Source organism: Polyodon spathula, chromosome 13 (assembly GCF_017654505.1).
Source record: "Polyodon spathula isolate WHYD16114869_AA chromosome 13, ASM1765450v1, whole genome shotgun sequence".
Classification (NCBI taxonomy): Eukaryota; Metazoa; Chordata; class Actinopteri; order Acipenseriformes; family Polyodontidae; genus Polyodon; species Polyodon spathula.
Genome location: NC_054546.1, coordinates 18,020,662 through 18,143,981, shown reverse-complemented (window position 1 = coordinate 18,143,981; position 123,320 = coordinate 18,020,662). Strand labels below are relative to the sequence as shown.

Sequence of the window (123,320 nt, the reverse complement as noted above, 5' to 3'; positions counted from 1 at the left end):
TCCGTACAGATATGCTGGCCTACTTCTTTGATTATGATCTCACATATTATGCACACTGGGCAACAGTTTATGTTGCAGACATGAATCTTCTAGATCAAACCCTGAACAAGGACAGTGAAATGAGAGGTGGAATAATTGGATTCAGCTTGAAGCCAGAAGCTGTAAAGCTATGTACCCCTCACAGCTCATGAACTCTCAGCCATCACAATAACAATGAAAGCAATGTGTGACTTAAAGGAAGATGCTGCTACTCAAAGACACAAAGAACAAGGTCCTATGCGTATCAGACGGGATAAACTACATGTTCATAAAATCCTGACAGTATTGTATAAACCGCCCACTGATCCATTCCAAATGGATGAAGCAGCTTTGTTAAATATTGTAACAAGTTTTGCTGCACCAGAAGAGGTTGCAACTGAGCTGCTTAATGCAGAGGATTTAGGAATATCACAGAGCGACAAACTCGTCAAAGAATGGCTGGATATTTGCACAGTGGGTTTGTGTGAGACGCTAAAGTCATCATCTATGGCATAAACTGTTAAAATACCTTGAGGTGCAGAGAAAACAAGTGTTAAAAGCAGAATGAGTTATCTAGCAGACTTAAGATTGTAGCACAGTCCGGAGTGATTGACCTGAAGGAGATATTTAAGTATGAGTTCACAAGTGTCCCTGTGTCACTAGCTCATTTAGACTGTACCTTTAAAAAAATGTGGAAAGTATAGCAGGATAGTTTCCGGAATGAGACTCAGAGACAAGAAAAGCTGCAGTTTAAGCGTTGTTGCACACTTTTAATACACAAATCCAGGAACAAATAAACAGGCACAAGGGTGAAAATAAAAGGTTTAAATAAAATACAATATAATACAATAAGTGACTGTAGGCTGGACATTCACCTTCACTATAGTCTCCCAAATACATTATGCGCACAGCTTCAAACTGACCTACACACCATCCCCCAAACAAAGGATTTTCCCTCCTTACATATCAAGTGGCTGGAGCCTAATTAACCATTAATCATTCAATTAAAGCTCCAGCCACATTCCCACATGTATTATGGCAGGGAGGCTTTTAACCCCCTCCCTGCCAACTCTATATTCACAACACACACACACACACACACACACTATTTACATTTACGGCTTTCACCCTCCCTCTGATGAAGGAGCTAGAAAAGAAGGTGAACTGTTTGACAGAGCTTCCTCAAACTGACACACACTGGTTGGTAGATGGCATGGGACTGTTGCAGATGATAAAGGAAACCATTGGGATTACATTTAAGAAGCTTGCAAAGAGACTTTTAGACATCTTACTGGTTGCAAGGTCCAAGCTGTGTTCGATTGGATGTAGATTTTGATCGATCACCAGGACTCAATAAAAGCAAGGGAACGAAATAGAAGGCAAGGTTCAGAATACAACAGTTTAGTAAAAATCCACAGTCCGTGTACACAAACACAAATTCTACAGCAATCCATGCAACTTTGGAACTTTTCTATCAGACCTGTGGTGTGCTGTAGCAAGTTAAACCCAGGAACCTGGGAAGGAGTTAGTCATTGCAGGTGGTTTTAAAAACAAACTGATGGCAAAGTATGTGTTAAGAGACAGTGTTACAGAAGTTCCAGCAATTTATTTTACATGAGGAAGCAGATACATGTATTTTGTTACATGCAGGTCATGCAGCACTCAGCTGCTCCCAACTAGTCATGTGGTCACCAGATTCATATGTAACAATTATTTGTGTGCATTTTGCATCACAACTGGCTAGCCAGGAACTTTGGCAAAGGACTGGCATAAATGACAATCACATGCAAAAACAAGTGGTCCATGTTGTGAAAAAAACAAATCAATTAAAAATAAAAACCTGAAAAGTCTTCTTTAGATAAGTATTCACCCCCTTTGCTATTGAACTCCTAAATAAGCTCAGGTGCAACCAATTGCCTTCAGAACTCATATAATAAGTTAAATGGAGTCCATCTGTGTGCAGTAAAAGTGGTTCACATGATTTCAGATTAAATACACCTGTCTCTGTAAGGTCCTGCTGTTGGGTAGTGCATTCAAAGCAAAGAGACTACCACGAAGACCAAGAAGCTTTCAAAACAACTCTGGGATAAAGTTGTGAAAAGGTACAGATCAGGGGAGGAGTATATAAAGATTTTAAAGGCATTGAATATCCCTTGGAGCACAGCCAAGTCGATCATTAAGAAGTTGAAGGTATACGGCACCGCCCAGAATCTGCTTAGAGCAGGCTGTCCTCCCAAACTCAGCAGAGGGGTAAGAAGGGCATTGGTCAGAGAAGCCACCAAAAGGCCAATGACAACTCTGAAAGACCTACAGTGTTCCATGGCTGAGATGGGAGAAACTGTCCATGTGTCAACAATAGCTAAGGTACTCCACAAATCGGGCCTGTATGGAAGAGTGGCAAGAAGGAAGCAATTTCTGGAAAAAAGCTCATCTAAAATCCTGCTTGGAATTTACAAAAAGGCACGTGGGAGACTCTGAAAAGATGTGGCAAAAGATTCTGTGGTCTGATGAAACAAAAATGTAACTATTTGGCCTAAATGTAAAGCGTTATGTTCCGCGCGAACCCAACACAGCACACCACCCAGGTAACACCATCCCTACTGTGACGCATGGTGGTGGCAGCATCATGCTATGGGGATGTCTTCATCAGCAGGGACTGGATAGTCAGGGTAGAGGGCAAAATGGAGGGAGCTAAATACAGGCAAATCCTTAAGGAAAACCTGCTTCAGTCTGCAAAAGACCTTAGACTGGGATGGAGATTCACCTTTCAGCAGGACAGTGACCCCGAGCACACAGCCAAAGCGACACTAGAGTGGCTTAAAAACAAGAAAGTGAATGTCCTAGAGTGGCCCAGTCAAAGCCCGGACTTGAATCTGATTGAGAATCTGTGGCAAGACTTGAAGATTTCTGTCCACCAACAATTTCCATCCAACTTGACAGAGCTTGAACAATTTTGCCAAGAAGAATGGGCGAATATTGCACGATCCAGATGTGCAAACCTGGTAGAGACTTACCCCAAAAGACTCACAGCTGTAATTGCTGCCAAAGGTTATTCTACCAAGTATTGGGGGGGGGGGGGGGGGGGGGGACATTTCATTTTTTTTTTTTTTTTTTTTCATTAAAGAAAATCCCATTTAAATGCATCAAGATTCCAGGTTGTAACGCAACAAACTGTGAAAACGTCAAGGGGGGTGAATACTTACTATAGGCACTGTGTGTGTGTGTGTATATATATATATATATATATATATATATATATATATATATATATATATATATATATATATATATATATATATATATATTTCCCTGGAGAATAATTCAGTTTCACTTTTATATGAAGGTATGGGTAATTCAAACTAGTCTCACTTTACTTTGCCGCGAAGGGATGATCGGATCTTCTTCACATTGACTTTGGGTAAAGTGGATTTTCTGCACCTTGGTGGGACAACCCCAAGCTGAACACAACAAAATTTCAGCTCTCTAAAAATTTTATTTAACCCCAAGGCGATGAGGTCGTATTTCTGCTTGGATCCTAATATATACACTTACCTGTTTACACATACCAAGATTGTTTTAATTGTAAGCTTTGTGAAATTTGCAATTAACAAGGTTCATATAAAAGCACACAATGTGCTTTTTTTTCTCTATTTTATAATAAACCTGTTACTATGCAAACTGGAGATCACGGATTATGTTAACTTTAATTATACTTATCATAGGTTGCTCACTATTGTCTAAAGCTGCATCGTTTATGTATCATACCTTATACATACAGTCTGTCAATTTTTTTTTTCTTTTGCATAACATCTTTTATGTATCCCCTGTTTTCTATTAAAAAATAATAGTCTATTATTTACAGGCAACCCCCCCCCCCCCACCAGCCATTTTCTTGGTGGCTTAGAATTACATCAACGAGGCCAAGGAATTTCTAGATGGGCATGCCACAGACCATACCGAGGATGCAGAATGTACAAACGCTGCATCAACATGCTGGAGCTCATCTATAAAGGAAGCTGCAGTTTGAGTTGATAAACATCTATTATGAGATGATTAGTCTGCCTTGCACTGCGGGATAGCAGTGGTTGACGAGCAGGAACTGTTGTAGACTCATCAGGAAGATGAAACACCGTACATCCTCTGTCAAGTATTACAAACTGTTCCTTAATTCACTCAAGAACCGAGACAAATTCCCTGATAAGTTGGAGGCAGGTGACCTTCGGCCTGCTATCTTCGCCAAATTCCGTATCGCTTGCCTTTACACACTGCTAAAGAACACCAGTCAAGCCCTGGAGTATTGTCACTTTGTGGTGGATTAGTGTGCTCGGAATCCAGATGCCAAAAAGGCTGTTGAAACCGAACTGGAGTGGAGCAAGTTGCTAGCTAGGTTTCTTCTGCTAAACCTGAAGCAAATTAGAGGAAAAAGGAGATCTGTCAACTAATAGGCCACACTTACCTGCAAAAGAACCGTTCAGAATTGCACTGGCAATTCTCGACTGTCAGATTCGTCAGAGTTGATAAATATTTCTTAGAAGCAAACAGTTTATTTGCATTGCAATTTGTTTATTTTATTGCTATTTATTATTGTAACTTCTTCCTGGCCTGTAGTTCTACTGATCATTGGAGCAGAACGCCAGTGAAGATTGCAATCATACAGAATTAGAAGTAAAACCCACAAATTGGGAAAGAAAATGGGAAAGCAAGTCGTAATCTGTTGCACAGCATACATGCAAAGTCCTTCTGCATTGTGTTATATAATAAAACAGGGGGGAGGTGTTGGTGGACAACTTGCTTGTCTGTTTGCACATTTGTGGCTTTTATGCCCCCCCCATTTCTAAAGTGTCACGGTATGCTGAATATTCTACAGTAGGACGGTTGTCATCCTATTTCAATGGGCTATGTGATGTCCTAGCCCTGGCTATCTCAGGACATAGCCATGCCTCCCCTGCATTCAACACACAACTGTTAAAATGTTTGCAATCCACTTTGTTGATTAACCCATTTGTTGGGGTGCTTTTAACATCATAATTTAGATATTCCTTTTTTTTTTTTTTTTTTTTTTTTTTTTTTTGCACTTTGTTTATAATCATTTAGCCATTCACTGCACTGTTAAACGAATCTAGGCGATATTAGTCACCAAAATTCAGTTCCTTATTTGCTTTTGTTTTATTGTAGTCCATTCTGTATGGCTTACACAATGAGTACTGCTAATTCAGCAACATAGTGCTGAATTACAAGTTCTTGATGTTAAGGCCCTATTGTGCTTTGTGAGAGTGGCTCGCCCAAACATTAGTTACTTTTATTGCAGTTAGGAAGCCCTAGTTGTAGCAGACAACTGTGTGAGAATCAAAAAGTCGGAAGGCTATGTTTCAGTGGCAGTCTTTAACCGTTAATGAGCAACTTTATATTTGTAAAGCTTCCCAAGCTGAATGTTATTGAGACAAGTGCAGGGATGCCACTAAATGCATACAGAATAATGATTCTCTCACGAATAAGGGTGAGCATTTTGTATTTTAATACTTGACCAATAGGTGGCACCAAATTACAGACTGAACAAAAACGATTTTAAAGCAGAGGACTACATTATACGAATAGCTTTACACATTGCTGCTAGAAATCAAGCATACAGTATACTCAGACAGTTCCTTCTTGATCGGTCGCAAACTAGATTGAAGTTAAAGTTTTAAAATATTTTGAGTAAGCAAAAACAAACTAGTTGTGCTTGTATTTCAAAAGACAAATCATGTTTGGAGGGGGGTGTGGGGGGGCCGGGGCGACCAAGTTTTTATCGGTGTCGTTAATAGGTTTGTTTGCTGTAAGCTTGTGATGGGATTTTAAAAACACTTTTATATATTGTCACAGAGACGGTCGGAGTAGGTGACGACAGACCAGAAGCAGGAACTGACTCTGAACACAGGCTTTGAAATGGTGAAGGCGCTGCTGCGCAGTTTAATAAAGAAACATGCAGAAAATAAAAGGTTTGTAACAATACAAAAACAGGACACGGCACATGGGGCCAAAATAAATAGACAAACAAAACGAATACACTGACAAAACACAGAGTGGACGAACGCTACACAAACAATTGAGATTGATAATTACGCTTATCTCTCACTCTCTCTCTCTACTGTATTTACAGTATAATCGTAAATCTCGAAAAACTACTCACTTCTAAATCTTTTGTAGTCATTTTTGTATTATTTTAGTATAAATACATGTTAATTTGGATTCATATGTTGTTTTTTCTGACTTTATGTGAGCGAAAAGACACACGTTTGCCCGTTTTCCCATTGGAAATAGTGATATTTTGAAATATCACTGTCCTGGTCACAAAAGCAAAGTTTGTGGGGAATAATAGCCATTTTCTATACTTTTGAGGCATAAGCAATTAGGAAATAACACTTACTACCCAGGAACAAAATTAATAAATAAATAAATAAATAAATAAATTGTTACACGGTGTAATCAATCGTTCAATTGGAGTCTCGGTAAAACTTCACGTGAATTGATTAAGTGGAATTCCCCGTGCTCATATATTACTACTACCAATGACTATACACCAACATTTAAACACACCACACGCAACGCATAACAGATAATATACACTGGGGCGGGCACTTTGTCACATATATACTTTCCAATATCACTCCTGGAGGAGTTTTTAAGGGCCATATTCAGTAATGGAGAGCATCCAAGAATTCAGATGTATTCAGAGAAGAATATGTACACATAACACATGGCCAAAACAGTTCAATGCAAGGTTTATATATCAGGTAACCTCGGTTTAAAGAACTACAAAGAACTCCATGTTAACAAAGGATTTTTGCCTTGCTTGTTATTACTTGAATGACTAACGGTTCTTTTAAGTTCACCTTTATCCTGGCATATTGTTATATAAGTAATTAACTACCTGTTTTTTTTTTTTTTATCTGTGGAAACATCTCATGCATGAATAAGTGGAGAAAAAAATAGATGATAGGTCTGCTGACCCAAGTCTGTAGTATTCTACTGCTCACATTTAAAATAGTAAAGCATTTAATTGTGGCCCTGCTGTCATGAAACTTGGTATAAACATTATTTAGTGTATGCTCTTGAGAGTATCAGATTCTGGGGGAATTCTTCCATATATCTGGATCATTTCTTATCAAATTACCAAGAAACTTGTTAGATCTTCTGTAATATTCAGCACATGCTGTTGATAGGTCATGGTGATCAGCTTTTTCATCATAGCTCTAATTTTTAATGTACAGCCGCAGCGGGGGATGTATGTCACTATGTTACTGACCTACTTGTTTGATTTTGTTCCTGTTCGTTTTAATAAACTGTTGCTTGTGTATCTTTTGTTAAATCATAATTTGTAATGTAAGCATTTTTAAAGTCTGACGTCCAAGATGTATTTTGGCTTTAAGATTAGATCTTGGTGCTTGTATATTACTTGTAATTAAGAGAGTTTTCACACCAGCTAGTTTACGTCTTAACTCATTTATGTAACCGGAAAAATTGAACCGCAGCTTGAGCATAGAAATGTCACACTTGCACATTTTATACTAGGTAGGGTATAACGATTCATAGGGCATGCATCATGATACTTTCTTTAAATGCTATATCTCATCGTAATGGAGGTATGCATCATTTGTATCATAAAGAAGACCAAAATCACAACATAGCTCATTGTAGTTTACCAAATAGTTCTTGAATGTTGGTATGAATACATAATTTAATTTGGGTGTCAACGAAATAGTTAATCCTTAAATGACCAATTCATATTATTATGCATCATACCAGTAGTCCATCAGGACCAACGCATGTATCATGATACATATTGTATCATGACCTGTATATCATGATGCAAAATGAAACATGCAATTAGTGTATTATTACACTGCTAACAGCAGGGCAGCAAATATAAACCCATGGGTTCTTAGTGGCTGATCAAGCAAAGGCACCATTGCGTGGAGAACAGAGTCAAACGATGAGGTGCTTACTGTTTGAAACCTGGTTCTGCTGAGTTACTGATCTTGGCTGGGGGCCTATAGCCTACACCTTTTGAATACCTTGTAGCAGATTAGCAGCCCCTACTGATGAGACATACCTTGTCTTGGCAGAGAGATCCCAGGCTGGACCCTTGCTTCCAGGGTTCAGTACCTTGATCACAGCTGTTACGTAGGTCCGGCAGTAAAGATTGACTTGACAGAGTAAATGGAGTTTGCCAGTAGATCTACAGATTGGTAAGTGGGTTAAAGCAGTGAGGTAATCTGGGTAAAAAAAAAAAGATTATCTTCAACCATAGCAGTCCAATAAGTAGTCTTTCTAAAAGGACACTTGACAACACAGGAGCAAGATAAGCAGAGGCAGAAACTGGAATGCAATAACCAATACATGTTGGTAGAAAATAATGTTTTTGACTTTGATCTCTTGCATTTTTTACTTGATCAGAATTATTTTTCAAAAATGGCTGAACGAACATTCATTAAAAAAAAAAGAAATCTGTAGATTATAGTTTGGAGATGATTTAATTAACTGGTGGTCGTCTCTGGCTTTTTTATTTGACAGGTTCATCATTTTGTACCCTATATATTGTGGATGTGGTAACTGGTCTACTTTTTATTATATTGGTTGCTGTAATTTAGTATTTACAGCTGTGTGGGTAATTTCGTTCGAATCTACATAAACAAAATGGCATTGTTTTTGTGCTGGTCACAGGTCCTACTGGCCACAACTGATAGTTCAGCAGTTAGCTGGTTGGGTAAGCTATTGGACAGCATTTAGTTTTAAGGTGTCATTACCCCAGATATTGTTAACCAACGGTTGATAATTGCTGAACTAGGTCTGCTGGAAAATGTGGGAGAGAGAGATTGCAAAAAGTTGTTTCATCTCTTTCTTGTGGTCAGGCCCTCCCTCTGAGTCATAAAGAAGGTGATTAAAACTCACTATGGGGACTCAGTAATGGGAAATAGCCATTAGTTCCTGAACTTCCCAAATTTATCCAAAATCCCACGACAGAATGAATGACCTGGCGAATTACACTGTTTCAAATTACGCTGTTGCTAAAACAGACTGAATTATTCTCAGCAGAGACAGCATATCCACTTTCTTACTGTTTACCAAGAACTGCAGTGCAGCTTTACAGTCGCATTACCAATAATTAGGAGGTCCTTCACGTAACTGTAGGAAATGGAAATCACATTAACCATCATATTGATTGAAAACTGAATTATTGAAAACAGCACACCCCATGAGCCTCAGGGGAAGCAACTCCGCCTATCGAACTATAGTGCTCAGTGTTAGTGAAATATAATAATACAGTAGAATAAGGATGTCTGTTGATCCTATTGTATAATTAATCTAGCTCCTGGCAGGTTACGTTTTACAGTTGACCATGTCTTCTCATAAGGTACAAGAGCCTTTCTTTTTTCCATCACGGTCCTGGAGGGCCATTTCACTTCAAGTAAAATGAGACCATTAACAATTTTAGGGTCTGTATGGAAGTTTAATTTAGAACAGGGTTGTAATAGATCATAAGTGGAATGGCTCACCAGGACCATGCCCTGTTCTAGGGCTAGTTCACGTTTAGTGACCCCTACTGGTCAGGCACTGACCAGACAGACTGGGCCTTGCCTCCAGGATTCATTAACCTGTTACCTTCCCTAGCCGATTCCTGCAGCAGCAGTGGTGGAAAGGCTGCCGGTTCCTGCCCTTCCCCCCAAAAAAATATTTCAGGGGGGTGAGCCTGCAACTCCTCCCCCTCTGGCTCATGGGACAGTAGCGATTGCTCCTTTCCCTCTGGCTTGTGGGACGTCAGCGATTGCTCCTTCCCTCTCTGGCTCGCGAGACGGCAGCGATTGCTCCTCCCCCTCTGGCTCACAGGACGACACCGATAGCTCCTCCCCCTCTAGCTCACGGGATGACAGCAATAGCTACTCCCCCTCTGGCTAACGGGACAACAGTGATGGCTCCTCCCATTCTGGCACAACAAACAGCAGCATCAACTCCTCCCAATAGGCCACATGGAATGGCAGCTCCTCCCCCCCTTGTTCCAGCTCCGCCATGGCGGTTCTTACGCTCCCTGTCTGCGTGGTGCCTCGCCCAGCCTTGTTCGGGCAACCCGTTCCACCTCACCGCAAAGGTAGGGGCAGCTGGGGGTTGTGTGCCTGAAGTCAGCAAAAGCAAGGCACCACGATGTTGAGGTTGGTCTTGCATAGGGGCACTCTATCCAACAGTGCCCATACCCCTCACAGCGAGCGCACCAGTCTGGGATAACTTCAGGACATCCCCATCAGTGGTGTTCTTCCTTGCTACACCATGTGCATGTGGGCCAGATGTCCCAGGGCTCCTCCCCCTCTTGCTGCGGATGCCGCCATTGCGATTGCTGTGGTGGTTGCCGTGGCTACCACTGCTACTGCCGCCTCTCAATTTTCGCCATTTTATTAATTTTTTTAACCCTACTCACCTCGCTCTCTCCTGCTTCTGACACCAAATGTGACAGACCCAGAGCCAAAATGGTAAGTTTTTAGCTGTTTTGGTTTTATTTATAACACAAACAAACAATAACATGACTCTCAAACACACTCTCCTCGAACATGAACCTTCCTCTCATCAATTAATCAGTAAACACCCCCACATTCCACACGTGAACAATCAGCAAACACACACACACACCGTCACATCACTCACTCAAATGGTTGCTATTCTTAATGTACTGTACAATGCAATGTTAAAGCCAGGTTGTGTAGTTAAAGGTGAACCCAAACACCTATACCTAACTCTATGCCAAATTACTCTTTTATACATCTAAAAACAGAATTGATAATTGATAAAAAAAAAATTAGGATTAAGAAATGGTTCATTTTGAGGTTAAAAGTACATTTTTCACACTGGGGTATTTCCGTGACCAATCGGCTCGATGATGTCATAGAGTGAACATATCTTCCTACTTCAGACTGTTGCCATTGGTTTCGCAGTGTAGAGCCTGTGAGAGACAGCTAATTAAGTTGATCATGATACCCTGTCGATGTGTTGCATGTGGTTGTAGTAACACAAACTAAGGCAGACTTAAACTGCACAAGTGACCAAAGGTTGCCACGGTTTGGACAGCATTTGTCCAGAAAACGAGAGCCTTCTGGAGGAAGCCGATAAAATGGTCACATTTGTGCTCGCCCATTTAGAGTAGCAGTGCTACGAAACAACAGCGATTGCTTGGTCCTGTGGTCTCCAGCCTCGACTGAGAGTCGATCTGTATCCCACAATTAGACCAAAGAAGGAATCAAAGGTAGCAAAATCAATACCGTCTCATCATAAATGTGTGAGCCTCTTGACAAAACACGGCGGACTGAGCAGGTCTGATTTCGATACCAGTGAGGGCTTGTCTGTGGGTATGCCTGCTTATTATGTCACCGTTAGATTTACTGGCGTCAGCTGCGGTTTCTTTGACCCTCGAAGAAGGAAGACAGTATGAATCTGGACCCCAGTTTTTCCACAGTATTTACTTCGACCTCCAAATTAAAGAAACGGGTACCAGATGGAAGATCAACATTTTGAAAGAGAATACAACGGTGAGCTACCGTGTCATACTGCCCCTTGCTATGTGTTTTTATATAATCCACACACACATACACACACACACACACACACACACACACACACACACACACACACACACATATATATATATATATATATATATATATATATATATATATATATATATATATATATATATATATATATATATATATATATATATAATTATTGTAGCCTATATTTTTTTTATTTAGTTTTTTTTAATATGTGTTTATTTACAATTTGTCAGCAGACCCGCCGCGTATATTATATTAATATTATTAGATAAGGTATGCATAATGTTATAAGACAAACAAGCAGAAGTACAGCCCACTGCATCGTGTTTGCAATGTATTTTAATAGAAACGCATCATTCATTACACCGTTTTTTTCTTCTATTTCTGCATTCGTGTTATTTGATTTGTTAGTTTAAAAAGAGGTTTGTCTCCAGACAAAACGTATTTTACGAAATAAGCCTTTGTTTCTCTCAAAATGTGTGATTATTCCGTGCAGAGTGCAGTGCTTGCGTCCTTCACCACAAGAGTAAAGCGATCAATTATCTTTATATAGCTAGAAAAAAAAAAAAAAAAAAGAAAATTGTTTCAACATCACCAAATATCTTTGATTTAAATAAGAAAAGGATATGGATTAACAATGCTAGTTACAGTCTTAAAGAGAGAACAGAAATAAACGTTGAAAAGTAACAAGCCTATAACAAGAGTATTTAAAATAAAGACATTTAACGAACTGTGAGATGATGATAATAATAATAATAATAATAATAATAATAATAATAATAATAATAATAATAATAATAATAACTTGTTTTGTAATCCATCATAATAGGAAGGGTTTTATCCAAAGCAACTTAGATTTGTACCAATTTATACTTACAGCTGGGCATTTTTTTACATACTTAGCAATGTGACTTAGTGATGTAAAACTTCTATTTTTGGGAAAGGTGAAAAATACATTTGAATCTTGCAAAATGAGAAACAGCCAATTTTACAGGGATTAAGAGATACAGGATATTAGTTTGTTTCTAGTTCTGTAAAATGGACAGTTTAATTTCTTAAAAACCAGAGTAAACCTAAGTTAAAATGAAATGCGCAATACAAATCTACTTTATCTTAAAGAAGATACATCTTTCTTTCTTTTGTTAATATTGTAGCGTGCCAGGGGAAGACAGCATCAGGGCTGGTAGGTGACGTAATCACACACCTTGCAAAGGAGCCAACTCTTTTGTACAGCGGTATCGGCGCTATGCTTCATGGCGAGAGGTCCCAGGTTCGCCCCCGCCCTCCAACTGTGTGTGGCTTGCCTCGCCCTGTGTAATGCGCCTGCCTGCATTAACAGAGATCGCAACAGTTTTGTTTGACACTTTATATAAAACAGCTCAACAATGGCTATTGGCTTCCTGTTCAGAACTACATTTCTCTGTATCCTAGTGATAAAACGAAACACTCATTGCAGCCTGAGAGATAGTAAGACAGTAGCACTGGTATATGACATTTGAAAAATGTTGGTAGTATATTGTCGATCATTTGAAGATCTACAGGCTATTTTAAACTATAAATTATTTTAAATAACTACACAATCTTTAAAAACAAAGTTTTATTTTCAAAATGAAGCTCAGAGCATAAGAATATGGTATATAATTGTGAATATTTTTATTCAGACTCTCTGTTTGCAAGCAATTATGTTTGAGATATTGTACCAATAAGTACATTTAGATACAGTGCCTATAGAAAGTCTACACCCCCTTGAACTTTTTTTCACATTTTGTTGTGTCAGTGCCTCAGAGTTTCATGCATTTAAATGAGGATTTTTTCCCACTTATCTACACACCATACTCCATACTGTTAAGGGGAAAAAAGTTTTTATTGAGAAAAAAATTATATATTAAAAATACAAAACTGAAAGATCATAATTGGATAAGTCTCCACCCCCCTGAGTTAATACTTGGTGGAAGCACCTTTGGCAGCAATTACAGCTGTGAGTCTGTGGGATAGGTATGCACACCTAGATTTGGCAATACTTGACAATTCTTTACAAAAATGTTGAAAATCTGTCAAGTTCCTTGGGGAGCGTTGATGAACAGCAATCTTCAAGTCATGCCTAGGCAGAGTCTTGATGGTGCCATACGCCTTCCACTTCTTAATAATTGTCTTGACCGTGCTATATTATATTCAAGACCTTATTCTTTTTATACCCATCCCCTGAGCTGTGCCTTTCAACAACTTTGTCTCAGGGTTCTTTTGAAAGGGCCTTGGTGCTCATGGTTGAGTCTTTGCAGAGGGAACCTACAGGAACTGCAGACTTTATCCTGAACTCATGTGAATCACTACATTTTAACACAACTTAACTTGGTGTGTGATTTTGAAGGCGATTGTTTACACCTGAACTATAGGATTGCTATTACAAGGGGGAGGGCACTTATCCAACCAAGCTATATGAAGATATTTATTTTTAATTAATTTTCTACAATTTTCAAGAATATTTTTTTCACTTGGAAGTTGTGTGGTACCATATGTAGATAAATGGGAAAAAAAAAAAAACAGAAAAACAACTATTTTAATTCCATACTATAAAGCAACTCAATTTTGAAAGGGGGTGCAGACTTTCTATAGGCACTGTATATGATTATATGTACCTATTCACTACCCATCAATGCTGGCCTGATTCCTGGTAGCTGATTGATCCCAAAATGTTGTCAAGTCAGGACTTATGGTTGATTACACAGAACCTAATGAATACTAAAGTTAGATTACTTTACCTAACGTCATGTAGTCCAGTTAGTGCTAATCTAGGTCTGTGAAACCACCCACTAAAGCATCCAAATGCTTCAGCAGTCTCTTAATCTCTTCCAAACTTGAATGGAAGTGTGACATGTGTTTGTCAACAACTTGTGCTAAAGAATGTCTTTGCCAAGTTTCATTACAAATGGATGATCAATACTCTACATACATGTAAAATTAAGTGTGTCAAATACATGGTACTTAAAGATGCCTCTTCTATGCCTGTCTCTTGAGGAGATATCCTACTTTTAAAACAGTTTACAAATGTGTTCACCTCTTTCTCTGTCCATGGAAACATATGTAGTACCAATGCCTGTGAATTGAAGGGTTGCGGTTAGACGGAATTTAGAATCCTATGCAATAATTCAAATAAGTGCCAATGTTTAGCTCAAAATACACATTTGTGAATCCGTCTGGTCTGTTTGATTATATTTTTGCTTCTCTGGCAAGATGGCTTTAATTTAAATCAGATTCTCTTTATTTAAATCGATTTTTTGTTTGATTTTTTTTTCTTATGGATTTTGATTTTTTTTTTTTTTTTTTTTTTTTTGTAGTACCATAGTTGTAGCTCTACAGTACCTCCAAACTGTAAATTTAAGGATATCTATGATTGTGGCATCCTCTAAATGTGAACTACAACATGTGAACTATAAGAATTTAGTGATGGAGTACTCTAGAGAAAAATACCCCTCACTCATCCCAGTCATTCTTTACTTTTTACTTTTTTTTTCTTTGATTTCCTATTTCTGTGTCAGTCCAAACACACACAGCTGTTATTTAGGACTGTTTTACTTTTTATAGTGTGTTCAATTGTTAAAGTTCCTGATTGTATCACAAAATAATCCTGGTTTCAGTGTGTCTTAACACAGTGCTCAATTCTCAATTCAGCAAATATGTTAATGATGGAGCAGGCACTCCTGTAATGGGTAAAGACATGTCTTCAGAATACCATTTCAGTGCAGTATTATTATTATTTTTTTACATCTTCAATCCATTTATGAGCCACAGAATCAGGGTCAAGCACTGTTCACGCTTGCACTCACATCAGAATACAGCCCTAAGAGTTTTAGTTCATAGGCAGTAAGAGTTTAAGATGTGTGTGTTAATAAAAGGTTTTTAAAACATACATGTTCACATGTTTTCCATGAGAAGCTATAGAGAGCATCAAAAGAAACTTATCACTATTACAACACATTTATTTTTTAAAAAAAAGGTACATAAATGATGGACATTGACAAAATGTTTTTGTTTTCTTTTTAATCACGTGATGATTCATCCTTGACCATGAGACGCTTGAGTAACCATGACTGAAGCGTATGCACTTAATCAGCTAGTTAGTGAAACAGTTGATTTGACACTGGATACAGAGTGATTTCAGCTGTTGAATTGCAAGCTTGAATAAAAGCAATAAGAAAATCACAGGAAAAAAAATCAATATGCCACAATAAAAAGTCACTGTAACTGCTGTAAAAAAGTTTGTCATTTTTCAATCATATCTCGTGAATTTTATCCAAATAGAAGTAATAAGTTTCTTTTGATGCTCAAATATAAGTGATACATTTCTTTTGATGCCCAAATATAAGTCATATGTTTTTTTTTTGATGATCAAATATAAGTGATACGTTTCTTTTGATGCTCAGTATATATAAAAATAGGTCCATTTAGTTATATATATATATATATATTATATATTATAATATATATATATATATATATATATATATATATATTAAATTGACTTGATTTAAATCAGCCAACCCTGAAGCACGGTGCTGAAACTACAATTACAGTGCGTAATCAAACTGGATAGCAAACAAAGTCTGTCTTTTGAAAGTAAGATTTTGTAGGGAGCAGTCAGTGATTTATTTCCGTAGCTAATGCAGTTTCTGTCAGAGCATGGTGCACCCAATGACCAAAACAAGAAATATTATCTTATGTTTTAGATCGTTTGTAGGTAAGTTCATCTTGTAACCACATCTATTTTTTAGCCTTTGTAATTAGTTTTTACCAGTATGATATTTGCACATACTGTACAGAGCATCCTAGTAATCATATAATAATCACACATTACCTGGAGGTTAGGAGTGTGTGTGCAAACTCAAGGTTTGGTGAAGACTTGTGCAAACTCAACGCAGTTGTTATGATTACCATGTGGATTGTGATGGAAGACACCATCAACGCATAAAGGTCTCTGTTTTTTTAATGAAGACCCCAAAGAGGTAAGAAAAGGGATTTTAAAGCATAATGTGTAATTACTCAGAAAAAAAGATACGTCCTTAAAATAAAATGGCTGAATACAATGATTTGCACATAAACAATAGTACGCATCACAGTATTGGCCAAATTTGTCTCGCTTTACTTGTGTACTCTGAATTGCAGTTCCATTTCCTGTGGAGAGATGAGAACACTGATAGCTACCACATCCTGTTCCTAATTATGGCACCCTTTCATTGGTAAACTACAGAAAAATCCACAGTGTTCAAAGCAAACCGTTTCTAGGGTGTAGTCATTATTAGCTGCTATGAACTTCTAGTTAAACTTAATATTAGACTTTGTGAGTACAGACTGCAGCCCACTCTTCCTACTCAATGGAAACAAATGTAGTTGTGGGGGATTGATGATGTCATTAACACCAGGGCATAGTTTGTTCCTTTCAATATGCTTTTTTTTATCATTCTGTTTAATAAAACTGGCAGAGAATTAGGTCAATTTAATTTCTATATAAAAAATACAACTTAAAAATCACTACAGTATCCAATAATGACGGGATAATGGCATTGCTGTCACGTGGCTCCTTTAAGACCCAACTTGACAAAGTTCTGAGATCAGTCAGTCAGTAGGAACTGGACGAGCTTAGATGGGCATAATGGCCTCCTCTTGTTCGGAAACTTTCTTATTTTATAAGATAATAATAATAGAGGTCTCGAGCCATTAATTGAATAAGGCAGTTTAATTATTATTTAATTATTACCAAGGAACATGCCACAGCAATGTTATTATCAGTACTACAGCTTTACAAAGTTATTTATTTCTCTGTTTGAAATAATCATTGTAGTCACTGAAAGACCAGGGCTCAAGCATCTCTGAAGTGGTTTTAGAGCAGATGCCATTAATTAGTGTCATCTTTTCCATCCATTGAGTAATAACAGAAAGGCTAATCTGCATAGAAAATGTTAGGTTACTTACTCATAACTCTGGTTCCCTGAAAGAGAAGACGACCATCAACAACATTCTTACATATATTACTAGGTTTACTGACGTCCCCTCTAACCAGACCTTTTTGAGGAAAGGCCAGGAGCAGCGGTATAGGCGGGAAAGTGTACAAAAACCCTTTGGGCCATTTGTACATTAGGGCGTCTACGCCAAGTGGACCGCCTCAGCGGTGGAGGGAGTACCACTTCGCTGAGATGAAAAGATCGATTTGTGCCATCCCGAACAGTTCCCAAATGCACTCCACTACCTGTGTGTGAAGTCACCACTCTGGCGGATGCGGACCCTCCCTGCAGAGGAGGTCCGCTGCCCAGTTCACTACTCTGGGAATGTGCGTCGCCTGCAGGGACAACAAGTTTCTCTGAGACCATGTCCGAAGGCTATGCAATGCAACTCCAGGGACTGTAGGCCACCCTAGTGTTTGACATACATCGCTACTGTGGTGTTGTCCGTCCGGATCAGCACCGGGATGAAGTGGTGGAAAGTAAGAGAGATGTTTATATGCAGGGATATCCAGGGGTCCGGCCAGGATCCGCGTACTCCTCTGGCTTCCCAGACTGCCTTCCAACCCAAGTTGGAGGTGTCTGTCGTCACCACTTGCCGGTTTAACTCTACTCCCATCCGCACACCCTCGCACAGGTGAGAGGACGTCCTCCATCAGCGTAGGGCTGCCGAGCACACGTGAGACACAGTCAGCCGATGATGTCTGTCGCATTTGGTATTGAGGAGGAACGCACTGAACCACGCTTGTAGTGGTGCATGTGGAGCAGACACAGCTGAATGGCCGATATGGCTGCAGCCATCAGACCCAACAGTTTCTGGCACAATAGGAGGGTGACCTGTGATCCCTGTTGAAACAGGGAGAGGCAACCCTGGATAGCTACAACTCTGTCGTCTAACAGGTATGCGTGCATCGTACTGGAGTCCAGCCGGAGCCCCAAGTACGTCTTCCACTGCACCAGTGTAAGTTGACTCTTTGCATCGTTGATGGTGAGGCCCAAGCTCCTGTAAGTCCACGATGGTTAACCAGTCTCCCGGCCAGACTGACAAGAGAATGTGCCGGTGAGAGCATTTGGAACCTCCTTTCTTTTATTCCATTGAGAATCCTCAAGTCTAGGATGGGGCGAAAGCTGGCAACTTTTTTGGGCACCAGAAAATTCCACGTCCTGCGTTCCCTCTGTCTGCCAGTTGGGCTCGGTTGTTTGCTGCCAGTGTGCCATATAGGCGATGCCTTAGGTCACTCAAAGGAACAGTGGGGACTGGAACTGTCCTGATGGCAGTCCGCGTTGGAGGAGCTCGTCAGCGGTTCGACCTGCCCCACGCAGGAGTGCGGGGAGGGAGCAACGCGGCCACCTGCCGGGTTGCCTCGCATTCCCGGTGGGATCTCTGCAAGATCTCCTCCACCGCTGACCCAAAGGTATATCCTGGGGATATAGGCGTGTCTAGCAGTGCGGCCTTATCTGCATCACGAACTCTGGCTTGTGACAGCCACAGCAGTCTACGAGCCACAATCGAGCTAGCCAGGCACCGGCCAAGAGCTTGACCTTGGAGACCAGAGATCTGCAGCAGCGTGCTGGACAGGAGATGTAGCTTCATGGCCATCGGCTCAGGGAGTGGGGCCTCGCACAGTACACCGTCCATATAGGACATCAGCATGTTCGCCGTGTTTGACAGGTGAGATACTTGTCATCTTGCACCAGCTGGGACTCCTCTTCCCATCCACAGTGCGCATCGAATACTGTGGTCACCGTATGCCTATGCACTAATGTAGCGGTCAGCACCTAGCACCATGTGCATCGTGTGTACCTAGCACTGTTCACACCAGGTACCGTAAGCACTATGTGCTCCGTGTATTGTGCAACACTGTGCGCTCATGCACTGACGCTGTCAGAATCGGCCGATCACCGTGTGCACCGTGAACATGAGCACCGTGCGCACCGAGTACCGTGCACTCTTGCACTAGCTCTATAGCAGTGGGCATCAAGTACTGAGTGCCATGCAGCACTGTACGTTCGTTCACTAACGCTGTTGCAGTGAGCACCAAGCACCGAGTGCACTAGGTGCATCGTGTACCATGTGCCGCTGTGTCTGCACAGATGCTGTAGTGCTGGGCACTTTGCACACCGAGTGTAGCAGGGGGAGATCTGTGCTGACTCTGCTGGTGTGTTCACAGTACTGCAGGAAGAGGGCAGCAGTCGTCCAACAACCGCCTGTGAGTCATGGCAGTGACACGGGGAGGTGGGAAAGTGGGTGTGTGGACTTTCCCCCTCTCTGAATGGGAGATTGCTAGCCCTATAAAAAAAATGCTTTGCTGTTTCCTCAGGTCTGCCCTTTTAAATGCGCCGAGAGTGCGGAAGCGCTGGTCCACGACCGAGAACCAGTCGGAGAGAACAGAACTGAGGTTCAGAGCCAGACAATGAGGGCGGGGAACCCTTGGGCAGACCCCTTAAAAGTATAGCTGAGCAGGCTAGTTAACCGGCAGCGTAGGACGGTGATCCAGGTCGCACGGGCAGCGGCGACTGGGATATTGCTGCAGCGTGCAGCACCTTTTCTTTATAGTTTTGTTACTGTTTTATTTTCCGTTTCTTTGTGCCTTCTGTTTTGAATTATTGTTTCGAAGCACCTGCAAGGGTGCCGGTATTGTGTACCCTCACTTGGTATGCCCGTGGTTCTGTTTACCATCATTGGTAAATCAGACCACGGACCCACAGCCCCATCTGCGGGCTAAAAAGAAACAAGGCAACCTTCAAAATAAAACTGGGCATCTGTGTGGTGTTTTCAAGTACACCTGTCTGTCTCCTGGTCAGTGAATTACCCACAGCCCTTCCACACGTGGTGTCAGGCATTGCCCCAAGCAGTGCATCCACAGAAGGAGCAGACGGGCAATGGATTCTACACAGTTTGCTGCGATGATGGACCTCCTGCGCCAGACGCTCACCGCAGCAGTGCAGGGGGCGGCTAGACCAGCAGCTCTAGACCCCCAGTTACAACGCCCCACAAAAATGATGGCCGAGGATCGACCCGACACCTATTTAGAGGTGTTTGAGGCCATGGCGACCTCGGTCGGGTGGGATCCAGCACAGTGGGCTAGCTACCTGCTGCCTCAGTTCACGGGAGAGGCGCAAGCAGCAGCGAGAACGCTGTCCTCAGATTGGATGATGGATTACCCCACGCTGAAAACCGTCATCCTTAATCACGTGGGGGCCACACTGGAGGGGTATCGGAAGAAATTTCGGGAGGAGCAGTTTGCGGCAGGGGAGCACCCACGAGCCATTGCCCACCGTCTGAAGGATTACGCCCTGCGTTGGTTGAACCCGGATCTGAACACCAAAGCCAGGGTGGTGGAGATGATCGTGGTGGAGCGCTTCCTGGAGTGTCTAGCCCCGGGACCTCGGCTGTGGGTCCAGCGACAGGCACCAGATACGCTGGACCGGGCGGTCGAACTCGCCGAGCAGTACCAGGCAGTGGAGCCAACGCCTGCGAAACTGCCCGGGAGGAGTGCGGCTACTGGATCGTCCCCTCAGCTGGCCCGAGAGAGGGTGAAGGGACTAGGGGGAAGGGGTAGTCCAGGATTTGGTCGGGGGGTGTAGGCGGGAGTTCCCGGCCCGGGAACTGGGGCAGGGTGGGGATACCCACGGGCTACTGCAGTGTCGGACCAGGGTCTCGCGCGGAGCCCCTTTTATGGCTCCAGTGTTTCCCCCTTTTGCCAAAACTTTGGGGAGAGAAACCAGCCCACCGAGGTGTTGGACGTGCAGGGAGGTGGGCCACCTCGCCCGGGACTGCCACGTGATGAAGGTGTGGTCAGTCTCTAGTACAGGAGAGCCTAATCTCACCGGGGCAGAAACGCATATTGGGACGGGTGCATATTAAATGTATTCATGGGGATGTCCGCTCTTATCCCAAGATCAATGTGCGTATGACTATTGGCCAGCAGGTGACATAGGTGCAGGTAGGATTATGTCCTCGATTGCCGGTACCAGTAGTTCTGGGATGGGACTGTGAGCAGTTTAAAGATTGATTGGCTGCCCTGACAGCCCTGTCCTCTTTATTGGCTAAGAAAGAGGAAGTAATTGGAGAGATCTTTCCCTTTCGCGATTCAGAATGGTTTTGCCATAAATTTAGACCCCTTAAAACTAAATGGGAGCGCCAGATCGCTAAGAATGAGGGCTGGCAATGGAGGGAGTCGGAGAAGTTTCAGGTGGGCGTGGTCGGTGAAGAGTCTGGGGGGGAGGTCGCGGAGCCAGAACAGGGGTCTGGCTCGGCTGCCTCTGCTCGGGACCGACCAGACCCCGAGTTGGAAGCCATGGGAGCTGATTTCTTAGCTCGCTCCCATGACTTCCGACTCGAGCAAGGGCGTGACGACGTGCTGGGCAGGCTCTTTGACCAAGCAGCGGTGGTTAATGAGCCGTTCTACGAGCCCCACTGGTGCCTTTGCCCCTAGTGGAAGCTCTGTTTGAGCGTATTGGGATGGACATAGTTGGGCCACTAGAAAGGAGCGCGGCAGGATACACCCACCTACTTGTCATTCTGGATTACGCTACGTGTTATCCAGAGGCAATTCCCCTCTGATCTATGTCCACTAGGTCTGTTGCCAACGAGCTTGTGAAGGTTTTCTCCCGGGTGGGGATTCCCAAGGAGATACTAACCGATCAAGGCACCAATTTTATGTCCCGGCTAATCCGCGGAACATGTAAGCTTTTGGGAATTAAGACCATTAGGACCTCGGTGTTTCATCGTCAGACCGACGGTTTGATGGAACGCTTTAATAAGACCCTTAAGAACATGTTGTGCAGGTTTATTCGTAGTGATGTGCGTTACTGGGACCAGCTGATTCCTCCCCTTCTCTTTGTGATCAGAGAGGAACCCCAGGCTTCTACGGGGTTTTCACCATTCGAGCTGTTGTATGGGCGGAGACCCCGGGGCGTGCTCGATCTGATCAGAGAGATGTGGGAGGAGCAGCAGGACAATTCAACCAATACCGTCCGGTATGTGTTGGACCTGCGCAAACGTCTTGAGTCTGTTGGGAAATGGGCGCATGACAATTTGCAGCAGGCACAGCACAGACAGGAGACCCAGTATAACCGAGGAGCCTGGTTGTGCACATTTCAGCCGGGGGATAAGGTACTTTTATTATTACCCAGTTCTGAGTCGAAACTCTTGGCTAAGTGGCAAGGACACTTTGAGGTTACACGCCAGGTTGGGAAGGTGAACTATGAGATCTGCCAGCCGGAGCGACAGAGAGAGAAACACATTTATCATATCAACCTCTTAAAGCCTTGGTTGGAACCAGAGACGTTGTTAGTGGCGCATGCAGATGACGTCACGGACCTGGGACCTGATCTTTCTGAGTTGGCAAGAAAAGGATCAGTACAGATTGCTGAGAATCTGACACCAACGCAGAAATGTCAGGCTCACGGTCTGGTGGCGGAGTTTCCTGATGTGTTCTCTTCCGTCCCGGGGCAGACTTGAGTAGCCCATCATCACATTGATATTGAGCCAGGGGCGCTAGTTCCCCAGAGGCAGTACCGTATATCTGAGCGTAAAAGACAGGTAATAAAAGCGGAAATTGACGAAATGCTGAGACTGAGGGTAATAGAAGAGTTCCAAAGTGACTGGAACAGTCCTATCGTTTTAGTCGATAAGCCAGACGGGTCAACTCGATTTTGCATTGATTTTAGACGAATCAATGAGAAATCGAAATTTGACCCTTATCCGATGCCCTGGGTAGATGAGTTGCTGGAGCGTCTAGGCACAGCTCATTTTATGACGACACTGGATTTAACGAAGGGGTACTTGCAGATACCCCTGACTCCGGAATCTAGAGAGAGGACGGCGTTTTCGACTCCCTTCAGGTTGTACCAATTTAGGACCATGCCCTTTGGGTTGCACGGAGCACCCGCCACTTTCCAGCGGATGATGGATCGTATCTTGCGGCCCCATCAGCAGTACACCGCTGCTTACATAGATGACGTGGTTATCCACAGTGAGGATTGGCCGAGTCATCTGTGTAAGGTAGCGGCGGTGCTGCAATCCTTGCGGGAGGCGGGGCTCACTGCTAACCCAAAGAAGTGTGCCATTGGGAAGAGTGAGTCGGAGTATTTGGGGTATCGAGTAGGGGGCGGCCAGATCAGACCGCTGGTTGCTAAGGTGAAAGCCTTGGCTGACTGGCCGGTTCCTACAACCAAAACCCAGGTGCGCTCTTTTTTGGGACTAGCGGGCTATTATAGAAAGTTCATCCCGAGCTTCGCTATGCTCGCTGCTCCCTTGACAGACCTCACCCGGAAGGCTGCCCTAAATACGATTCAGTGGACGGAGTCGTGCCAGAGGGCTTTTCTCGCCTTGAAGCGGAGGCTGTGTAGTAAGCCAATGCTATGCAGCCCGGATTTTGGTAAGAGGTTCACCCTGCAGACGGATGCGTCAGAGACAGGTCTCGGGGCAGTGTTGTCTCAGGAGGTTCGGGGAAGCGAGCAACCGGTCCTGTACATCAGCAGGAAGCTCCTTCCCCGCGAGAAAAATTATAGCACCATTGAGGAGTGTCTCGCAGTAAAATGGGCAGTCGAGTCACTCCAGTACTACCTCCTGGGGCGACACTTCACCCTGGTTACAGATCATGCCCCCTTAGCATGGCTTCACCGGATGAAAGATAGCAACGCCAGAATCACACGGTGGTACTTGGCCTTGCAGCCCTATGCCTTCAGGGTAGTCCACCGAGCAGGAAAGCTGCATCAAAACGCAGACTTTTTCTCTCGGGAAGGCATGGTGGTGTAGGATTTTCGAATGAACCGGTGTTGTCTTTCTGAGGGGAAGGCTATGTAGCAGGGGGAGATCTGTGCTGACTCTGCTGGCGTGTTCACAGTACTGCAGGAAGAGGGCGGCAGTCGTCCAACAACTGCCTGTGAGTCATGGCAGTGACATGGGGAAGTGGGAAAGTGGGTGTGTGGACTTTCCCCCTCTCTGAATGGCTGAGAGGCGAGTCTTGGGAGATTGCTAGCCCTATAAAAAAATGATCTGCTGTTTCCTCAGGTCTGCCCTTTTAAACGCGGCGAGAGTGCGGAAGCGCTGGTCCACGACCGAGAACCAGTCGGAGAGAACGGAATGGAGGTTCAGAACGAGACAGTGAGGGCGGGGAACCCTTGGGGACCCCTTAAAAGTATAGCTGAGCAGGCTAGTTAGCCGGCAGTGTGGGACGGTTATCCGGGTCGCACGGGCAGCGGCGACCGGCATATTGCTGCAGAGTGCAGCACCTTTTCTTTATAGTTTTGTTACTGTTTTCTTTGTGCCTTCTGTTTTGAATTATTGTTTCGAAGCACCTGGAAGGGCACTAGTATTGCGTACCTTCACTTGGTATGCCCGTGGTTCTGTTTACCATCGTTGGTAAATCAGAACACGGACCCACAGCGCCATCTGTGGGCTAAAAAGAAATAAGGCAACCTTCAAAATAAAACTGGGCACCTGTGTGGTGTTTTCAAGTACACCGGTCTGTCTACTGGTCAGTGAATTACCCACAGCCCTTCCACACCGAGATACCAAAGTACAAAGGGCTATGCATACACCGCAGTACAAAAGCACCGGGGGGGGGGGGCAGCTATTGCAATTGTGCCTACCCTAACCATGCGGTCACACACCTGGTCAGTGCACAGTTATGCACCAGGGGACACAAGGGAGAAAGCTGCAGTGGCCGATTCAGAGCGACAGAAAAAAAAACACGGTAGAATAGATAGGGGAGAGCACACTGTTTGTTTACAAGGCCTGACTCACAGAGGTGGGCGGGCCTACGCAGCCGGCGAGGTCTACTGATAATCTTTTCCTCCGCTTGGGTTTGTTCATTGACCTGGAAGGACTGTGAGAGCCGCAATAGTTACTGCCTGTGAATTGTTTTTGGTGAAAAGAATATTTGTGAGTGTTTGTTTGTTTTTTTCAGTGTTGTTTGTAATTGTCTTGTTTGTTAAATCACCAGACAGCTAAACACATTTCCGGAGCTTTCGCTTTCGGGCCAGCACAAGCCGGAACAGCACATCACAACAGTCACTAAAATTACCTGTTATCACCCACCACGAGCACTAAAACACACACCACGGATGGTGACTGTGTTTAGTATTGTGGGGCGGATAAGGATTATTGTTTGGGACTGTAACCCCTTGGTATTTGATTCCGCGTATTAAACATTGTTGTGTATTGCCAGAGCATTTTCTTTTGGTCACCAGACCCGGATTAAAAATAAAACTTTCCAAACGGATTACAGTTGTCTGTGATTACTCCTGCACTGCATCACCTCTACACCTGTTCACAATCACCAGCCACTTTGCCACAACCTCACACTTTTAAGTCCTTCTATTTGTTTATTTCTACAGCTAGAAATTCAAATACTTTAAACTGTACAGTCTACCTTTTTGTGATATAGGCTACTAATCTATACCAAAAAAAAAAAAAAGATCTACTCAATTGATTTTAAGTGTGACATATTTAAATATCTAACTAACATGACAATCCTTTTATTCAGTTTCTTTATGTGAAGATACATAAGGATAATTTCAAATACACCATTGTTTGTATCACTTAAAAATAGTTTATAGAAGCTACAAATGGCAGTCCTGAAAATGACTATAAAGTAAGTGTCTAAGAATGTTACATTTTAAAAAGTCTTGTACTGGTATTTTACTCCAACTGGCAAATTACAACGTAACGACCGACAAATCTTAACAAGTAAAGTGCTACATTTTACATCACCCAAAGCCATATGTATAGACAGGTAAATAAAAAAGTAACTTGCATTACTGGTGCTTGGTTTTGACTGAGCCTCACATCTGGCTGAGTTTAACAGCGACCACGCATAAGGTTGATCTGAAAAAGGAAAGTTACAATAATACTAACACGAACGAACACGGAAAACACATTTGTTTGTTTCGTTATGGTTAATATGAAGAACGTGTTTTCTGTATCCTGGTAAGGGCATTATAAAAACCAACGGTTTGAAACAGTTTCATAATTTTTTTTTTTAAATACACTATAAATGTACTTCCATCGGTCAATTCCACTTGTTTCCTGCATGTGGACATCTTTGTCGCTTGGATCACCGATACAAAATGCTCGGCAGCACTCTGAGCAGCTTGGTTAGAGCGGAACTGAGCAAGCCGTTAAACCCATTTTTTTTTTTACTGAGACGCTCTTAGCCACTCAGTTACTTAACACGCTCCATGTCGTTTGGTGGTCGACCTTCAAATGGAAAGGGAACAACAGGAGAGCAGTGTCTGGTTCTTATATAATATACTATCACATGTATTGCAGTATAATGTAGGAAACAACAGTGTTTTTGGATGACACTAGTTGTTGTTGTGTTTTTTTTTTTTTTTTTAATAGGCTACATCACCCAAAAATACCTTTTAAATTGAGAATAATTATTTAATTTACATTAGGTAAAATAGACGATAGTCCAATATTAGTGCTAATCTGGGTCTGTAAAGGTAAGGTAAGGTATTTCAGGATTAATGCTTGGATCCTGCAATCACCCATATAAATATTTACCATCATAAATTTACACAGTCATTTTGTAGTTTTCCAATAGTTATGCTATGCATTCAGTATAGTTTACCACAGTTGCTTTTTCAATCACTAATATCTCAAAACTCTCTGAGATACACACTTCATATTCTAGTTCACGGCTGATTTTGCAAAATACAACTGTAGTCTTCAGTTTGACCTATGGCCAGTATGGCTGCCTTAGTGTGGTCATGAGAAATTTAGATTTGTTAATTTTAAAGGCCAAGCACTTGCAAACACTGGCTCTCTATCTGGTTCACAAACAGTATCAGAGATTCACTTGCTCAAGTAGTTATTGCACAAGAGAAATATTCCCTTTTTAGGTAGTAGTTTTACAAAGCTACTTCCTCAGCACTGTTAAAACCTCAGTTCTCATATGAGGTCTTGACTTCACGTTTACAGGGTTATATATAAACATTGCAGCTGCATTGACATTGGCACAATGACTGCATGTGGTGGTACTTTCTGCACACTTTAGAGATATTTCCTTCATATTTCAGACATAGCTTGTAATTATTTTTATATTAATGCTACCGATTTTACCAGTTATATATACCTTCTCCACCAATACACATTTTTTCCACATATAATTTTTACTTCATGTTAACAACCAAATCAGAGATGACTTATCCCTTACACTTTGTCTTACTGTGCTTTCTTTTTGTTTGTTGTAATATATATAATATATATATATATATATATATATATATATATATATATATATATATATATATATATATATATATATATATATATATCTATAAATGACAGAACCAGCATCAGAGGTGATTGTGACCCAACGGCTCCCTGAAAAGAGATACAGTAGCAAAAAGGCCTGAGGAGGAGAAGACAGAGAGAAATGGAAAGACAGGGAAGTACAGCCAAACTTTTAATACAAAGAAGCATAGGTTGTGGGAAGCCATTATAATGTATCCGTCTGTACCTTTCTGCAGTTTATTTAGACTTTAAAACAGGTCTTCTTTTCCAGTCCTTGTAACCAGATCCATCACTCATCTATTTTGGGATTTTCACAGACCAAAGTGGGTGTGAGAATTTGTTTCACACGATTGCCTCAAATCTATAAACTGTCGCTATGTTTTTTTTTAGAGGAGTTGTGCACACAGACTCCTACATTTTATTTTCGCTAAATAATAGTAGCGGTAGTATTAAAACATAGCAGATTTGCGCTGCTTGTCAAAAATGTACCAGCAGTATTAAAAAAAAAAACATCAGAAAGCATCTTGTTAAGACAGCTGTGGAGAAAAAAGTGTTTAGTTTCAGGCAACACCTACAATCTTGCTTTCCTTATATGATAACTTTAGAAGCATTTTTCACTTCTCTCTTTTATAACACTTGTTTCTTGCATATTTACAGTACATTGATGTCCATGATACTTCAGTTATGGTACTTTATCATTTACCTCAAAACATTTTTTTTTTTTTTTCAAAATCAAATGAACAACAATATGTTCAGTATAAAAAAAGTCTTGAAATGTATATGTTGCATTGTTTAGAGTGTAACGTTAAATAGATAGTCAAATCTGATATTTTCTGTCTATTTTGAACACTTAATGGTCATGTTGTTTAAATTATATGAAATACTAAAATAAACGTAATCAAGTTTATTTTAGCACTTCTAAACTTGGCATTTTTTTTAGATATGGATGATTATATATTAAAAAATTTCTTTGGTTAGATGTTGATGCTCAGCATTTTCCCCAAATTATTCCTGTATTTTTGGTACCGCCGAAATCACTGAAAACATCTAGTGCAGTGGTCCTCAAAGTGGTGCCCTTGAAGTCAGGCCATCGTGCCCGTGGCAGCTGTTCTTAAAATATGGGTTGTGAACACATTTCTGGCAGGTCATAGAGTGGGAAAATAAATAAATCTTTAAACACGTTTTCCAACAAAACCGTCACAGCAGTCTGATGGTGCTACTCACTTATGCTATGCTTGTACCTTCTTTTTCCTGAAGGTCCTCTGTGATACGATCAACCAATTGAATATCTGCATTTTCTCTGCGGTAGCCCAATCATAAATTAGCTGGGTGTGTGTGGCAAAGTGGTCTACTGTGTACCGGTGCAGGAGTGCGTAATGAGCCAGACAGAGATTTATATTCCAAAGGAAACAGTTTAATGTTACAAAGTCCAGGTCTGGTGACCAAAAGAAAAGGTCCCTGGCAATACACAGCAATGGTAAAGAACAGGGAATATATCACAGGTTGCAGTCCCAAATAATATTAAAACATATCTCTCCCACAAGGTACAATCACGGTCACCAGTCCTGGATGTGCGTTGTAGTGCTTGGTGAGTGATACAATTTTTCAGGTGCCAATACATTTCAGTTATGTTGTAGGTTTTTGCTGGCCCTCGGCGACAGCTCCCGAACTTGTTTTAGGAGTCTAGTAATAATAATCACAATAATTAAACCAAAAAACAAACACTCTCGAACAGCAATCACAGGGGTTTTCATCCTGTGGGGTTATTTACTGTCTAACCATAACAAGGAACCAATCATGTCGCTTCGTCCCCTTAATATACCATCATACCTCCTCCAATTCATGGCTGCCACATCATTTCTCTTCCAGGTCAATGCATTTGTGTATCAAAGCTACATCCTCTTCCTAAATGACCAACTTCCTTTTAACCGGTGGAATGAAATGTCAGGCCAAAAAGTGCAAAGTACTTGGTCCTTGCTACTTAGTGGCCTCATAGGTCGGGAGGGAGATTTACCACCAACAGTCATTGTGTCTCTGTGACAGTGGGACATAAACTGTATTTGTTTCAGTTGCATGTATTGACAATAAGTTTAACCAATAGGAGAGTCAAATATCTGCCAAGTTTTATGCAGCTGTCCAATCATAAGCAAGCAGAGGCCGTTCACGGTATTCTGCATGAAAATTGAAGGTGCGTGAGTATGGAAAAGTGAAAGATCTGACAGCTGTCCAATCATTCATGAGCAGAGGCAGGGTGTAAATATGCCGGTTAAGCACAGAATTTTGCCGACTGTTATTGAAAAAAATAATACATTTCAGTATTTAGAATTACATTTTCTCTCTCTTTTATATATATATATATATATATATATATATATATATATATATATATATATATATATATATATATATATATATATTTTAGTTTTAGTTTCACCAGACAAGAGAAACACCGTAGAAGATTTAGTTACAAATCCACTTTCTCTGAATAATTGTACTGGAGATGAGCAATTTTTAAAACGGAGTAATGTTGACAAATTTGCCAAATTTAAACAAAATGAGACACTATCTGTCTATCTATATCTATATGTCTATTGACATAATTGATTAGTTACAAATGATAAAACTACCCTATACTGATAATGTTACTTGCCAAAAATCATCATCCCTTGTAACAAACTCTTTGCTGTATCTTATCATTCCTAATTTTTTCACAGATATAGGGCCCTGAAAAAATAAGAAAGCGTTATAAAAGAGGGTTCTCATAAAAAAGAGAATGGTGACGCTTTACGCTGTTCGTGTGTTTTTCTATTTGCCTGTCTGTCTATCACACTGTACTGGGTGAACACGATATTACTGCGTTGATTTTGCAGCATTCATCATTCTTCATTTAACGTTTGTCATACACCCAAGCCTCCTATAGACTTGGATTGCATGTATCTATAATCTGAATATTTCTAACCTGTGCTTGCGCTCATTCACTTACTTCACTTCAGCAGTGCAAAAGCATTACATCGTCACTTGACGACACCTTATTACAGGATTAAGAGGACCCTGTGCATGTGCTTTCGCCGTTTAACTGTCAGTATTGCTAAAAGTATCCATGACACAGAATGGAGGAGAAACTCTGCTAATTCCGAATGCTGTCCTAAGGGTGTTAGTTGATGGTAGCTATCCAGGGAATCTTAACTGAATTATTGTCTATTATCATGCATTTTCAAGATTACCACCTGCAGGGCAACCACAGATACCTGTTATGAAGTGATTCCATCAGACAGAGAAGCACCAGGGGAATGCTTATAGTAGCAATTCCATTCCTGTAAGTATTAACAGATCACCACTGATCACTAATATTATAACACAATATTGACATAAGGTTCAGCTTGACATGGGGGTATAAGATCAAAATCAACTAGTGGCTACAAAAGAGATCTATGTTTCCAAGTCACTTGATCTTGACCACAATCTCGGTCATGTCATGAACAAAGCGTTTTTAATTTTTTGGTACATACTGCACAAATTTTTTGGTTCATAACCACAATTAGCTTGGTAGGATTGCCTCGCCATGTGTGATGCACCTGCCTGCGGGAACAGGGATCGCTACATTTGTGTCAGAAGTGGACGCAGGTACCCTGGCACACACGCACTCGTCGGACTGTAGCCTGGTGAGCAAGTCCGGGGCAGACTTGAGACTGGCAGGGGAGAGTGTAGCATGCATGGGGTAAGGCAGCAGCAGGGCTGGTAGGCGATGTAATCACATAGAGAGACATATGCCTGATATACGCTCCTTGCAAGGGAGGCGGCTCTTTTGTACTGCAGTATCGGTGCTATGCTTTAGTGCGAAAGGTCCTGGGTTCGCGCCCGCCCTCCGCCTGTATGTGGATTGCCTCGTCATGTGTGATGTGCCTGCCTGCTGGAGCCGGGATCACTACAATATTATTACTGTTGTTGTTTTAGGCAGGGATTCTCGCATTGTGTGTTTCACAGATAGAGAAGGTTAGGTGGTGCAATGCTGCAGCTGTCACTGGGAAAAGACAGTTTTCATAAGTTCATGTCTAGTTTATTTAAATTGCAGTCCAAATTGCTGTAATTTGTTTGGAATACATATTTTAGTAACACTGCTGTAGTATGTCAAACTTGCTTTAGGCTTGTTACGAATGTTGTTGTTTTTTCTATTTTATTTTTTAATTTGTTTTTCTTCTCCTGAGCTACCAAGGTAATTTACCACTAGCATTCACAAGCTTTTACTGAACTGCAGTGATATTAAAATAATCACGTTGGGGGGGAGAGGAATGGAGTGGAAATGTGTGTGAGCGGTACAATCATCGATAATAATTCAAACGATTCGATTTTGTGTGCCCAATTAATAGATTGCTATTTGGAGTTTTAACTGGCAGCCCTAGTGCGTTGAGGAGAAACAGCCCTTGTGGATTTTGCCTCCAGCGCTTGGTAAAGTGCACCCATCCCAGTGGAATCACTAGAGGTGGACAGCAGCTTCGCACAGTCACGGACACTGGTAGCAAGTTGATCCTATTTAAAGTACAATTGGACTTGTGGGACGGATTTTTTATTAAAATATTTCTAATTTCTTTATATCTATTCAGGGATACTAAGATATTTAGTGAGCAACTGGCTTGAGTGATGTGATTTAAAAAAAAAAAAAATGTGTAAAAACATTTACAGCAACATCAGTAATTATTATTATTATTATTATTATTATTATTATTATTATTATTATTATTATTATTATTATTATTATTATTATCTTATATCATATTAACTGACGATCAAAACGAATTTATTACTAGCCAATCTTAATATTTTATTCTTTTTTAATAAGAATTTGTACGATAGACTTGCAATGCTAATGTTTTATTACATCTAAATCTGAAGAAGAAACTATGGATTTAACAAGTGCAGGCACATATAGGATTTGTATAGAAATATAAAACTACACTAAGTTTCCATGATATTAAAAGAAATACATAAACTCAAACTTTAAAACATGTATTGCTCCTTTTTTTAAGCAATATATGTGCTAAACTGTTACTTTGTACAATATTCAATCTGCTAGATTAAAGGGAATATATGATTATTCCTGTAGCTTCGGTACCTGAGTGGTTCGCTTGGTAAAGGCATGACCACGTCTTCACATTTTTGCAGATTTTTACATATAGTACATGTATATCGAAAGACTAAGAATAAGAACACATTCATGGCATTCAGAAAAGGAAGTAAAGGGAAGGAAGGGAGTGTGAGCTGATAAAGGAATGGGAGGAAGGACTGCTTGTGTTGCTTTGTTGAATAGAGTTTGATCCACAGACTGAAAATATATCTGAGAAGTTGAGATATTGCAATACACCCCTGATAATGTGCAGGGCAGCCTGCTTCTAGTCAAAACCAATCAGACATCTAGCCAGCAAGGCTGCAAAGGGCAGGGTGCTTAACTGGCCCTAGAACAAGGGAAAACACTAGACACTACTGTAAAGGGCCAGTGCACTGTAAAGAGATACTAATACCTCTTTTCCTCTGGCACTTTCAACTCGCTATTTGTCGAGTGAGAACCAAACCATGAAATTCAGGCAAGGGGGCCAAGGGCGAGGTAAATAATTTCCATAATTACATTGCGTCTGTCAATACACTTGAGGAAGACCAGCAACATGGTGTGCAGTGAGTTGGAGGATTCTCAGTTGTATTCAGTAATATATGAAGAACAAAATCAAAGAAAAACACAGCCATAAAGAGATCCACCATTCTCAACTCAAACACAACCATAACCACTGGATCTGCCATTCTCAACTGAAACACAACGCATCCTACTACCACATCATCTACATACGACTCAACACAGTCATTGCGCGTGATGTCAGTTCCATGGATCGGACTCTACTGTAAAAAAGCAAGTAGTGCGGCCCCAGAAAGGCTCGGTTGTACAGTGGAAACGAAGCTTAAGATCTAAAGAGCTACTAAGCTGTAAAGGGTTACTACTTGTGTAAGCCAGTTTTGTTCTACTCTTCACAGGAGCCAGACAAATTCTTGAAGTGCATAAATCATCCAAGACAAGTCTTAAATATTTTTGTATTTTCTAAGCCATGGGATCTGCAGCTTTTAGAATACAAAACTATGGGATACTGGCTTCTAAACCTGTGGTAACATTGATGATCTTCGCTCCAGCTCCCTCTAAACAAAAAATGTTTAAGACCACAATTGTGGAGAACTCCTCCCCTCAGTTTGAAATTACTGCTAATGTGGGAAACTGGCGAGTCACTTGGGAACATGTTATATAAGCCCCCCTTCTATTCAATGTTTAATGTTGCCTGTTTTTTTTTTGTTTTTTGTTTTTTTTTAATTTTATTTTATTGTTACTCTTTGTTAACCCAATTAAAATAATTTACACTTGAAGGACAGCAGGAAGCACAGTACAGGATGCGCCCTATGGCCGGAGTCACCGGTTTGAGTCTGGGCTATTCCAGAGCCGACCATGGATGGGAGTTCCCAGGAGGCGGTGCTCAATTGGCTGAGCGTCGCCAGGGGGAGGAGTCTAGGTCAGCCAGGGTGTCCTCAGCTCACTGTGGACCAACAACCCCTGTAGTCTGGCCAGGCTACTATGGGCTTACCTGTGCATTGTCCTAGGCCGCTGAATGGTGAATCCGCAGTGTGTAAAGAAGCGGTCGGCATATTTATGCTCGTTGAGCCGAGCATAAATAAATAATAATCGGCCATTTCAAAATGGGGAAAAAATAAAAAAAATACGACTAAATTAAAAAAAAAAAAAGTTGACAAAGAGAACCCTAGCCAATACTTACAGTAACACCAACCCTCTCTATGTTTCAGTAGGACCTCTACACTGCATATGTTCCTACTATAATATGTGTCAACCCACTGGTAAAGTTCACCACAAAGGGGAAATAATATGTAATAAAAGATACAAAAACATACCCTGGGCCAGTTTAAAAACTACCTTTTGGTGTGCGTGTGTGCAGTGTTAGCGATGTCCAATGTCCAGTGTGTATGCTGTTCAAAATGACAGTGGCAGCATTAGGATAAATACAAAATTGTTCAAAATCTGTGCCCAGATTCTGATACTTACAATAATGTATGCTAAAAAATGTCATGACAATTGAACAAGCAGTTCTCTATGTACACATTAAATAAGGCAAATTTGGAGGGAATAATAATAATAATAATAATAATAATAATAATAATAATAATAATAATAATAATAATGACTTCCTGGTATTTAATTGTTTGTGTGTGGTAATAGCTGCATATTTATAGTGGTAGGCAAATCTGGTCTTGGAGTGTCCTTTTTAAATTGCTGTTTTTATAGATATAAATAAATGATAAATTGCTTTAGAACCAGGTCAGAGGTTAATCAGTTAAAGAGCATAGTCAATGCTGACTGCCTACTCCGCTTGATAGCTTTGTCTATTAAATATCTGCATATTTCAAATTGATACATAAATACCACGAACCAACATCAGATCTCCGGACAAGAAAAGCGGAACCTCTGATACGGCTAAATAAGAGTTAAGGAAGTAGACTTTAAACCATTAGAATTAGCTCGACATTTCTTCCTGTTCAAATAAAACGTTTTTAATAGAAGTCACTAAAGAGGGAAAGAGGAAGATTGCTCATAACGAAACCGCGTAGTTAAAGTAAACTCGGTGTATTTTCTCTTGTGCCTTGATTATCATCATTAAGTTTATTATTATTATTATTATTATTATTATTATTATTATTATTATTATTATTTTTTATTATTATTAGTAGTAGTAGTAGTAGTAGTATTTCTGGGGGGAAAGGTGGGGCGCTTGAAAATTAGGACAGAGGAAACACCAAGCTGTATTTTCATTATGGTACTTTTATTATGCGTCTCAAAAAAAAAAAGTTTGCATCGCAACACTTATTTCTAAACTTGATGATGGTTTTTGCAGGAAACTGAGGCTGTGACGCACGTCTTCTGACGGATTGTGGCTGACTGATCTTACAAAAGTGACCAGAGTTTATTCCAATAGTGATTCGAACAGTTTTCACACGGTTTGGCAGAGAGCACAGCAAAAAGCGAGAAATGAGAAACTACACAGAGCTCCTTTTGAAATCCAGCGGGAGGATTTTGTTGGCTTTGGGTTTAATCCTCTTTCTGGGATGTACCGTACAAGGTAAGCTTTGTATATTGTCTAAACTTTGTAACTGCTTGGAATTCTGTTAGCTGTTATTAAAAAAAAAAAAAAAAAAAGAGTTAGAGTTAAATACCTGCGTCATTAGTATTGAAATAATTATAATGTATTTATTAGACCTTCTGAAGCTTGCTATTGTTGGAATTCAAAGAAAAAAGTTTTTATTTTATTTTTTATTTCTTGGTGTATTAGTTTTAGAAACGTCTATTATAAATATTATGAGATATATAATCCACATCAAAATATAATGGGCTACCGTTCTGGGGGTTACCGTTCTGTTCTAAGCGCTAATTTTTTTTTTTTTTTTTTTTCCTTGGTAGCTGATTGATTTAAAGAAGAAACTGGTGTGTTTCCTTTATTATTTCTCAGTTGATACGTAGCCTATATAGACTAGTAAATGGCGGTATTAAATTTATAAATGAACAATAGGCTTATATATTTGAGAAGGTTGTTGTAACCGATATAATAGCAACTATTTAATGTTTTCTGTAAAATAACTGTACGCAACAGTTTATACTGGCACTTGGCTGATTACGCTCCTGCCGTATAGTTGTACAAAATGTTTCCACAACAGTCGTTTATCTTTCTCGGGACGTAAGGTTATTGAATAGCTGCTTTAACCCGAATGTTAAACTACTGACATTAATCTTGTTTGGAGAGGGTTGAGGAAGGGGTCGTGCTGGTAGTAGAACCTAATGGTAATAAGCCATCCGAAGTAGATTTTTCTGAGTCACTCCCATAACAAAAACATAATTTGGATGAAGTTGTGTTTTGACCCAGACCTTCGGTTTCAGTATGTCATTAACAACCCTCTGGGGTAACGGGCTTTGAACCTTGCTTTTGGAGATTTAAGACTGGCCCCTGCCCTTCAGTCTTCTTGTAAAGTACTGTACACTGAAGAAAGACAACATTTAGGAAAAATGTTCAAAACTCACACCATTGTCTATGGTTGGAATAAGATTTATTATAATGATAAAAAAAAAGGCAGCCATATATTCTGACAAAACATTAACATCTGTGTCTTTCTTTCTTCTGTAAGCTGCCCCAAGTAAAGGGAGATATATGTGGATACGATGCAAACCGGACACCAAAAACCCTAACTGTGTGGAAGAAAGTGGTCCTTGGATTGACCTTCCGAAGTCTGGAGCTGATGTCCCTTTACCCAACGCTGATCATGACCTGTAAGAACACACTTGCTTTATATATATATATATATATATATATATATATATATATATATATATATAGTGCATTCTGTTTAGACGACTTGCATCTGTCCTGGATGATTGATTCTTATAAGCGGTTGATTCTTATGTGATATGATGACTGTGGTGAAGTGCTGCAGAATCAGTATGGTAGTTTGAGAACAGCTTTGTTAACTGCAGTGTAATAGGTTGACCACTAGATGTCATGAGTTCCTGCATGTATGCACGCTATAGTTGTTTCCTTAACGAATTAAGGATAACGGTCAGTTGGTTAACTGCTTGGTAAAGTTAATGATGCCTCGATAAAAAGGGCTTAGCCAATAGCTTCGTGATGGGGGGTGTAGAGGAGTGTGGAAGTGGAAGCGTGCGTGCATTGCAGAAGTAAGAGAAAGAAACCAAAGTGTGATAAAGAGATCTGTTAGTTCCAGTTCTATACTGTGCAAATAAGCAAAGCAGTCACAGTATATGTCTAGTTCCAGGGGGAATGTATGAACTGTTTTGATTTGTATTTGTTTAGTTGGGTAAGTGGCTTATCAGTCCTGACGTCAGTCAGGGACCACACAAAGTATTGTTTAGTTAGTGCTCCAGCTGAGAGGTAGGTTTATTTTGTGTTTTATTTTATTAGTGGTTATTTTCCTACTGCACTGTAAGAAATAAAACCAACACCAGTTTTAAACTATAAATCAAGACTCCAATCTGATCATTTACTCTGCTCTCGGTTACAGTTAGCAAAAGCACCTTCACGCATCAGCAGTTTAAATATCCTTGTGGGTAAGCAGCTAGTTATATGATCACATTTACTCAAGGTTGTAGAATCCTGTTTTTCTACAGTATACTTGAGAAGCGATCGCCTTGCGAGGGTGCCTAGTTTCATGCAGAGTTACGTGTAATGGCCTTTGAATTAAAATAACATTACAGTACAGTATTTTAGTGTCAGGACTACCAGTGCATTTAAGTATCTGTGGCTTATTTTCAGTTGTCATGCAAATCTCACAGTTTTTCACTAAGCAGAGATGCAAACCTCTGCAATCCCCCCCCTCACCGTGCCGCACCGCAGTCCCCCTCCCTCAGTGCTGTACTCGGTATGTATTCAATGAATGTGTATTCACTTTATTGAAGTAAACTTTCACTAACAGAGAACACAAAAAAACATACCTGCATACTGTAGTGGCTCAGTCACGTTTGATTACAAACAATGCATTGTTTCCTGCATCACTGCATGATCCACGCTGCCTACGTGCCTAATCACGCGAGATGTGATTAAATTCAAAAACAGCTTGATTGGCTGTACAAGTCATTGCACTTGCTCCAGTATCGTATTACATGCAGTCAGTTTGCCCCAAAATTATTCTTGTAAGCAGATTGCTTGATTCTTACAAGCAGAGTGTTTTAGAATGGTTAGTATAGGAATGATTTTGTCCCAGTGGTTTTGCTCACTGTATGTGGTTGATTCTTATATCGGTGATTCTTATGAACGGAGTGCAGTGTGTGCATATATATATATATATATATATATATATATATATATATATATATATATATATATATATATATATATATATATATATATATATATATAATTGCGCAAAGCTCGATATTCAGATACTACGTTGTTATGGAACGGGAGGATGATTTACACATTGTAACATAGCATGGTGTAAGAAATCCAATATCTCAGCAACAGTAGGCATATGAGTTATCTATTGGCTGAAGAAAAAATCTAAGTTAAATTGGCAAAAAATGTGTCATGTTATTTATTAAGCATTGTTGGTGCATCATTTCTTAATTAATGGAACAGGATTCCCATATAGTTTGCACAGTATCCATAACAAGACACACTCACTCCCCATGGCCTCTTTGAAATAGAAGTGCTTGGAATGTTGCCCTTTTCCCTTCGTTGACACCTCTATGGGATATTTCATTCTGGTCTTTTAAAAGATGGGCGTTATCACTGACACATACTAATGGCACAGCGCCACCTGCTGGGGAATGAGTGCAAAGTCATTTTTAAGAATATAATAATAAATTCTCATTTACAGTGTTTTCTTCATACATAATTGATGTTAAAGGTTTAGAGTTTTTAAACATTTTAAATGTTTTAACTGTTAAACTTTTAGGATTGTTCTTAAACTTTAATTATTGATAAAGAGGTAGTGGTCAACTGTAGAGTATTACAGTAGAATGTGTACAGTGTGAGGTTTTTTCCATTTACACATTAATGTTGTACGTTTCCATAACAATACCGAACACATCTATAGTTTTTGTACCAGTATTGCTTATTCTTTTTGTCTTTCTTTTTCATTCTTCATTGTGTTAGGTCTTCTTAGTGAAGTTTTTCACTCTGTTAAAATACAAGTTAGATAATTAAAAGCATGTATCACAGGGCCAGCCCCAATTCCAAATGTAAAAGTAATCGCCAACCACTGTAAATAAAGAAAATCTCTGGAAAACAATGTTGCATATGAAAGGATCCACTCTATAGAAATATCTTCTGAAAGAATTAACCATGTAGAGCTATAGATTTCCAGAAGGAGCTCTAGATTTGTTCTGGAGGTTGGTGGCATACCACCCATAGAGACACAGACATGCAGTTAACATAGACCTGCTTCTGGCAGCTATTTTGGCAACATTTGAAGGAATGGAATTGAATTGATATAATTACTGCTGATATTTTAAATCTGGACCATGTTAGCAAATTTCATTTGAAGACAACAATACACACTTGCACTTAATATTAGAGATGTCGTTTGTAGGGTAACTCTTCTTGTATAAGATATGCTTCCCCCCCTCCCACCCAGTCATGAAATGGTTCAGTCCAGAAACAACTGCCACAGTCCCAAAATAATCCGTGTAAGCCTACAGGTGCTGCGACGTGGGTGAGACTATTTATTAAAAACAAAGTGCTTTTCTATTTAGAATATCAGTAACATTTTCTTTGGAGAAACTAGTGTCAAGTTCATCAAAATTTAAAGAAAGTTAACAGAATGATCCATTTTTACAAAAGGTACCAGGCATAGGTGTAGCGATCTATGCACTGGATGACGTGTACTGGCGTTTTGGCAAATACTTGTGATTGGTTGATTTGTGATTTTATAATAACTACCCAATCATGTTTCCTTCTTTTTCAGCATGAACAAAAAGTCAGTTGAAGATGAGCCGGGGCTGAGTTTTGAAGAATCCGGCGATGATTCTGGGGAATTCCAGGAGGACACACCAAACGAACTGGGCTCAGGAAGTCAGTGGAGTGAGGATCTCCTAAGAGCCAGCAGCACTGCAGATCCTGAAGAGGGAAGTGCTGACTACACAGAGGACTCCCTTGCCACGCCAGAAGGGGGCGACGTTGATTATTCCCAATTTGTCTTTCCTGACAGAGTTCCAATCAAGCAAAACTACCCTCGGGATCTAAAGCTCCATGAAGAGGGGTTTATCCTGTAAAATAATCTTCACGATGCAGTGAAAGGTGTCTGCTAGTTATGCTGTGTGGTTTTACGACACGCTTTTCTATTACCTATCTCTCAGGATTAAAACACTTTGCTTTGGTTTTTTGTTTTAGTTCAGCTATAATTGCAGAAACTGTGTGTTCATAATTTCACCAAATTGTAGACTGGAATATATTTCTATAAAGTAGTAAAATGTATATTTTGTCTAGTTTTATTTTTAAAGAAAACAACAATTTTAAACATAATAGTAATATATAGAACACAAGTGATACTATTTAATTTAGTGGGGATGTTTTTATACCAAACATGTGATTATTTTTTTCCCTTAAAGTGTAATTTCTTGCAGATCATAGGAATGAGACTTGTTGTCTATCTTATGCATTAATTTTGTGAATCTTACCCTGAAATGCTTGTCTGAGATTATTGGTCAGAGAACAACACTTTCCAGTCGCTGTGTCTCCAATGGGAACAGCAATGATGTCTCATAAAAAGCTGATGACAAAAACTTTGCTATAATAACTAATTAAGGAACCTACTGAATATCGTTGCATTCGAGATTCACAAAAGAAATCCTTTCGCTGCTGTACTGACTTAAATATAAATTCTATTTTCTTGATGCAGTAAGGCTATAAACAATATCACTGAAACACGTTCCACCTTATCTACCGTGTTAGACATGAATGGCTCTGTTTTATTGAATAATATTAAACACAGAATCCCAATTACACCAGACTGTATACTTGTGAAAAATGGGGAAAGAAAACTATTGTTGATTATGTTTTAAAAGTGCCTGAACTACCATGCCAATAAAGTCTGTAAAGTGAATTGTGGTGTCAGTTACAATTAGTGTGGAGGGAGTTTTCTAAATTCACATATGCATGCTTTTCAAGTCTGTATATACTTCAATATTTAAGTGTAATAGTTTAAGCCTCTTTCACACTGGCATGCTCTACTCGGGTCAGGAACTGATGTCATGCAGGTCGGGTATGTGATTTCACACTGCTTTTGACAAAGCAGGTTTGACCTGGGTGACGAACAATATGCGTATCAATGCCCTGGAAGCAGCTTGTTACAGACGCTCTCATCCATGCTTCTCTGGATTGAACCGTCGGCCCAAATGCTGCATCCCTGCTGCAATCTGGCTCAGGGTGTGTCTCAAGTAACAAAAATATGGCTAAACAGAACAAATAAAAATGTGCCTTGCAGAAGTGAAACCTTCATGCAGGTGTGGCTGTTTCTGTTTGTTATTTCATCGGCTTACAAATAGCCGTCATGCATTTTGTCTCCCTCAACCCAGGTCAAAGCGTGTCGACCCACATCCTGAGGTGGGTTGCTGGGACCCGGGTATGACCCAGGTACGTGGTTTCACACTATGCAGGATTGTGACCTGGGTAGCCAGAACCTAGGTCCGGACCCGGGTAGGGGCTTTAGATGCACTGTATTAAGGCATTTTAGATTTGTTGTATAATAAACTGTCCACGTCACAAAACTAATAGACAACTGGGCACAATTAAATGTCTCCCTGAGAGAAGCCCAAGTCATAATGATAGTCTTCTAATGATGTTAGTCATTCAGGGCAGTAGAGAATCAGATTTTCAAAAGGTGTGTTTACACTTACAACTCAGACATGGGCAGGCTTAAGAGTCGATCAGATTAAAAGATTCATTTGAGCCACTCCATTTACACATGAGCACAAACCTAAACTGGCTTTGGCCCCACAATCCAATGTTCTCAATAACGTAAACAAGTAATGTTGCTACCAAGTCTCATGACAACTGGACAACCGGTTCTCCAGATATGTGCAAGAATGTAAGTGACATGCAGATGGATGTACAGGCAGACACCCCCTCTATATCGCCAGAGCCTGATATTCTCAATAATTTATAACTAAATAATGTTAATACCAAGTTTCATGGATAAGTGGAAAAATGTATGAAGTGTGATACACAGATGTATGACCGCCTCCATTATATCCCCATTCCCCTGGAATTTCAGCCTAATAATAAAGAAGACTTGAACATAATCAAATTTGGATAATACTGGTACTTTTATTTGACGTTATCTACACATGTTAAAAAAAATTGCTTTAAAATAAAGAAAAAATGCTTGTTTATTGTATTGAAATAAATGTTCTATTTTCACTTCGCAACGATAAGTTACCGGCATTTATCCACTCTGGAGTCTGTTTATTTTGTCATACACTTAAGAAGTTATTGCTCGAGAGCTTCAAGTAGCTGCTGCTTCCAGTAAACTGACTAATGTCTGGTAATTGTCAAAAATGCTTATTTGTCTTTTACTGTAAAAACTTCAAATATTCTGAAACTTTGCTAGGGCATACAGAAGTATCAGAATGAATGTTCTATGAGTACCACAGGAAAACAATAAAAAAAAGTGTAAAAGGCTGATGTGATTTGCAGGTTTTTACATTTTATATTTTGACAGAAAAGTAAGTTGTCTGAGTAGATGTGCAAGAACTGTGAACTATAAAAACATCTTAAACCACAAAGTGTGGTTCTGACACATCTCTGTGTTTGACTTCAAATACGCTTGCATTCTCCATTATCGCTGAGCAAAAAAACAAATGAATAAAAATCCATAGTGCTACATATTTTTATATGCAACACTGGGCTAGATTCTCAATCACTGAGTCCAGATTTGCCCCTTTTTTCTGAAAGTGTTGTTTAGAAAGTGGAATTCCACTGCCTGATATTTTTATTTCTAGACTTTTGGAGTGTGTTGCTAAATTCATTCATAAGGATACAGTAATTACAGGCTAAAGGCCAGTGAAGGGACCATCTAAATGTGACCTTAACAGCAGGTGGCCTTTCAATTTTTTAAAAGTAAATATCCCTCTTCATTTTTTCAATTTATTTGTATGTATTTTCACTAATTATCACTAGAAGTTATTCCACATATCAGTCATTGTAATATGCTTTACCATGATATATGTCATGGTCACCAACCTTTTTCATCATACTAGCTTTCATTTTGAAAAAACAGCTGTGGTGGGAGATATATGTAGTTACTGATATACTTATTATTATTATTATTATTTTTTAGTCATTTAGCAGACACTTTTATCCAAAGCGACTTACAGAGACTTAGGAGGTGAACTATGCATCACTACTGCTGCTGCAGTGTCACTTATAATAGTACCTTGGCTTTTGTCTCATCCGAAGGACAGAGCACAAGGAGATTAAGTGTCTTGCTCAGGGTCACAATCAGTGTCAATGGCTGAGCTGGGATTGAACCAGCAATCTCCTGGTAACAAGTCTTTTTTTTTTTTTTAAATCACTGGACCACCAAGCCTCCAACATACTTGTTGAGAGAGGTCATTTTACACTTGCATCTGCAGATGGTGAACCTAATATTAAATCCAGGGTTGGCCTTAAGACTAGGTGACTTTGGCTTCATATCTAAACTTATCCTCTGCGCTGAGTCAACAAAAAAACATCACAGAAAGGTCACCATCTGCGAGTAGCCGGGAACTTTGTTGAATGATTTTAAATGCATTAAAAATCACTATATTTTATGATTATAATTTTTTAAGTATTGTCAGTGAAAATAAGCTATTCCTTGTAATCTGTGTCTTTTTGTCTGCAGGTCAACAGCCGTCGTTGTTGAGACTTTATTCTAAGCAAGATGTTATTCAGTCAGTTACATGGTGTGTGTAGTGTCTGAAAACCATTGCTTATCAAGCATTAAAGGGATGTGGTATTGTTGCAGACGTGAAGCATCAGAAGTGACAGTGTGGTTATTGAGCTAGTTTCTGTATTTCTTTTTTTTTCACCTCAGCAATCCCCCACAACAACTCAGAACAGGTGTCAACGGGCTATCAACCCCTGGAGGACAAAGGACAGCTCTAAGCTCACAATCCTTATAAAAGTTAGCATGGTGATTGTGTAGTTGTCCCATGCTTTTCACTATGTCTTTTCCATATGCTTTACAGTTCTTGCCATGCTTTCTCTAAGCTTTATTACACTTTGCTATGTTTCTACTATGTTAATCTTGCATTAGGGAAGGTGTCTGGTCTGTTGTAGTGTGGTGAGGAGAAACAGTCCTTGTTGATTTTGTCTCCCAAACCATTGGGAGTTCCTGAGTCAATGCGACACACCCTGTGGAATCGCCAGCGTTTACTGCTGGTAACTTCATATAGTGAAGTTGCTCTTCCCTCACTATATGACACTCTGCACACCGTGCATTAGCCAGGTGAGCCACTTGGGGGTCACACGGGGGTCCAGGGGGGGGTCCGGGGGGGGGGGGGGGGGGGCGGGGGGGGTTCACGTCTGGGTTATAGATGTCTATTGCTAGTGGCTTCAGTTGTAGAGTGACCACCCGTCCCTAATTGAATGAGACAGTCCCTAAATATAAAGATCAAGTCCCAGTTCCAGGCTAAATGACTTCAGGACGGAATTTGTCCCGGATTCATAAACAGCGCAATCTACAGATTTAGCGCCACAGCTATAGCATCTGCTTAGCGCAAAGCTCCGCCCCTGCCGCAATGCAATGCCTACACAGCCCCAGATTAATTAACACACTAGATAGCCAATCTAAGACAGATAAATATATAGTCCCACTATCAAGTGAGTTTTTGCACTCACCTCACATCTTCCCCAACAGCCTGACACTGATCTGCTTTGGCAAGAGCAAACAAAATACAATGTGTAGAATATTTAAATCTCAGTGTTTTCTTTGTTTATGCGAAATGGCTGACTCTAAAAGTTGAAGTGACACTGATAGTGATAAGTCAGAAAAGGAAGGACCTTATATAACTAGGCCTACTCCAACACAGAAAAAAAGTAAACACCTGTTCAAATTCATAGAGTAATGCAAATGATTCAACACGTGTTTTTGTTGTCTTATATATATATATATATACATTGAATAGAAAATATTTTAGAATTATTAAGAAGCATCCAAAGTTTATATTTAATTTTGAAATACTGTTATTTAATATGTAAATACATAATACCCCCCCCCCCCCCCCCCCCCCTTACAAAATGGCAGGTACTCCGTTTATGCATTTTGAAAAGGTAGTCACTCTATTTAGTTGGTGCTGAAGTTATCAGTATACATCCTACTCAACAACTAGAACATGTCTAAGTTCTACAAAATAATGTTAGTACCAAGTTTCTTTCCATTTGTATAACCAGTTTTTCAGACTGTAAAGCGTGATATGTAAATGCCTACCTCCACTATATCCCTGTCACTGGTGCTTTCATCCCCGGTGCGGGATATTAAGGGACATTGCTACTGCTTTCCTCATTGCTTTATTACTGCTGCTCCACACATTCAATTTGCAAATACACACACTGCTGAACTTTAAAGACACGCTACACATCTCTAACTACAATTCCATTGCTAACACACTTATTTCTTATTTGAGTAAGTGTGTTGAGCATGTGTTTCTTTGAACAAACATTCCACATTTACGCAATATTCACAGCAAGCATTAGGACATTTTTACTCATAGAGGTCTATATAAAGCCTAAAGAAAAATCCAGACCATGCTCATTTATATAGTCTCATTGCTGTCATGTATGTTACTAAAACGCACATACACATAGAATTTCCAAAGATAAATATCAGAACTCTCTTCCTATATATGGGAACGCTGGACATTTGTTAGGAAATCGAGATTGTCGCTGCCATGTAGGGACTGTTGGCATGTATGTACTTGGACTCAGATAACATACCCCACTACATCCAATACAAGAAACTATTCATTATGAAAAAGTTATTTTGTTCCTAAGACAGAGGATAAGATATGGTCTGTTAGTATAACCCTACTGTTTGTGGCCCATAACTTTCAATCTGTGTATGTGTAATGTACATAATGAATTAATATATGTAATTATCTTTGTTGTTTATATATTTTTAAAAACAGAACAGTACAACACACAAACCCACTGCAGTTTCCATAACATTTTCACTCCTTCAGATTACACCACGTTGCTCCTACTGTAGTTACAATCTGCCAGGCCTAGAGTCACATGACAATTGGCACACAGTTCAGCGCATCGGGGAGGGGTGTCACATGACCTAGGCAGCCGGAGTAAGGGAGGATTTTCAAAGGGAGCAGAGTAATATACATACATACACACACTTTGGAAACGGGCTGAAATGGTGAGTTCAATCCAAAATGAAAACACTGCGATGTGAATAAGAGTTTTGGCTTCTCTGAATGCACAGTACATTTATTGTAAACGGAATATCAGGCTTTATAAATTCCATTTATGGCGAGCTGTGTTGTTAGTTTAGCCGTATGACATGAAAGTGCAGGAGGCCTGTGTTGGTCCTGGCGTTTGATTTGGGGGAGTGACTGAGTTGAGGCCCATTTTTTGTGACTTCTGTCAGAACAATTCCTCTGTATTTGAAAGTTAAAAGCATATTTCAGACGCTGTGAAGTAACATGGTAGCATGTGGTAAACGACATTCCAGTCGTGCGAGCTTAATTTCCGTGTTAACCAATGTCTCCCGAGTGAACGTTTTGCTTGTGGAAGCGTGTCATACTTCCCTTCAGTTAACACTTATCAAAGGTCTTAGGGAAGACGCGAAGTTACATTGTCATAAAACAAACCTGAACTGTGCTCGCTTGTTCTGTCATCCTGAGAATAATAATTCGGTTGGTAAATTGACTATTAACCTTTTTTTTTATTATAATTATAATTTTTTATCAAAATCTTGTTAATATGACACAGGTCTGACTCATTGGCAACAGGAAAATATGATTAAATTGACTTACTTAATAATGCTAATTAAGGATGTACATAATTTACTGACTGTCGTTTAATGAATCGCATAAACAGCCCATGATCAATTAATAATAAAACCAGAGTGATTTTCTTGTGCTCTTAATAACTGCAGTTCTTGGTAGTAGCTTTTTAGCACTCTGTGATCGATCGCCAAAAACAGTCATTTTCACGTATTGATTTCTTGTTTTGTTGCGTTGCAGAGTTTCCTTGGAGGTTTGTTTGGTCCAGTGTGTGAAATTGATGTTGTTCTCAATGATGCCGAGACAAGGAAGACGGCAGAAATAAAGACAGAAGATGGCAAAGTAGAAAAACACTTCATGTTCTACGATGGGGAGTCGGTTTCAGGGAAGGTATGTTCGTTTTGGGTGGTCCTTTCTTCGTGAACTAAAAGCACATACTTCTGCCTTCATCCATACTGAATTATAGTGAGGTGTGATGTACTGTTGATCAAAAACAGAAACACACCACAACAGAAACGTTTATGGAACATTGTGCCTTTAGTACAGCAGAACATGTATGTAATGTTATGTTTTTACCATATGGTAAGTAGTTTTTTTTACACGTTGTGTGCCTTAAAATAAATGTGAACCCATTTAAACATTAATGTCAGTACCAACAGTCTTTACCTGCTCGTAATTGACTGCGGCAACTAACGACATGTCACATTAATGAAAGATGAAGATAATATTGGTATAAAACAAAGAAGTGTTTTATTTATTTTTATTTTTTTATAGTTGGAAATGTTTTAGGTTATATTTTGGACATGAAGCCTAAGGCCGATTGAAAATTATGTAGTCATTTAAAGGGTATCTATTGTAGGATAATGACCACTCTACTTGGAAACTGATAAACTGAGACAATCAATGAGGATCATAATAAAGAGTGAAATGTTGTATTTGACTTTCTGGCAAATGAATTGGTTTAATGAACATGTTAAGTTTAGCTATTGTTAAGCTACTGTAGTTTTGTTTGTAAAAGCCTCGATATAAATCAAAGGTGGTAGTTTTTGAAAAATCTAAGAGTTTGATGAATCACAAAGGGTAATTATTTTTTTCTCATTTCCTCCTTTTGCCAGTTTCTGAAACATGTTCCGCCCCAAACACACAGGAAGCAGCATAACAGAGTTTACTTACCTATCTGTCCAGGCATTGTTATTTCCTATCCCAGGCTTCTTGTAATCAGCAAGGCAGTATTGTTTTGCATTGGAATCATCTTGTGATCTACTGTGGATTGTTTTTGAACAGGGTTTTGTAAAGTCGCTAGTAAAGGTTATTACCAAGATTTGTGTGCAGACTCCTGTATAGTAGTCAAAAGACCTATATGAATGAATCAAGACCATACATATATTCAGTGTTAGACCAAGCGGTTTGAGGTATTGGCTTCTTTCCTGCTACTGTATAAAACTGTATTTTGTGATTCTCAAGATCTAGATTAATTAATTAACCCTTCTGTGGCCTTTAAAAAGCTGCCACGACCGCACTGTCAAATCCAAATACTTGGCTTTGGGACTGACGTGTGCGCTACATACACACACACTGTCTGTGATAAAAACAGGTCAGTGCATCGATTACTAAATACTGTAATAGAATGAATGAGAGAGTGAAATAAATCCCAATACAGGCCTAGGACAAATAAAGGTCTGGTCTGGCGAATTCGCAATTGCTGCAGAGACAGCGTGATTTGTAACAGTAGCTGTATGCCAGGTTATGGTTACTGATATACTTATTAGTAAGGGTTCTGTTGACGGATATAAATTTTACTCAACAACAACAAATAATAATTACGCCTTTATTTTAACATACACAAAGAGCAGAATAAATTTGTATGTGAAACCATATGCTATTTGATCACGTTCAAATAAAACAGCAGACATTTCACATATTAATTCTACTTCCCTGTGCTGTAATTCACATTCCGAATGGGAATTCATAAATTACTGTTAAAACTCTTTTCTGGATAAAATTCAGTTCAAGTGTTATTGTTTAACCAGGATGTGAACCACTTACAGTAGCAGCAGCTGCAGCTCCCAATCCCACAGCTACCCATAAAAAAAAAGAAAGAAAACACATTAAAATTAAATGAGTTCTAAAGGTAGTTGGGGGCACTTTTTTTCTCCTGAAGTTTTCAGCTTTTGCTATTTAAGTAGTTTGAATAGCAATACAAAACTGGAATTTTTCATAAAGGGTTTACCAGAGGTCCAGAAAATGATCTGGAGAATAATAGGCTGCTGGTGTATGCGACGGCACATTGCACCCATAGAAGGGACTTAGGGGATGGTCTGCATAAAATGGAAATATGCATTGAGTGGTACTGTAGGTATAACTTTGCTATTTGGTTGGCATACATTTGCTTCCTGGTCAGGGTATCTGAATGTGCTTTTTCGGCCCCATAGCCATGATATAGAATGTGTGGTTGTGTATGTCCGTGTTTTCCTGGTTGGTTTATATTCTGCAGGGTGTATTATATATACTGATCTACCTAATGTGTTTTTCGCCTTTTTTTTGTGTCTGTCACATTCCATATGGGGGTGGGCAATTCTCTATCCAGCTTAGCATAGTCCTTTATCCCTGTCACAGGAGTGTGTTCTCTCCTTCAGATTTCATGCCATGTCTTTAGTGATATTCTGGTACCGTAGCCTGCCATAAGGATCTGTAGCTACAGTAGCTCACTGATTACAGTAATATGCAGAATCTACAGCTCCCTAGTGTGACGTGCATAGGCTGCCATCTAGTTTAAGTAGCTGCTTGTTACCGTGTTACCAGGCTGTTCTGAGTAGACCACACAGAGGGGCAGACAGTGATTAGGAAAGACCACTCAAATCATTTTAAAAGTTGTGTGGCTAAAAGAGTAACGATTTAAGTCAAGTTTTTGCCCCATGAAAGTTTCCAGATTTTGCTGGTCACTGTTTTTATAGTAGGTTATTAATGGAGAGTGGAAATGTTTGGCAGTTTCCCTCTAAAAACCCTAAATATGATGTGCAGGGTTAACACCAGTCACAAGACGGTAGCTACTGTAACACTTTAAATACTCTTATAAAAGCTGCTGTAGTAAAAGTACAGCAATGTGATAAAGATCAGAAAGGTATGGTAAAGCATATTTTAAAATGTGGGAAACCAAAGTAGACTATGGTAAAAGCACAATATAGCAGGCAAAACTGCAAAAATACTATGGTAAACTTTAAGAGTGTGACATAATAACATTAAAATGAATGATATAAGTGAAATGAAATACAGTATGAAAAAAATAGCCAAACGTCAAGTATGTTGAGCACAACTATTCAGAATACAGTACAGAGCATAGCCCTTAAGCATCTTACACACTTGTACTAATGACGCTGTGCCTGCTATCTGCAGGATGTTTCAAGTAATAAATAATCAGACTTGTGTGCCAAAAGATTCTTGGTGTCAATGATCTGACAGCAAAGCAAAACCCATTGAATACATACTGTAATTGTTTTTCTTTTCCAGGTAAATCTCACCGTTAAACAGACAGGAAAGAGACTGGAGCACCAAGGGATTCGGATTGAATTCGTGGGGCAGATTGGTGAGTTATCTGTGCATCTGTTATACAGTCCGCTCCTTTTCACTAATCAGTAAAGACAGTGGGGTCCTATTGGACAGTCCTGAAATGTTTGTCATATTTGTTCCACATTTAATTATCTTTTAATTGTTCTTGTATCATATAATACAACTGTCCATATAGAAGTGTTAAAAATACCCAAAAAACTAAACAGTTTTGAGTTATAAACTCATACAGTCAGGGGAACGAAGGTTCTTGTCATTGCTGTGCAAAGTTGCCGATATTCACTGGGGATTGCACAGGGACCAGCGCCTTGGTTCTAGCACTCCCGTGGTTTGGGAGGAACATTCTGTTAATAAAATACCATTAAAAAATCATGTTTACTTCAATGTATGTGTCTTTCGCATAGGAAAAGGTGATCTCTACGAAGTGACGGCTGAACTACTGTCATTTTTTTTCTCTGCCCTTTTAAAGCTGTTATTACGACAGCGGCACCATAATTAAAGGCTGAGTGATAAAGTTTGCAGGACACTATAAATCCTGCACAAACACAAATGTGGAGGCCACAATTTCTAGAACAAGGCAACAAGATTCTAGAACTACAGTAGCCATCAGCTGGCAAGGGTACTGCAGATGATGCCCTACAGTTCTTTGGGTTCTTATTCAAAATGCACTGATTCTGTCTGTGTAAGTCTGTCACACTACATCATTTTACAGTCAGATTTTTCTGATTCTAAAAAACAGATTTTTTCTGAAATGAGGTTTAGAGATGGCTACTTGTGCATTTTCAACTGCAGCTGCAGCAACTGAGGTAGTAAATGGAAAATACAAAATCACAGCTGCATACTCCTTGTGGTAGTTTTTGAAGTAGTGATTGAAATAGGACAGCAGGAAGCCTGCTAAATAGAAAACAGAGACACAAATGTAACTGGTAAGAAATTAAATATGAATAAAATGTTGATGGTGTAATATCCCTTTTTATCCTTTTTTTTTTTCTTTTTCAGAGCTGTTCAGTGACAAGAGCAACACCCATGAGTTTGTGAACCTGGTGAAGGAGCTGGCCCTGCCAGGAGAGCTGACCCACAACAGGAGCTATGACTTTGAGTTCATGCAGGTGGAGAAGCCATATGAATCCTACATCGGCGCCAATGTCCGGCTCAGGTATTTTCATACTTTCCTTTATGTTGAGGCCACAGGGGTGCTTTAAACTTCTAAAAAGCAAGCACATTGTGAAGATGACAAACAGAAAATGATATGCAAAGTTAATGTAAAGAAGATGAAGAATGCATGGGGAGTGTGAATCTAATATTTCACATGCATACAGATTGCTCTTAAAATCTGTGAAAACAATTGAGAATTAAATGACAATACAAATTAATAAAACATAAACATGGCCCAAACAGCCAGAGTGGTCTGATAAATTTGACATAATTTTACATACAGTCTCCATTTGTAGTGATGCTTGGTAAAGACATTCTGTACACACAAGTTAGCAATACCTGAAACTGGGGATATAAAGAGGTGCACGTCGTTTGCCTTTTATGTACATACTTCTGTCCTGTATTAGCCAATTGTGAAAAAACTTGCTAACCATAGTTAACTTTCTGTTCACCCAAAAGGTATTTCCTTAAAGTGACGATAGTGAGAAGGCTGTCGGACTTGATCAAGGAGTATGACCTCATAGTACATCAGCTGGCCAGCTACCCAGATGTGAACAACTCCATCAAAATGGAAGTGGGGATAGAAGACTGTCTACACATAGAGTTTGAATACAACAAGTCCAAGTAAGTCTGAAGAAGAGATTTCTGAGGTCTTGAAAGCTAGGGATTTTTCATCCTAATTAATATAATAAATAGTATCAAATCTAGTACCAGTTTGTGACTAACTTTATATAACAGTGGGCAGTCCTGATTGAGCTCAGTTATGTTTCAGAGAAGGGGTCTGAGTGATTGTATTTTTTTACTGCCGTTGTTTGTTTAACCTCGGGTCTTTCAGCAGTAGTTCCTGTACATGCTGGTTTAACTCCAGAGACAAAATTGGTTAATTCACAAGAGACAAAATTTTAAATAGTACCAGTAAGAATTGTATGAACAATTGAAGGAATTTGCTTTGTCATGTTTCTTAAAATGTGTCGTGCACAATAGACTGTACCAAAAGCACAACATAGTTTAATGTAGATCACCAAGTGGTTTGTGAATGAATACGTGTTTTTAAAGCTGGTACTGATACAAGTTCTCCTTATGTCATTTAATTTGTCTTAATAAAACGGTCCATCATTAAATGTCCACTTGATTTTATTATGCACGCATCGTACAAGTACAGTAGCCAATCAGGACAATTGCACGTATTGTGATACATATCGTATTACAATCTGTATATTGTGATAGTGCATATCGTATCATGAAATTAGTATATTGCTATTAATATGCTACCAATGGAAACAAACAGGGTCGATATGAACTTACTTTCATCCCAGTTGAAGATGGAAACAAGTAATAAAAATAGTCCATTCTGTGCAGCACAGTGGTGTGGTGGTTAGTGCTGCTGCCTCACAGCACCAGGGTCCTGGGTTCAATACTGGCCTAGGCCTCTGTGGAGTTTGTATGTTTTCCCTGTGTCTGCATGGGTTTTCTCTGGGTAAAATGGTTTCCTCCCACAGTCCAAAGACATGCTGTTCAGGTTGATTGGTCATTCTAAATTGCCCTCTGTGTGAGTGTTTGTGTGTGTGTGGTGCCCTGCAATGGACTGGTGTCCTGTGCAGGGTCTAGTCCTGCCTTGACCCCTGTGTCTTCCAGGTTAAAGGATTAGGCGGATAATGGATGGATAGATGTTTTAACATGCACTGATCTTGGGCTACTTTGAGGTTTAGTGATAATCAGGGTTTGTTAAAGCATTCAGATTACACACTGTAGTAATTTATTTTACATCTTGTAAATTTAACATGGTATTTTCTCAAATAATTGAAGTTAATGTCTAGACAGACACCCCCCATTATAGTACAGTAGTAAACAGAGAGCACTGGGAATCAAACTGCTGTTTTAATGATATAATTCTGTTGTTCGATTGCTGTAAACATAATCATTTTATTTTTTTTACTTGTAAAGGTACCACTTAAAAGATGTTATCGTGGGCAAAATCTACTTTTTGTTAGTGAGAATTAAAATCCAGCACATGGAGCTTCAACTTATCAAAAAGGAGATTACTGGCATCGGTAAGGCTGACATTAGTTATGAGTGTTGATAGTACCATGTTCTATTCATTCCTGCATTTCACTACAGCTGTAGGGAAACAGGTGACTTTTCTATTGCATAGCCATGTCAAAGCAGTTACAACCCAGCCAGCGGCCTATAGTAATGATGAAGCAGCAACACTGGGTATGGCTTGTAGAGCCTGGAATAGAACATATGTCACCCTATATTTCTGTACCAGGCAGTGATCAAAGCTAGAGAGGATGCACCAAGGTTAATTAAAGCCATCCTTGTCATATGAAATTGCATTATTATAGTGAAATAAATGTACTTTTCATAATTTGTTTGGGGGGGGGGGGGGGGGGGGGGGGGGGGGGGGGGAGCTGTGGCCAAAAGTTTAGCATCACCTAGAATGTTAGTATATGAGACATAATTTAAAAAAAAATCAAACTGGGTCAGTCCATGTCAGGTCAGTCACCCTTGAATTTTGACTGAAGTTCACACCATCAAGTTTTATACCAAAAATCTGGCTGAATTTTGCTACAAACTTATGGTGTGAACTTCAGTATCCAACCTTGATTTTGGTCATCTATGTTGGGGCTGACAGTCCAAGGGAGACCTTTCCAGCAATAGTTTAATTTCTACTGTAGCGTTAACAATAATAAAAAAAAAAATATTGGTGAAATATTTTGTGAACCGTTTGACCAATGTGAGATGTGAAACTTGGGGAAATCTTATCAATATGGCACCAACATGCCAAACGGCATCAAAATTGGAAGAGGTCAGTTCAAAAACTTTCCTGAAGTGATTGATTTGACATGGACTGACCCAACTATGTGAACATAATTTGGGTATTTTATTTAACACCATTTAATCAAAGAAACTGCAAAATGATTCGCAAAAGTTTACCGCAAGCCATAGTAGTAGTACGGTATTTCATGTTAGATTTCGAAATGTCACATTTTTTAATTTGTCTTTTTTTGTTAAGTATCTGGAAAACTACAAAACGGTATGTAATTAAATATGTTAACATTATTCGGCAGGTTTCAATCGATTTTATAAAGCAAAATTAGTTAATTCTATAGGGTGATTCGAAACATTTGGCCATAGCTGTAATCGAAATATACCTACAGTTAAGACATTCTTTGTGCACATGTTATTTTTCAATAATGTTTTTTCATGAAAATGGGTAACAAGGTGTTATCTTTTGTAATAATCTAAACCAGTGGTACATTTTAACATTCTTCTATAACTTAATACTGGTTTACCTACTAACAATGCTACATAGAATGCAACTACAATAAAAATGAGCTCAGAAGTAAATTAAAAATGAATAACATTTATAACTGATTTATATTTATATATAATTTCCCAGGACCTAGTACGACTACTGAGACGGAAACCATTGCTAAGTATGAGATCATGGATGGAGCTCCAGTGAAAGGTAGGAACAAAAACACTTCTGAAATTTTCTTTTTTGGTCGAAGAAAGATGTATATGTGATGGTGTCACCCGGATTGGGTGACGTCAGGCCAGGAAGACAGTGACAATGCTGACAGTGGGGTGGCACATTCCTGCAGCAGAAATGCTGCTAATGGCAACAGCGGCAGCAGCAAGGCTGACAGTGGAAATGCTGATGGCACACCAGCGAGTTCCTCCTGCAAGTGCAATCCTGGCAGTGGAAATGCTAGTAGGTAGCGCAAAAAGGAAATGCCACAGAAAAGACTTGCATCGTTCTAGATTTTCTATCAAGAGCATATTGTCAACTTTTAATAGAAATTTAATTTCTTCAGCTTTTTAACATTCATGTAGGATAACAAGTTTGTCATTTGTTACCACTTTGATACACAGTGCCTATAGAAAGTCTACACCCCCTTTCAATATTTTTACCTTTTGTTGCCTTATAGCCTGGAATTAAAATACATTAAGTGTTTTTTTTTTCATTTATCTACACATCCTACCTCACAACTTGCAAGTGAAAAAATTTGTAGAAAATTAATAAAATTTAAGTGTTACAAATAAGTGTCCACCCCCCTTTTAATAGCAATCCTAAATTAGCTCAGGTGTAACCAATCACCTTCAAAATCACACACCAAGTTAGTGGCTTCCACTTGTGTTAAATGGTAGTGATTCACATGATTTCAGGATAAATTCAGCAGTTCCTGTAGGTTTCCTCTGCTGAGTAGTTCATTTCAAAGCAAAGACTCAACCAGGGCGCTTTCAAAAGAACTCCGGGACAAAGTTGTTGAAAGGCACAGATTAGGGGATGGGTATAAAAAAATATCAAAGTCCTTGAATATCCCTTGGAGGTGTATAGCACCACTACCGAGACCCTGCCTAGATCAGGCCATCCCTCCAAACTGGATGACCGAGCATGAAGGAGACTGATCAGAGGGGCTACCAAAAGGCCAATGGCAACTTTGCAAGAACTACAGGCTTTTATGGCCAAGACTGGTCAAAGTGTGCATGTGACAACAATATCCCAAGCACTCCACAAGTCTGGTCTGTATGGTAGGGTGGCAAGAAGGAAGCCATTACTCAGGAAAGCCTACCTTGAATCCTATTTGAAGTATGCCAAAAAACACACTTTTCTGTAGCCATGTGTCAGAAAGTTTTGTGGTCTGACGAAACTAAAATGGAACTTTTTGGCCTAACTGCAAAGCGTTATGTTTGATGCAAATCCAACACAGTGCATCACCCAAAGAACACCATCCCTACTGTGAAGCATGGTGGTGGCAGCAGCATGTTATGGGGATGTTTCTCATCGGCAGGGACTGGGGTCAGGATAGAAGGGAAAATGAATGGAGCAAAGTACAGAGAAGTCCTTGAGGAAAACCCCTCTGCAAGAAAGCTGAAACTGGGACAGAAGTTCACCTTTTGGCATGACAACGACCCAAAGCACACAGCCAAAGCTACACTGGAGTGGCTAAGGAACAAAAAGGTAAATGTCCCCGAGTGGTCCATTCAGAGCCCCAGCCTAAATCCAATTGAAAATTTGTGGCATGACTTCAAGATTGCTGTCCATCAACACTCCCCAAGGAACTTGACAGAGCTTGAAGAGTTTTATAAAGAAGAATGGTCAAATATTGCCAAATCTAGGTCTGCAAACAGACACACAGCTGTAATTGTTGCCAAAGGTGCTTCCACCAAGTATAAACTCAGGGGGGGTGGAGACTTATCCAATTATGATCTTTCAGTTTTGTATTTTTTAATGTAATTTTTTTTTCTCAATAAAAACATTTTTCCCCTTAACAGTGTGGAGTAATGTGTGTAGATCAATGGGGGAAAAAAAAATCCTAATTTAATTTAAAAGTTTAAGGGGGTGTAGATTTTCTCTAGGCACTGTACATTTAATTGTGGTACTACATTTTGTTATTGATCTTGATTTGATTTGATTTTTTTTTAAGAACATTTGAGAGCACTGTGGAATGTCCCTGGATTGTATCAGCCACCTAACTGTGTTTAACCCAAGATCACCACTAAAATAGTGGTGGAAAAGATGCTCTTTAAAAAAAAAAAAAAAACTTAGCTCAGAGCTAAAATCAACCTATAGTTTCCTAATTTTGAGTTTTTTGTTTGTTCCAGGTGAATCTATTCCTATCAGACTGTTTCTCGCTGGATATGACCTCACTCCCACAATGAGAGATGTGAACAAGAAGTTCTCTGTCCGCTACTTCCTCAACCTGGTTCTAGTGGATGAAGAGGACAGGCGGTACTTCAAACAGCAGGTAAACTCCAGATAGGGGTAGCACTGAAGAGTCGAATAGAAAAGTCACTGTTCACCCTTGAAACTGGTCGTCCACTAATCTCACATCACATGATTGTGAAATAATCATGACGCGTGTGGCTTTAGATGGCCAACTGCTAGTTAGGGATGTTATACTTTTTTACATGGTAGATCATTATACAAGAACAAAAACACAACCTAGCTCATTGCAGTTCACCAAGTGGTTTTTGAATGAAGAAAAAGTGTTTTATATTTAGTATAAATACATACTGTGCCCTATCTCATTTAACAAAAATTAAATGGTAATTTGATCTTACTATGTATCATACAAGTTAGCCCATCTGGGCCATCATGATACCTATTATATCCTGACTGCATATTGCTATACAGTAGTCCCCTGCTAAACCAGACATGTTGGGAGACAGACAGGTTGTCTGAAATAACAAGGTGTCCGGTTTTAAAAAGAATTCACGCACACATACAGTTATAATGCTCAATTTATTTAAAATATAGAAATCATTGTGTTAAAATAACATTGGGTTTTCTGTACATTTTTAATTGTGTACAAATTTAAATCTGTACAGTAGACCTATACAGCACAGTAGTAAAGTGTTAGTGCACTTTCTTTTTTTACTTTATCCTATAGGCTACTGGTAACACAAAATAAATCATGCTGCTGCATTGTACACATTACTGTACAATGCAAAAATAAAAGATTTAAAATGGAAGCTAAATGATTTTGGCGCATTTTCTTTTTTACCATAGCCTACTTAGTACACACTTAACACAAAATAGATCATGGTGCTGCAGTGACACGTTATGATATAATCCACACACTTTGTTTTGTGTTGGTATGAGTCAGACTTTCGTTGCAAAAGATACAATTAAAGACTTGAAATTCAGAATTGTAATTGTTGTAGTCCACATGTTGTGTTCTAAACCACTGGAGTCCATCAGTATTTCTGAAAGATTCTAGCCCTTTTCAAACCGATCAATCGCAGTTAGTTTAAACTCTATAGAGTTTATATGCCCTCTTAATCATGTACTTCATGCGAGAGATTTAGTAGAATACTTGTATCTGTTCTGTTTATTTTCATCCTGTCTCTGGTGTCAGTGCAGCAGCTGTCGTCTCCCCCCCCCCCCAGTGTGTGTCTCATTGGATCATACAGTTCTAGAGTGACCTAGCATCACACTTAATTGGTTATTATTGGAGGACATATGTTTTGTCCGGCATACCCAAATGTACGACATAAGCGTCTGTATTAGCGAGGTACTGCTGTACGTATTGTATCATGATGTTAGTACACCCGTGCAGCTAAGGAACGTACACACAACAGACCTAACTAGGGCTGGGACGATAGTGGTTTTTAACTATCAATGCATCGTTTTCATAAAGACCCGATGCATCGAAGCATTGTTTTTTCATAACTCAAAAGAAACGTGTAAATAATAAGTACATATATTTTCATCAAATCTAATCATGAAAAGTAAACGTTTCTCCGGTTGAACTTAAAACTACACATTTCTAATTATTTATGTCTAGCCACACTGTTGGCGAGGTTCCCCACAAAAAAGTTAATAAAACATTAAAAGTATTACTGTCTTACCGTAAGATGTCTTGATAGCAACCGGATTAGAGGAAATAAAACTCCAACGAGAACACCGGAATAACTATTTACAAGTCCAACGTAACAAAGTGTGTGCTCTCTCCAGAGCTTTTTTTCTGTTTTATTCAGAAATACTATGGCACAATATTCTCCAGTTTCAAAGAAGAATGGAGTTTGTTCACAACCATCCCTGCTTTGCTGAACACACGCTCGCTCAGGACTCATGTTTCAGAGATACTTAACATGCTCTTTGCCAAGGCTGCTAGGTTGGGAAAGCGGGCCTGGTTATTTTTCCACCAAATCAGGGGATCTTCGCTGATGTTTGATGGAGTTACAGAAGCATAGATCGTCATCTCTTGTTGGATTAAGGTTTCCTTGGAAGTAGTGTGTGTTTGTTGCCATCCTTCGTTTTCTTTTAACAGGTAAGACCTCTGTGTTGCACTCACTTGTTCATTTTCGAGGTTGGCCTCCACCAGTCTCACTAGTTTGGAAGACAGTGCTTCAGACATGCAGGCTTTGACCTGTTCGGATAGGAAAGCCAGATGATGAAATCGTGGGGTCAAGAAATGACACAAAAAGCAATGGCATAACCTCATTACTTGGGTCATTCAGCTCATGTAAACAAAATCTCTGAGACAAATTACACACTAGCTTATCTCTCAAACTCTGTGTAACTGGAATTAGCAAATCAGTTGCATTTGAAGAAATCAGTTGCGTTTTCGTCTGTTTTATCGCTGTTGCAAGTGAGTACAAAGATCTAGCTGTAATGTTTTTCTCTGCACTCAAAAGTACTGTAGCCGGTTCGAATGGCTGTAGTAGAGGTAGTATCTCAGCCATTGGCTTCCACTGCTCAGTCGTGAGATCTAAACTAGCTGCGTCAGACTTTTTGGTTAAATATGGTTTTGACAAAACATCAATAAATCTCTGTTTTAATTCAATAAGGTGTTCAAACATATAATAAACAGTGTTCCACCTTGTTTGTACGTCATGTATTAACTTGAGTGGTACTTTTTCTGTGTTCAGCATTTTTGTTTGTTTCCTATTTAAAGGAAACCTCTTTTTAAAATGTGCAACTAGTCTTTGCTGCTGCCACTAACGTATGGACTTGTCATACATCCTACAAGCTTTTCTGAATGCAGAGATTTATATTGTGCCCTGCACAGCTCACACTGGCCACGCTACCAAAAAGTAACAGCACGCTCGCTTGCTGAAAGCAAAGACATTGCTCTGCACACGTTGGCCGCATTGTCATGAACATAAGCGATTACTTTTGTAGCCACTTCAAACTCTGTGTTTATCTGATTGATCGCTTCTACTAAATTAACAGCTGTGTGTCGTGTAATTTTCGTGTCGCAGATACTTTTGACTCGAGTTCCCAGTTTTGCTTAGTGTAATGGCAGGTGACTGTTTAAAACGCTTCTTGTGCCATGCTTGTCCATACATCAGTAGTGATGGACGTTGAATTACACTCATCACTTAAATCCTGTCAAAGCTTTTCCTTTGCACGTTCGTGATCCAGAGTAATTTATCTGGAGACTGTCTTTCGACAGCGCATTTCATAGACCGGAGCAAGATTCACAAATTTTAAACGCAGCTCCTTCTGCTTTACTAACCGCTCTGATATCTTGTGTGACAACATCCACTATCAGGCCAGTTATTTCTTTTGTTTTAACGATTTTTGGATCAACTTTCTTTCCAAAATAAGCTATCACTGAAGGTGTTGCTTCCTTTAGTTTTTTAGTTATGTTTCTGCTGTCATATTTTGTCGGGTGCTGTCTTACTAAATGATCCCGCAGGTTAGTGGTATTACCACAGAAGCTCATTTAGAACTCAACAAACAGCGCATTTTGCCTTTCCATTTTGTTCTTGTTACAAAAAAAAGTCTAGATTTAAATTTCCTAATAAAAAACAGTCCTATTAATGAACTGATAGATGCAGGTTTTTTTTTTTTTTTTTTTTTTTTTCAGCCATTGATGGTTATTTTATCAATCCATGGTTATTCTAACGATTCAATGTATTGTCCCAGCCCTAGACCTAACCGTTATATCATTTCTGACTTATTTAAAAATAAGATTAAACTATTTAAGCTGTTATTGGTTGGGTTAATGCACAGTAGATCTATGTCAACCAAAAATGTGTTTTTGTTTGTCTTCAAAAATAAGAATGAACCTAGAAAACCAGGATAATGCTAATTTTATTTTTGTTTTTATTTCCCTTTGTAGGAAATTGTTCTGTGGAGAAAAGCACCTGAGAAGATCCGAAAACGCACCAATTTCCACCAGCGCTACGAGTCCCCCGAGTCCCGGCCAACCGTGTCTGCTGAACAGCCAGAAATGTGAAGAGCAGCCACAAGCAAACCTGGCGATGTGGAGAGCAGCGCAGCGAGCTGTAACGAACAGAGAGCAGCCCAAATCCACACAAAAGTTCTCACTGTCTTCGTCCATCCTACACGGCTGCAGTTACTCTGCCATAACACTAAACATCCTTCAAGTCTCTGCGGACTTTCTCTCGCCAAAACACTGGATCGTTCGGAAGCTACCATTTTATACTTCACATTTTACCCTTTCGTTTAATAACTTCGTGCACTTGGATATGCAATGAGCTTCAAAGAAAAGAAAAAGTCTGTTTAAATATTTCAAGAATGTTCCCTGTGCATATAGGCTGGTTAATGTGTTAGATGTTGGTTACAGGTTTTCTGGGACGTGCACAGCTGATCCCCAGGTGCCATAATGATTTGCTGTAAGATGTACACGATTTAAGTTGGAGGTTTTTTTTTTTCCTCATAACTTATGTAGTGTTTCTTCTGAGGTTTACACCATCATTTGTTCCATTTTACTAATTTCACTTTAATGTATTAAAAGCTCCCTTGACGAGTTATATTTACTTTTACTATTTTCTTTCTTGGAAAAGAAGTGTAGATGTTTGTGTTCAAAGTAGTGCTGTTACATGAGGCTGAGAAATATCCAGCATTTACAGGTGGGTGTTTATGAATTAATTTGAATGTCCTTTTTCAGCCCTTAAAATATTTGATAACCTTTTTTTGTAATCACTGTGTCATTGGTTCAACACCTGTACGGTTGATTTTTTACCACTATCAAAACTGCATCGTTTAGTACTCCTATTATCTTTGAAAGTGTAAATAAGTGTGGAAAACGAATGGTGCCATTGTAAACAGTGCACTGAAACACAACCCAGGCAGATCTGCATTTGTTTTAAGTCCTCCCCCCCCCCCCCCCCATGTAAGTGCCTCTGAAGGAATGGGTGATGGTTATGCCAGATATGCTGGCAACATGCATGTTCCCTCTTTTTTTACATTGCCTGATTTAAACAACAAAAAGAAAGTATGTGCATTAAAAATTATATATATGCAGGCCTCGGACTATTTATCCATCTACAATAAACATTTAAAAATTTAAATGTTGTGTTGTCCTGAAATCAGAGTTGCAGTCCAAAACACTGTACAATTAAATATGTATAAGAAGTACCTTGCTATTGTTTAGAACAATATTGAAATACATATGGATAGAAATGTGTTTATTAATCAAAAATAAATATTTTTAGATGTCTTGGTTTTATATCCACTTGCAAGGTCAGAGAAGCCCTTATTTTTAAGCAAATGAGACACATTTTTAGAAAGGAATAAAACTCCATATAAAGCTGTCAAGAAATGCAATGGCTTTAGCCTTAAAGTTTCTGCTGTATTGGTATTATTATCTTTCATACAAGGACTGGTTATTTGTCAACTGATAGCTGAAATTATGCCCTTGATAGAGAATAATCATTGTGCTTGTCTGCAGCTTTTTCTGTAACATGCTTTAACCTTAGACAAAAGGTAGACAACATAGCTTTAACTGTTTCATCAGACTTCTATACATCAAACAAATGTGTGTTATAGAGGACCTCTTTAATTGCAAACCTCATAAAAAGGTAAGGGGGCATTACAAATAAATTACTTTTTTTTTTCTTTGAACCCTTTTCTAACACCTTACAAGAACATTGTTTTGTTGTTTTTGTTTTCCAAATGTTATTTTCATTTAAAGGCCGTTTATCTTGCCGCAACATTGTACTTTAGAAATACTTCAATCATGTGAAGTTAGGAGTCTATTACTGACAAAATGTTAAAGCATCCCAACTGATTCAACATTGAAAACAAGACTTGGTAACCAATTCTATTCACTTGCCCCTCTGGAACATGGTTGGGACAAAAACCTGCTAAAGAAGGACCAGGATCCTTGCTCTTCTGCTTAGGTCATTCTTTACCAGGCTTACTAACTAATGTCATTTTTTCAACCAGAGTCTGCTTCTAAATACTGCTAAAAGCTGGATTTTGGAAGTGATGCTTTTGAAATGATTCTAATTCCTGTCCCCTCTGCAATTGTGACTTAGTAATGTGTATTTAAGGATTTAAATTGCATGGGGCACATTTAACAGCTGGTATCAAAGACCCTGGTTAAGGGAACATAAGACAACTTTTCCATAAACTAAATGTAGGAGGTTTTCTAGCAAGAAAATATCAAACAGCTTCTTTAAATCATCATTTTCTTAAATTTATCTTTTGTGATTGCAATTTTTTATAGTTTCTTTTTTTTTTTTTTACTGTAAGACAAATTAATTATATCTAAAAGACAATGTTGATAGCATCCATCTTTAAGCTGCAATCAGTTTCTTAATCGATTAATTGATGCATTGAAAAAAAATCACAAGACAACTGGAAATGTTCATGTGCATATTACTGTACATAAGATATATGCATTACAAAGTCTTTTTATTAAAAAGCAAAAAGATATTTGATTTTTTCATTAGATTCTGCCATTTCTCATCACAAAACAAATACAAACAGAGGAACTTTAGTCTAGCAACCTGCAAGAAAAGCATATGTTTCTGAGTAGCTAACTACATGCGCCTCCAAATATGCAAAATAAAAGCCATGATTATCAATAAATCAACTAATAGTTGCACCTCCATCCAACTTAGTGTTCTATGCTAATTATCTGACAATAGCTATACAAAAATACACATAAATATGATATAATATGAATTTCTGAACCTAAACAGTTGATTTTCTGATTAATAAATGTTTTTAATCAAAACATTGAATAAGTGCCAAAAATCTCTCCCTCTCTCTGGTTCCCCATTCTGGCGTCACTGCGCCAAGAGTTACAGCACCAAGTGACAAAACACATTTTTGTTATAATTGCAATTATCTTTGTTACACTTTTGGGGTACTTGATTATAGACAGTCTAAGGATAGCCATGGAAACATTACATTATAAATCTATTACTGCTATTTTCACTTTAGAAAAAAAAAAAAGGTCAGTCATTGAACTGGATCAGAAGCTTAGTAAAATCTATCAAATTCAGTAATGATATTATGCAATTTACAACAAATGAGTACAGTATTACAACAAATATTATGTAAAAAACATATTGTACATGTCTTTGTCCACTGCATTTGGCAGTCAGTCTATTTCATGTTTAAGTACAGCTGTGGCTGTCACCTCTGCAGATGAAGAGGAGGGTAAAGAGGTGCCTTTCACAGCACTTGGCACAACGATGACTGATCGCTCCTGCTGCGAAGCCAACAAATCTATCACCCTGTCCTGAAGGCAGTTAGTTGTGTCAATGCTCTCCGTTATCTTGTGGTGGATCCCGGCTAACTCTTCGGCTAAATCCGACACGCTTTCATTTTTCTCCGCTAGGCGGGAAGCGATACGCGCAATGTTCTTGTTGGTTTCACACATTTCCCTGTAAATCAGTCTGTTCTGCCTGGTCAGGGCTCTGAAGCCCTCCTTTACGACAGCAGTGTGCTCCCGGTGAGCCCTCAGCAGCTGCTGCTCAAAGTGCCCAACGGACACAATTCTGTTGGGACTGTTCTGGATCCTCCGAGGGTTTCGCAGTCCAGGAAAAGAAGCTCGCTGGGTATCACAGGCAGGAAGTGCTTCTTCTATGTGTGGAAGACCACCCAGTGGCTCCTCAGAGCTTTGAGAGTGGATATTGTCACATTCTTGGTTCACAACATGAGTTTCATGGTTTGTAAAAGGCATGCTGGTAGACTGTTCTGTGTATGTATGTGGTTTTAGAAGTACAGGCGCTTGTGAAGTTTCCACACATTGATGCGTCTGTAGAATTGATGGCTGTGGTAAAGGGGATTCCTCACTTTTTTCTGAGCCTGTGATTATAATCGGAAAGGTGTCTAGAAAAAAGAAAAAAAAAAAAAACATACACATAAATAAGCTTTTATTATTTGACACTTTTGAATATGGTTTCTTTTGCACACCCTCCCAACTTTTGTGACTAGTCAATATACCTGTCTCACACATTATGTTAGGATTCCAAGCCAAACTATGACCCCCATCAGCTTGAGGTGATAAGATCCCAAGTAGAAATATGATCCAATTGGCTTTGAACAAAAACTAGTCCTCAAGTCACGTATTTATGCACAAATTATTTAAAATAAAATACTTTTATACACCCTACCCGGCATTCACCTCCATCCACTATGTAGGTCTCAAGTGTGCAGTTTCAAAAGAAACATTATATTGCAAACATGGATTTTCATGGTAACAGTCATTAGAGGAAACAGCTGGTTGGTTACTGACAGGATAGAAGGCCCTGAAGGGATGGTGAAATGACATTGAATGTGCAAGATTATCTAAAAATAGTGCTGGGACGAACACAGGATTTTCATGTTCGGATATTAGCTCAGATTTTAAATATTTGTTCAGATATTCATTTTCAAAAAGTAATAAAAGCCATGATTCTGCTCAGAACACAGGCAGAGACAGAACAGCACCAGGGGTAGGGGGTGTGGCCCTTATTTTAAAGCAAAACATTATAATATGTAACACGTTAAAGTAGAAAGATATCCCAGGAGTAAAGAATACATTGTGTAGGCCTTACTTTTTACCCCAGCGAGTTAACTACAACACAAAGGATGCCAAGTAGCAGTTCAAGTTAAACGTGGTTTTGTTTATTCCTGAAATAAATAGCATATAAAGTTGACCATTGTTTTAAACTTTTTTTTGATTCTTGCCATTGCCGTTTCTTCACAGTAAACAGTGGCGATCGACACATTTTCATAAAATAACACGGTTTGCTTGTGCCTTTTTGTAGCTGAACAAGCAATCGAAAAAGGAAGTTTAACTTTAATCACTTCAAATAAAACAAAACGTGGAAATGGTGTAAAATGAAGGGGAAAAAACTCACCATTTTGGTTCTCGTTTATTACATTCCACATAACAGAAAGTCACAACAGTAAATATATAATATATACAATATATATCTCTAAAAATCACTACACAACATTTCCAGCAAGTTGGGCACTGTTTAAGTGAGGCATTTCAGAATGACGTGCTTGTCTTTTTTGTCTCCAGTGCAAGGTATCCGAATGCGTGTCTAAAAACTTTTGTTCAAATATTCAGATATTTGTCCCAGCCCTATCTAAAATCAAGGCCTGCAAACAACAGCTTTCTTTAAAAACCACACATTTGATGCCTTTATAGTGAATGGATGTGCATAGTGTGGACATTTTTTGTAATTGTTTAATAGTGAGTGGTAAGGATATCTACTATGAACCCTGACTGAGTCAAATGTTTACCTCAGACCCTAACATATAAACAGAGCTGACATAATGCCATGGGGAATACAATGGTGCACTTACACATTCCCATAATGGGTGCTGTTGAATTCCATAGTGCATGGTTAACTAACTGTGACAGAATGGGGAAACAGGAGAAACATTTCATATAGAAGTACATCCCATCCGATGCATGTGTCTTTTTGGTTTTTTTTTTTGCACTGCTGTAAATCTAAATCTACCCCGTGTCTCTGTAGAGATCAGGGGTCCGTTTCAACACTTTACTGTAGTGGGCTACTAGCAAATATCATGTCTGTCTTCTTTCTACCTGTTTCACAGAACTAAGAGGGTACAACACAGTTTTGTAGAAATCAGCTTAACTGATCTTTGGGAAACACTTTCACACAGAGAGTGGTGAGAGCATGGAATGGGTTTCTAAGCCATGTTGTTGAGGCTGAATCACTTGGATCATTAAGACCCAACTTGACAAAGTATTCAGATCAATCAGCTACTAGGAACCAGAGCTTAGATGGGCCGAATGGCCTCCTCTTGTTCACACATTTTCTTATGTTCTAAGGTAAATGTTTAAATGAAACTGGCCTAAGCCTAAACTTGACATTGATTATTTCCAACTGTAATATTTAACATATATAGTAAATAATCCACTTTTTTGTTTTTAGAAATGTTCTAAAAGACTCTTTATAACCACATGACTTATATAAACAGTAAGTATAAAATAATACATAATCAAAATTGGCAATGAATCATTTTATGACAATTAGACGAGTGGAATTTAAGACCTGGTCGTAAGTAAAGCTAATGAGGTTTTGGTATCATTGTAAAGTACATTAAAATAACCTATTTACATTATGTGGAATAACTTGTGTTCGCAGGACACGTATAATCAACGCGTAACATACAGACAGGCAGATGTTAAGTGTAGTGTGACACATAGGCTACATATAACTAGCTCCCTGCAGGGGATAATAGTGGTTGTTGCCATAGTACAAAAATGTTGTAACTCTTTCAAACTCATTCTAAACTTGTTATTTACCTTCGTGTGGAGATGACCGAGGAATGTCTTGTTCCTCCTCTTTTACAATTGTCTGGATATTCAAGGAGTCGTAAACCCTCTGCTCCATCGCAGTCAAATACAAAAGAGAAGACGGGCTGGTCGTTGAGACGTGAAATCTTGCATCTTCAACCTTCTGCTTTGTCCTGCGTTTAAGGTCTTGCCACCTTCTTTTTATTTCACTTACAGTGCGATGCATACCAGACGTGGCATGGAGTCTGTGTGCTATTTCAACCCATATCTTATTTTTCTCATAGGTTGTCATACAGTTCCCTTGCAAGCCAAACAAAACGTCTTCTTTTTGGGTCACTTCTTCGATTAAAACATCCAACTCTGCTTCTGTGAATTTATGTTTGCGCATCCGTTCCCGGGCCTGCATCTTCTGTTATCACTGTGCCTGCTAAAAAAAATGTATATAAAAAAATATTTAATTTCATACATGTTAAAGGGGGAAATAAATCATTCAAAAGGTGTCTAACGAAAAATAAATTGGGAAACATACAAAGTTAATGGATTTCACATAACACGTTTCCAACATTTGGTATACAAAAGCTAACTCTTCCAAAATGTAGGTTCTTAGACCAAGAAGGCTAGTTATATTCATCCTTTTACTAAAGAAGGTCCAAGCAAGTTAAATAAAAATTGGTTCTCCAAATACTGCTGTATAACAATGTGTGTCTGATACAAACAGACAGACAGACTCCAAATATCTAAAACACTTATGCTAAAGAATGTCCTTAGCAAGTTTCTTCACAACTACTTAGGCAGTTCCCCAGATTTTTGTAATATAGCATAACTATAAGAAGTAAAATACTTTAAATTTGAGTTTTTGTGAACAAAGACAACGGGAAGCCAAGGGGAATGATCAAAGGGTTTGTAAAGACTGATGTTTGAAAAATCAATCTATATTTTAAATGTCCAAAAGGTTTACAAAATGTGGTAATGAGATGGTTAATTTCAACTGGCCAGTATGAAGTATGAAGCCAGTATCAACAAGGGCTGGATCTTTATCATCCTGAAACCAGAGTCACATGACCCCAATATGGCAGTCACCTTAGGTCACTGGTCACAATAGTTAGAATTTGTCTGAGGTGTTTCCATAACACCAAAAGCATGAAGATGGAAGCTGGAGATAAGCATTCTTGAAGAGGTGGCTGCAGATTTGCAAAGTCATACAAACTGCCCTAATGGGGATGTAAAACACTGCCACAAAAGGGTCAGTTGTTCTTGTACAACACCCACAATCAAACCTGAACTTGGCATAGGGAATTATAAAATATAGTTATCAATTAGGAAGCCAATAGGTCTTTATCATCTGGGAACGGTCACACCCATAATGGTCACATCCATAATGCTAATTTGAGCATACTCTACTAAGAAAACACACACACACACACACACACACACACACACACTATATATATGTGTGTGTGTGTGTGTGTGTGTGTGTGTTGTTGCATGATATACCTCTTAATATTGTGTCTGTCTTCTTTCTACCTATTTCACTGATAAAGATTGAAAGAAATAATGAGTTATACAAGTTTTACACGTGGATGTGGCAATTATGCTTTTATTAAAAACCGCATTATTTAAATCACTGAAAATTATTTTCATTTACCTCTCCGGAAATTGTTATTAGTACGGTAACCGGGTATGACACACCCATTGTTAACATTTAAGTTGCAAATATGTTACTATTAAATTGCTCCTACAACTGATACCTAATATATAGAATTCAGATTGAGGACGTTGTGGGTTTTTTTTGTTATTTATTTTGACATTAACGTTAAATGTCTTTAAAGAAGAAACTAGTGCAAACGTGAGGGGGGGGGGGGGGGGGGGGGGGGGGGGGGGGGGGCATAAATATGTACACTTTAGTAATTTTGACCTACCTCTGATGATACTACTACTCACTAATGTGATGATTATTATTATTATTATTATTATTATTATTATTATTATTTGTGGTCCCTTTATCATGGAATTGCCCTTATGTCTGAGAAATATGTGTAGTTCATCTTGTCAAGATGAACTATACCAAGACAGGTCTCTGTTTGGTGTGTTTTCCCATGAAGAGCAAAATATTAAACAACGTTTAATATTTTAATAACGCAGCTCATCTACAAATTAGCAACATCTCTTATTTTGGGAAGTCCCTGAACAGTCCGTTTTATTTGTATTATAATTGAATAAATCTGGCGTCGCACATATTCTGGTTGTGTTTGCATGTAGTTTATATTAAGATTTATATAGATTACGTTACATGAACAAAAAAACAGCGTCAAAAACAAAATATTTATCTAATATTCCGAAAACGAATTTGTCTGACGGCCTGCAATGAAACGGATAAACAAACTGCAACACTACAGCTACACAACAGGAAGATGTTTAGCGTCAGCAGCAAATTAACGCAAATAGCGTATCGGTAGCACAAACATGAATTCAATATTGTATTTTTTATAGGTTGATTTGAGTTCACAAGGTATTCATTTGTAGTTTTAAGCTTACATTTCTAGCCTTACCTTTCAGTTCCTGTGAATTTGTAGGCTAGGTTGGAGTGCATTGGTGTCTCTGATGGCGCTGCGGCAATTCAGAAAGTCCAGTTACTTACCACGCTGCAGCGCAATTTGTTCTTCCTGTGGAGGTCACCATGGCAACACTAAAAAGTAACACAAATTCGAGTACAAAATTCAAAACTGAGCGAATACAAAACATTTTTAAAAAGAACCACAAGCAGGTTGATAATAAGAATCTTTAATAATCAACACCATCAGTAGTATAAAGAGATTAACAGACTTTTTTTTTTTTTTTTTTTTTTCTGCGTTTCAGGAAGCAAACAGCACTGTACAATATGTCCTCTACTGCAGGATTAAGAAAGATTGACGTGGATGCTGCTGCATCATATAGCGCCGCCAAGTGGAACACCAAACGTACTGCCACTCTACTAACTACGACGTTGGAGTAACACTTTATACAGTATCATTTCTGAAGTTTCTTGAATTTTCGGGTGGATAACTACTCGTGGAAATGTGTTTGTTTTTACCAAACTCCACTTTTAAAACGGAAATGCAATAACTTACTTTGCATTATACTTTGTACCATTTATATTAAAGATCTGCTTGTCAACAGTAAAATCAGAGAGTGAGTTATTATATTACGTAGTAGTATTAAATGTGCATGAAATACTTCAAAGGAAATCCTACAATAAAAACAACACAAATGTAATAATATATTATACACTTATTAAACAATATTATTGGTAATATATTATAGTTCAAATATATTATATATATATATATATATATATATTATATAAAATATATTATATAGATCTATATTATATATATATACACAGCTCTGGAAAAAATTAAGAGACCACTGCAAAATTATCAGTTTCTCTGGTTTTACTATTTATAGGTATGTGTTTGGGTAAAATGAACATTTTTGTTTTATTCTATAAACTACTGACAACATTTCTCCCAAATTCCAAATAAAAATATTGTCATTTAGAGCATTTATTTGCAGAAAATGACAACTGGTCAAAATAACAAAAAAAGATGCAGTGTTGTCAGACCTCGAATAATGCAAAGAAAATAAGTTCAGATTCATTTTTAAACAACACAGTACTAATGTTTTAACTTAGGAAGAGTTCAGAAATCAATATTTGGTGGAATAACCCTGATTTTCAAGTACAGCTTTCATGCGTCTTGGCATGCTCTTCACCAGTCTTTCACATTGATGTTGGGTGACTTTATGCCACTCCTGGCGCAAAAATTCAAGCAGCTCGGCTTTGTTTGATGGCTTGTGACCATCCATCTTCCTCTTGATCACATTCCAGAGGTTTTCAATGGGGTTCAGGTCTGGAGATTGGGCTGGCCATGACAGGGTCTTGATCTGGTGGTCCTCCATCCACACCTTGATTGACCTGGCTGTGTGGCATGGAGTATTGTCCTGCTGGAAAAACCAATCCTCAGAGTTGGGGAACATTGTCAGAGCAGAAGGAAGCAAGTTTTCTTCCAGGACAACCTTGGCTTGATTAATGCCAAAGCTGCCCGATTCCAGCCTTGCTGAAGCACCCCCAGATCATCACCGATCCTCCACCACATTTCACAGTGGGTGCGAGACACTGTGGCTTGTAGGCCTCTCCAGGTCTCTGTCTAACCATTAGACAACCAGGTGTTGGGCAAAGCTGAAAATTGGACTCATCTGGGGGTGCTTCAGCAAGGCTGGAATCGGGCAGATTTGTCTTTGTGAAGGGCGCATGAATCAAGCTAAGTACAAGGTTGTCCTGGAAGAAAACTTGCTTCCTTCTGCTCTGACAATTTTTTCCAACTCTGAGGACTGGTTTTTCCAGCAGGACAATACTCCATGCCACACAGCCAGGTCAATCAAGGTGTGGATGGAGGACCAGCAGATCAAGACCCTGTCATGGCCAGCCCAATCTCCAGACCTGAACCCCATTGAAAACCTCTGGAATGTGATCAAGAGGAAGATGGAAGGTCACAAGCCATCAAACAAAGCCGAGCTGCTTGAATTTTTGCGCCAGGAGTGGCATAAAGTCACCCAACATCAATGTGAAAGACTGGTGGAGAGCATGCCAAGACGCATGAAAGCTGTGCTTGAAAATCAGGGTTATTCCACCAAATATTGATTTCTGAACTCTTCCTAAGTTAAAACATTAGTATTGTGTTGTTTAAAAATGAATCTGAACTTATTTTCTTTGCATTATTCGAGGTCTGACAACACTGCATCTTTTTTGTTATTTTGACCAGTTGTCATTTTCTGCAAATAAATGCTCTAAATGACAATATTTTTATTTGGAATTTGGGAGAAATGTTGTCAGTAGTTTATAGAATAAAACAAAAATGTTCATTTTACCCAAACACATACCTATAAATATTAAAACCAGAGAAATTATCAGAGAAACTGATAATTTTGCAGTGGTCTCAATTTTTTCCAGAGCTGTATATATATATATATATATATATATATATATATTATACACACACACACACACACACACACACACACACACACACACACACACACACACACACACATATATAATATATATATATATATATATATATATATATATATATATATATATATATATATATATATATATATATATATTTGAAATTAAAGGAGTTGGGAGGTTGATTTTAGGAAGGCCATGCGGTTAACAATTTGGATCTCTTATATAATTTCCCATAATAAAGTCACAGCAAAGTGTGATAAAGCACAGCACATGCACAGCAAAGCACAGGTAAGCATTGTAAAGACCAGCAAGGTATGGTCAAACTTATTAAAGTACATAAAAAACCATTGTCAGTGGCACTGGAACCATTTTTAAAGTGGGGATGCTGAAAGCCATTGAACAAAACTGTAACCCCTGTATATGATGGAAGCCATGCAAAGCCAAGGGTTGCTACCGCACCCCCAGCACCCCTAGTTCCAGCGTCCTTTCCCATTGTAAGTTACTGTGCAAATTTACAATGGTAAACTTTCATAAGGGACATTAAAGCTGGAAATCCATCTAGTTTGACAGTGTTCCTCTGGACATGCACCTACCACCCTCTTAGGACCGCTGAATGCATCTAGAACAAGTGTACAATTGAGCATGGCAATGCAGCTTTAAGAGAGATCTGATCACCAAAAAGCATTGGCAGTTGTAAAGGAAAACCTAACTACTATTTCAGACAAACAGAGGTAAATAAATAAGTGTAATAGTGATAATACCATTACTGTGTTCCTCTGTAATAATGAAACTCCCTTGTTCAAATAATGCCCTCGACCTTCAGTCTTTGGCTTTATTGACTCGGGAGATCCATTATAGTCCTGTAACATGCTACAGCAATGCAATTATCCCTTCAATATATAACAGTCTGTACATCACTGTTATGTAAATACCAGTGATTGAGGGCTGGTTTGCACATTTTCAGTGACAACTAGGCAAAGCAATGCACACAGCAAGATTAACAACGGCCTGTTCAGATAACAGAGGTGTCTAATCAGGTTTTACTGTATGTGCAAAATAATCTAATGGCAATCATCCTCTACACTCCTCCTTTTGATGGTTTTAGTGAGCACTTTTTCTTCCTGGATGTGCTGTTTGCCATGGCATCTTCTCTGATGTGCGAATAATCAGCCACTGTCTATTCAAGTAGTCCACAGTGTTTACTTTGCTTCCTGAAATGCTAACTTTAAACATAAGAACATAAGAACATAAGAAAGTTTACAAACGAGAGGAGGCCATTCGGCCCATCTTGCTCGTTTGGTTGTTAGTAGCTTATTGATCCCAAAATCTCATCAAGCAGCTTCTTGAAGGATCCCAGGGTGTCAGCTTCAACAACATTACTGGGGAGTTGATTCCAGACCCTCACAATTCTCTGTGTAAAAAAGTGTCTCCTATTTTCTGTTCTGAATGCCCCTTTTTCTAAACTCCATTTGTGACCCCTGGTCCTTGTTTCTTTTTTCAGGCTGAAAAAGTCCCTTGCGTCGACACTGTCAATACCTTTTAGAATTTTGAATGCTTGAATTAGGTCGCCACGTAGTCTTCTTTGTTCAAGACTGAACAGATTCAATTCTTTTAGCCTGTCTGCATATGACATGCCTTTTAAGCCCGGAATAATTCTGGTCGCTCTTCTTTGCACTCTTTCTAGAGCAGCAATATCCTTTTTATAGCGAGGTGACCAGAACTGCACACAATATTCAAGATGAGGTCTTACAAGTGCATTGTACAGTTTTAACATTACTTCCCTTGATTTAAATTCAACACTTTTCACAATGTATCCGAGCATCTTGTTAGCCTTTTTTATAGCTTCCCCACATTGCCTAGATGAAGACATTTCTGAGTCAACAAAAACTCCTAGGTCTTTTTCATAGATTCCTTCTCCAATTTCAATATCTCCCATATGATATTTATAATGTACATTTTTATTTCCTGCGTGCAGTACCTTACACTTTTCTCTATTAAATGTCATTTGCCATGTGTCTGCCCAGTTCTGAATCTTGTCTAGATCATTTTGAATGACCTTTGCTGCTGCAACAGTGTTTGCCACTCCTACTTTTGTGTCGTCTGCAAATTTAACAAGTTTGCTTACTATACCAGAATCTAAATCATTAATGTAGATTAGGAATAGCAGAGGACCTAATACTGATCCCTGTGGTACACCGCTGGTTACCACACTCCATTCTGAGGTTTTTCCTCTAATCAGTACTTTCTGTTTTCTACATGTTAACCACTCCCTAATCCATGTACATGTGTTTCCTTGAATCCCAACTGCGTTCAGTTTGAGAATTAATCTTTTGTGTGGGACTTTGTCAAAAGCTTTCTGGAAATCTAAATAAACCATGTCATATGCTTTGCAATTATCCATTATCGATGTTGCATCCTCAAAAAAATCAAGCAGTTAGTTAGGCACGATCTCCCTTTCCTAAAACCATGTTGACTGTCTCCCAGTACCCTGTTACCATATAGGTAATTTTCCATTTTGGATCTTATTATAGTTTCCATAAGTTTGCATATAATAGAAGTCAGGCTTACTGGTCTGTAGTTACCTGGTTCAGTTTTGTTTCCCTTTTTGTGGATCGGTATTACGTTTGCAATTTTCCAGTCTGTCGGTACCACCCCTGTGTCAAGAGACTGCTGCATGATCTTGGTTAGCGGTTTGTAAATTACTTCTTTCATTTCTTTGAGTACTACTGGGAGGATCTCATCCGGCCCAGGGGATTTGTTTATTTTAAGAGCTCCTAGTCCCTTTAACACTTCTGCCTCAGTTATGCTAAAGTTATTTAAAACTGGATAGGAACTGGATGACATGTGGGGCATGTTGTCAGTATCTTCCTTTGTAAAAACTTGTGAAAAGTAATCATTTAACATATTTGCTATTTTTTTTTCTTCATCTACGATTTTGCCATTTGTATCTCTTAAACATTTAATCTCCTCTTTGAATGTTCTTTTGCTGTTGTAATATTGGAAAAACATTTTGGAATTGGTTTTAGCTCCCTTAGCAATGTTCATTTCTATTTCTCTCTTGGCCTTTCTAACTTCCTTTTTGACTTGCGTTTGCAGTTCTGTGTACTCTTTCTGCGTACTTTCTTTTTGGTCCTTTTTTAATGCTCTGTAAAGTGCCTTTTTTCGCTGAATATTTTTTTTAATTGATCTATTAAACCATTTTGGCAATTTAGTTTTACATTTAGATTTGTCTACTTTAGGGATGTAATTGTTTTGCGCCTCTAGTACTACATTTTTGAAGAACAACCATCCTTCTTCTGTGGGTGTTTTCTCTATTTTACTCCAATCTACTTCTGTTAGTCTCTGTTTCATGCCTTCATAGTTTGCTTTTCTAAAATTGTAAACCTTAGCTTTATTCTTTACTTTTGAGGATTTAAAAAACACTTCAAATGAGACCATGTTGTGGTCTGAGTTTGCCAGTGGTTCTCTGACCTCTGTTTTAGTTATTCTATCTTCGTTATTTGAAAAGATTAAATCAAGGCATGCCTCCCCTCTAGTGGGTGCCTTCACAAATTGTGTTAGGAAGCAGTCATTTGTCATTTCCACCATTTCTATTTCATCCTTCGCGCTACCCACCGGGTTTTCCCATTTTATTTGGGGGAAGTTAAACATGCATGCCGATTTCATTTAACATATTTATATAGATATTTTTTATTTGTATTTTTCTGCGTGTGCTCATTTTTATGTTTCTGTAACACTCATGATTTCAAGACGTTGCCATGGTTACTTACAAAGGAGATTGCAGTCTTCTATAGTGCTTATTAGCACTACTGTAGCATCAGCTCAAATTAGCCACACAAACCTGCTGATTTTTACAAAAAAGAAAAAAGGTAAGGCTTATAATGTATGATTGAAGATCACAAAAGCATTTTGAAGTGTGTTAACAAAGTAGTGATGAATCATTTGAGCCCAATGTTCAGATCACCTCATATTTGACAAAGCATTATACAAATCATTTATCATTTGTAATTTATATTATTTTTAACAGATCAGAAGAAAACAAGATGCAGCCCAGAGAACGGGTGCACAAACATAATTTCACAGATGCAGAATTAAATATTTTGATTGAAGTAGTGACCCAAAAAGAAGACCTCTTGTTTGGCTTAAAAGGGAACCTTTTGACATCCGGGGATGATCACAAGATATGGCAAGCCACCCAAAGAAATGATGTGCAGCGTCCAGCATATGCTCCAGAAAGGCAAGAGAAGGTGCCAGGACATCAAGACCAGGAGACGTCCTGCTCCAGGAACCTACTGCACTACAAAACCCTCTCTGTACTGTTTGGGATCAGCGGGTGGGTCGCTGTCGTCTCCGGCGCCACCTTGGTAGCCCTAGTGCCAGATTTAGTGAAGAAAACAAACAGAGCTAAAAATTAACTGGCAAATGCCAACACTCAAGATTGTATACCTCCAATTAAGGCCACATTGTTCAGTGAAACTTAACTATTACGGTCAGCCTAGGGACTAATAAAATGACCATAGCATGTCTATATTTGTACTTTTTTCATGTGTGTATTTACCCAATATATCTGTGCCAGACTGCTATCAGATTTACATTTATTGTAAGATAGACAAGACTTACAAATCATGCCTCCTTACTGAATAGACAGGTTCTAGATTGTAAAGTATCACACCATTCCATTCGGTGGATACAGATATAGAATGCCAGTATGTAGAGGGGCTGGATTAGTTTTACTGTATTTAATTACTGTCTCTTTAGATATTTAAAACACGTGTTTTTAGACTTGTTTAGACTTGCATAGTCTTTGTGTCATTTACCGTTGTAAAGCTATGATATAATACCCATTTTATATTTTTCCAAAGCTGCCATTAACTATTTCAGGTTCTACATTGTTTGAGAATGTGTTTTTATTCCAGGTTAAATGAACCCCACATTTTGGTGCTGCGTGTAAGCTATGGTAGTATAAATGTTGGTATTAAAACTAAAATGTACAATGCAGTACCAACTTTTATCCTGCCTTACCTAACGTGCTACACATAATTTAGATGTAATGCCCCCTGGCCCTGAATGGAATGAAATGTATGGCGCCTCCGTGCTATACTTTATAATGGTTATGGCACCGCCATACACTGGATTTTATTTAGGCCCTGGTCTACTTGTTAGGTAGTTCACAATTTCAATGAAAAAAACAACATTTAGTTATAGTATTTATTTATTGAAGTACACCTACAGCAGTCTACTGAGAATACCAAATCAGAAATAAATGAACCCATTTGAAATGTAACCACTACATTTGTCTTCTTTCCAGTAAAATATGTCTGTATGTAAATACTGTACTGTTTGTTCAATTTTAAATGCTTGCTAAAATAAATAATGGCGGTGTGCCCAGATGAAAAAGTGTTACGTTATGTGGGTGTAGAATTCTTAGGAAAAGGAGGGGCAAAAGAAAGCATACCACATAAATAGTTTTTCTTGTGCTGTTGTCACAAATCAGAGTTTGATCACACGAGTAGAGGAAATCGTCTTGGTGTACTCGATAACTAGGTAAGCAGATGATTTACTGTGTCTGCTAATGCTGCAGAATGCATTGCAATAGCACGTCATTGAAAAGTTTAACACTAATCTTGAAGATTGGTTTTAGATATTTTAAACATGTTTTTTTATTACTGTAAATTGAGCTTTTATTCTGAGTAGAATACTATACAAGATACAGAAGCATGAATATATATTGGCACATCTTAAAGGATTATTCATAAATAAAAATAACTTTGTGTCCAGTTGAAAGTGTTCAAAGTTAAATGAAATTTGATTTTTACTATTAATAATCAAACACATCAGGTATTTCATTTAGGGTATTTTATGATCTGAAAGTCTGTATTCAGCATAATAATTGTGTGGGAAAAACACAGTTTTTTTTTTTTTTTAATACCAAACTCCTTCAAAATACCTTGGTAACCAGTATGAGCACAGAGCAGCCATTTTAAGCAAACCTTCCAATTTTGTATTCCTTTTTGTAATTTAAAATAGTGGTTCTCTTATGTCCGCAAACCAATATCAATTTAAACTTTGATGTAAAAGGTTACTTTAGTGTAGGACTGGTTTTGTTTAAGCCTGTTTCAAACTTGCATACAAAACTTAATTAATCAAAACTGAAATTAAAACACCTTTCTTTAAATGTCTTAAACTGAAAATTCAGAAATTTATGAAGGCATTAGTTGACTTTCTTTTTAAGCTTTATCATCACTACAGTAGTTTTCCTTTGTTTTGCAGTGATAGTAAATGAAAATGACCAGACAAAAGGAAATGTATCAAGGCCGTCTTCGCTTAAGACCATGGCTGGAGGAACAGATACAATCCAAAAAGTACCCAGGACTGGAATGGGTAGATGAGGTAAGAAAGGTTAAAAAATGATACAGAGTTCACCATACAGTACATATAAGAGTCCCATCAAGGACCGTCCCTTGTCAGCACACCATCCCCCTCTATTAGAGGGATTTCATTTAATAAGACAGAATGTAGTTTTTACATGTCCCCAGTGTTTTAGATCCTGCTATGTCACCTGATAGGCTATTCCACGCATTTAAAACTCTCTGCTTAAAAGAGTGCTTCCTACCTTCTGTTCTAAACTTACTTTTACTCAGCTTCCATTTATGCCCTCTTGCTCTATTCTCTGCGTTAAATTTGAAGCAGTCTTTGGTTAACTGTATCTATACATTTCTGACTTTATAGACTTCAATGAAATTCTATATCAAGGAACAACAAACAGCCACTTTGTTCATATTTATAAACAAGCATTATTTAAAAGTATTCCTGGAGGAATTTGGATTCATTGGACTTATTTCCCCCTTCAGAAGTCAGGAATGTTCCAGATTCCATGGAAACATGCAGCACGTCAGGGCTGGAACATTGAGAAGGATGCAAGCCTTTTCAGAAACTGGGCAATGCACACAGGTAAGAAATAATCTGGCTAGTACACCATGTCAGTCTTTAATAGTGGCTTTAAACAAATAGGAGAACTGAATATAGTTTAATAAAGTTAAAGTTTTACCCAACCAGCTTAAACCAGAGGTACTTTATTAAATAATGATGTATTGAGTTGAAACAATAGGCAAGGCATTCTGAAGTGTATGTATAATAGTTTACTAAAAATGAACCATAATGATTTAAAATAAGTTTAACAATACAGTGAAATGAATAGTTTAAGTATGTTTAAGTTTCATATAACTTGAGAACAAGGCTTTGTGGTTTCTAGCATTTTAAGGGTTGTCTTTTTTAAATACATTTTGAAAGAGATGGCAGGCAATGTTCCTTTACATGCATTGCATAATTGAACCTAAACCAGGGTGATTCATTATTCCCATGGGATCCCACAACTTTCTTGGAAGACAAATGTATGTGACCAAGACACTCTGAGAAGCATCGTTTGACCACAAGAGCATTGTTCAACAATGTCAATATTTAAGGAGAATTATGAATCACCCTCTATATATATTCTATTCTATTATTCTTTCAATACTATTTTCACAATGACGCAATGATAAATGATTTTATCTTTGCAGTTCTATATTAATGTTGTAATTTTAGTCCCATTAATCTTGCATGTTCAGTTTTGAAAGAAGCACATATAGCAATTATGTATTTTGACTTGAAATAATATTGGGTACCATACAAGTTTAAAGAAAGCTCACAGTTTTCATGAGGTATTGTAGTCCATTATACTTTTTGCTTGGTTAAGAGTTAGCCTTTTAGTCACAGAGATTCTAGCAGATCTGTGCAGTTGTGTACAGCCATATGATCGCCAGCTGCCTGAAGTCACACAAAGCTCTAGCCAGCTGGCTGCACTGATCTTGCAGCTGATTGTGCTGCTTTTAAAAGTGACTGTGGCTCAAACTAAAGATAAGAGATGACGAGATGAAAAATACTTTGTTTGTTATTTCTTATAATAATGAATAACAGTTCTGTTAACTTTCCTTTGCATTGTATTAGGAATAAGCATGTCTAACTTATTCATATTAACGATCTTATGTTTAACATATTAAATTAGTTTTGTATCGACTTTAAAAGCCCCATAGGTATAAGCCCTTTTAGGTTTCCAATAAAAAGGGCCTGCTTTGTGTGAACAAGTCAGTATGTTGTGTTTCTTTATTCAGGGAAATACAAACCAGGCATCGACAATCCAGACCCCAAGACATGGAAAGCCAACTTTAGATGTGCTCTGAATTCACTGCCAGATGTGAAGGAACTTCACGACAAGAGTAAGAAGAAAGGGAACAATGCCTTCAGAGTCTACCTACTGCTGCCATCCTTTAAAATCCCCAAGAAGAGAAAGGGTGAGAGTTATAAATAGGGCTTTATAAACACGAACCACTTACAGCAGAATGGTTTCTAAACAGGAAAGTACATGTTGTGAGAGCTCAGGCCTGTCCAGGGAATAGCCCTTGACTCTGTAAGCACAGAATAGTCGACAAGTGGAAAGAAAAGTGACAGTTGACCTCAGAAATTGGCAGTCGACTAATGGCACATCACATAAATGTGAAGTAATTGTGTGCTGTTTCAGATGGACCGATGTGCAGTTTGCGATTGCAATTGTCAGATTTGCACATGCTTCTTTTATTGCTCTGAGCACACTCTTAAGCTCAAGGGAGACGTTTAAGGGAGTCAGAGATGTTTTAAACTCCTGTAAGTGGATTGTTCATGCACTAGGGTTACATTCTCATGCATTTAGTTAAGGTTATTATATTAGGTTTCTTAATTTTAAAATCTCACAGTTTTATATTTATTGAAATACTTGTTTCTTACTATAGTAGAACCACAAACCTATTCTAGTTCAATTGCTTCTGACACATTAACTCTGCTCCATAGTTTGCCATTCTGTTCTTGCTGGATCTGAATGTTTGAGACTCTGAGTCTAATTAAAAAAGATGCTTTTGCCTGATAAGGGAGGTTTGGCACTTTCAGCAGGTCGGCCTGACCTTTTGAGACAAGGAGTTCTCTTTTCATACCTTATACATTCACTAATAATATGTTTTTACTGTTATACTAGAGTAAACAGGAATATAGAATCCTACGATATTCTCATAGACTAATACAGAGTACATTATGCAAAAAAAATTCTGAATAACAATTTATTTAACATTTCTACTGACTTTATATTACAGTACAGGTATTGCAACATTTTAACACACATGCAGTTTCACAAATGTTCAATTTGTATTCCAAACATCAGCCTGCTTACAGTAGCTGTGACAGTCTTTGGTCAGTTTCTACTCTCAGTGAGTCTGTCAAAGCCACCACAGGTGGGGGAGACAGTCTTTAAAAGCCTGATATCTGAAAAAACTTAAATCTTGTTAACTGGGTTCCCATCTCTACATTCTCATTCCCATCATCAATGTGAAGACTTTCAAAGAGCCATACATTTCTGCCGCATACACTTTTCACTCAAAAAAGTTGCTTCTCGCACATTGTACAAGGGAAGACAGGTTTTAGGGTCACAACCCTTTAACATATAAATTACATTTTAGAACATTAATACATTTAAATATAGCAAAACACAACTTTGACAAAGAGAAAGAAATGAAATTCAGATGTATTGACACGTTTTAAGAGGCAACTAGTCGACCTACTATTTGTACCTCAGCTATTGTGTCAAATTGGTTGTCGTTCAGCCCCTATGTATTGATTCAGAGGTAATGTCTGGACATTGGTAGTTTTTGGTATAAGAAAGTTAAAGTGCAAAAATAAATTAACTTATAACCCAAATAACGATCTATAGTGCAGAGGTTTGTATTCCAGTTGAACGCTTCCTTTGTTATTTTTTGTTTGGTTTCTTATGGCTCTCTGTTCATCGATACAGCAGCTGAATATATTTTAAAGTTCTGGTTTAGCTGCTTACACGTTTCTCATGTTGCCTTATAGTTGTGAAAGAAGAGAAGTACAGTGAAATGCAAACAGCACGAGACTGCTCATATTATTCATCAGACATTGCCAGGACAGACAGCTGCCACGCTCTGGAGGAATTTAATGGTGAGATACTTTCAGTAGTAACTGGTCACTCATCACAAAATGACTTTTTGTTTGTGTTTCACATTTCATTTTGTTCTTTCCTGTATAAAATCAATGTGACCTGAGGGTGGGTATCTCCACAACCCTTTAGGCTGCCACAGACAAACACAATGGGATTTCCACAATGTGGCAACACAACACTTGTGTTGCAAAATGATCATACTTAAGAAACGCCACATGTACAGTAACTATTTCTGATAAACTGTATTACACGTATAGCCAAGGACATTTTTTCTTCTGTATTACACTGTGTGGATTAATAACCATTTGGTTTTGTAACCAACCAGCTGCTCCCCCTAATGACAGACCTACTTTGCTTTGACTCTGAAGACACTGCAGAGGTGAATTGACTTAGGAAGTGCAAGTGTAACTGTTTCACAGAAGAGATAGCATACAAACTGGGAACTTTCTTTCACCTAATGTAGTACCAGATGTCACATTTGTTAATGAAAATATAACATGTGTTTCTTTAAAAACTGCATCTTTGAGATCTATGTAGGGAACGTGCATGACAGATAAGATGTAGGTAAGTTACTAGCTGCAACTATTTTAGCGTTTTTAAATCTGATAATCTGAGATAAAATATAGCCACCCGCATTTCCAAATGCAATGACGCACAGGTATGTGAACACTAACTTTTGTATCTTCCTTTCTTTCAGTGGCTTTCTCTAAATATTTGGATACTTCAAACATGCCAAGCAGGTATAATGCTGCTGCCTGCCACAGCATAAACAGCTATTGTCCAATCCAAACAATGAAAACCCAATCTCCAGCCAGCCATAGCCTTTCGTCCTGCTTCACAGACAAAGAAGGTATGAGGTTTGCAACAAAACTCAAACGAGGAGGTATAATACATTATGTGTTCAGTGTCTCTTATTGCTCGAAGAGATGATATCTTGTGCAGTTTGTAAGGTGACATTGGTTTTATGTTGGGAAATATTTTTAAGCAAAATAAAAAAAACTGAAATATCTTGCTTGCATAAGTATTCAACCCCCATACATTAATATTTGGTAGAGCCACCTTTCTCTGCAATAACAGCTTTAAGTCTTTCGGGGTAAGTATGTACCAGCTTTGCACACAGTGTCGGAGTGATTTTGGCCCATTCTTGGCAGATTTGCTCCAGGTTGTTCAGGTTGGTTGGACGACGCTTGTGGACTGCAATTTTTAAATAGTGCCACAGATTCTCAATGGGATTGAGATCAGGATTTGACTGGGCCACTGTAGGACATTCACCTTTTTGTTCTTGAGCCACTCCAATGTTGCTTTGGCCTTGTGCTTGGGATCATTGTCCTGCTGAAAGGTAAATTTCCTCCCAAGCTTCAGTTTTTTAGCGGACAGAAGCAGATTCTCTTGCAGTATTTTCCTGAATTTTGCTCCATCCCTTCTTCCTTCAATTGTAACAAGATGCACAGTCCCTGCTGATGAGAAGCATCCCCACAGCATGCTGCTGCCACCACCATACTTCACTGTAGGGATGGTGTGTCTTGAGGCATGGGCAGTGTTAGGTTTGCACCACACATAGCGCTGAGTTTTGGCCAAAAAGCTCTATCTTGGTCTCATCTGACCACAAAACCTTTTCCCACATCGCAGCTGGGTCACTCTCATGCTTTCTGGTAAACTCCAGACGTGCTTTCAGATGGTACTTTTTGAGTAACTGTTTCTTTCTTTCCACCCTCCCACACAGGCCAGTGTTATGCAAAGCTCTTGATATGGTTGACTGATGCACCATTACTCCACTCCCAACCACTGAACTCTGTAGCTCCTTCAAAGTGATTGTTGGCCTCTCTGTGGCTTCTCTCACAAGTCTCCTTCTTGTTTGAGCGTTGAGTTTTGAGGGACGGCCTTTTCTTGGCAGTGCCTGGGTGGTGTGATGCAGCTTCCACTTCCTGATTATTGATCCAACTGTGCTCACTGGGATATTCAAACACTTGGATATTATTTTGTACCCTTTCCTTTAACTTCTGTAGAATGTTCTTTGGTCTTCATTTTCCTTCAGATTCACAGCCTTACCAATGATCCTTCAACAGTGGGGTTTATATCCAGAAAATGTGACAGCAACTTTAATGGTTCACAGGTGGAGGCCAATGGTAGGGTAATTGTGTTCTCGTTAGGGCAATTTCTTTCATCGGTGCAAACTGGGAGCTTCCACAGCACAGGGGATGAATACTTATGCAAGCAAGATATTTCAGTTTTTTATTTTTCTTAAAAATATTTCCCAACATAAAACCAATGTCACCTTACAATAACTGATTCTGAGTTTCAGTGTTTTAAAAAAAAATATCAAACAGAACGAAATTTCATTGTACCATTTGTAATTCAGTAATATGAGAGAATTGGTCAGGGGTCTGAATACTTTTGCAAGGCACTGTATATATTTTTTCACTTGCTTTAAATGGGGGGGAGAACAGCATCATCATATGAGGCTATCATGCATTTTCATCTTCCATATATCCCCATATAATGAGGTCATCATGCATGAAAGGGTTAGAGGTAGAATGGAAAAGTTTTAAAACATGTATTATTATCTTACTGTGAACAAGTGCGCAAATGCAGTGGTGATGCAGTGCTCTGGAAACGGTTCACAATTAAACAGTTTTATTTGGCTGGATTGCGTGTCAACAACACTTAAATAATAAGCATGGGCTCTACACAGCCATGTATATCGCTCCATGCAAAAAAAGGGTTTCAGTCCCAAAATAATAAGACACTAATAATAATAACGCACAAAACAGACTCTAGACAGCGAGTGCTCTTTGTGCAGGTGTAGTACACGACAACGAACAGTGGTGCAGTGTAGTCTAGGTTTGGTGCTGGCTTGTATAGACAACTCCTGGTTAGTGTTAGCCATCTAACAATGACAAATAACAACAGTTAGAACAGTCTAAAAGGCAGGGGAGGGCTATTCTGATGCAATAATATATTTCTACTAAAGTGGTACATTAAGTTAAGTAATGTACAGTAAATCATTACAAATGAAGAAAACATGAAACACGGTACATTTATTCTCGATCTCCTTTACCGTAACCATAACAAAGGAACAGATTGCTTTGTTACATCCCCTGAAATACCTTTAGAGTCACTCCCCTTTGACATGGCCGTCGAGAGCTGTCATGGGCCCCGGGGAAGGTTTGGTATGTGCCTCCCCCCCCCCCCCTTGCTAACTAATGACCTGTATTAGTAAATATATTTATATTTTAAGCAATATAACCAATCATTCTATAATTGTGTTTAGCACCAGCTGAAGAAAGTACTTTATTTATTTTACACAATACATTTTTTCTTACAAACTGCTGCACCATTGTTTTGACCAAATTATAGATCTTAATTATAGAATAATTCATATTGTGGTTTATATTGTGCAACTTTAGGGTTCTTTTAAATTTTTTAAATTCTGCTTGTCGTAAAATAAAACATAAAATTGATCTACCTTTTTTCCAGCTTTTTGGTGCAGTAAAATGTTTTGACAGCATCTGTACTGGCACGTACACAATCAATACACAACAGAAGCACAGAGGGTCATTGTACAGTACTGGAGTTTTTTTTCTTTTTTTTAATGTGGTGGTGGGAGCGCAAAGGTCTTGTGCAGGGATACTTGTTTTAAAATATTTTATATATTAAAAAAAAAACCCTCTTCACCAGGCCCCCCCTAATGACTTCTTGTATTGTGACTCCGCCCCCTTCCTGGGTGACCGATTTCCGACTGACACTGGAATGAACTGCAAAACCATCCAGTACGGGGCACACTGTTCCTGTTATACAGCGCCCTCACAGGTTGGGAGGGAGATTGTTGACTAGGATTAATTCGCTCTCTATCACACTTATCCGTGTGTCATTCATGTTAGTTGGTTTCTAATTCTTGTCTTGTTGTTGTTTTTCATCACTGTGATAAAGAGAGAAAGAATCAATGATGTAAATCTCCCTCCCGATCCGAAGGGGCACTGGGTAAGGGTGGTAGTACACTTCCCCATAGATGGGTCGACTTAATGGTGGGCGGTAAACGGAAGTCAGCCATCTTGGGAAAGTGCTTAACTGCAAGTACTCTAAACAACTCCATTGCAATCAGATACGGGTCAGGCAGCAATTGGAGTAACCACTGCAACGGGCTTATTGCAGGGAGGCAACGATGGAATGTGGTGAGGCCTCCCACTACATATTATCAGCACCATGTAAGTCCAGAGGTAATGATTGGGAGGGGCCTTGCATTGTTGATGTACGGGTTGGTGAAGTGAGCACCCACGCATTAGTGGACTGAGGATGTGGGCAGACATTAATTGAACAAGTTCTGTTGACAGGGGTACCTTGGTGGTCACGTGGGTTTGTAGTCATTTCCATTTAAAATCAAATCAATCAAATGCAGGGGGAAGGGGATTGGGACCCAGTGTGACCTGCGGGAGTGGGTTACTGAAGCCCCCAGTACTGAAACTATTTTAGCTCCACTCAACATCCCGAAATTCTGGGACCAAGATGTGGACCTAGCATTGGAACAAAAAAATGATCCTTAGCTGGCTCACATCTGGGGGCAGGTTTGGTCTATTGAGGGGAAGGATGTAAAGGATAACAGGTCACTTACATATCCTCATCACATTATTGTCAAGCACTTACTGCATAGAGTATTCCAAGCCACGAGCACAAGTCAGATTGTAGCACAATCACTTGTTCCCCAGTCTTTCCAGTGCGAGATCATGAGGTTGGCTCATGGTCCCATGTTTGGGCCATTTAGGTAGTGATAAGACTCAGGAACAAATATTGGCTCGTTTTTATTAGATGGGAGTTTTTAGTGAGGTGAAACGATATGTAACGGAGTGTCAGGAATGCTAGCAAATAGTGCCGGGGCAGGTTCGCCCGGCTCCACTGGTCCTACTGCCCCTGATCTCAGTTCCCTTTAAACGCATTGTTATGGATATAGTAGGTCCATTGAGCCAGTCTGACTCTGGATATATGAACATTTTGGTAGTGGAGGACTACGCAACCAGATATCCAGAGGCAGTACCATTGAGATCCACTAGTGCCGTCACAATTGCTCAAGAGTTAGTGTAGATTATAGCAAGAGTAGGGATTCTCAAAGAAATTCTAATGGAACGAACTTTATGTCACAATGTTTAAAGGAATTGTATAAATTATTGCAAATTCGGTCCATTTGGACCTCCATTTATCATCTGCAGATGGACGGTTTGGTGGAACGGTTTAATCAGACTTTGAAACAGATGCTGAAGCAATTTGTCAACCAAGAACAGAAACACTGGGCTAAACTCCTCCCCTGCCTAATGTTTGCAGAGAGAGAGAGGTTCCCCAGCGCTCGATCGGGTTCTCTCCCTTTGAGTTGCTATATGTGAGGCAACCACGGGGTATCCTTGATCTTGTGAAAGAAAGGTGGGAGGAGCAAACAAAAATTTCCAAAAACATAGTCAAGTATTTAATCATGTTAAGAGACCACCTAGAATTGGTCGGTTGTTTGGCTCAAGAGAATCTAAAACTAGCTCAGCATTGCCAGGCGCAGCAGTACAACAAACAAGTTCGGATTTGGACTTTTCAGCCAGGTGATAAGGTACTGTTGCTACTTCCTACTTAGTATGCTAAGTGGTAAGGGCCATACGAGGAGATATGGGGAATTGGTAATGCGAGCTTTGATATTAGGCAACCCGATCGCCAAAATAAGAAAGAATTTTATCATGTTAACTTGTTAAAACCCTGGAATGAAAGGAAGGCCTTATTTGTAGCTTGTGATAGTTTAGAAGAGGATTTTGGTCCCACTGTCAGTTCACCAGCTACAACTAACATTACAATGGGGGAACAGTTACTTCCAGATCGTAAACGCGAGCTCTACCAATTAGTGAAAAGTTTAGTGATGTTTTTTTCTGACTCCTGGTAGAACTAATGTCATTGAATATGCTATTATTACTCCAGCAGGTGTCAAGGTTCAAGAGAGACTGTACCAAATCCCAGAAAGCCACAGGGGTCCTGTTTGCAAGGAGATGAAGGATATGTTTGGGCTTGGAGTGATTGAACCTTCCCAGAGCGAGTGGTGCAGTCCTATCGTGATGGTGGGCAAGAAGGACAGCTCCACTCAATTCTGTGTGAATTTTAGAAAAGTTAATGCCATCTCCAAGTCTGATGCATATCCAATGCCCCGAGTGGATGAGTTTCTTGACCGACTGGGTAAGGGGCAGTTAATCTCGACCTTGGATCTGACAAAGGGATACTGGCAGATTCCAGAGCTCACTCAGAGCTGCTTTCTCTACCCCAGATGGCTTGTTCCATTCTGGACCATTCCCTCCGGGTTGCATGGAGCTCCTGCCACCTTTCAGACTGTTGGACCAGGTCTTATTTCCCCATCATCAGTATGCAGCTGCATACATTGATGATGTGGTGATTTTTAGCTACATCTGGAAAGAGCATATTATTAGACTTTTGGCAGTCCTACAGTCTTGAAGGAAGGCAGGGCTAACAGCCAAGCTGGGCAAGTGTGCATTTGGCAAGCAAGAGACCCAATATCTTGGCTACATTATGGGTAATGGCCAGGTAAAGCCAATCGCCTCCAAAGTCCAGGTGCTGTTAAAGACGACAATCCCAAGAACCAAGCCACAGATGAGATTACTGCTGGGATTATGTCATCATAGTCAAACCCCTGGTAGATCTCACCTGAAAGGCTGCTCCAAAAATAGTTAAATGTACAGGGCAGTGTCAGGAGGCATTTGTATGATTAAGAAGCAACTCTGTCAAGCTCCTGCTTTGATTTCAGCAAAGTTCATCCTTCAGATAGAGGCCTCCCAGACTGGCCGGGGTGCGATCCTGTGCCAACAAGTTGATGAGGTAGAACACCCTATCATTCATTTGAGCAAGGAGTGTTTAGCCATCAAATTGGCTACTCACGCTCTTTTCTATTACTTGTTGGAACTTTTTTTTCTCTCTTGTCACTGATCCTGCTCCTTTAAGGTAACTCTGCGCTACCTTGTGTTGCAACCCTTCCACTGCTCAGTGAAACATGATGTGGGTAAGAAGCCTCAAAACACTGATTTTTTTTCAAGGGAGGGGGAACCATTGGGGAATGTAGAGTTGGCTGAGTGTTCATCACTCTGAGGGGTGAGATATGTCATAAAAAGAGAAACAATCGATGCTGTAAATCTCCCTCTCAATCGGAAAGGGCTCCGGGTAAGGATAATAGTACACTTCCCCAAAGACGAGTCGACTCAACAGTGGGCGGGAACCAGAAGTCGGCCATCTTGGGGAAAGTGCATAACTACAAGTACTCTAAATAACTCCATTGCGATGAGCTACGGGTCAGGCAGCGATTGGAGAAACCACAGCCACAGGCTGATTGCAGGGCAGAGTTTGACGGTACAAAGGCGGTATAGTTGTGTGAATACAGCCCCCTGTGCTGAAACGTAACATAGGGCCGGAGCTTTTGCTTGTTTGTTTTGTTTTGTTACATGTTTGTTTTAGTGTATCGCAGAGGAGGAGTACGGAGTCAGCGGCTGCAGCCACTGAGCCAGCCCAACCTACTGAGCTCTACCCTCACCTCACCTCACGACAACAGCCCTCACCACTACCCCGCTGGCTGGAGAGCACACTTTTATGCACGGGACTGTGGATTGGGGATTACCTGCTGCTGTTGTTATTGTTTTTGTTTGTGGTCTGCAAGCCAGCTGTGTTCCCCCCGATACCATCACTGGACGTTTTTGGGAGTGCAATACTGTTTGGACATTCACTTTGTTCACCACACCACTCGCACTTGTCACAATCACCTTATTGAGACATATTTTGAAAAGTTTAAGCACAACAAACTTCATAGCTACAAGCCTTGCTGCTGAAGACCATTTTAAGTTGCCTTTGTTTTTTTTTTTTTTTTTGGTTTTGTTTACCATAAGGGCTATAAGAGACTAATTTGATCATTAGTCTCTTACGCTAGCCTTTAGCTTTACATTGATGATGCAAAAAGCCCTTGTAAGATGTAAAAAATATGAATAAATCATGTTTTTGATAATGTCTGCTTGGAAATACATTTTTTCGAAACACTATTTGTGCTCTATATTTTATACCGGCTTGGATTTTTTTTAAAACTCTTTCTTAATGTTCTAAAATGAATGTATATGGTACTGGGTTGCCACACTTCACAATCATTTCACAAATCAAAATCATTGATATATTTCATGGACATTGGATGATTTCTGTTAAAAGAAGTACAAAAACAGTACTTGTACTTTTATTGGCATTGTTCAGAATTACTGAAGCAATTCCTTTTATATTTTACAGCCAACAAAATGAGTTCCTCCATTCAAGATGAACATCCAGACACTATACAGCAGGTGAGGTAGTTTGAAGAATATATTGAGAAATAGCTGCTAATTTGATATTCTGGATGGAAGATTTTCAAAGTTAATATATAAGGACATTTTTATGTTATTGTGTCATGTTCCCATGTTTTGCTGCAACTGTTTGCGTAAGGTGTGTGTATTGTTTTAATTTAAACTTTTAAATTGCATTCCCTGCCTCAAGATGGCTTCCAGTGTACCCTCATGGACCTCTCAGAACTCCTGCTCACATATGTAACTGAGATGGATTTACCAATGGGAAGGGGGGGATTGGACATGTAGTTCTGAGAGGTTCATGCAGGTACATGGGAAGCTATCTTGAGGTAGGGAATGCAATTTAAAAGTTTATAAAAGTGGTCAAAATGTAAAAAATAAATAAAATAAAACAATACACGCACCTTGCGTAAACAGTTGTAGCAACACATGGGAACATGTAACACAATAAAATAAAAAGGTCTTTATGTACCCTTTAAGTTTCTCCTACTTTTTTATAATGAAATATCCATTAAATTTGATAAGAAACAAATAAGGTGAGAGCACTTAAGAGTGGTTTAATTATATTAATTTAGTTTTTAAAGATTGAAATATAAGCTTTGAGAAGATGCTTTTAATTTTTAAAATGAAAGATACTTTTGTAAATGAATTACTTTAAAAAATATAAATTCTAATAATACAAACTAAGTGAATGCTCTCTGTCTTGTCTTTGTAGTTAGGCAAAGGGTCTGACAGTTATTCAGATTAGCTTTTTGCAATCATGTTTTTATTTGAATCCACTGGTAATAAAAACGTTACCATGGTAAATGTTCACAGTAGCTTTGCATTTTTCCCATGCTTTTCCCATGGTTACACTTCACGTTTACTATGTCTTTTAATTTACTTTACCATACCTCTCTGGGCTTTCCAATGCTGTCCTAAGGTTTACCATGTTTTGAATGTGCTTTATTATTGTATATTTAGCAATACTTTTACTTAACTTTTAAGGATTAGCACACAAAAGAAAGGCTAATTCCAAACCCATAACATATAAGACATCTACTTTAATTTTCAATATCCATATGTACTTTTTATAATCTAGTTCAATTGTTTAAACAAGATTAAGTTAAACACAGTACTTTACGTAATTTCTGAACATATTAACCGTGTCTGTTTAACAGGAATTCTGCATCCTGTCATTTTGAAACTTAGGGTAATGCTTTGTGAATGGCCATAAACAAACTGCCTTCTTTACTGGCAAGTTATTTTTATTATTTCAGATAGTTGAACACCTGGCAAATACGGATCAATGGAACAATTCATATGGCAACAGTAAACATTCCAATTCCTTTGTCACCTCGCCAAGGTTAAGTTTTTTCGGTAAGTATGAGATTGTGAAAGACATTTTAAAAAATGACGTATTTAACTGCTTATGCTCGGTTATGGAGTTTCGAAATGCTAGAAAAAAATACATTCCATTTGCTGGCGTTTGAATGAAATATCTTCCGCCATAAAGCACTATAGTGTAGCATTTCAATCTCTCTTTAACTCCCATTACCTGCTAGATAATTTACCATGGCAGCAGTTAAATGTCATGAGCTGAAAAGCACTGCCTGAAATTCAAGTCACTGCTTAAGGTGAATTTCAAGGAAGTATTTTCAACATATTAGGCTGCATTTAAAACTGATGGTCACTTTAGTTAAGCCCTACTTTACAGATATGTGATACATGTTTGATCTTATCAAAATAAATGGGTAATGTATTACAATTACAACATAAATAAGTAAGAACATTTATGAATGCGAGGAGGCCTTTCAGCTTGTCTAAGCATGCCGAGTTCCAAGTAGCTGATGGATCTCATATCTTAGTCAAATTGGGTCTTAAAGGATCTTAGTGATTTTCCCTCAACAGCATGACTAGGTAACACATTCCATATATCACCACTCTCTGTGTAAACTTGTCTCGCTCCTAAGTTCCACTTAATATCCAACTGTCCTCTGGTCCTGGTTTCTGTGCTGCGCTTAAAGTATTGGTTCGGGTTAACTGTGTCAACACCTTTTAAGATTGTAAAGACTTAATTCATAAGAAAGAGGGGCCATGGTCAGAGGAGTTCATGTTAAAAAAAAATCTGGATATAATCAAAACAGTAAATTGAGAATATTAGCAATCCTGTGTTCAGTAGCATGGTTATGTATTAATAAGTACCTTCCTTTTACACAGATGAAGGGATCGGAGAGCCAGGACACTTGACACAAGCTGACTTCTCTATGGGGAATGAAGAGCAGAAGCCTTTATTTCTTGATCATTTCTGCTCACATTCAACCATGAACTCCAGCAAGTAACACAAGAGAAGGGGCTGAATGTGTTTGTACAGTAGAGAATAATGTAACTTTGTACTGGAATATGGACTAAACTCCAACAATAATTGGGAATTGTTTGCATCAGCCTGGCCAAACAGAGGTCAGAAATACCCAAACCATATTGAAGACGATTCATCATGATTCACCAGCATGAAGCCAGATCCCACTTCAGACACCTCCATCAACTTTCAACAATACCAGGGTTCATCCCCGCATCTTCTCACTGATCCAGAGTCGATGTTCCTTGCCCCACTAATAAGTGGCTTGTGTGCAGCTCCTTGGTAACCAAGTTCATGAATGGATTTTCATACAGACAGCTTTTTGAAACCTGTTTGCCAATGATGAAGACTTGGTTCTGATTTTGTTCCTGTTCAGTATCTTCTTGCCTCTTGAGGTTATTTTTACAGTAGACAGTGCCTGTTGTCTTCCATGAGGCCACAACAAACTATAGACTTTGGGATTCTGGATAGCTCAGCAACCTCACAATGGCCATTCCACATTATGAGTCAGCTTTGGGTTTGTGAGACCATAACACACACTCAATGATCAATATGCATTGCAGATCGGGTAACACTCAATGCCTTTGTGTGGAGGGTTGTCTAAATACCTGTGGGAGGTTAGCTTAGAATCAGCACTGAGCACCTCAGTAAATGCACTGAGGCCATTTCAAGGTCCCATTTCATTTTCCATGTAGTCAGACTTGTCTTTTTTGTTTGTTTTTTTTCTGGAGGAAAATGATCTGGATACAAGAGCAAGCCAAAAATATGAGGCTGGTGGCTACATTCTTCTCGTCGAAATGGAACATGCTTTATAAAATAAAACATCACTGAATTGGAAAAGAACTAAGACTGTGTTTTTACAGGTATTTAAAAAGACTAAATAAAAAAGAAAATTAAATGGTTGTATTCTTTGATTTTAGTACACAAAAGGTGTGTCCTTTTGTGGGAGTTTCTGTGCTTATTTACAAAAGGGCTATAGCTCAAGAAATAATTTTATAAACTTCACTGGTCATGCACTTCCATTCTTTATGTAGCAACCAATGACCATTTTACAATTCCGTGTATTTGTGTTGGATTGAGAACATTTCACATGAAACTGTAAAGCAATATACCGTGATGACAGAACGACACAGAACTTTGCAGCAGTCACAACCTGTCATCTACTTTCTATCTTAAAAAAAATCTTTCCTGGTTGCATAGCATATGCAAATTTTAAAGGATTACAAATCAGCAGGTAATATTACATTTTATTCCAGTTAAAATAGGGTGTGCACAATTTATACATTTTTTACTCAAGTATCATTCATATTATTTGGTTTCCAATTCTTATATTGCTTTTGTTTGACATACGGTGCTGAATCTTTTTTTAATTTGAGCTCAGCAAGGTTCATAACAGTATATTCTGCAATAAAGAGTATTAAAACTGCTTCTGGGTAATTCCTCGACAGCTTTTTGCATCATCAATGTGAGGCTAATTTGATTGTTGCTCACCTTCTACACCTGCGCGAGCTTCCTTGCTGACAGTTGCGTTGGGATGGGCTAGTTCAGTTATTTTCTGCTGCTAGCGAGATGCAATGAGTCTGATGTTTTTTTTTCTTCTTTTCGTTACAGGGTAGCTCAAATAGGTGTTTAAGGTGAGGTTAATAACACTATGTAACACAATTTTTGTTCCTGGGTAGTAAGTGTTATTTCCTAATTGCTTATGCCTCAAAAGTATAGAAAATGGCTATTATTCCCCACAAACTTTGCTTTTGTGTCCAGGACAGTGATATTTCAAAATATCACTATTTCCAATGGGAAAACGGGCAAATGTGTGTCTTTTCGTTCACATAAAGTCAGAAAAAAACAACATATGAATCCAAATTAACATGTATTTATACTAAAGTAATACAAAAATGACTACAAAAGATTTAGAAATGAGTAGTTTTTCGAGATTTAAGATTATACTGTAATGTAGGCATAAGCAATTAGGAAATAACACTTACTACCCAGGAACGAAAAAAAAAAAAAATTGTTACACGGTGTAATCACTTAGTCTTCTTACTTTGATAATGCAAAACGCTTTGTGGGGAACTAACTAGAAGCATGTTTTAACAGTCTTTAGTAAAGAGAAGTGCTATGAACCACACTGAGCTCAAAAAAAAATTCAAAGTTTCAAGGATGTAACGAAACAAGAACTGGAAACCAAACAACATGAGTACTTTTAAATTGTACATAGAATGTAGGGTTCAGTTCTAGTAATCTCTTTGTCAAACAGACAAAGGTTAGTGTTTCAACTGCATTCTATCAAATAAGCGGCAGCTTTCAGAGGAAAATATGTATTGAGTATACAAGAAAAAAAACTGTCTACCAGCTTCAGAGTTATATGTTAGTCTCCAAGCACACTCAATGCATTAACTTTCTCCAGCTTGCATGTACCTTAAGTGTGACAAACAGGATGCCCCCTTATACCCCCAGATTCTTATAGTATACTGATATGCATACACCCGCTTCAGCTGGTGCAGGGCTACAGCTCCTTTCTGTAGCATCCTGCCTGAAAATTGGCAAGCTAACCTAAAGAAGTAAAGGCGAGACATCCATTGATCTTTTTAAATGCTTCTGCACAACTGAAAACTCACTGTTGTTGTATGCATACAAAACAGTTTGATTTTTAGAAGGTTCAAATGTGTATACTTTACGTGGCATAGTAGTCTCTAATCAGTGTGTTCCACAATATTTTTAAAATAACAGTACAGTAATTTTCAGAATAAATGGCCTTAGGATATAACATACACTTGACTAATTTTGCAATTCAACTGAAAACTGGATTTGTGACAGATTTGTCAGTCACCAAATCACACGGTAATCCATTGCTTCCTCACTGAAAGGGTTTTTAAGTGGTAAAAACTAATCAAAATAATAGAATGAAATATTGCCTCTTTTGATGTCCAATGTAATCAAATTGTGCAGGGAGACAAAGCACAGAAATACATCCGTATCTGACTTCTCTCAGTAGTGTTTGTACTTGGTCTTCAATCTGTATAAACTGCGGTTGGGTTTGTCTGTTTTATAACACTTACATACCGACATACAGTCTCATGTGCAGCTTGTATTGTAAAACAAGCTACACAACATAACTTCAAACTCACGAACACTTACTCGCGATTTGTATCTTTCTCTTCTTGTGGAATGCCTTTCTGATTTTTTATTTTTTTTATTTTTTTTTTTTTTTTTATTTTTTTTTTTACTGATAACATGATCTGAAATGAATCATTGAAAACATCCTGGAAGGTAATGTTTGCCCTAGAAGCATCTGGTTGAGTGTCCCTGGGCATCAGAGTGCTCCTGGAGAACAGCAGTACCGGCTGCAGACAGGGTTTGTTTGAATATAACAGATTCTTTCCACAGAACGCACTTACATCTGCAGATTGCACAACTTGGTTTGTTAACTCTATTACGTTCTGTTTTTGATTCAAAATGTGGATCCTTAAAGCAATTACAGCTAACAAAATTATTCCATAAATATTGCTTTGCACTCCCATTGGCTACATAGGTCTCAGTGTGCAGGTTTGAAAGAAAAACATATAATAGCATGCATGTATTTTCATTTTAAAAAATCTGTAACTAAGCTCTCTGTTTATTTGCTGCCCTTTAAACCATGAATTATTTCATCTCAGCAGTGTCTTATAGGTCAAAGCATGCTAATGGTTTTAAGTAGGTCAGTTATTAGGGAAAGCAGCTGGTTGCGCATTGACAGGAAAGAAGCCATTGAATGGGGTTGGAACAATTTCTCCCAAGCCACCAAGCAAGTGCAACACTACCTGAAAACACAGCTGGCAAACAGAGATTTATTTACCCAAGTGTGGTACCAGATACCAAGTGTGTTTCTTTCAAAACTACATTTGAGACTTCTATAACAGATTGAAGTACACAACTTGGAAGAGTCAAGGAATTATTTATTAGCTTCAACTACTTTAAGCACAGATCACATCTGTCTGTCTTGGCTTGTGCAAATATTTTGACATTGACAAGGACCTTTCAAATTGACATGCACTGGTTAAATGAAGATTCAAATTTGTTGTAAAAGATCTCAACCTGTGATACCTTTGATATGATATGGAGCACAATAACATGTTTTGATGTGCAACCTATTTATTTAGTGTATTTGTTTTTATATTTGATTAATTAAAATATATATTAAGCCCTGTTGATAGGGTTAGGCAATTCAATTTAGAAATACTAAAAGAAACCTGACAAATGTGTCTTCACTTTTTTCTCCCCTCGATTTAAACCAACCAGAAAATGTGCTTTAACCGTTTCAGCACCAAGTAACTATGCAGAAAGTGCCTGGCAGAAACTATAGTTTAAAATCAGTTGTGTTAATAAACCAGGAGTCATTTAGAATGTACAATTCTGTTCCCTCATCGCAGCAATTCAGTACAACAGCTCAGGAGAACTGAATGTTCTCCAGAGGCTGGTAGAACCAAGGTCAGCCCTTCAGGTACCAGCTTCAACTCACCAAACACCTGGCCAGTAACAAGCACGATGAGGAGAAACAGTCCCAACTTCCATATTAGTGAACTACAACAAATTCACATTTTCAGATATTTGTGCATTACCCTATGTGATAATAACATACAGATTCTATTGAATAATCCTTTTAGTCACTTCAACAATTTAAGAAAATCTAATAAATAAAACAATAAAAACACACACACATATATTGGGTAATGCCTTTAATGAAACCGATTTTATTCCAGTGAATGGGCTTATACATAAAAGAATGCAACTGTAAGGCAATCGTTCAGCAAATTTCCAAGTACACAGTTAACAATAAACAACGTTGGACAGTGCCATGGGCTAGCGGTTTCCAGGGGGGGGAGGCAAGAATTTGGTCCTCAAAGTGCAGCAGTTTAGTAATTGAATGCCCGACCGAAGCTTCTTTTCTGGCCTCTGTGGTTGTTAAACCTGTCGTTCCTGTTGAAACCTCTTCCCCCACCCCTACCGCCGCCGAAAGGCTTTCTCCCGAAACTTGAGCCTCCTTCACGCATCACCGCTTCCCGCTCAGGAAGCTCAGATGCTACAGACAGTTGCCAGCGTCTGGAGTCACTCCATTTCTCCTGTTAAGACAAGTTTACTTTTATAAGCACATCAACAAATAATACCGCACGTAGACAATATGCTGCTGTTAAGAGGGTTATTAACTCTATAGCTCAAAGCTGTGATTTATACTTTCAATAAAACGGATCTTTCGTGGCAGATGTCTTTATAAGATTACTAAAAGCAACAGAGAATAGAACTGGGGAGGCCACAGAACTTCATTTCTAATGCCTGACCCCACTGGATAAGATGAATGCTATTGCATGAAACAACTTCTGATTTATCAAGGTGTCAAACAAAGAATCTCTACGAGAGCTTAATTTAAAAGACCTTGAGGAAACGGGTGTATCTAGAAAAACCTCTTGTGCATGTTCACATAAAAGTTTTAAAAAGTAAAAACAATACCACCCCCATTCAAACAAGCAAGCAAAGCCACACACGTTAATACATATCAAAGCCTCTTCTCAATGTCCCCTGTGCTGTATATGAACTGTTGTGAAATGCAACACACTGACATCACTCAGGGTTACATATCTGCATGAGCTTTGGTGCTCTGCTTCCCTGCAAGCGCTTGACAAGTCAACGATCAAAACAAACCCCTCAAGCTACCAACTGAATCAAACCGATTTGGTGGTTTTGTGATAAGCACATGTCCTGTACTGTAGCACTTTGTAACACTACAGCCTGTAGGATGCATTTGATTTGTTACATTTTAGGAGTGACTAATCATTAGTTTTATTTATTTTACCCCAATTTGGAATGTACAGTTATGTTTTGTCTCCTCACCACAGCGAATCCCCACACAGCACAGATGTTCTGACGGCATATGAGCATCCTACGATCTCACAAGCCTAAAGCCAGAGTCGCTTTTACATCAAGCAAACCAGAGGAAAGGTGGGTGGACTACTGATCCCAGAGAACAGAGACCAGCCCTGCCCCTTATCTACTCTGAATGCGTGTCTGGTAAGGTTCGCTGTTTGTGCAATGAGAAGAAGCAATCCCTGCTGGTTTCCCCATCTCCCACCCTGGGAGCGCCAGGGCCAATGTGGGGGGGGGGGGGGGGGGGGTGACGACATTGATTAATTACATCATTAAATTGTTTTAGAACATTAACTTTTATTTATTTATTTAAAAATCACCAGCCAGATAGTTTTTTTGAAGAATTGTAAAATGTGATTTTGCATGCTGTCAGCATCCACAAATTAATGCAAATGATAAAATACAAGAATTAAATAAATTAAAAGTGGTCACATTAAATGGCACAGCATCTGAAACTTGTTGCACGATCAACAAGTTTAATTTTGGCTTAAACATTTTGTATTGTACAGTATTAATATTATAGATGCAATTGGATACCTGATATTCCTTCACACAGTCAGCTGGGACATCAAAGCACACACCCTGGAAAAAAAAGGAAAATTAAAAACAGACACACAAACACATACATGCATTATTTATTTTACTGTTTAGTAGTAAAGCTCTTAAAATTTGCTTTTAGCATGCAAAACAAATGTTAAAAAAAACTGGAACATAATGAATGAATCTGTACCACTTGGCTTGTTCAAGAGTAGGTGTGTTTCTGTGTGTATAGTGCCTATAGAAAGTCTACACCACCTTTCAAAATTTACCTTGTTGCCTTGTAACCTGGAATTAAAATGCATTATAATAGTTTTTCTTCATTTATCTACACATCGTACCCCACAACCTCCAAGTGAAACAAATATTCTAGAAATTTGTAGAGAATTAATTAAAAATAAACCCCTTGTAATAGCAATCCTAAATTAGGTCAGATGTAAACAAATCGCCTTCAAAATCACACACCAAATTAAGTGGCCTCCACCTTGTGAAATCGTAGTGATTCACATGATTTCAGGATAAATTCTGTAGTTCCTGTAGGTTCCCTCTGCTGGGTGGTACATTTCAAAGCACTTTCAAAAGAACTCCAGGATAAAGTTGTTGAAAGGCACAGATCAGGGGATGGGTATAAAAAAATATCAAAAGGCCTTGAATATCTCTTGGAGCATGGTCAAGAGAATTAAGAAATGGAATGTGTATGGCACAACCAAGACCCTGCCTAAATCAGGCCGCCCTGAGCAAGGAGACTGATCAGAGAGGCTACCAAGAGGCCAATGGCAACTTTGCAAGAGCTACAGGCTTTTATGGCCAAGACTGGTCAAAGTGTGCATGTGACAATATCCCAAGCACTCCACAAATCCGGCCTGTATGGTAGGGTGGAAAGGAGGAAGCCATTACTCAAGAAAGCCCACCTTGAATCCCATTTGAAGTATGCAAAAAAACTCTGGAGATTCTTTGTAGGCATGTCGCAAAGTTTTGTGGTCTGACTAAACAAAAATGAAACTTTTTCACCCAAATGCAAAGCGTTAGGTTTGGCGCAAACCCAACACAGCGCATCACCAAAAGAACACCATCCCTATTGTGAATCATGGTGGTGGCAGCGTCTGGTTATAGGGATGTTTCTCATCGGCAGGGACTGGGGCACTTGTCAGGATAGAAGGGAAAATGAATGAAGCAAAGTACAGAGAAGTCCTTGAGGAAAACCTGCTGCCCTCTGCAAGAAAGCTGAAACTGGGACCGCAGTTCACCTTTCAGCATGACAGCAACCCAAAGCTACAATGCAGTGGGTAAGGAACAATAAGGTAAATGTCCTCGAGTGGCCCAGTCAGAGCCCCAACCTAAATCCAATTGAAAATTTGTGGCATGACTTGAAGATTGCTGTCCATCAATGCTCCCCAAGCAACTTAACAGAGCTTGAACAGTTTTGTAAAGAATAGTCAAATATTGCCAAATCTAGGTGTGCAAAGTTGGTACAGACCTATCCCAACAGGCTCACAGCTGTAATTGCTGCCAAAATGTGCTTCCACCAAGTATTAACTCAGGGTGGAGACTTATGCAATTATGATCTTTCAGTTTTGTATTTTTAATACATAATTTTTTTCTCAAAAACTTTTTTCCCCCTCAACAGTGTGGAGTATAGTGTGTAGATAAGTGGAAAAAAAATCATCATTTAAATGCATGAAACTCTGAGGCACTGGCACAACAAAATGTGAAACAAGTTCAAGGGTGTAGACTTTCTATAGGCACTGTATGTGTGTGGGGTGGGGTTCTTAAAACCCTGAGAAAACAGATGATCAGTTCAGTTTTAGACCTCCATTTGTCTCTAATGAATAAGCCAAGTTATTGCATTATTACATTGACATTATGTAGATATCATAATCTTAGATATAAGGTTAATCAAAAGGGGTCACTGAAGCAAAGTGTACACCTCAGAACTGTATCCCTGTAGTTGGGAGTATGCAGTTTCACTTTGTCTGAAGACTAATACTCACAGTCTTTCCCTTCAAGAAGTTCATTCTCTGCACCTTCTGATCAACTTCCTCGCCCAGCTGTTCCTTTAGAGCCTTCCAGGCATACCCAATGTTGTGCATTTCCACGGAGCAGGTACATGTCATTGTTACATAGCCCTGGAAAAATAAAAGCTGGATTAGCTACCCATTATAAAAATAAATAAACAGCAGAGGTCACTAAATAATTTAATTGTTATTATGCTTGAGTATAAGGTCTCACTGAAAGCGTGTTTTGGTTGTTAATGACCGATTCTCCAGTATAAGTGTAAAGCTTGCCGGGAGGTCCAGGGGAAGTGGATTAAATAAGGTAGACAGAAACCGAAGACTCCTTCGCACAAAGTAGAAAACCTGAAGTTACAGCCCAGAGTGCTCTGCGCATACATACTGCATCGGAGTTCAGCAGGGAGCGCTGTTCAATAGCTGTGGCTCCGGAGATGTGTGCCAAGGCAGCAGCCAAGGCCTCCACCGCCCCTCGCTCCTCAACCAGCTTCTCAGCCGCCAAGCGGAAATACTCGATCGCAGTGACAGGGACGGAATCCAAAAACCTAAACAAAAAATACATTTAATGAATAACTCATGTATCTTGCAGCAAGTTTCACAACAGTGAAAGTATTAAGTTGACAGCTTAAAATGTATAAAATGTTAGCAGTAGTAGGTGCAGCAGATAGTCAATATGGTACGGTTGAAGTCATGAATGGGGTTTGTTTGTGACGAGTGTTGACATCCAGCACGTGAAACTGAACAGTCTATAACAGTGGTTTTCAAACTTTTTAGGCCCCGTACCCTTTTCCAAAAAATCTAGTCTACCGCACACCCCAGATAGACAGATTTTTTATATTCTTACCTACCAATGTGATGGATGTGCCTGCTTTTTATCACAGATTTCAGTAAAACTAGACCCCGATTAGTAAACAATGCAGACCCTAGACAATGGTATGTTATTCTGTATTTTAAAATAAATGCATAGGACTTCAACTTACAAAAAGACTTAAGTGCATCATTAAAAAAATTAAAATAAACAGGACTCGATTTGTTGGCTCAGAACGCACAGGGATTACTGTTCATGGAAAACTGCTGTTAAACTAATTTATATGAAATACAATTAAAACTAAAAGTGCTATGTAAAATTATTTCAAAATCCAGACCAATAAGTGGCCAAACAAGTCCAAAAACATGTTATGCTTTGGAAAACAAAACTAGGGTTCTAATTTAAAACAAAAAAAATCAGAAAGCAATTCAACAAAATTCATACACTTCTGCATTTGTTGGAAGAAGTGTAGAGAGAAACAGATGGGGCATTTTGCATAAAAACTATATAAAATTTACAAATACAGGCATTTTTAAAAAAAAATCTGGTAGCATGCAGAACTATGTGAATATTGAATAACACATTAAATGTGTGTTAATTTTATCTATTTAACTCGAATGTTATGGTTTAACACTTGAGCTGCACATTTGAAATGCTATGTGCGTCTTATGCAGTATCAAATCCAGCCAGAATAAGCACATTGTTTTGAAGTGAATATTTCCAAAAAGTAAATTTGATTAAAGTAGAAAGGTGACATTTATAAATGACTTTTAGCAAAATGCTTACATGTTAGTGTTTAGTGCAGTTGTCTGTTCATGTTAATCAGCTGCCAGACAGCTTGTTGCTGGGCATTCGCTATATGTCTGGAGTAGGGAATCTAATTTCAGACACTTCCCAAGCCAGGAGTTAGGGATTGATTACACTTACACACACACACACTTAAATCCGTGATTCCATTTTTGTAATAATAATGATATCATGCTTTTGCTTTTATTAGCCTTATAATTGGCAGCGTGCATGCGTAGACTAATGCAATTACTCGACAGAGGAGTTATTCAATGAATTAGTCAAAAAACACAAAGATAACAGTTGTGCATGCTCCAGCGCAGTGATTTCACCAAGTACGGCAGCACAGCTGCCTGCTAAACTCAGTAATACTGTTGTTATTTAAAAACATAAAAACTTAGATAAAACTGAAGTGATTAAACTAAACACTCACTCACTGTTAGCAGCCGGTTGGGTGATTATAGTTAACGTCGCCTAACAGAAAGGAGTCTAGTCTGGTTTTATTTGAAAGGAGATTCAACATTGTTAATTCAATTGCTAAGTCGCAAAGTACTACATTGTGGTAAAATAAATAAAAATCTGTTGTCTGCCATTACAGGATTTATCTCACGTACCTCCTGAGGAGCACTCAAATACCCCAGTTTGAAAACCACTGGTCTATAACATGCTAGGCTCATGATTCTTTAATATAGCTAGCCTAATGCTAAATCAAACCCAAAGTGGGCTCCCTGTCTTCAATCAATCCTGGTCATTTTCACATCTGTTTTCAAACCAATTCATCCTCCTGGCAGCTGTGCCTATATCACTTCACAGACATTGGTTACTTTTATTTAAAAATTCAGACTGAGACTGGACACAGTCAGGAAAATAAAAAAAAAAAAGCCTTTATGATGAGCTTCACATGCGGAAGGCTAAATGTACTTTAAAAAAGGGGTACACAGGTAATCGTATGATTAATAACAAAATATACCTGACTGCGTCTTTGCTGGAGGCTTTAATAATGTCGGTTGCAGTTGGAACACCAACTCTCCTAAATGTGATGCCCTTAAAAACAAAGAGGATGGGGATTAATAGAGTTCACACATTCAGACAATGAAGCAGTAAGTCACTCTGCAATGTGCCTGCTTGTCATATAATGTACCCTTCAGGAGAAGTGTGATTTCAAAATGGATTATTGCAGTTTTAAAACACTTTTTGATATTAAAAGAGGGTTAGCACTCATTTTACAACACACTACTTCACCAAAAATAATGTTTATAAAAATAAGTTTTGGGAAGAGGGCCTAATGTATCCTTTTGTCTGTGCAAATTGGCGCCCAACATTTGTCCAAAGGAATTCATGCAGATCAGAGTCTTTGAAATCAACAACACTTGTTTTTGTAGAAATCTCTTCTACAGTACCAGCTAAACATCTCTTTCAAAACTAGCAACCATCAATAACCAATGGGAAATGTTTAATCACTTACGGCTCTCTGCTCCACAAAGCGCAGCTGCTCTTCCTCCCTGCGCTGGAAGAAACAGATGCAGACCCCTGGGCGGCCTGCCCTACCTGTACGCCCGGATCGATGGATATAGGACTCCACATCCTTAGGAAAAGAAAGGGGTCTGTTCACTATAGATATCACGCCACCATCCACTAATCAGTAAGTTCTATTAGAAACAACTACCTCCTAAAAGCTGACCACTGGAACAGTCAAAATACAATTCCCAATGGGGTTAAAATATATTGGATGCATATGAGTTTATATTTAACAAAAGGGAACAAACTGGTAAATTATGAAACCTTGACCAACCAGGCTCTCATGGGAGCTTGTCTCGTCTCTCTTCTTATTTATTGCTTGCTGTCATACAAATAGACTTCCTACTATTCCTATTAAGCACCAAATCAATTATCAAATTTCCTTGACAGCAGGCAGAGGTGTGCAAAGAAAAAAACGGAATCTGTGACAATGAGTCAGGCATGGGTGGGATATTAGAAATAGTTAACTGAGCATAGCTATACTACACAGAGGAAGAGGCTTTCCAGATATCCTGGCAGGTTATTAATTAGTACAGCCACTAGCTACACTAACAACAACAATATGTTTGTAAACACAAAGTAAAAAGCAAATGTGGGGAAAAAAATAAATTAAAATATAGTATCTAGAATTTTGACTGGACAACGCCAGTTATAAAATTTGTTTAGACAACAGGGTCTATTCTAATTATCAAAACAGTAGTGGATCTAAATTAATATAAAAAAAAAAATAGGTCTAAAGCTACTTCAATGTGGCAGACATTTTAGCATATAGTGCATATATAAACCTGAAAATAAGGAAATACCTCAAATGGTACAACTATTGCCACAACAGGATTCATGTTGACCTAGAATATAGCTGTGCACAGATTAAGCCAATATGTCATGCATAGTACAATTTTCAGAGAACATGCCTGCATAACGTATGTGATAACTCTGAATTAGGTCTCTCAAAATAAACTGAAATGACAAGCTTTATTTCCAATACTTGGTAGTTAAGATTCCACAAAGCAGCTCATTGGAATTTCAGAATTTAAACTGCAAAAAAGGCGACAGACGTAAAAAAAATTAAAAAAATAATTAGGTTTAACAGTCAGTGAAAAGTCCAGTTAATTTACATACACAACTGTGCAACAACATTTGTACAGATCTTTTCCTACCTTTGGAGGAGCGCACTGTACAACCAGGTCAACCTCTGGAATGTCCAGCCCACGAGCAGCTACATTGGTAGCAACCAGGACTTCAAAAGACCCGTTCCTGAATCCCTTCAGTGTGACCTCTCTCTGTTTCTGTGGAATGTCTCCGTGCAAACATTGGGTGTCCTGCAGACCAACAAAAACACATCAGTACAGGAGCACTGAAACGACTTAGCTGGAAAAGTTGCACCGGGTAAATGGCCTCCAATTTCAGCACACCACCACTATGCAGGATGTGTATGCCGATCACTGGTAATCTGCATTATTGCTTCAATAAACAACACCATCCAGACAGGGGCCTGTACCTGTTTGATGGAGGCATTCATTGCCAGTTCGTTGGCTTCTTTCTTGGTCTCACAGAAGACGATGGTCCGGCCGTGGCTTCCACTGTAGACCCTGACGACATCTCCGATAACAGCCGCTCGCTGGGACCAGTGGCATGAAACCGCCAAGTGCTTTAAGAGAAGAGACAAGTGGTTGATAAGTAAACAACATGGCCCTCACAAAGTACTGAAGAAATGCACATTTAATGAGAAGACCAGAAAGTACTTTTTTTGGCCTTTTTTGGCCTTTTTTTTTTTTTTTTTTTTTTTTAATAGTTTTTATTTTTAGTTGGTGAAGTTTTATAGGTTTGTTAACTTCAAGGATAACCAAATAATGTCAATGTCTTATACCAGTAAATAAATAACCACGCATGTGCATACTTTAAAACATAAAAAGGTGTGTCAAAGTGATTTCCACTAATAATTCATTGACAAGATGTACTCCATTTTTTTATTAAGAAAATCTTAATACAAACATTAAACATTTCATAAACATCTGTCAGGGGATTTGCTCCTGTTGAGATCAAAATTATAGCATTTCCTTTAACTGCATGAGAATAATGAATACCCTAAGCTCCATGAAACTAGCTTGTAAAACTAAACTTTATCTCAATTTAATATCCGACTTCAGCTGGTTCAATCTGCATCCCAATCGCCACACTGTTCTATATTTGTTATTTATACATTCATCCACCTTTCTCCATTATTTCCCTGATAAATCATCTTAAGTCTTTTGTTGTACCAACCTACAAGTTTAAACACCAGCTTCTTTAATGTGATACCAGCCATTACATTAAAAACTCAATGCAAGAGACAGAAGTGTTCTGCCAGACAGTAATCCTGACAGTCCTAACCAGGTTCATCTGTCTGCTTCCAATGGAAACAAATGGACCGATTTGAAAATCACTCACACAAATATAAAATTATTAAAAACACATAATCATGTATTTCTATTTATTAGTGTGGAAAACATACAAAAGTGGTGCATTAATCCAGAGCTGTAATAGTGACTCGTGTCTGTTGAGTGCCAATACAGAATAGCAAAGTAAATAAGACTTTTAGATAACCCAGCCCTGAAAACAGAGCATTTCCAAGGAACTCTAACATACCAAACTTGCTCACAATCCACCCACCACATTCCACAAACAAAATTGTCTTTAAAAACAAGGGAGTTCAAGGTGTAGTGCTGCCATGTGTTTACTGATGCAGCTCATATAGGTGGGATAAATGTTCTTCATTTTATCCCCAAAACATACTTCTCCAATTGCACAACATTCAATGTGGTACCATAAGTAGTGACAATTGCAGACACTTGATGGTCATTTATTTAAAAAAAAAAACAAAAAAAAAAAACACACACATCATCCAGCTGCATAGTGTCTGAGATACAAGGCTTTGTAAAATTACTTTTCATTTTTCTTGTTTTATACATTAGACCTGGGGCTAATTACAGTTGTAATTGTGCAATTCATAATTAATTGTGATTACACTAATTGTAGTTGAACCTTGGCAACTGTGTAACTGCAATTATTGCACATAATTGATTGACTACAGTTCAGTTACACCTCTTTCCAATCTTAAATTTACAGTTTCATGTGTTTTACACCGAGGGATCATTATTCTCTTATTTTTAACCACTTTTAGTCCCTGTCCACACTACGTAACCAATCGCGATAACTGTACTCGAAACCATTCCAATTAATCCAGCTCAAAGCGTCCACACTGAAGTACCGTTTCATGTTTAGTCATGCTTAATGCTTACACAGTATTAAAATAGTTTGGTTACAGTTCCTAGCAGCACAATGAACAGTTGAAATTAATACGATAGTATCCCACCAAACACTATTTTTATATTTAAAAAATAATGTGTTATGCCCCATATTAAGAGATCATATGTTATATATATATATATATATATATATATATATATATTTATATAAAAATATATATTTTATCTCTGCCTTTACGAACACAACACACACTTGAAATGCAGCTTGAAGTTTTGGGGTTTTATTTTTAATCAGATGACATCCCTTTAAACTAAGTTACCCAGAAAAAGCTGTTAATAAAACAAACTTTGTTTTTACCTTCATATCTTGCCTGAGCCTAACTCTGGTCCCCTTAATTTTATTTCAAACAGAGCTGACAAATTACATGAATTGTTCATCACCAAACCTACTTTTAACTTGCATTTAATTTTTGCATTTTCCTAATTTAATGCTGTGCTTTTGTTAGTTTAACAGAAATGACATGACTTTTTTTTTTTTTTAAGTATAAAAATTAATACCTAGTGCTGAGAGTACACTGATGGCAAGTCCTTCAGGCTCCTGTATTTCTCCAAACACAAAGCATTTGGGGATATTGGAGAATATACAAAAAATGTAATTCAGTAGTACAGCGTCCACACTTCTGACAAAATCTAATTTAGAAACGGACTCAAGACTACCCCCTGGAGGTGGTCTTGAGCCCGGTTCTGGAGTATGGTTTTTAATGCTGCAGAGTGGACACGCCAACTGCACTCAGCTCTTTTAAGCTGGTTTAAAAGGCAACCAATACGGTTTAAAGGCATAGTGTGGATAGGGCTTTCGTAACCTCATTTTCTTGAAAAAATTAAACTTACTACATAGTATGTTTCTCTATTTGTATCTTTGATTATTGCATGTTTTAATGGTCTTTAAGATTGCTACAAACCTTGCTGAACTTTTTCAGCAAGTTTAAAGTAGGCTGCATTCAGCTACGTTTGCTGTAGATATGGTCTGATTGCACCTACACTTCCAATATAATTACAGTGGGACTAGTGAGAATTGCTTACTCGTTCAAATCAGAGATAAAAAAAAATAGATTTTTTACCATGCAGCTGTTCATCCCGCGATTTCCACGTGGAGTGCAAAACAAGTCCAAATTTGTCACTCCTTCAAGAATAGCATGCAGGCGCTTACATGTGCATCTGCAAAGTTTAACACATCTAACGTGCTTCAGTTCATAAATAAGTTGACAGAGTAAAGCTGTCTGCAGTTATGACTTTCACTGGCAGATGGCAGCTGTCCCTAAGAAATGTGCTTTTCAGACCGGGTCACCTGTTTACATCTGCGTGAGAAAAATGGATGACTGTGTATATCTACGGAGAATGAAAAGGAGTTTCTAATTTTTTATTTGTTGGTGTTACAAGTTTAAGGAAGCCTTGTCAGGATTGGTACTGGTCAAAACGACCTAATTATTTATTGAATCTACACTTCAGACAATAATGCATATAACAGTGCTATATGTCCGCTAAAGAAAATGAATTCTGAAGTAACCAGCACTTACTTCAACAGTGGTGGCAGCCTTTTGGGTCTTTTTGCCGATGAGGTCAACCTGTTCATATTTGGGCCGCATGTACTTTTTGGCTACGTCGTACACCCAATGTGGACAGGTTGCAGAAAACAGCAGGGTCTGTGGGTTGTCTTCAGAACCTTAAAAAAAAAAAACAACATTAAAATAATAACAGAACATATTTGTTTATAAACAAACAATAAAACAGAAACTCAAACCCAGAAAAGATGATGCAACACGTGCAAGTCACCTCCAAAAAAACAAAGCTCATGAAGTTCCCATGGGTAATTTGACACAGGTAGGACATGAAGTTGTGTTCCCCACACTGTATGCCTCACCCTGCACATCACAAGCTTCTCTCTTCACAGAGCAGAGGCTGAAAATGTTGTGGTTCTTTATAGATCATTCATCTTGGATACAGTTTGGACCTCCACAGTGCACCAGTATTTGTTTTACTAAAGCACTTCACCAGATGACAGATCATGCCCCAATGCATCTGCTTTTACAGTGACAGTGTCGGCCAAGGTTTGATTTGCACAGCAACACGTTTGCATTTTAAGGCTGCAGCCTAACCAATGTTTTCTGATAATCATGGCTGTCTTTGTATCCTTTTACTTACAAGGTTTAAAAGCTGCTTTTTCACAATCATAGACGGCATTTACATGGAGATGCCAGGACAGTTTTCCTCACAATGCTTGCCGTACTTTTCAGGAAATGCATTGCTATGCTGATCTGATTTAGGAAAAAAAGGTTGGCTGTACCAATGCAGATTACTCAATTCATAGTCATTTAAGGGAGGGGATATTTAAATGTCCATATTCAGAACGACGAGAGGAGAGCTTCATGCATTGCCATGAAGATTTAAAAAATTCAAGAGAAAATAATGAACTTGTCCGCACATTTCGAATTATCACACATTACTTGTTTGTGTCGTTAACTTTCCAACACACACAAGTATATAAAATAAAACTTCTATGTATGAGTTTTACTACTTACAAAATAGATATGTGTAACATCTAAATTTTATTTAATCAAAGTAGTCTATGAATGCATGTGGAAAATGTGGTTACACCGAGGGGGTTACACTACAATACAATAAAACACAGTATGATCCTTAGGCCTATATGAACATAAGACTGAGAACAGGGTATATGTAAAAATACATACGAGGTTCCTGAGCAGCTTCATGCACTGACAGTTCTACAGGCAGAATACCAGGCTGAGCATCCTAATGTTCCTGTACACATCTGCCAGACCCTATACTCCCCCCCCCCCCCCCCCCCCCCCCCCCCCTTCTGCTCAAAGAAGCCAGTGACTGCTGGTCTGCAGCTGCGGCAGGAGTGCCAGACACAGAATCCGCTAAACACACACACATTATAATGAAACGTGGATGTCTTGTAATATTATCAACATTCAAACAAAAGTCTTTATTTAAAGCGACAAGGTACTTTTATGTTGCTTGTTAACTATATCCATTACTTATTGCACAACATGCCAATTGACGCTAACAATTAATTCCAGTTCTGTGCGGTGGAAGAAGAGGTGGAGCTCTGTTGTTCCTGGGATACCTTAAAAGAATTATTGAAAATACAACTAATGCTACTACTACTAATAATAATAATAATAATAATAATAATAATAATAATAATAATAATGAGGCTAAAAGTTCGGTTAGTTGTGCTTAACATGCATTTATACAAACATTAATAAACAGGCTATACAAGAGACTTAGCCTATTATTAATTTGCAGAGTCTTTTGCATTCGTTCGTGTCTGGTTCGGTACGGCTTTGCTGAAGAATAACATGAGATTCCGCCAGTTAAACGGGATCTTGACTGTTGAAATCTTGAGACACAAACATGATTCTTGCTCCAGTCTACATGGGTTTTTACATTGTTATTTCATGAGAAAGCGATTGACCCTGCCCTTAAAGCCGAGCTGACCAAAGGACGTTCTTTTGCAGTTCCACGATGTATTTGCAGGATGACCTCACACAGTCACGGCTGTAGAGTCGATTTTCAAGTGCATGTAAACTCAGTCATATTCAGCCTTCTGTGGAAACAATTCTTTTCAGATTCTCACAGTTAAAAAGTCCCTTGTATTTCAGCGGGTTCTTAAGCCTGCTGGGAATGCTAATCACCCTTTAACACCCTTCCTCATATGAATCAAAGCCATAAACATGTGGGAATAAACACAAAGCATCCCGGTCATAACAAAGCACATTCACTCAATCTTTGGATTTAAAGACAGTGGCTATACAAATGAACTCAAATAACAGATAAAATAAGCTTATGACAAACACTAATGTATTGCAGCACAACAGCCACCTAGACTACTGTACAAGACTTACCCTTTTTATAGGAAGCTCCTAAGATTTCTTCAACTTGTTCAGCAAAGCCCATGTCCAGCATCTGGTCCACTTCATCCAGCACTACATGCCTTACCTTTGACAGGTCCAGCTTGTTATTCTGAAGGTGGTCTTTAACACGACCAGGGGTGCCCACCAAGACATCGATTCCATTACGCATGCTATCAACTTGAGATAGAGAGGAAAAAAAATAAAAAGATTAGGGGAAACACCACAAGCAATACTATGGGGTAGAACTATCAGCAATTTATTTGCATGTGGCAAATGTAAATCAAGAAACACCTTAAAACATAGTAAACATGTCTGTTTTATACTTGTCTTCATACTTTCAAGGTTATATAAACCATGCAAATAAGAAGTAACTACACTGTGGCGATAGCAGCTTTGAGAAAGAACTGACCTGAAAGGGTTTACTTCTCTTGTACATTTGACAATCACAGAATACGATTGTGTACCGAGTATGAAGCGTTAGGTCTATCATTCAGAAACCAAAAAATCATGACCCCAGTATAGGAGATCATAGGACAAAGTGAAGGATAACATCAGCAGTACAATTGAAAAGAGATACAAGTTCAGTGATGCTTATTAATGTTGGTATGAATTGCGTTTATTGGACAGTCTTTAAATTGTGTTATCCACCATAAAAAGCAGGCAAATGCAAAGCTATTTTTTTTGTTTGTTTTTGAAAGTAACATTTTAAAAGTGTTCAAACCACTACTTTTGTTTTCACACTTATTTTGGTGGGCGCCTATCCCACCACCAGGTTTACGAAAAACAAAAAACTCACCTACTATATAGCTTGTCTTTAAATTTTGTTATTCATGGAAGTACTACGTTTCTTATGCCTTTATTTTTTGTAAATGCAAATTATTTCATACAATAATTTTCAATACTGCAATATTTGCATACACTTTTGCCGTCTGTTAGTTAGCCAGGTTCTGATAGTAGTATCCAGATCTTCAATCACAGACTTTACAATCATGACGATTTCTCCCCTTCCCCTTCCCAACTTCAAATAAAACTAGTGAAATCTGGGGACCTAACAAAGCCAGGTCTTCAGCAAACTACATCGGTCTTTAAAGACGAAGGCTTGGTGATCTACATTTGCTAACTAGAAGGTGCAGTGCTACATTCAAACTGCAGCATTTTCAGCCTAATGCAAAGCACAAGCTAGTCAGTGACATTTAAAATGATAACAGAATTATTGTTTAGATCAGTGTAATTGGTGCCCTTATTTGGTTATATGACCGAGATGCAGGCAAGTCAGTTTGTATGAAATCCCCTACAAATAACTCCAGGTCCTAGCCATGATGGATACAAATGAGGCAGGAGTGAATGGGAAGGTATAGCATTAAATAAGCCATATTAAAAAGACATGCAGAATATGGGAAATAAAACCTACCTAGGCCTACTATTATTTTATTTAGAACAGAAATCTGAATAATTTTCTTTGGCCTAAATGAGACAAGACTGGTATTCACCTTGATGTTTACAGGCTGTCGTCATGAAGGTGTGTCTTTAGTGCCGTCTAAGGAATTACTTTGAAAAATGTCCACCAAAAGGTTTGTTTTTCAAACACTAATACAACAAAGGAGTGCAGCAAGCGTTAAAACTAAAAAAGTTAGCTGTGGCGAGGTAATCTTTACAGCAAAGATGGAAAACTAACACTAACGGAAGTCCTTCTCTCCTCCTCTCTTCCCACAAGCAACAATTAAAAGGCACTTTCTACCTTGTGTACAGTACACAACACACACACCGTCTTCGAATTTCAGACCTTAGCAACAGTTTACTTGTTAAAACTAAATTGTACTTGTGTTGAACTTCAATTTTTTACACAGGATTTTTTATTTTTTTTTTTTTTTTTTTTTTTATACAATATTTATATATATATATTATATATTTTAACCAAATGCCTGAAACACTTTATTGGTGTAAACGCAGCACTTTGATGCCACCTGATTGTCGGTCCACTTATTCAGCACCTATCAGGCGCGTCAGGTCCAATTTATTTTTACACGCGCTGTTTTTCACAGTAAAACAGGATTAAAAAGGCACTGCATATCAACAGGACACTCAATACTGCATCTCCAGCCAAGTCCAACCCCTTGTTTGCTGTATTTATCACATACCTCTTCATAGTAGTGCAGACTGATAAATCCTCTTCACTCATTTTATCAACAAACTCCTCAATATTGCAATCCAAGTGATTATCTTATTTATGTAACATCTTAAAGCTCTGTAAATGTCTGTGACATTCTTTGAGCGCTGGATGCGGAAGCAGCTATCTTGTTTGTTTATGTCCGCGTTAGGTCTGTGGTGCAGGGCCTCTGTATTGCTCAGATACACCCCTTTTTTTTTCGGCTTCTCTCAGTCTCACTCTGCTACTGAAAGGTTTTCTCTGCTTTTCTAGAGAGAAAACCACTAGAGACCTGTGCTTGACGTCTTTTTGATGATGTTGGACATGGTTCGACATCGGACTGGAAAGGAAAAATTGTAATGTCGGACCTGGTCTGACATAGGACCGCAAAGGGAAATACTCACACTGTCCGTTGTAGGCAGTTCCACCATAAAAGCAGGCAACAGAAAGCTTTCTTGTGATGTCTTTGAAGTCCCTGGACACTTGAATGGCCAACTCCCTTGTTGGGGTGAGAACCAGGACCTGAACAAAGAAAGACGGATTTAATACCGAAATATAAATTCAGCATTATCTACTGTATGTATATGTCCAGCCACACAGCCTGGGTCATTAACAACTTGGGGAATGGTACCAAAGTCATTTCACTTCAAAACACTGCAGAGAATGCCTCCACATGCCAATTGTATCTTCCTGCGTCAGCAGAATTGGTTGAGAGATTTATTTAAAGCATAAAGAACAGTTTAAAAGACAAAAAATCCATCGGCTACAGCTGTGAATTCAAACAGCCATCTGTTTGGTGAAAAGATTGATGAACATTAAGTAAATCAGCAGAATGTAAAGAACAATATAATAAAAAAAGGGACTGAGGTGTTACCATCATTGTAGAGTATACTAAAATGACTATGTGGAATAACTCCTACATACATAAGGAATAAATCAATGGATTTGCTCAACGGGAGACAGATGGAAGTGCCCAAGTGGATCTACCTTTGGTGATCTCCCCTTCTTTCTTTCCACAGGGTCTGACTGGAGTTTCTCGATCAGGGGAATAGCGAAGGAGAAGGTCTTCCCAGTCCCAGTGCGAGCCTGGGCTACCACATCCTTCCCATCGTACACAGAATTGAAGGTCTGAGATTGAATGTCAAACAAGTATGTCACACCGCGTCCTGCAAAACAGAGCAACACAATGTTAAATACTGGAGTAGAACAGAGACTGGCACCAATCTCAAGTGAGTCACAACTATGCAAGATTTTGATTCCCTATCTCATGTCAATTTTGTTACAATCCTAATGCAAATGTTTCACTATGAACATTCAAAGGGGAAGCATCCTAATTAAAGAGCTGGCCCTCAACACAATCCTCCCTTGTTAGGTACATTATTAAAAAAAATTACCAGGTGCCAGGTTTAAACAATCAATCACTGAATCTGCTCCAAGCAGAATACTAACTCACAGCATGATTAAGTCACACCTGAGTCTGTACTTTTGCTAATCAAGCTGCTACAAGTGATGAGCAATTGGTTTGTCACCCATCTCCTGATCATTTAAACATTATACTTAACCCTTAGCGGTCCATTTATTCAGCGCTTGTCAGGCACATCAGGTCCAATTTATTTTACACGCGCTGTTTAAAATATCCCCCCCCCCCCCCCCCCCCCCCCCCCCCGAGTAAAACAGGGTTCAAAGGCACTTTCAGTACTGTATCTACAGCCAAGCCCCATCCCTTGTTTGCTGTATTTTTCACATACCTCTTTATAGATGTGCATACTGATAAATCCTCTCCTGATCACTCGTTTTACCAAACTCCTCAATAATGCAATCCAAGTCATTATTTTATTACTACAACATCTCAAAAAGCTCTGCAAATGTCTGTGATATTCTTTGAGCCCTGGATGCAGAAGCAGCTACCGCCTTTGTTATGTCTGTGTTTTCTCTGTAATGCATGAGGCTATGAGAAACTGACCCTTTTTTTTCAGTTTCATTCGGCTCCTATCGGTCTCACCTCAGCCATTGAAAGGTTTCCTTGGCTTTTTCCGGAGAAAAAATGACTAGAGATCTGTGCTTTATGTCTTTTTGATGATGTCGGACAGGGTCTGACATTGGACTAAGTTAGTTTTGGAACACAGGACTGAGTGCAGCAGGGCTTGATTCGAGTTTCAAGTCCTACAATCAAATATATAAATAAAATCAATGAACCATTGTAGGAATATTTCTACCAAGGCTAACAAAATAGAAGAGACATGTTTATTTAACAATTGCAAAGACTTTTGAAATGACAAACCAAGCATAAGCAAGTGTAAATATATAACAATAGTAATATATTTCTATACAGCGCCTTTCATAGTGGATCGCCATCACAAAGCACTTTACAGAGGTAGGCTGTGAACTGTGCATTAGATGCAGAGTCACTCACAATAGAACACTGATTTAACATCTCATCGCAGGATGGAGCACAAGGAGGTTAAGCGACTTGCTCATGGTCACACACCGAGTCAGTCAGTAGCAAAGGTAGTATCTGAACCAGTGACATTCTGGTTACAAGCCCTGGACTTTAACCACCAGACTACACTGCCTCCTATAAATATGGCTGGCTCAACAAATACAATATGGAAAACGCCAGCTTGACAAATACAATTTATGCAAAACACCTAAACTGATTGAAGGTAATATTTCCTCAGAGAAAATAATAATCTGGTGCCTAGCTAATGCACTTTTCTGTAGCACTGCACTTGAAACCAGGCTAGGCCATCTAGCTTTGATTCTATAAGGGAAATGAACACACTGCATCACATTTCCTGTAGAACTAATGTTAAAGCCAGGTTTCCAAGCCACGTTTCAGTACAATGCTACTAGAGAAAAGAGACATGCATCAAATAATTATTTTCGTAATGAGAATATGAAATGACAAGTCAGCCATTTCCATGAATCATTCATTTATGGAACGACACTAAAACATACCTTTCAATAGATTGATGGTCTCTTTGGAGATTCTGAAGTTGGAGAAGGCTCCTTCTTTCTGTTCTGGAGTTAGTTCTGGAATGATTTCCTAATATAAAGAAATACGCACAGGGTAGATTATGCTTTGTAATCCTTTATAAAGGGCTAAACAATAGTAACAAAAATAATTAAACAAACCTTCCAACAAAAAAATCTCAGCACTACTGACAAAGCCTCCCATCAAAATATACAGATTAAACAATGGACTATGCAGAAACAGTGAAAATATCCAAGTACCCAAGGCTTAAAAACAATCTGTTTCAGCACCACCATAAAATAAACAGTTTAGACAGCTTCAAAAATGCAGCTGGTTTGTAGATAACATCAACTACAAGATCAAAGACTGGATTTGTTTTAGTTCTACATACTTTCACCTTCAAATATCCACTAAACCTACACAACTCAATATATATATATATATATATATATATATATATATATATATATATATATATATATATATATATATATATATATATATATATATATATATATATATATACACAACATGTATAGACAGGGGTGCAACTGCTTTCCAAAACACACATAGCAATATTCTGATCCACTGGAAACCTGAAGTTGATATCACCCTGCCTTATCAGTCCAATTAACCAATAGCAATATTTCTGATCCACTTGGAAACAAAGCACTGCAGTCTGAAACTGGTTATAAGAATAACGGCAGAAGAATAATAAAACAGCCTACTGCTGACAGATGTGGCTCATACCTAATTTAGGAGTTTGTCAATGAATTGGGGGTAATAGTCCTGGCAACAGTCTGGCTCCATGAGAGCGTCCCTTTCCAACTACAGGTGCACCTCAATCCTGACCAGAATACCATCTTTCAACTGAACTGCTGAAAGGTGTCTGGTTTTAAATAGAGGATACTCCATGAACTAACAGAGTGCTGTAATTTATGGCTATCCTCATACTGTTATATACAGAATAAGTAAAATGCTTGAGAAAATATATTTAAACTATGGTCAGTGTAGTCGAATACACGAAAATGTTGCACCAACCAACAATTTTGCCTGGCTTTGCTACCTCCAACGTTAATATTCTACGCCTGGCGTTCGAAATGCACGCTCATGGGAATGAGATTTACATATTAAATGTAAAGACCCTAATTAATCATGCAATGCTTGAAACAGCAAAAATCTACAGTAAACTTATTGTGTTTGAAATTGTTGCCTTGTTTTCAGCTGATGTTAACAGTTCCATGCTTGGGAAACTATTTGAAATGCCCATCCCAAGTTCAAATCTATAGCTAACAGCGGATGTCTGAGAATTACTTTCCCTAGACCAAGCTCTGCACCTGCTTTGCAACGCAACGCAATCCAGAACAGTGCGACATGTCTGGCTAGTCTGTCATTGAATTTCAAAGAATGCAAGATTCCAAAATTAGATCAGGTAAGAAATTCAGGACCACCGAATATGAAGAAGTTATTCGATGCTAGCTATCTCAACCCTGGTTTTATAAGATACTCCGTTTCACTTATTTTTGTACCTTTTCTTTTTCAATGTCAGATTCAGCGTTGGATTCTTCACTGGACTGGGGCGATTTCATTAGGGGTGTTCCGTTGCTTATGGAGACGTTGGTTTCCTGGGGTCTCTCTTTCTTTCCGGACTCTCTGTTGGTTATTTCCCGATCTTTCTTTTTCTTTTTGGGAGTAGGTGGATCACACTCATCATCGGGTTGCTCTTCCTCAGCAGCCTGTTTCTTTTTCTTGGGTTTCTCTTCGTTCTTGGATTTCTTTTCCTTCTTATGCTTCTGAAAGGAACACAAATCCAGCAGTTAACAGACTTCTCAAAACAGCCAGGGAGGATCTAATAGAGCTGCTTTGAATTTGTATTTCTCAGCTTATTCTGTAAACGTTTAACTGAACTCAACCAGTAAATTCATTCAGTATGTTACTCATGTACTATTTTAGTATATTACTAAATGATGATGTATAATTTTACATATTAATCATGTAAAGCTACAGCCTGATTTTCAGAAGGCGCATTTTAGAAGGAAAAGCCTTTGCGACTCCTGTTTATGACTGATTTAACTGAAAATGACAATTGATTTTTCAGGTTCATTAACAAGACAATTAGTTACATTTCAATAGTCTGGACTTCCACTTAACTGGAAAACAACGAGGTAGCGATAACTGAATGTTTACGTATGTTTGAAAAAGCATAATAGAAATGCTAAACATGAACATGCGTTTGCTACATATGTTTTGGAATGGTCATATCTTAATTATGTATTTAATATATTCTAAAATTAACCAGCCTCCACTTAAGAACCTGTTAGAATTTTCTGAACAAGGAGAGTCATTGCATGAGCCAGGGTACTTGGCAACTGCATTCATGATAATACATTGAGCATCACATAAAACTTGCAGAGTTAAAGAATGATGACGTTTTCACTCCATGAACCTGGGGATATGCGTGCAATCTAGTACACCTTGCACGTTTGGGAAGCCAGACAACTGAATTTGTTTTTGGTTCTATTTTGTTCCATATCCCCAATTGGAAATAGTTTATACCCTTGCCCTACGGAAAAGTGCATCTGTGACATCAGTCAGTATCTTTGACATACAAGACTGACAGATGCCTGATCTGTCCTCCACTGTTGTCTGGATGGCACCTGTTGCATAAAAATGAATGGCTAACTTTTACAGGTACAGGTATAGCGTGACTGCGGCTGTCTGATTCTAAAAATCAAACTTAAGCAGATCACACAGCTCTGTTACAGTGTACCTACACATAACTTCTTTTATAGTTAGATCTACAAGTGTCTGACGGGGACGAAATATTCTGGTTTTAGTATAGGGTTGTTTTTTCCTTAATGCCTTCCCTTTTGTGCTACAGTGGAAGAATTAGAAGCTCTTCAATATTCTCCATTACAGCTCAGTAGCCCTGTCAGAGGTCGCAGTTTAAATAAGACACGAGACGGGGGCATGTCTTAATTAGCGAGTGTATTCTGGTGTTTTGCAAATTAGGCATTATTTGCAAATTAGAGCCAATTCTGAATTTCAATTGCTACACAAGCTGTAATGCGTGTGGTGCAAAGCTTAAATTCCACTGACTTTTGAAAATACGTTTTTGCAGCCCTTTTTTCCCCTCCTCCCCTTTTACAAATCAGGCTGCAAGCATCACATGCATACGGACACCCACCTCCACACTTTACATCCCCACTGCAGGGTAAGTGTAAATGGTAGCTTTTAGCTAACTGATTTTTATGTTCAACTAACAGCGTTAATTCAAAGCAACCACACATTTAACTTTTGGCTATATAGTAGACTCTCATTCCTAATTTTTAAAACAATGCTGTCCTAACTAAAATCCTTATGAGATGACTCAGTATTTTGGAATAATTAAACAGAATATGGGACAACTCTGGTCCAGTGGTTAAAGAAACGGGCACAACCAGCAGGTCCCCAGTTCAAATCTATTTTACACATGGGTGAGTAGCGACATGAAATTACATTTCACTAAAGAATTGGTTCTATAGATGGATCAGTTTTCTTTGTGGTATTATATTAGGAGGCTGTGTGGTCCATTGGTTGAAGTAACCGGGTCCCCCATTTAAAACCCAGTTCAGCCACTGACTCCCTCTGTGACTCTGAGCAAGTCACTTAATCTCCTTGTGCTCCATCTTTCGGGTGAGACGTTGTTGTAAGTGACTCTGCAGCTGATGCATAGTTCACACACCCTAGCCTCGTATCTTGTAAAGCGCTATGGGATGGTGGTTCACTATGAAAGGCGCTATATAAAAATAAAGATTATTTATTTACTGTGCTCTTTTCAACTGGTATGTTCCTCTGTGGTTTGGCTAATTGAGCTCAGTTATTCTTGTTCACACCAACACATTGAAAAGATCAAACAGCTACTGTAGAGAGGGAATCTCACACCCACCCCTGCATAAGTGATGTCATCTAAGCAAAACACACCAGAAAAAAAAAAAAAAAAAAAAAGTACCGTTACCTTCCTTCACAATGTTACATTCTGCATCGTGTTTTCCAGAAAGGTGGACAACTCATTGTACAAAAGGCACACTGTAAATTATACTTATACATATGTATGTATAAATTATACACCACAAAAACATAAGACTGACGTCAGCATTTGACAGCTATATTATCTATTCACATATCCACGAGGTAAACTGTCCAGTTTATAAATTGCACTGGTGTTTGTATTCATAAACATAATATGGGAAAATTATTATTTAATCTGAATTCAAATTATGTGTAAAATCCAATACAAGACAATACGTACTAGAAAGTTCTTCTCAGTAAACAGTATAACAGGCTACAGCAACTTGAATTATTACATTATATTTAACATAAAGCGTTGTACCAACAATGCTAACATTATAAACAACCACTTTACATTAATATGTTACAACAAAGTAGGTTTATGTAACTCTTCTGATGCCCCACGCGTGCGTGGACGCTCCTCGTGCCAAGCAACCATGTTGTTTCTATTTTGTTTACGTGGAGTTCACTATCGAAGCTTGTGTATTAAACTTGATTTAAAACAACTGTTTTTTACCTTGAGTTTCTTTTTCTCCACTGTAACAGAGTCCAGACTATCTTCCATTTCCATCTCGTCACTATCAAAGCGGATCTTTCCCGGCATTGTAACCCGATGAGAGTTCCCAAAGACGGACACAAGTGTTACCGTCTCGGTAAGAAAATTAAAAGGAAGGAGCTGCACCAGTCGCAGGCACTACATCCGAGATAGGATACGGCGAGCGGCGAGAGTCAAAACAACACCCTGTTCCTTGCATGACAGTATTATGAGCAGGGCTTCTGGTTTTTTAGGTTTATTTTTGACCACGTGATGTCCCTGTAAATATATTTTGAGGAGATTCGCTTTCTTAATCAAAAACTAAATTACCAAAGGAAGTTGTTTCTTTTTAACCTCATATCTTGACTGAGTTAACAAACAACGTGCATTGATCTCACCTAATGTCACCTGACCACTATCACAAAACCTTTTGCAAGATACGAGACTAGGGTGTGTGAACTATGCATCAGTTGCAGGGTTAGTTACAATAACGTCTCACCTGAAAGACAGAGCACAAGGAGGTTAAGTGACTTGATCAGGGTCACAGTGAGTCGGTGACTGAACTGGGATTTGAACCGCGGCCCTACAAGCCCGTTTCTTTAACCACTGGACCACACAGCCTCCTAATACCACAATGAAAACTGTGATCCACGTATAGAACCAAACATTTTTGTGCAAAATAACTACGTTTAAAAATAAAATAACAATCAAAATAATAGATTTTTGACACGATCGTATTTTAAATAAGTCTAAATATACCAGTTCGTGTAGTTAAATGTAGATGTAAACTGTTTGATTTCTTGTGCTAAGCAATAACATGATACTGTACAGTACACTTTAAGTGAACCTTTTTGTTCAAATAATGTATCTGCCTGACAGGTAGTACCAAAGATCCAAAGCAAGGAGAACACAAAAGAGCATTTGATACAGCTCTCCTAATATCCACTAGGTGTCACCACAATCTTACATATTGTAGCGTTCGCAGTAAACAAAGGTTGGGGGGGGAGGGGGGTTTAGGTTTTATTGAGAAGGTCGGCACACCGCAACATAGCACACAGCAGCGTGCAAGCTCCCCTTTATATC

The 123,320-nt window shown here is 38.8% G+C and overlaps 5 protein-coding genes across 6 annotated transcripts; 3 read left to right on the top strand and 2 right to left on the bottom strand.

Annotated features, from left to right (window-relative positions):
* The first annotated feature begins 35,476 nt into the window (after positions 1 to 35,476).
* srgn (serglycin) lies at positions 35,477 to 41,486 on the top strand. The gene is made up of 4 exons (XM_041269470.1): positions 35,477 to 35,494; positions 35,774 to 35,998; positions 37,056 to 37,197; positions 40,350 to 41,486. Exons 2-4 carry the CDS (start codon positions 35,908 to 35,910, stop codon positions 40,654 to 40,656), a joined length of 540 nt encoding a protein of 179 aa, XP_041125404.1. The 5' UTR covers positions 35,477 to 35,494; positions 35,774 to 35,907; the 3' UTR covers positions 40,657 to 41,486.
* Positions 41,487 to 46,701: 5,215 nt separating this feature from the next.
* Positions 46,702 to 62,874, top strand: vps26a (VPS26, retromer complex component A). Its single transcript, XM_041268455.1, has 9 exons — positions 46,702 to 46,787; positions 47,617 to 47,766; positions 50,884 to 50,959; positions 51,940 to 52,096; positions 52,555 to 52,719; positions 54,040 to 54,146; positions 55,499 to 55,567; positions 57,709 to 57,851; positions 61,680 to 62,874. Exons 1-9 carry the CDS (start codon positions 46,785 to 46,787, stop codon positions 61,794 to 61,796), a joined length of 987 nt encoding a protein of 328 aa, XP_041124389.1. The 5' UTR covers positions 46,702 to 46,784; the 3' UTR covers positions 61,797 to 62,874.
* LOC121325633 lies at positions 62,664 to 70,915 on the bottom strand. The gene is made up of 3 exons (XM_041268454.1): positions 70,628 to 70,915; positions 68,088 to 68,505; positions 62,664 to 65,650 (listed from the first exon to the last, which is right to left on the bottom strand). Exons 2-3 carry the CDS (start codon positions 68,482 to 68,484, stop codon positions 64,917 to 64,919), a joined length of 1,131 nt encoding a protein of 376 aa, XP_041124388.1. The 5' UTR covers positions 68,485 to 68,505; positions 70,628 to 70,915; the 3' UTR covers positions 62,664 to 64,916.
* A 7,673-nt stretch (positions 70,916 to 78,588) lies between these two features.
* On the top strand, positions 78,589 to 94,644 carry LOC121325514 (interferon regulatory factor 1-like). The gene is made up of 9 exons (XM_041268055.1): positions 78,589 to 78,630; positions 79,357 to 79,476; positions 79,938 to 80,037; positions 81,237 to 81,416; positions 83,002 to 83,109; positions 83,808 to 83,960; positions 91,400 to 91,452; positions 92,712 to 92,811; positions 93,652 to 94,644. Exons 2-9 carry the CDS (start codon positions 79,366 to 79,368, stop codon positions 93,771 to 93,773), a joined length of 927 nt encoding a protein of 308 aa, XP_041123989.1. The 5' UTR covers positions 78,589 to 78,630; positions 79,357 to 79,365; the 3' UTR covers positions 93,774 to 94,644.
* A 3,848-nt stretch (positions 94,645 to 98,492) lies between these two features.
* On the bottom strand, positions 98,493 to 122,380 carry LOC121325497 (nucleolar RNA helicase 2-like). Of its 2 annotated transcripts, none has more exons than XM_041268014.1 (15): positions 122,220 to 122,380; positions 119,182 to 119,445; positions 117,637 to 117,724; positions 115,666 to 115,844; positions 115,083 to 115,200; positions 112,524 to 112,709; positions 110,169 to 110,314; positions 106,845 to 106,994; positions 106,504 to 106,665; positions 105,294 to 105,413; positions 104,799 to 104,872; positions 102,620 to 102,779; positions 102,217 to 102,351; positions 100,226 to 100,270; positions 98,493 to 98,889 (listed from the first exon to the last, which is right to left on the bottom strand). In XM_041268014.1, exons 1-15 carry the CDS (start codon positions 122,304 to 122,306, stop codon positions 98,683 to 98,685), a joined length of 2,121 nt encoding a protein of 706 aa, XP_041123948.1. In that variant the 5' UTR covers positions 122,307 to 122,380; the 3' UTR covers positions 98,493 to 98,682. The 2 variants fall into 2 exon arrangements, with proteins under 2 accessions (XP_041123948.1, XP_041123949.1); XM_041268015.1 differs by having other exon boundaries at positions 119,182 to 119,442.
* Positions 122,381 to 123,320: the final 940 nt, after the last annotated feature.

Bases quoted from the DNA above. Each gene is read 5' to 3' on its own strand.
- srgn (XM_041269470.1), top strand. From the start codon at position 35,908: ATGAGAAACTACACAGAGCTCCTTTTGAAATCCAGCGGGAGGATTTTG. The intron at 35,999-37,055 runs GTAAGCTTTGTA...TTCTTCTGTAAG, and splicing joins TCTGGGATGTACCGTACAAG to CTGCCCCAAGTAAAGGGAGA. The intron at 37,198-40,349 runs GTAAGAACACAC...CTTCTTTTTCAG, and splicing joins CCCAACGCTGATCATGACCT to CATGAACAAAAAGTCAGTTG.
- vps26a (XM_041268455.1), top strand. The intron at 47,767-50,883 runs GTATGTTCGTTT...TTTCTTTTCCAG, and splicing joins GGGAGTCGGTTTCAGGGAAG to GTAAATCTCACCGTTAAACA. The intron at 50,960-51,939 runs GTGAGTTATCTG...TTTCTTTTTCAG, and splicing joins TGAATTCGTGGGGCAGATTG to AGCTGTTCAGTGACAAGAGC.
- LOC121325633 (XM_041268454.1), bottom strand. From the start codon at position 68,484: ATGCAGGCCCGGGAACGGATGCGCAAACATAAATTCACAGAAGCAGAG. The intron at 65,651-68,087 runs GTAAATAACAAG...TCTTTTTTCTAG, and splicing joins TCGGTCATCTCCACACGAAG to ACACCTTTCCGATTATAATC.
- LOC121325514 (XM_041268055.1), top strand. From the start codon at position 79,366: ATGAAAATGACCAGACAAAAGGAAATGTATCAAGGCCGTCTTCGCTTA. The intron at 83,110-83,807 runs GTGAGATACTTT...CCTTTCTTTCAG, and splicing joins CGCTCTGGAGGAATTTAATG to TGGCTTTCTCTAAATATTTG. The intron at 83,961-91,399 runs GTATGAGGTTTG...TATATTTTACAG, and splicing joins CTGCTTCACAGACAAAGAAG to CCAACAAAATGAGTTCCTCC.
- LOC121325497 (XM_041268014.1), bottom strand. From the start codon at position 122,306: ATGCCGGGAAAGATCCGCTTTGATAGTGACGAGATGGAAATGGAAGAT. The intron at 115,201-115,665 runs GTAGATCCACTT...TTCTTTGTTCAG, and splicing joins AGAAGGGGAGATCACCAAAG to GTCCTGGTTCTCACCCCAAC. The intron at 102,352-102,619 runs GTATGTATGCGC...TTATTTTTCCAG, and splicing joins CCCTGCTGAACTCCGATGCA to GGCTATGTAACAATGACATG.